This window comes from Adiantum capillus-veneris, chromosome 18, assembly GCF_014529385.1.
Source record: "Adiantum capillus-veneris isolate H3 chromosome 18, ASM1452938v2, whole genome shotgun sequence".
NCBI lineage: Eukaryota > Viridiplantae > Streptophyta > Polypodiopsida > Polypodiales > Pteridaceae > Adiantum > Adiantum capillus-veneris.
The window spans coordinates 87263350-87407528 of NC_140948.1; the positions used below are offsets into that span (position 1 = coordinate 87263350).

Below are 144179 nucleotides of genomic sequence, written 5' to 3' on the forward strand. Positions count from 1 at the left end.
AGATGAGGACAGTGATAGCACTACCAACAGTGATGAGGATGCTGATGTTGCATTTCTTTTGATGGACAAAGAAATCCAGGAGTTTGGTTTAGTTGCATTTGCGAATGAGTTTGAAGATGAAAGTGAAGGGCCTTATGAAGTGATTGAAGGGTTGATGCAAACCAAGGTTGAGTTGTCAAAGAAGCAGGAATTGATGACACAAATGATTAGTGGAGACCTCTCAGCTATGGAGAAGGAGGTATATTTGCACATGCCGGTCTATGCCAAAGTAATTGATGGTTTTCTTGATGCAAAGTTGATATATGGCATCTCTATAGGTTTTCCTTGGAAACCAGGTGGAACCTTGATTAAGCTTTTGATGCAAGGAATGCCAAGTGTTTTTGTGTGGGATCCAGGCGGCGAGTCTCATATCTCTTGTTGCTGCTGCTGAGCATGAATGCTCTAGCAGGCTAGGGGATGGGCAAATTATGTCAGGAGTTTTTTGGACCAAGGAATTGCGCATATGTACATATACATGCATGGTGCATCAAATAAAGAATTTCCCATTTTGCAGAGCCAGGTGGTTACGTGGGGCCCACATGTGTACAGGTAGGACAGCATGTACATAGTGCATCGATTTTCACTATCACCAGTACCAGTATGTTTTTTCTACAATAATGAGGAGTTTATAGCGCGTAAAACTTCTCGAGGAAGCTATCCACGGGCCGACGACATGAGGTAAGCAGGTGCATCAGATGGCATTTAGTGGCGTTAGGAGGGCGAACGGGGTCAATATTTGCACGTGGATGAGTACGGACACAACGTGAGTGTTTCCTTGTGATAATTATGGAGAAAGGTCATCATGAGGACCACTTTTTGGGGCCACTTCACGTGGTGGCAAGATGCATTATTGGAAAAAAGTTGAGTGCCAGGTGTGCGAATGATGCAAAAAGGTGACAACTATGCACTGCGAGGTCAGTTTTTGGCCTGTTCGGGGTGCGTTTGAGGTCATCTAAAAGACCAAGGGTGCCCAACTAATAAAGCTAAGTGTGGGAACTGAAAAAACAGAGAGAAGACCAGAAAAAACGTGGAGAAGAGAGGAGGAACAGCCGCAGGTGTGTTTTTGCTCATTTTGGAGCCTGTTTTGGCCGTAAACTGCTCATCCGAGGTCGGATTTGAGCACTTTGACATTGTAGAGTGGGTTTTGGGCCGTTCCGGACGCGATGGCGCTGTCCATTTTGCCAAATTCCTCCCTCTTTTTCTGCTGTTTTGGCTGTGTAAGTTTCTCCTATAAGCGAAGTTTCTGCTCCAGTTTGTGATGTATGTGGCTTATTTTACCCATACTGTGTGAGCTATTTGCCCCATTGGTGTTGGCCCAAGCTCATTTGTATCTAAACATCAGAAATTCTCCTCTTTTGAGCTGAGTTTTTTGGGGGTGTGTGTGTGTGTGTGTGTGTGCGGAGTGGGCAAGTGGATAGTCTCTCTCCTCTCACTCCAGAGGTGTGTTCCCTGTCTCGGCCAGGTGTGTTGTCTAAGCCGAGTGGTGCCCCATAGTGTGTGTGTGTGTGTGTGTATCTTCCCAAGAGTGTGTGTCGGGTCGTTATAGAGGCCTTCTGTGTGTTTTCATCCCGCTCACAACGTCTTCTATTCCATATGTATATTCTTGCCATCAAGCAATATGTTGGCATTGGAAGAAGCTTCTTGCACCGGGTTCTTCACATGGTGTACAAAGATTTTTGGACCAGTGATTTTCAATCTGACAGCAAGGTTCGTCAGATATTCAGTCATAGAACTCAAAAATAAAGTTACTATTCAGTTGTGGAAAATCCCTGAAAAATAACGGCACATCAGATATCAAAATGCGCTTCAAGCACTTTAAGATCGCCTCGCCAACCGTCACCTTGAGACTATTTCAGTTCATGAAACTGTGTCAAGGGACAACACAGCCGAGGAGGGGGAAAATGCTAGCAGCAAGCTAACCCATGTAACATTTTTCGGAAGCTTTATTGTAAAAACACTTATTCTTTTGATAAATCGAGAATATTGTAACTCCTATTTGACAAGTGGATATTATAATCTATGAACCGAAGCTATAAGGTTCCAGATTGTATCAATTTATCCTTAGTTAGAGCTCCCAGATAATTAGTTTGTGACCAAAGAAACTTTGGCTAAGGTATAAAAGCCAATTTCTAAAGTTAATTCTAAGTTTTGGATAAGAAATACACAGCGTGAGCTTACGGCTCTCACCTCTCTCCTTCTCTTGCTTCTATCTCCCTTGTTGGTTGTCACATTGCAATGTCATCTGTTGTGTTGCAACCACAGGTAAGAGCTCTACGCATTGAGGTAAACATATCATGATAAAATCATGATAATTAGATGACTTGCGGCCTAATTTCATCATAAGTAAGAATTTAAGCTAGAAAATCACAAAGTAAGCATAGGCAGGGTAGTGGGACACCATTGCTAAGCATTTAGATGCATTCAGGGTCAGAAACGACTAGGTCAAAATCTCACTGCTATTAATAATCGCATTTTTTGTAGTTTATCGAAAGTGAAATTTGTGACCGTAAGCATGTCCTAAAAGTTTCATAGCATTCGGATGTCGTTTGATGTTGTAAAGATCATGGTTTGTTTGCCGATTAGCGACTAGCTTTTGATGACTTAGGTCATTTGAGAGTAGCTTGTGTTAGATACGAATTGTCTGTTGTTTTCCAAGAGATTGACACACTCTTATAGCCTCCATGCACTAGTAGAGTCAGTTTTGTCCCATGGATTGACAATTATGTTCGTGGTTCTCGCTATGTCTGCAATAAGATAAGATTGAGGTTAGGAAACCCATCCACAAAAATGCTCACTATGGTTACTTTAATTTCGCTGCAATCAATGTTATTAACAATATTTCGTTACAGAAAACTCAAAGCTTCTCTATGTGCACCATAAATTCAACCTGGATCAAAAGTAAAGCATTGGCCACGGCATCCACGTGTAAAGCATGTATATTGAAGCCTCTCTTTGCACTTGTAGGTCAAAAGATAGACCACCCCAACAGATCTTCATAGCATGGAGCTTTTTCACCCTGCATTCAAAAGCCTTAATGTCCATTATCAGCATACATTCCATCCTTTTAAGCACATGTACCATAAGAAACTTTCTTGTCATTTGCTACAAAACTCTCCATAACATAGTCTTTATCATATGAGCACTCAAACATGTGCATTACACCTTGCAAAGCAACCTGCAACAACATATCTATCAACAATACCAAACATAGCTTCAATGCCTTGCCATTTGGTTGAGCCTGCCGCATAGGCAAGCGAACCTACTCTCCCTGCAAAGAGGTATCCAAATCCTATAAAGTTGGTTCCAAAACCCACTCTTTAGAGTAAAAATCATGACCTATTGAAGCTTCAACCTATCCTTCAAACACCTCATTACGTGCAAGGTTGGTGGTACCTTCATCTTGGCATTGAGCCTCACTCTCATAGGCTACACTTGTATTTGTTTCCACAGAGTCAACTATTGGAGCTATCTCTCCACAGCCACACATCAATCCTAGAACTACACAATGCACCTCTATATGCTCACCAAGGCAAGGTTGTCCCACCCCCTGCATAGACAAATCAATTTGATATACCTCTACTTCTATTTCTAGCATCCTCAAAAACCTGCTTCTCAACCAAGTCGGATGCACAATCAAACAACACTTCTTCTTCTAGCAAGGACTAACCACCACAAGACATAAGAGAGGGTTGCCCAATTGATAGGCTCGCACAAGATATCTCTGCACTGGTACTATACTTCTCTTCAATCTTCAACTGGCTGGTAGGCAACTCGTATAAACCTTCTACCACTTTACCTACATGCAAGGCATCATAAATTTCATACCTTGAAGATATAGATCACGTCTCCCACATACTATCTATGTTCAAAACACTGTTGGAGATTTGAGAACTTTTTAACTCCTCTTCAGAACTTGCCGGTTCTTGTACCTGTGCTACCCTTCTTGTTACCTATTTTTGGAACCAACACCTTTTCTTCAAGATCCTTCACCATCTTGTCCTTTTGAGCAAGCAAACTGGGTGGCACTCTGAATATGCCCCTCTACACTTTTTGAGATCCCATTGGTACTTGTTGTACCTCCTCTAACCTGGCATCACCTTCACGTGCTTTGATCAAATGCATATCAATCAAAGAAGGAGATTTTACCTCTTCGTACTCATAAATTTGTTTGGGTTTAGGTCCACCGACCACCACGATTGTAGATTGCAGCAATCCCCCCTCCATCTGCTATCAGTGGATCCTCAGTGGGGGCACCACGAGGGGCACCACAAGATGGAAAGGGGAAAATGGAAAAACACCCAACAACACACAATATGATTGCCTCTCTATATCCCAGTGATTCCATAGCACCCCTATCCCCTAGGTAATACTCACACAAATGATTAACTTGAAATTCAATAGACGCTTTTACAAATGGTGTAGCTTTTGACACGGCTACACATGTGTTGCTCAATCCACTTGCATCATATATTCACCTATAGTATCGATACGTTGCACCCAAGCTTCTCCTTTCATGCACACTCCTTTGTAGCTCCCATCAGTAACACACTCCGAAGCTCCCTCAATAGCACCCTCCTCCTCAACTCGTTCCCTATTCCTGCTCCTACCAAACACCCTTCCGCTTGATACCTTGCACGCCAACTCTCTCCCATCAACCACTGCTTGTTGTATGCTGCTTAGGGCCTAGCCCACTTTGCAACCATCAACTCCCTATCCTCATTGTACTTGGCACCTTCATCCTTCTTCAATGGTAGCACTATGTGGGATGCATGTCTAACCTCACCATCCTATCTTATTGCAGTATTAGTGAGAACCACGATTAAATTGTCAATCCATGGGACGAAGCTGACTCGATTAGTGCATAGAAGCTACAAGAGGTTGTCAATCTCTCTGAAAACAACTAACAACTCGCATCTAACTCAAGCAACACTCAAGTGACTGAAATCGCCAAAAGCCAATCGCTCATCGACAAACAAATCACATCCGTTACAGCATCAAATGACATCCAAACGTAACAAAACTTCTAGGACATGTTTATAAGACCTAAGCACACATGCTTATGGTCTCAAATCCCACTTTAGGTCAAGTGACCTAGTTGTTTTTGACCCAGAATGCATCTAAATGCTTAGCAATGATGCCCCAATACCCCACCTATGCTTAGTTTTTTATTTGAAAGTGTAAATTCCTAGTTATGATAAAATTAGGCCGCGGGTCGGCGATGCCAAAAGCTACGAATTACTATGAACTGCTTATGTCAATGCGTAGAGCTCTTACCTGCGGTTGCAATGCAACAAACGCGATTGCAATGTGACAACTGGGGAGGGAGTAGGAAGCACGAGAAGGAGAGGAGTGAGCACTATTAGCTCACGCTGTGTATTTCGTTATCCAAAACTTGAAAATAACTTACAAAATTTGGCTTTTATACCTTAGCCAAGGTTTTTGGTGGTCAAAACTAATAATCTGGGAGTTCTACCAAAGATGGGTAATGATCGGTTGATACAATCTGGAAGCTTGTAGCCTTGGCTCATTAATTATAGAGTTTATCTGAGAAAATAAGAGTTACAATATTCTTGATTTATCGAAATAATAAGTGTTTTACAATGAAAACTCCAAAAAATGGTATCCGTGTTAGCTTGCTGCTAACATTCCCCCCTCCTCGCCTGTGTCATCCCTTGACACAGCTTTATGGGCTGATGTAGTCTTCGGATTGGCGGTTGGCGAGGCGGTCTTTAAGCGCATTCAGTGCCTTTTGGTATCTAATTTTCCTTTCTTTATCTGGCACTTGCAGAAACTGCATAGTTACTCTCTTCTTCGGCTCCACCGTTGAGTAGCCTACAAATCTTGATATGAGGTTGCCGATCACTTGCGCAAATATCTTCATTCGCCAAGTGAAGAATCCCATGTAGAACGCTTCCTCGAGCACCAGCATATTCCGTGAAGGTAGAAATATGCATCTGGCGTAGAATCCATAGAGGACTTCTTTGGAAGGTTGGCCACTGAGATCATAGCACAAACCTTTATTACCCTCGAGGAATGACATCCAAGGGGCACCTGCTTGCTCTGGCTCATTGAATACTTCGATGCATGTGAGCAGCATTCGGCAGATCTTATAGAGCATAGCACATGACAAATCAGGTAGAATTTTAAAGAATGACATGGCACCCTTTAGAGTTTTCACCATGTATTCTTCAATCACGTTGGTCTCTTTTCTGGAGTAGGAAATCTGGGGTAGTTTAGCCAAGTTGGCCGCTTCTTGAGTAGTGCCTCATGACTGCTCATCTACCTCTTGTGTAATCTTCTCTTTCAGTGCATCTTCTTCAGCCTTTGAGAGCTGGACCATTGTGTCTTCTTCTATAATGGTTACCTGAAAATCTTCCTCACCACTCAGCTCTACTGTGGACTGTGTCTCCAGTTCAGCAAAGGATACTGAGGATATTTCTATTTGAGGCTACTCCGAAGTGCCTATCTCTTTTTGCATTCCGAATTTCCCTCTCTTAGTAGTTGGTTGACTCTTTTGAGTTCAGCTATCTCCTTCAGCAGTTCATCTTCTCTTTGGACCCGCATCAAGGCCAGGTCTCTGCGCTGAGATTGCTCTAACTTTAGTTCCAGCTCGAGGTCCTTATTCTTTTTCTCTAATGCTTTGTAGACCTTGTCTGTTTCTTCGATCGAGGCTATGGCTAGATTCTCTCGTATTTGCCACAAGAAAATTGCATGATCATTTATTCTTTGTTTTGAGTATTGTAGAGAAGCGTTCGCGACATCCAACTGCACTTGAATCTTCTAAGCTGACAGGATTGTCGCTAGAAGTTCATTTGTAACTTCTGTTAGCTATTCATCTTTTGCTTTGCAAGCATCTGACAACTTTTTAAGTAGGTCACCTAACTCCTCCATCACCTTCTGTTGTCTATCTCTTGCTAGCTGATGTTGTTCAACTTCAGCTTTCATTTCTTGCACTTGCTTTTGTAGATAGGTGATGACATTCAATCTGTCTTCTAACTCTCCTTGGAGAGCGTCAATCACCATCTCTAGTTCTTTAGCCTTTGTGTTGCGGCTAAGTGCTGTTGATCGGAGTCTTTCCGTCATATCCTGCATTTGCCTTGCATATTTGTTGACTTGTAGGATTACCTCATCATTTGATTGCCAGTCTTCGTTTCTTGCTAGCTGCCTAAATGTCTCGGCAGTATCTTGTGTCTCTCTCGACTGCGTCCTGGCGGCTGGTTGTTCTTGCACTTGAGGATGTGGTTGGGGCCTTCTTCTACTTTGTCATCCTGAGACTTTGTGGATGCCTCGGCTGTTTCATGTTGTGTTGAGGTAGAAGGTGTTGGCTCGGACTTTGTTGTGTCCTCTTGTGCAATACATGTTTCCTTTTCTGGCTCGAGTTCTTGCTCTTTTTGTTGCTCTTGTGTAGTAGTAGCCTCTTGTGCAGATTCTTCTGCTTCTTTTGATTCAGATTCTGTCTCTTTGGTGGGCTTAGCTTCTGTGGCTTTCGTTGCTGGTGATGGTGGTGGGCTTGGAATAGGGTTATCCTGTTGTTCCCTAGGCGGTGAAGTGGGTCGGGGAGACTCGTGACCTTGGTCGTGTTGTGTCTCTTCCCTTGCCGCTCCCTCGGCTTGTCTCTGGTCCTCCGCCTCTTTTGCTTTCCTTGCCTCTTCTTGGGCTTCTTTCAGCTTCAGGGCTTTTGCTTCTTAATACATTTTTTCCAAGGATCTTCAGCCTCTTTCCTGGTGTGATGCTTTGTCCTTGGTCTCTTAAGTCCACTAGGCACCCATTTTTCCGGGTCCTTTCCTTGTGCTTGTCGGCTACGTTGGTAGGCATGTTTTTCTCTTTCAAAACGAGCTTGCTTTTGCACGGGCTCTTCTTGGTGTGCTGCCACAGCTTTTCTTTTCATTTCCTCTCTTCGCACTCTCTTTTCTTCATTATCTGAGCTTTCACTATTGTGCCTTTCCGACGAGCTTTCAGCCGACTCTTCATCAGATTTGTAAGATCTCTTCGCTGACCTTGTAGCTCGAGGAGATGGTTGAGCTGCCAGTATCCAAGTGTTTTGGTCTGGGGGCAGGTGGTAGGTTGTCGGCCATGCCGATGGCATGGTATGCAATCCTTGTCAATACCTCGAGTGCACCCAGGTAAGTGATCTTTCCTTCTTTCTTTGTGCCTTTCAGAGTGGTCAAGACATATTGTGTGTGGTCCACCGATTGCCTGGTTGTTGACTTGAGGACTTGTGTGAAAGTGGTGGCAAGCGCATGATTTGGCGTGGTATACCTTGGTGGCCTTTTAGCCAGGAAGTGGAAGTGTTGGTGGTATAACCAGGCCGGCTCTTCCACCTGCTTGTGAATTAGGTCTGCAAAGGTGGCTGCGGCGGTTTCTTTGGTGAAATTACCTGCCGTTTTCCTGTCCCTTGCCCTCATCGTCATTCCTTCTGTGGGCAGTCTGAGTGCTTTTGCCACTATTTCTTCGGTTATTACCACTTTGACTTTATTCCCCTGAGGGTCAAAAATCTGGACAATTCCATCTTCTTTAATCGTGGATAAAAGCTCGTAAGCTTTTTGAAAATCCACACCGCACAGCTCCGGTTCATAGAAATCTTTGAGTCCTAGCCTGCGGTTGGCTTCTTTGGTCTTAGGCTTCGTGGCGACATCATATACTTCTTTCAGTAGGAGTTGAAACTCTACCTGATGTCCCTCCTCGCTCTTGAATCTGTCAGTGAACACTGTGGTGTGATGCTCTTCTAGCTGTTCTATTGAAAGATAGGCTGCCTTGGCGGCTTTGACTGAATCTGGATCTAGTTGGTATGGGGGCAGCTCCTGCAACTTTTCTTTTTGGTTGAGCTTCTTCTTGGCCCTCTTTGCTGCTTGTAGGCTCCTGTTCAGTGAATAGAGTATCAAAGTTAGCATATTTGTCGGATTTTTCTCTGAAATGTCCTTTACTCTGAAATGCTGACAATTTTCGTTTGCTTCAAATCAATTTTTAAACAAGCATAGATGCATAAAAAACATGCAAGGAACAAAATTGTAAAGTCCAAACAAAATTTTGCAACCAAAGTAAATAATCACGATTATTTACAACTGAGTAATTTTTTCAACATTTTGCAAACTTGGCATCACAAGCTTGAAGTGTATACCAAATACATGCTCTGAGTGAAATATGGGCTCATTTGGATGCATAGGATGAAAATGGTACCAGATTTTGGCTTTAGGTCTCTGAAACAGTAGATATAATGGAAATTTAAGATTTTGAGCTCCAAATTGGTTCAAACTTGGCTAGTGGGCTTAGCACATCATGTACTTTGGATGTATGATGGCAAAATGTCAAAATCCCCCATTTTGGCTAGAAAGTAAATAATCACGATTATTAACTTTTCTACCAAAATCAACATTTTTTTGTACAAATTGGTTCTATGCATTGTATAGACCCTGTGTATGAGATATGAGGTGATTTAGATCGAAAAATGTGGTCCATAACCCAAAAATTGGCTTGCAAAGACTTCTTTGCATTTTCTGGCAATTTTCCAAGTTATAGGTGCTCATTTTGGCTCATACTTGATTTTTGGATGTAATAGGTATGTACACATGATAGGTAAAGTGATGATACAATTTCCAAGCAAAAATAGTGCAAAAATAAATAATCGCGATTATTTACAGCAGTCACAAACTTTTTGCAAAACTTACAAATTTGACCTAAACACATTCTATACACCTAAAACAAGTCCTAAATTGAATTTGGTCAAGTTTGGTCTTGCCGGCATCACTTTGTGCTTTGTCGACTCTGAAACCATAAACAAGGTTAAAGGGTGTAGCATTTAAAGCTGTTTTGAATGAAACTCGATAAGCCCATAGAGCAGCATGGAGATTCATTTCCCAGTCTGTCCTTCCTGAACTAGCCACTTTAGCTAGCACCGAGCTAAGAATCTTGTTTGTATGCTCAGCTTGTCCGTTTTCTTGTGGGTGATAGGGAGATGATTTGTTATGGATGACCATAAAACACATATTTAGGAATTTTGGGAAAAATGCATAATTTTGGGACGAATGTTTGTGAGCTAAGTTTTTGAGTGGTGGTTGCATTCTGCTATGTTATGGTGTTGTCAACCATTGCTGTCAAGTTCTAGAGTAGAGTTTTCAAGTGCTAGGCTACATTATTGTCAATCTTTGGTGTCAACTTTGCTAGGTTGCATCGTTGTCACTAGTTGGGTGTCCAATTCTTTTAATTCACAGAAGTTGCATTGTGTTGGGAATTAAGATTGTGTAGAGAACTTGGAAAATCTTGATGTTTAGATAAGGATCAAGAGTATCCAAAGAAATGGAAAAGGTTTATGATTGACTTGTAAAGTGAAGGTAGCTTTGCCTTGTTCTAGATGTAGAAGTAGAATCTGAAGAAACTTGGAGGGACTTAGACGGTTAAGTGTGGGGACTGCCATGTTTGCCATGTTTAATGCCACTTCTTTCAAAGCTTGGTGTAGTTGTCCTAAAAAAACTCAATTTTGGAATGCGTTAGTTTGTGATAGATAAATCATTGCTATATTATGTTTGACAACGAAAGAATATGGGCTTTTTCTTTATTTTTAGATCCCAAGGAATAGTTATTCTACAAGCACAAATGCTAAAACCTGCGTTGTAGTCAAACTAAAATGTTGAAATTGGAGCTAGCTAGAACATTCATTACAAGAGCAAACAACCTAAAACCCAAAAGAAACTTTCTTGTACAAATTGACAAGAGATAGCGGACACTTGTAGGAAAGAGGGTACTTTTTATCACGTTTTTCCATGTAGTGCTCAATAATAGGGGCTTTTTGAGAGAAACCATACACTAGCTATCTGCATTGGAGGTCAAGGGGCCATTGACTCCCCATCTGCTCCAAGGTTAACTGCCCCAATAGCACCTAGTTAGGTATGTGGTTCCTCTCTCACAAATTTTTTTCAAAGAAATGACAAGGATTAAAATGAATGTTTTGATCTAAAAACTTTTGTAGCACTTCTCTAGTATACTCTTCCATCAAGGCTCAAACTAGAGATTGAGGCTTCAAGTTCCACCCACAGTCTGAGGACTCCACTTGGTACTTGAGTTTTAGCTTAAACATTGAAAATTGCAAACTACAAGAGCAACAAAATCAAAACTGAAAACAAGAAGAAATTTGCAAGAGGTTTTAGACATTTTTTATGTAAGTAACGTGGACTCATGAGCTTCCACTTTGGACCATTGCATCATTTGCAAGTGGAGGGAAAGGGACCACAAGCCCCCCCATGTCCATGATCATCCATTGCCCCGACAACACCTACCTAGGTATGTGATGCACCTTTCACAAAAGCTCATGACTCATGAGATTGTTTTAGGTCATAGTTTAGGGTGTATGATGAGAAATTGTCTAGTGTAAAACCCCCAATTAAAGTACACCCTCTTTTCTCAAGGACTGATGAGATCCTCTAATATCTTTGTAATCTTATCAGCTCGAATCTTTCCAAATTCTTCCTGGTGGCATCATCTCACATGAAGTTTACCACACAAGAAAAAATGAGTTGCACTCCCAACGAGTGGGAATTGAACTCTCATGGGACCGAGAAAGAGAATGCATCATGACCATCCAACCATCAATCACTTTTTGTCCATTGATCAAAGCTTTCGATCAAAAAATAAACATGTTCATCGTGGGCGTTGCACGCAGGAAGCTGGCCGCTGCATCCCTTCTTCACTTGAAACTTTGTAACCCCTCGAGACCCCTCATGTATACAAATGCGGGTAGGCCTACTAGTCAACGTCCAACTATCCCCCCCCCCCACCCACACACATGTGCACACGCCTCGTCCTCATGTCAATTGACATCTGACAACCCTTACAAAGTTTGGTGTGGATTCCCACTATTTCATCACTTTCCAAAGATCGTAGGCACGTACTAATAGAAGTACAAACAAAAGTGTCAAAAGTTGTACACACGTCCATGGTTACATAATAGCTCAATTGGGGTGAGGTCTATTGCTGGCCATAAATTCCAAGATCAAGCCTTGCTAGAGAAATTTCTCGAGTTACATGCCCCTGAGGTGTGTCTCACAATAACCTTGTCGTTTTGTTGCACAACATTTTTGAAAATTGACGTGCATTTTGTCTAGCCTTTCTCAAAGAGTGCCACACTTTTTTTGGAGCATCTCATAGCTCACAACTATGGGATGATATGGAATTCTATCAATCAAGTTCCTTAGGGCACGAAATGAGCCACTTGCATCTGTGATCCATAGCCCCCATATTCACTGTCCTAGATTTGGGGCGGGTTTCTATCTTAAACACGTTGGGATGATATGGGATGCTATTGGTCACGTTCTTTAGGGCACGAAATGAGCCACTTGCATCTGCGGTCCATAGCCCCCATATTCATCGTCCTAAATTTGGGATTTATATCCTAAAGACACTTGTGATACTAACTAGGTGAGGGGCCAATGCTGTGGCAGTATACTGGAGATAGAGCGTTTTTTTCCCTCATAGGGTTTTAACATGTTTCTCCTACTTTGTCTACTTCGCAATACATTGCACTTGGCGATGGGAAAGCCCTATGTGCTGATCGTCATCACATACAAAGATCGTGTGATCTAAAAGGTAATGTTTCACTAAGGGGCCAATGGCAAGGCAGATGCAAACCCGTAACTCACTTGTTGAGGAATAGACACGTCAACCACTAAGGTAACATGTCTTTGGTGTAGATCATTAGCGCTCGCAACATTATACACCCGCAATTGCTCTTGTAAAGAGGGCCGCCACTATACGAGCCCCCTTACCTTAGAACTTGATACTTCTTTTGCAACAATAGGCAACAGTTATACTTCTTTTGCAATAACACGGCTCGAGGCTCGAGCTATAGTTTGAGCAAGCTTGAGAAATCACCACCAACTACCCACACCCTTAGTCATTAGCTAGGTCCACCTAAGTTGACGATAGCGTTAGTTTCCTCGTCAAATCTGAGATGCACCGTTAGTTTTGAAATTTCAAAGTGACGGCCATGCCTCTCGTCACTCTGACATAAACTCGCCATGTCTCTCGCTCCGGTGTTGTGTAAGCCATGCCTCTGTTGGACGGGAGCGACTCACACACCCATGAAGTGCATGCAAACACTACCTAGATCAACATAATGTCAATCGAGGACACAGATGACACGATAGGCACACGGAGGAAATCTCTTTAGCTTGTTAGGCTGAGACCATCCTACACATACAACACTCTGGAAGGCCAACTATACCACAATCAAGAACCTCACTGCTCTCAACTACACCACCTAGCCACATACACACATACGGTAGGTAACTCACCTAATCATGCCAGATTCGTACAAAACTTAAGGAACACCATCCCCTCACTAGGATATACCTGCCCCTAAGCTCCTACACTCAAAACCCTCACTCTAAACCCGTCTGCGAAAAATGCGTAGGATGACAGAGTTGAATTTTGAAAGTGCGCGAAACTGAAATTTATGAGTCCCTATGCGTAGCTTATGTCGCCACGATTCTATAGACTACTAGCACGCAAAAAACAGACATCGTTTGATACACTTACGGCCACAAATAGCTCGTAGATGCGTCGGCGTGTGTGCTTCGTCTCACGTGGAATGCTTGGCGTTGTCGCATAGCTCTCCTCAAGCCTACAGCAATGGTGCAGTCGGATTTCCAATGTGTTGAGCGAGCCGGGCGTAGCGAGAGGATGAAGCTCACGCTCACTCTCTTTCTCTCACACACAGTAGACGGCAGCGCTAAGTTTTGATTATGAAAAAGTCTTTTTACAAAATGACCTAGGTACCTTATATACTAAGGCTACCTTAGGTTTAACCAAAAATGGGGTTGAAAGGGTCAAATGGCTTTGTATTTACAATCTGGAAGTGCCATTGCACCCCGGCTTCTGAAACTAGAATAACTACTCATTACAAATGACGTTTATAGCCATAATCCACAGCATTTCATAGCTCGCAAAAGATAAGACTTTGGTACGAAACTTGAGTTATGTTGTGTTGTTGACCCAGCGGTCAACATTCCCCCCTTCCGCATTCATGTCGTCCTCGACATGACCTGATTGTCGATGGCGATGTGGTCTTTCCTGTCATTTTGGCTTCATCTGTTGCACTGCTTGTAACTTTGTCGAACCACAACAAGAACTATGATCCATTAAAGCGGACATCTATCATCATAACCATTCATCTTTTGAGATCCTCTCATTACTTTTATGTCTGCCCTTCTTCATTGGGGACTTCGTTGTTCCTGTGCAATCATATTGTTAGTGTTGTCTGCAGCTTTGTCATTGTAGGCCATCCTTTGACTCGCCATTGAGGAGAAGTATGCTATGATCTGAAATTGGTGCTCCAATTCATTTGTCAATTGATTTGAGTAGCATTTCCTTATTGTTGATGTAGAAGTAATATGTACAAGAGGATGGTGATAGGTGTCTTTAGATTAGGGTCTAAAACCTGGATGACCAAAGGGAAAAAACCCGGTGGGAAAAAAATGCCTTTGGTATACGCTCTTATTGGAGTTGAGCAGTTGAACATGAAGTACATGTTCATGAAAGGTGAGTGCTTGGGTGAAACATGGAAAGAGTGCCTGATGCAAGTGCCAATTATGGGACACTCTATATGCATATGAGAAATTTGTCGCCAAAAGCATGCAATGTGAAAGAAGGAGATGATGGGTGTTTCGAGGAATAAATGTAGCACATGTGACATCAAAAGATGTCTCAATAGCTTTCACCTTTCCAAGAAGGGTTTTAAATGTAGAAGTTTCTCCACTCGTATCTCACTGTGCTTAGTACGTAGGTGTCTTTTGGACCTTCTCCTTCACTTCACCAGACTTAAGTACTTAGACTTCGACTCTTTTGCTCACCTATACCAGCATGAGCGACACAACGTAAATATGCTCAACTCTTCCAGCTTGAGCAGTACCTAGAATAGCTAAGACGCTTAGACCACAGAGAATATTACTTGAAGCTTTGGGACTAACACTTCACTCATTTTGTGGCTTAGCTACTCGACTCTGACTTTTATGACTTGTCGGTTGCCTGTTGACACTGCTTTGTGACAAGTTCTTCGGCTGTTGTAGTGGCTGCTGAGACATACTTCGGGAAGTTTCATCGTTTTCTTGTACCTTCTTCTCTTTGTAGTGCTCAGGCCTCTCGTCAGTCTTTTCTTCATGTGGATTATGGTTTTTTTTGTCTTTTTCTTAATAATAAACAAAGAAAATCTTTTAAAAAAACTTAACAAAAGAAAAATCATTCAAATAGAAATCTAAATGCTATGTACACTATACACATGTCCCTAGGGGCTCATATATGGATTTTGTCCCCATACTCCTGTGTAACACTACTATGAGGGCATAAACTCTAAATTTCGTCAAAAAATTATCGCAATAAAACGCAAAAATTCAATGCATCTCACAAAACATTGCCCTCTAATAGTCATAATGTTAGGTCCGCATTCAGAATGCCTCCCCCCTACCTATTTGGAGTCATCCTTTACGACAGGGTATCGCAAAGGGTATGTGTTGTGCTTGGGCAATTAAAAGTTGTGCCTATGCAAGCCTTGTAATGTAGCCCTATTATGCATACACAGTCAATGCATGGAAAAGATTTATGTTGTGCAAGATGTGGGTATAATCAATTTGCTTATTGGCATTTGTTGGCTAGGCTTCCTATTCTAAGCAATGTAATGGTCTTTGAAGCTCCTGTATCGTTGCTTGATTGAAGAGACTTGCTCTCTTCTAACTGTACTGCAATCGTAGGAAGAATTGTAAGAATTCAAGCAACGATGCACTGACAACAGTTTTATTGTTCTTCTTTGGGACCCATTTCTTTGCGATTATTGGTTGTTTTGTTGTTGACACTCATTTGGGAACCCATACTTGTCCGTGCTTCGTTTGTGTTTGAAGAGACTTCTTTGGGATCCACCTTTTTGTTGTGTGAGTCAACATTGGTCTTTGCTGCAGCCCTTGTACGCTTGGTTGGGGACAGGATTTAGGCTTTGAAAGTTGATACTGTGGAATCCAAATGAATTCCTGACTTTTTTGTGCTTGAATCAACTTCTTTGGAGCCCAAACCTGAGTTGTGAAAGCTTGCAATTTTGTGATGTTCTTACCCGTTCGTGCACGCTTTCCTTGTTTTTGTTTTGGTGTTGGATCTTGTGATTTGTCATTAGAGATCTTTGTCTTCTTGATCCATATCTGTTTTCAGCCGATCTGGCTTTTTGGGATCCAGATTTGTCGAGCTTTTTGGCTTTGGCTTGTTGTCCTGTTCTTTTGACCTGTCATGGTTGTTGTTGCTGAAGGCATTGGTGATAGTGATGGCCTGAGTTGATGATAGGGGATGTCGTAAGATTCATCACTATCGCTACTATCCTCAGCAAGGTTGACTTCTTGTACTTTCCCTTGATTTTTTGGCTGGTAGTGGAAAATTACTGTCTGTTTTCTTGTGGGTGGTAGTTTCTTGGAGGACTTTTCTAGCCCATTGATTAGAGCATTGTTAGCTCGTTGCTCTAGTCGTATTCCTCCTAGCTGAGTCTTTGCATCCTTATTAGGATCCATGTATGAGGATGCTTGTGGTGGTTGTGTCTTCACGGAGGACTTTGGAATCCACTTTTGATGCACTTTATTTGTGTAGCGATGACATTGATTCCCGGGTCGTTGATCTTCTTGAAGCTCGAAGTGTTCTACAGAGTCATAGAACTCGTCGTCTTCTTCATTTTTTGATTCTCCACATTTCTTTGTTGCTCCTTATTTCGAGAGCTTGTTGATTTCTAGTTCTCTTCGTTTTCTTGGATTACACTCACTCCAAAATAAGGAACGACTTCGTAGCCATTTTCATCACAAAACTTTGTTGTGGGAGCATCCTCCACGGCGCACACGTCCAGAGTAGCCAAGATGTCTTCCCATCCATAAGGCTCTAACTCTTCTTCAGGAAATGGTTCTGGGATATAGTCCATATCCTCTATAACCCGCTCTAGGATACATTCCTCACGTTTCAAGCTACCACATTGTGAAGCTCCACACATCCACAGTTCTTTAGGCTTACCCAACCAAGCTGGAAGTTCTGATCCTGCCTATTGTGGCGGAATCAAACTCCTCAACCGGTGTTCTCGTCACATCCCTATAGCTATGGTCCCTCAAGTTTACCTTTGTTATGGTTTCCATTTGTCTCAGGTATATATGGTCATAACCCCAATCTTGGACCATGTTCAATTGTCGCATGAATGGTCTTCCCAGAATGATGTCATAGTTGTTCTTCTTGCCAAAGTCAACAACAGCAAAAGTGTGTTCATATTCAATGCCACAAGAAGTAACAAGTACTTTTTCTAGCAGTCCAAGGGGCTTTTCCTTGTGTCCGTCTGCAAGCTGCAAGGTCATTCGTGTGGATATCAAAGCAGGTTTTCCCCATTTTTTCCAAACCTCTTTGGTTGCAATGGCCACACCAGCTCCACTGTCAAGGATTGCCATGGTTTTTACATTATTTAATTCCACAGGAAGGGTGGTGTTTCCCTCTTCTCCCTCGTAATACTCGCCTACCTTGTTTAATGGCACTGGCCTAGTATTTAGTTGAGGCATTTCAAGCTCTTTGATGCCTTCCTCGATTCAAGTCATTGGGGTTTTTACACCAAATTTCTCTAGACATTTACCCACATTAGCCCACATGTTTGGTCTAATTCTGAGCAACTCGGCTAACATTATTGTACAGGTGACTGGGGTAGATAGAATATCTACTAGCCCCTTTGAATCGATGGTCTTGTTGGGAGACAGTCTCTGTGATGGGACTGCAACCACATCTGACTTGGTCTCGTACTCTCCCATGTAGGACGGTAGTGTTCTTAGCGAATGGGGTTGACTATCCATAGATTGTACAGATCCTGTGTCGCCCCAATACGATCGCACGTTTAGATTCATTTGAGATCCAGTCTCAAATTCCTCTATTGGTGGTAGAAACACTCCTCGTTCATCACCAGTCTTGTCTACTCGTCTTCTTAGGTCATCGGCTTCATTGGCCTCTCTGACTTCTTTCCACAATTCGTCAAGACCATCTATCTCTTTACAATCCTCAGGTATAGCTTGGTGAAATCCCTCGGAAGAGTTATCCGTGGTATTCAGTACTATCCTTGGTTCTAATGCTGGGTCTTTGAGGTTTGGTATGTGCTCATGACTAGAACCTGGCTCTTTTAGTTCCTGGTTTGGTGGGATTATTTTTGTAGGCATGACATGGATCACATCCTCAGGTTTTGCAACTCGTGGTTCTAGTAAAGCTTGGGCTATTTGAATCATTTTCTGGCACATTTCAAACCATTGATTTTCTAGTTCCGCATAGGGATATGTCATCCACCTGTGTTCTTGGGTTTGGTTGTTTTTTAGCATCACATCATAGGCTTTCAAGAGGGCATCTAATGTCTCATTAACCTTCTCTGCCAACACAGATCCTCCTAAACTAGCACTTCTCGGTTTCTCATCCGTGGATGGTTCTTCTAGAGGTTTAACCATCTGTGTAAGAGAAGGTGCCTCCTTTTCCTCATGTTGTTTTATCTTCTCCTCAGCTTCGGTAAGCTTCTCAGCTAGGGATTTTGGCTCTCGTTCCCTGCGTGCTTTCATCCTAGTCTTTCTAGCTTTCCAAATATTTCGTTTGCTCTTGGTTTTCTGACTAGGTGCATCTGTCTTTGGTCCATCATCTATCTTTGGACTCATGTCACTTTTCGTGTTCTTTGTCTCTGGATTCTCATCAGCTTTCTTTTGAGCTTGTGCTCTCGTAACCACTTGAACTGGTACGACATTTTCATTTTCTGAGCTACTAGGTAGCTGAACAATCCCTGATACATTTGTCGTGATTTTCCTGATTTGGTTTGGGTTTTTCGGACAATCGGGGATCAAGTGAGTGATACCACACTCAAGACAATAGGCATTTACTTCAGTGATCTCCGTATGAGGACATTGTTTGACCAAGTGGTTGTCGCGACTTTTGTGACAATCTGTCTCTAGTTGAGGAGATTCTTTTAGCATTTCCTCTTGGCTATAAGCAAGCTTTGACCTAGATAAGCCGCTATTTGCATTGAATCTCAATGTCCTTTCGTCCATTTCATACCTTCTTTCTTTCGACTGAAACCGACTGAAACCCAAGAGGTGGAGGTTGTACCGGCCTCACCACTCCATGTGTTTCTCTCACATTTTGTTGCTCCGAAGGGTAGTACTCACTTTGGTTGTTGTACCACATTGTAGCTGGTACTGGCGTTGGTTTATTTGATGCTTCCATCATTGGCATGTATCTCATGTCTACCTGCATTCTAGCACCTGGCAGCGGAGGTTGTTGTCCTAAGACAAGCTGTGGCCTTAAAACTCCTACTGGTCCTGGCGCATTCCCCGTAATGTATCTAGGTGGAGTAGGTGCTTCTGGAACAGGTTGTACATACCTCTCCCTAGCATTTTCCATGCTATAATAGCACTCTTCCCCCGTATGGTTCGTCCATTTTCCCTCAATTTCACACCACTTCGGCTCTCCCGAATCATACCTTACAAGAGGAATCAACCTCTTGACCAAGTCGTCGAGATAAGCTTTTCTTTATCAATAGGTGCCGTTGGCTTGGCAATGGACTCACTTATCTGTGAAACACTGTGCTGAGAGGATGTGTCATCTCCTTGACTCTTTAAGTCCTTTTCTTTGTATGCCTCACAGTTATCCACTAGATAAAGAGCTTCTTTGATCAACTCGTTTAGCGTCATCCTCCTTATCATATGCAGATCCTTCTGAAGGCCCGCATGTCGCATTCCCTGGATAAAGATCAGCATCAGTCGTGCTTGCGTAGGTAATTCCGCTCTCGGAGAGAGCTTAACATATCTCTTGAGCCGTAATGATGCTTTGCGTACTAATTCATCCTCTTTTTGTTTGAATCTATGGATTTGCGAGACCGTGTTGTGAGCAATGCCTTTTGGCGAGAATTCTTCAATAAACTCCTCAAACAGCTCATCTAGGGTCTCAAAATCCCATTTTTCCACCGAGTCGAACCATGTAGCTGCATCATCTTCTAGAGTCAATCCAAATCCCACAAACTGTATCGTAAAATCTAAAACTTCCTTTGCTATAATCACTCTTCTAAAAGCCGTTACGTGATCTCTCGGATCTTCATCTCCGGATTATTTTCTGTTTACCCATTTTTGGACTTGGGATGGTCTAACTTGTCGATTGTCTACAAGTCTAACCAGAGACTCTCCCAATCCTTCTCTCGTTATCGCTCTCGAAGGGAATCCTGGTGGCTCTCTTCTTGGAATTCCTATAGGAATTCTCGTGTTTGGTGGAGGCATTTGTGGTCCTTCATTGACCAAATATCCACCTCTTTCTAGTACAGTCTGTGGATTTGTGCTTTCTACAACTCTGTATTCTCGTCCATACTTGTCGACAACTATAGATCTCCATTGACAGTCGACTTCGTATATGTAGACATATAAGAGCTTGTAATCCGTTATCTCTTCTAGGTATGGATCTGAGCACCTATAAAGATTGACCTCATTGTCGTCAATGTATCTATATAGTCCTTCACTCTCATGACCAATCATCCAAACTCTCTCAACAAGATGGGTCTTTATCAATTGCAAGTTTGGAAGATCCATTGTGGGAGGATATTCCTCTATCATCGGGATCTCCAAGCTTGTGTAAGCTGCATTTGAATCTAGGGTAGACATGATTTCTGGGCTTAAGAGCTTTTGCTTGGTTCAAGTAGACTTAGTCCACTGTGTTCAAGTGCTTTGGTTAGGGAAAAGTTGAAACTATGTCCAAAACCGCAACCGTTTCGTCACAATTCTCGCAAATTGTCGCTTTCAGACACCCCTAACTTGCGGATGAATTTTGAGGCCTCAAACGACGTTTTTTTCAAAGTTGAACTAAATGGTTGCCCTAGAGATCTGTAGAGCCGCTCTCAAGCTACATTTTGATATAAAAACTTTTCCGATCCGATACCGTTTATGAAAGTTATGGCCAAAACAATGAAATGCAGTTTAGACTGGTCAAAATGAGTCCAAATTCAATTTTAAAAGAAGATTTGGGATCTCTGTGACACTGTGAACACTCCTGTATGGTCAAAAGTACAATTGGACCCTAAAACTGGCCTAGAGACATCCTACGCGTAGGATGTCTATATGCTCAGAATTTAACAAAATTTAGTCTAGTGACTCCCCTTAAGTCCAGCAACACAATGGTATGCTCAGAATTTCATTTGGACCTAAAAATGGCCTTGAGACATACTACGTGTAGGATGTCTTTTTGCTCAGAATGACTTGAAATTTTCACCCCAGCTTCTCCTTGATGTGCTGATCACAGTGGTGTGCTCATAGGTTGGTTTGGAGTCCTAAATCAAGCTGGAGACATCCTACGCGTAGGATGTCTAACTGCTCAGATTTTGTCCAAACTTGATCCCAAGATTCTCCTAGTGCTCAGCAACCCAATGGTATACTCAGAATTGAATTTGGATGCCAATAGGTCAAGATTTAGGCTGCAAGAGCTTCTAGTGCACTCCAAGAGTAGGATGTCTGACAATTCTTGTCTTTGCTTGGTAAATAGGCCAAACAAGGTCCAAATTCACTTTTGAAAAAAGTTCTAGAATCATTGAGACACTTAGAACCTCCCTATATGGCCAAAGTAGAATTTTGACCACTTTATGACCCTGGAGACATCCTACGCGTAGGATGTCTTTTTGCTATGTTTCAGCTCAAACTTGCATTGTAGCTTCCCCTTGACGTGCTAAACTCACAGCTATTTTTTTATTATTATTTTGACACCTATAGGTGTTACCATATACATGTGGTAGTGATGTGTGTGAACACACTAGGACCACCGGGGCATTTTTTCCCTCTTTAGGAGGTTTTTTCCCCCGTGCATTGTATATACGCCCATCACTCTAGGGCTAACTATCTTTCCATTGCACACTAAGTAACACACTCTCTATTGTGTGCCTTGAGCTTCCTTCATCTTCTCCAAGCTGTGTGTGTTTCTCTGCAACCCTAATTCCAACAATTGGTATCACAGCAGGTCACGTCCTCCCGGGCTTAGTCGCCAGCTACTCCAGCACACGCCTGCTCACTTTCTCCGATTTCAGTGAGCTTTGGCGAGCGTTCGCAGGTCGACAAATATTTTGGGAGAGCTCGAAGAGATTGGTCTACTCAAAATTTTGATTTGGGCTCATTTCGGCCTCCGTTTCCACTACGGGCAGTACTGCACAGGCTATTTCGTCATTTTGTGCAGATTTTCTGTCAGTGCCGTTTTCTGCATAACAGGTGCCTTATAGTCTTCTACGGTTTGTGCTATATAGCACAAGTTGTTCCCGCTCCATTTCTCCTATTTTCGGGCAGTTTTCACATCAGGTGCAGCATTTACCATGGCTGACAACAACAACACAGATGTGTTCAAGATGTTTGTTGCTGAGGACAGGTTGGATGGGGACAACTACCCTATGTGGGCTTATATGATGCAACATGTTCTTGTGTCAAAAGGTGTCTGGAACATTGTGCAGGGCATTGATGTACGTCCTAGTTCTGAAGATGTAGGCGATGTTGAGGATGTTGCAGGTCTTGCTGCAAGGATTGCAGCTGTTAGAGTTGTGTTGCCTACGGCAGAACAAGCTCGTTGGGATGTTAAGGATGCGCAGGCTCATGCATTGATTTCGTTGTCTGTGAAGCGTACCATTATTCCTCACATCCGTTCAGCAAAATCTGCAAAACAGGCTTGGGATATTCTAGCAGGTCTTTATGCAAGCCGCAATGAGGCTAAAATTGCTTTGCTGCGTAAAGAGCTAGAGTCGAAGATTATGCATGAGGAAGATGATATGGACACTTTCCTTGCTAGTGTCAAGGATATCAATGAGCAACTCATTTCTGCAGGTGAAGTCATTTCGGACAGTTCCCTTGTGCAGACTGTTCTTGATGCCTTACCAGATTCCTACCAGACTTTTGCTAGTACTTGGAGACTGATGACCCAAGGAAATCCTGAAGTTGTCAAGTTTGATGCATTATGCACATTGCTGTTGCAAGAGTCACTTTCTAGAAAAAACAGGACTAGGCAGCGTGCAGTTGAACAGGCTTTTATTGCTTCTCAAAGAAAGGGTGGTAACAGTAATGCAGCCACTTCTTATGGTTTTGCTGCGAGTGGCAAAAATTCTGTTCCTAATGCTTCTGTTGGCAGCACTTCGTCTGGCAATTCTGGTGATAAGGGCAAAAAGAAGATGCGTTGCCATTATTGTAAAGCCAATGATCACTTGATCAAGTCGTGTCCTAAGTTGAAGGCCAAAGAGGCTAAGAAGAAAGAGGGTGGTTCCACTGCAAATGCTGGTTCCACTACAAATGCAGCCATTGTTGAGTCTTCTGTGAAAGGAGATTGTGATGCTGATGTTGATGCAGAATGGGCTTTTAGCGCAGAGTGCACTTACAATCCTGTTGTCCATGATGCATGCTTGTCAGTTGCTGCAGATTCACATGTGTGGTATTTCGACAGTGGTGCTACAAAGCACATTACCTCACATCGTGAATTGTTTACCTCTCTCGAGTCTGTCCCTCATGGGAATTCAGTCACTTGTGCCAACAACGCCACTTATCCAGTTCAGGGAGTTGGAAAGATTGTGCTCACTGCTGCTAATGGCAGTTCCTTCACACTTGTTGATGCACTTTATGTACTTGAGATCAAGAAGAATCTCTTGTCTGTATCTGCACTTGCTAGACTTGGACTTGTAGTCAAATTTGTGGATGACAGATGTACAGTTCATGATCTCAGTTTTGGTGATGAAATTGTTGCATCTGGGCTTTTGTGCCGTGGGCTGTATAAGCTCACTTTGTATGACAAGTGTGGACAAAATTTTGCAAATGCTGTTGCAGATTCAAGGGCTATTTCAGATGCAAAACTTTGGCATGCACGTTTTGGTCATCTGAATTTTGCCAGTTTGCTGCGTTTGCAGATATCTGATATGGTTGCTTCTTTGCCGCCTCTTGAAGCACCTGTCAAACATGTTTGTGAAGGCTGTATTCTGGGTAAAATGCAGCGTTCTAAGTTTCCAAAGGATGGTTCAGTTAGGGCCACATGCAGGTTGCAACTTGTGCATAGTGATGTTTGTGGGCCCATGCAAACTCCGTCCTTGGGCAATTACCTGTACTTCGTGACTTTCATTGATGATTACTCCAGGCATGCATGGGTATTTCCGCTTAAAGCAAAGTCCTAAGTTTTTATGTGCTTCAAACAATTTTTGGCTACGGCTGAAAATGTCTCAAAATGTACTATGGGCACCCTCCGTTCCGATCGAGGGGGGGGGTATATGTCTCATGAATTTAATGCATTTCTGGCTAGTCGTGGGATAAAACACCAATGTACAGTGCCTTATACACCTCAGCAAAATGGTGTTGCTGAGAGGAAAAACAGGTCACTAACAGAAATGGCACGATGTATGGTCAAAAGTCAAGCTTTGCCGCATTCTTTTTGGCTTGAGGCTATCATGTGTGCCACTTATGTACTTAACAGGTGTCCTACGAAAGCTTTGCAGTCTATTACTCCATATGAAGCATGGCATGATAGAAAGCCTTCTATTGAGCACATGCGTGTTTTTGGCTGTTTGGCATATGCTTTGGTGCCACAAGTGCAGCGCAGAAAATTGGATGATAAGGCTGTCAAATGTATTTTTGTTGGTTATAGTGCTGAAAGCAAAGGTTACAGGTTGTATCATCCGCAAACAAAACGTATTCTGGTTTCACAGGATGTAGTGTTTGTGGAAGATTCTGTTCAGCCCTTGCTGTCATGTACTAGAGACAGTAATGTAAGCTCACAGGACATTTATGACACTTTGTTGCCTCTTTTCAGTGGTGGAAATACGAATGTAAGTTCCAATGAGGCAAATGTACAGCCTATGGGGGTTTCTGAAAATGTTTTAGAACAGCCTATTACTGATGCAGATGTACATGATGTACTTGATGAGGAAAGGGCTGAAAATGAGCAGGCTAGAGGTATGCCAAAATGGCTGGTGCACACTTTGCGTGACAGTAAATTGGATGCACCTTTATCTAGTCGTACTCGTTCAGGCTCTCGCCATGCATCTTATGCATCAGATTGTTATGCTTTGGCTGTGTCTAGTTTACATGATGTTGAGGAGCCTCTGTCTTTTGATGAAGCACAGAATTCAAAAAATTGGATTGCTACCATGATGATGCACTTATAGAGAATGACACATGGACTTTATGTGATTTGCCTCCTGGCAAAAAGGCCATTGGTACGAAGTGGGTTTACAAGTTGAAACGCAAGCCGGATGGTGAGATCGATCGCCATAAGGCTCGATTTGTTGTAAAGGGTTATGCACAACAAAAAGGCATAGATTATGAAGAGACTTTTGCTCCCACTTGTCGTATGACTACTGTGCGTTTTCTATGTGCATTGGCAGCTCACTTTGGTTGGGATGTACATCAATCAGACATTGTTACTGCTTTCTTGAATGGTGACATATTTGAGGAAGTTTATGTAACGCAGCCTCGCGGTTTTGTCATAAAAGGACAAGCGGACAAAGTGTGCAAATGTAAGAAGGCTTTGTATGGGTTGAAGCAATCTCCTCGTGCTTGGTATGAGAAAGCTGACACTCATTTGGTTAAACGAGGCTTTCGTAACAGTCCAACAGAAAGCACATTGTATGTAAAGCGTGAGGATGATGTATTTCTCATTGTGGTTCTTTATGTTGATGATTTGCTGATCACTGGACCAAATGAGAGACATATTGCTGAATTTAAGGCTGATTTGAATGCTACTTTCAAGATGAAAGATTTGGGGCTGTTGCATCATTACTTGGGTATACAGTTTAAGCAGTGTGATGGTGGTATTGCCTTGTGTCAGAAAAGTTACATAGAGACATTGCTATGTAAGTTTGGACTTGAGGATTGCAAACCTATTGCCACTCCCATGGAAACAGGTTTGAAGTTGAGTCTACATGATGCTGGCGATCCTACTGATGTCACTCTTTACCAAACTGTTGTTGGCTGCCTCATTTATGTATGCAACACGAGGCCAGATATTCAGTTTGTAGTCTCGCAGGTCACCAGATTTATGCATAGCCCAGGGTCTAAGCATTGGCAGGCTGTCAAGAGGATTTTTCGCTACCTTAGTGGCACTTTACATCTTGGCTTGTTTTATCCCAAGGGGGGATCATTGCCGCCAGACTTACATGCTTTTTCGGACTCAGATTGGGCTGGTTGTTTTGACACGCGAGTGTCCACAAGTGGTTTTTGTTTCATGCTTGGCAGTTCATGTATATCATGGTTGAGCAAGAAGCAACCTACTGTGGCCACTTCGAGTTGTGAGGCTGAGTACAGGGCAGTCTTCACAGCTACGATTGAGTGTGTATGGCTCAGACGCCTTATGGTTGACTTGGGTGTTGGACAGGACACTGCCAACACTATCTACACTGACAGTCAGAGCGCATTGGCAGTTGCGAGGAACCCAGTTTTTCATGCTCGCACAAAGCACATTGAGGTGCATTACCACTATGTCAGGGAGAGGCTCTCAGCAGGAGAGATCAGCTTGGCTTATGTGCCAACACAGGACAACCTTGCAGATCTTTTCACAAAGGCATTGTCTCGTGAGAATCTTGAAGCTTTCCCCAAAGCTTTGGGCTTACTCCCCTTTGTGGACTGATCCTGTCCTCAGGGCATGGCACTTCCCTTTACTCATGTGCCAGCTCTCGTTCACCGCATCACTCCAGGGGGGATTTGTTACCATATATATGTGGTAGTGATGTGTGTGAACACACTAGGACCGTCGGGGCATTTTTTCCCTCTTTAGGAGGTTTTTTCCCCCGTGCATTGTATATACGCCCATCACTCTAGGGCTAACTATCTTTCCATTGCACACTAAGTAACACACTCTCTATTGTGTGCCTTGAGCTTCCTTCGTCTTCTCCAAGCTGTGTGTGTTTCTCTGCAACCCTAATTCCAACAATAGGTTGGTCAAATGATCAAGAATCTGTTCCAAAAGCCTGATGTCTGGCCTGATGAATTCCCAAGACAAATCAACTCCAAATTGGACCAATTTGCCTAGGAGGCTTACCTAAGGCTATACAACACCCTGCTATGTCCACAGTTTGAATTTGGCCTCTAAATCATGCCTTAGACATCCTATGCGTAGGATGTCTAACTGCTTAGAATTGCCCCAAATTTGAACCGCAGACTCTCCTTAAGGTGCTGATCACAGTGGTATGCTCAAAATTAAGTTTGGAGTGCAAAATCACACATATGACATCCTACGCGTAGGATGTCTTTTTGGCGTGTTTCACCCTAGACTTGACCCAAAGCTTCCCCTTGATGTCAGCAACCCAATGGAATGCTCAGATTTTGGTTTGGATTTCAAAAGACCCCAATTTTAGCTGTTCTAGTCGTTTTCGGTCAAAAGTGCTAAAGTCTGCTTAGGACCCCCGTTTCTCCCCCAAATGAGATGAAAACTCTCTCAGTCACTCAATATATCATGCAGATCATGCTCCTACAGCCATCCTATGGTTTTGGTCTTGGAATAATGCCTTGGCACAATTTGGGTAGGATGTCTGGCAATTTTAGTATATCTGGCCTTATCCTGTCAAGATATGGTCAAGTTCCCCTTTCCAGGTGAAAATAGGGTAAAACCTACCTTCTGAACACACTGGTCAACTCAGAATTTCAAAATTTCCACCAGATCACCCTGTAGACATCCTACGCGTAGGATGTCTACTGCTTGTTTTTTTCAGACTGAAGTGTCCCTGGTACTTCCTTATGCTCTCAGCAAGTGCAAGTATGCTTCACAATTGCAAAAACATGCAAAAATCACTCAATTTAAACCTTTTCTGAAATTTTACGTTTTCTGACTCCACCTTTTGTCTTTCGGTCAACAAAAATAGGGAAAAACACCCAAGTCAATATGTTACTAGGGTAAAACCTACCCTCTGAACCCACTCGTGCAGTCAAAATTTTCAAATTTGGTCTCCAGAACCCCCTTGAGACATCCTACGCGTAGGATGTCTATGTTTATAGAATTGCAGGTTTTCTTCATAGAACCCTTGCAAATGCTCTTTTATATGCACAGCATCAGTCAGTCATACAAAAATATCCACAAAAGCTTGTTTAATGCATTTTCACCCTCAAAAGCACACTTTTCCGTGATTTCAAATGCAATCAAGCACTTTAGCAAATAATTCAGTGCTGAATAGCTCTAGATCAGAATCAGATCACTTACCTAAAGCTACTCCTACAAATCATATGGGGTTTTGCATGAGTAGAAAAACGCTTCACTGCCACACACGGACTAGTAAACGCTTTTATCACCTCACAAATCACTCGACCACCAACAACTACTCTAATACACAGATCCTAACTAAACCTATCTAGTCGCAGACCCTTGGCAAGACACACGCTTCCTGGCTATCCACTTGATCACGGAATATCCTCTTCCGGACCCACTTAAGAAAAACGCTTTCTTTAGCCGAAACTAAATCAAGCAACCATCACACGAGTGTTAATAGGAAACCTACTTAGGTCCTTGTGTCCCCAGCAACGGCGCCAATGTTAGACGGGAGCGACTCACACATCCATGAAGTGCATGCAAACACTACCTAGATCAACATAATGTCAATCGAGGACACATATAACACGATATGCACACGGAGGAAATCTCTTTAGCTTGCCAGGCTAAGACCATCCTACACATACAACACTCTGGAAGGCCAACTATACCACAATCAAGAACCTCACTGCTCTCAACTACACCACCTAGCCACATACACACATACGCTAGGTAACTCACCTAATCATGCCAGATTCGTACAAAACTTAAGGAACACCACAATCAAGAACCTCACTGCTCTCAACTACACCACCTAGCCACATACACACATACGCTAGGTAACTCACCTAATCATGCCAGATTCGTACAAAACTTAAGGAACACCATCCCCTCACTAGGATATACCTGCCCCTAAGCTCCTACACTCAAAACCCTCACTCTAAACCCGTCTGCGGAAAACGCGTAGGATGACAGAGCTGAATTTTGAAAGTGCACGAAACTGAAATTTATGAGTACCTATGTGTAGCTTATGTCGCCACGATTCTATAGACTACTAGCACGCAAAAAATAGACATCGTTTGATACACTTACGGTCACAAATAGCTCGTAGATGCGTCGACGTGTGCGCTTCGTTTCGCGTGGAATGATTGGCGTTGTCGCGTAGCTCTCCTCAAGCCTACAGCAATGGTGCAGTCGGATCTCCAATGTGTTGAGCGAGCTGGGCGTAGCGAGAGGATGAAGCTCACGCTCACTCTCTTTCTCTCTCACACACAGTAGACGGCAGCGCTAGTTTTGATTATGAAAAAGTCTTTTTACAAAATGACCTAGGTACCTTATATACTAAGGCTACCTTAGGTTTAACCAAAAATGGGGTTGAAAGGGTCAAATGGCTTTGTATTTACAATCTGGAAGTGCCATTGCACCCCGGCTTCTGAAACTAGAATAACTACTCATTACAAATGACGTTTATAGCCATAATCCACAGCATTTCATAACTCGCAAAAGATAAGACTTTGGTACAAAACTTGAGTTATGTTGTGTTGTTGACCCAGCGGTCAACAGCATCTTGTTGTAGAGTCGTGAGCTCACCATGTCTCTCGTTGCGGTGTTTTGTAAACCATGCCTCTTGTTGCAGAGTCGTGAGCTTGCCATGAATTGAGCACTACGAACTGCTATGCCTTGAGCCGTGATCTTGCAAAGCTGTGCAGTGAGCTCACCGTGATCTCGCAAAGCTATGCAGTGAGCTCACCATGATCTTGAGCCGGCTATGAAAATATATGGCCTGAGTCGGCCATGAGCATCATACCTTAGGACCACGATCTAGATATTTGAACGCAAAAAGCTCTTTGGTTTTCTTCTCGCACAACAGCACACAGCTGCCCTTGAGAAGCCAGGATTTGCCACCTCTGCGCGGCTATGCAGTGAGCTCACTGTGATCTTGCAAAGCTATGCAGTGAGCTTACCATGATCTTGAGCCGTCCATGAAAAGCTATGGCTTGAGTCGGCCATGAGCATCATAATTTAGGACCACGATCCAGATATTTGAACGCAAAAAATCTCCTTGGTTTTCTTGTCGCACGGGAGCACAAACTACAGCCGCCCTTGAGGAGCCAAGATTTTCCGCCTCTGCGCCCATGAACGCAACAGTGAAGACCTCTGTCATGAAGTTCTCTTCTCTTGAGCTTTGTAGCAACACCTGCAATTTTGGTTGCTGCCCGCCTATTGCCAATTGCTGCCGCACCCTTGATCCTTCTTTCACAACCACTCATTGAAGAAAGTCCTGAGATTCATGTTAATGGTAACCAATTGGATCCCTTGGGTATCCCTTAAAAGAGTATTTGCACAGCTTTGGCTACTCTGCTTCCTTCATCTTTTACCACAACACGTCCTTTGGACTTCTCCCCTCTCTGATCCCTCTCCTCACTTTTTGTGACTGCCAGCTCACATCGCGGCTCTCTTCTAACCCCTAAATTTTATTCCTTTTTCATTCTTTTCATTGTGTTCTCATCGATGTGTATTTGCTCAAATGGATGATCTGAGTTGTTGTTATCATTGTTATGTTGCAATTGTTAAACCTGCAGAAGTAGAGAAAGGGAAAACCATATGTGACAAACGCTTTGATCTTGGAATCAAGCCCGTCTTGTGTGTACATAACTGACAATAATGTGCGGAGATTATGTTTCTACCCATAAATGATATGTTTAGGTGTGCAGAAGCAACACATACCTCCCTTGTAGCTCTAATCCGAGGTCGCCACATCCTACAAAGGCAATGGTACTCAAACTCTCTTTATCAACTAAACCACACTCTATTTTGTTGCCCTTTTGTTTGTGGGTAGATGTAGCTCAAGGTATGCTTAACACCCCCCCCCCCCCCCCCCCCCCCCCCTCCCCTCTCTCTTTCATCAGCTTCGTAAAACAAAGACGCTTGAAAAACTATTTCTCATGGAGAATTTATTCTATTTCCCTCAAGTTCAAGCCTCATGAGCACTCAAATATATCTTGTTTTACTTGAGCATTCTGGCTCTAGCTTTGAAGCTCAAACTTAAGCTCGAGCCAGATGACATGGACACACTCTTTTTTTCTTTGCCCTTTTGTTTGTGGGTATATGTAGCATTCAATCTCTAGCTTTGAGACTCAAATCTAAGTTCGAGCCACATGACATGGACACACTCTATTTTGTTGCCCTTTTGTTTATGGTTAGAAGTAGCTGAAGGTATGGTAGACCTCCCCCCCCCCCCCCCCCCCCCCCCCCCTCTCCTCTCTCTCATGAGCGTCTTGAAACAAATACTCTTGCAAAACTATTTCTAGTTTAGCATTTATTCTATTGCTCTTGAGGTTCAAGCCTCGTGAATTGGATGCTTAGTTTCGAAAGCCTCATCAGCACTCGAATATAGCTTGTTTTAGTTGATCATTCAGCCTCTAGCTTTGAGGTTCGAACTTAAGTTTGAGCCACATGACATGGACACACTCTATTTTTTTTCCTGTGGATATATGTAGCTCAAGGTATGCTAGTCCCCCTCTCTCTCTCTCTCTCTCTCTCTCTCTCTCTCTCTCTCTCTCTCCAAGATAATTCACAAACATGGGAGCATCATCATTAGCACCTTCATGTGCAAAATCAAAGCTATCAATGTTCATTCTACTCTCTTGATTATTGTCAGCCATGATAACAAAATTTTATGTATGTACTTAGTGTATGCTTTGGCAATTCAAAACCTTAGTTGCCACTCCTCTTAGCCTTTGAAAATCGGCTCTTAAGTATCTACACCCACGGCTCAAAGTGGTTAATTATAGAGAGTAGAGGAGTAGGTCTAACATAGGAGAGTTGCCAAGGGCTAGCTCCTTTCGGACTTCTTATGGCTCAATAATGGTAAAGCCGTAGGCAAGTCTAAAAAGACTCCATTATTAAGTCCAAAGCTCCCGAGGTGTGCACCATCCCCCACATAGTGGGCTTAACAAAACCGGTATTAGATCCCAGTTCCACTTACTCTATTATAATTAACAACATCAACCATTTATAGGCTACTTAAGGACCTCTCTTCTTAAGCAAGAAAAGAGAAACCAAATGCTCTGATACCAATGTAATGGAATTTGCCTATTCAATTTGAGAATAGCGGAATTTAATGAGAGTACTTTCAAGAAATGATTTTGTGAGCATAGCGGGTAGACATAATTGAAGATAGCAACATAATCATAGCAATTAGTTAACTTGGCATAGACAATACTTTTGCAAGAGAGAGAATTTAGAGAACATGACAACAATTGAGGACCGGATTTATGTGGAGCCGGTCCCCCCTCCAATAGGCACTTGTATTATGATTTCTCCCATAAAGAGAGACTTGTTACAATACAATCTTTGTGTTCCTTGTGACCTAGGTGATGCCATGAAGATGGAAGGCTTCATGCACCACAAACATAACATAAACTTGAAGAAAGCTTTAACTATCCCAAGCCTCAGTCCCAAGACCTCAAACACCTTCGAAGGTGGAGAGAGCTAGCAGGGAATGAGGGTAGGGAAGAGGAAGAAGAAACATTTCGTAGGAGAAAGAATTAGTTCCTCACTTATCATACTCTTGTTGCTAGCATACATAATAGCATAGTAATGAAGAAGAAGGAGATGGCAAGCTTAAGCATTGAAGCATGGCTCTTGGTTGGATTTGCACTCCATAGCCAAGAGTGTTGGTGTAGGCTCTCAACCTCTACTTGCTTGGAGAGGGAGCTCTTGCACTTTGCATAGCACACAATGAGAGTGATTGTGAGTGTGTGTGGGTGAGTATACCCCCTAGGCACCCCCCTAGCTTGCTTGGGTCGACCCCCCCTTGTAGCTCATGCCTGAAGCTCATTGGACCCCTCCAGGCCTAGCCAATCACAAGCAGGAGCCATTACAAGCAACATGGGTAGCCTTGGGACAAGTGTCCCCCTTTCCCCTTTGAGAGAGAGGACTTGATAAATGCTAAACAATTAGATAATTCATGTAATTTATCATTGGACCCCTTTGAAGCTTAGCCAATAGGCTTCAAGCAACACATGAAGGTAACATGGGTAGGGGCCTGACATGTGTCCTTGCTGCCTCTTCAAGTCGGGGCTTCCCTTATGTGTGTGAGTGGGTGTTCTCTCTCTAGCTCCTAGGAAAAGGGCTCGCCCCCCCTCTTGTAGGATTGATTTTGACTTTAGGTGATCAAGCACCTTACTCATCAAGCATGACAAAGCACTTGAACTAGGGGGTGTTCCCACAAGCATCTCAGGCAAGCTTCTCAAGGCACCTCAAGTACCTTAATCATGCAGCAAGTCAAGCACCTCAAGCATGGAGCCAGTCAAGCATCTTAATCAAGCACCTCAAGCATGAAAAACACCTCAAGCATGACAAGCACCTCAAGCAGGACAAGCACCTCGAGCTTGGGCCGGGTTCCCACCTCAAGCTCAGCCTTAGCTTACTTAAGGTCAAAAGGACTTTTACACATATTTATTGGAGGTCTTCAATGAAGCTAACCCTAAGGTCTTATGCTCCATTGGTTAGCCTTGCTCTTTGATAGACCATCTCCCTTTTGGGCCCCTTTACATTGGCCCCGTGTTGAGATAGATCTAAAAGCACATACCTATATCTTAACACTTGTTCCCGTTTATTCTCCCACATTAAGTGATCAATTTAATATGAGAAAATCATTTGGGTTAGTTAGATATTAGATTTTATGACACTATAGAGTATAACATAAAGTTATTTATTTAGCAGTCCCTCTAGAAACAAAGATACAAGTCGTTCCTCTGCAGGTATCTCTAGCCCTGCTCATCTGGCAATGTATTGTTTCATTCGAGTTGCACAATCCCTAACAGACCCACCATGTTTCTGTTTAAAGCTGTAGATTTGAGCTACCGTATTATGTTTGATCCCCGTTTTGGAACAATCACTACAAATCCTTGAGCTAATGTGTTCAAGTCCATTATTGACCTTGGTGGAATGTTTTGGAACCATGTCAATGCTTTTCCTTCTAATGTCATTCCAAACCCCTCGAATTAAGTATGAAAATCGAATATACGTTTTGCTCTTATCACTTGCTTAAAGGTTGCTTAGTGGTCGTATAGATCCCCTGATCCATTGTATTTTCTGACCCATTTCTGAAAATCAGCTAGTCTGACACATCTGTTTGGTTCAACTCCCGGTCTCCTTGCAGTTGGTTTTGTTCCGAATCCTTCAAACAAGTCTGTTGGAAATAGTGACTCATGTAGCCCTGGACTGGCCTTAGTGTCACCCGGTTTTCTATGTGATGAGGTGGTTTTTAGTTTCTTAACATTACTCTCAGATGATCTCTCATGGTGTTCATCTCTTGGAATTGTTTCTGGTCCTTGTCCCAATATCCGATCCCTTATGGAATACCCTTGGTATTTGGTTTGTTCTACCTCCTCAGGAGTCATCATAACAAAGTTGTTGTTATAACAATCCCAAAACAAGTAGGTTGGTAGGTATGCTGATCCCTTATCTTTGATCTTGAAGATATGGATAATCTTCATGGCCTTCAGTTGTCCTGATTTGGCATGCGAAGTCCACAGAAGATCTTTTATGTTTCTATCCTCCCAACAATAGACTCCGATCCTAGGATTATCCGTACTAAGCCATTTCAAAAGCTTCAAATCTACTTGATCGTATCCTTCCAATTCTAAAGTTAGCGGTTCATCTTTTGCTAACATATCTGGGATTATGGTGTTTACTTCTAACCCCCATTTGTCTATCACATCAGGGTTTTTGATTTGTACATACTGAGTTTCGTTTCTGACCATGTACATTTTTCCTTGTTTGTTTGCTCCAATCTCTTCTTCGAACTCAATACTATGAACGCCATGATACTGCTCCACCAGCCAATGTAAAGACATACCCTGACGTAGACCTTCGGTTGTCTAAGTCACCTGCATAATCTGAGTCTGTACCCTTTACACTTAGCTCCTGACTCCCATAGCATATACGTATACTCTTTGTAGCTTTCAGGTATCTCAATATTCCTTTCACTGCCTCCCAATGTTTCTTGCCTGGGTTTGACATGTATCAACTTACTACTCCCACTGCAAATGCAATGTCTGGGCGAGTAGCAATCATTGCATACATCAAACTACCCACTGCAGACGCATATGGAAACATATCCATTTCAGTCTGTTCTTCCTCAAACACAGGACAATCTTGTTTGCTAAGTTTCACATATGGTGGCAATGAAACACTCGGTGCCTTTCCCTTCTCCATATTGAAACGTTGCAAAACCTTGTCAATATACTCTGTTTGAGATAACCAAATCAACTTCTTTGATCTGTCTCTCTCAATGCGCATACCAAGTATATGACTTGCCTCACCCATGTCTTTTATGTCAAACGATTTTGCCATCTTTGACTTTAAAGCTGAAATTTCTTCCAAGTGCTTGCCAGCAATCAACATGTCATCCACGTACAAAATAAGGATCAGCCAACTACAATCCTTAGCCTTCTTTGTATATAGACAGTGATCGAACTCACTACGTTTGTAGCCTTGAGAAAGCATAAACTTGTGGAATTTATGATACCATGCCCTCGGTGATCGTTTTAAGCCATAAAGACTCTTTAACAACTGGCATACCCAATCTTCCTTGCCTTTCTCAACAAACCCTTCTGGCTGCTGCATGTAAATTTCCACATCTAAATCACCATGCAAGAACGCTGTCTTGACATCCATTTGGTGCAACACCAAATCTAATATGGCAACCAATGCAAGAAAGCATCTCAATGTAGTCATCTTGACCACCGGAGAGAAGACTTCATCAAAGTCAATGCCTTGTTCTTGCTTAAAGCCCTTGGCAACAAGCCTTGCTTTGTACTTTTGTTGACTATCATGAGCGGTGATCTTATACCTGTAAACCCATTTACAGGGTAGAGCCTTTTTGCCCCGTGGTAATTTAACTAGCTTCCATGTCTGGTTTTTATGCAGAGTTGTCATCTCTGACTGCATGGCCAATTGTCAATTCCCGGAGTCCTTCATTTGCATTGCTTCCTTGTAACATGAAGGCTCATTGCAATCAGTCAACTTGACATAATTCATGGATGGAAAAAACCTATCAGGAGGTCGCGTGACACGTCCAGATGTACGCACAGTAGGTGGCTCAGGCTCAGCCACAACCTGTGGTTCCACTCTATCATGTCCTTGCTCCTCTTGAGCCCTGACATTTTGTCTTGCACGTGCAGGTCCATCTTCTTGGAAGACAACTCTTCTAATGTCCTCAACCCTCTCTGGTTTAGAATGATATTTGGATTCATGAAAGTGAACATCATTGCTGCGGACAACCTTTCTGGATTCGGGATCCCAAAGACTGTACCCCATCTCACCAGAATTACCATAGCCTAGAAAGATGCACTTTCTACTCTTTGGCTCAAGTTTGTTCCTAAATTCCTTTGGAACGTGAGTATATGCCTCACAGCCAAAGACTCTAAGATGCTTGCATGAGGGCATTTTGCCTGACCATACCATCTCTGGCACTGAATCCTTCTGCAAAACCTTGCTAGGAGATCTATTTACAAGATGAACAGCTGTTGATACAGCTTCAGCCCAAAACCCATTTGGCATGTGTGCATTAGACAACATACTTCTGACCTTCTCTTGTATGGTCCTATTCATCCTCTCAGCAACACCATTTTGAGGAGGATTGTAAGGAGCAGTAACTTCACGTTTTATACCTTTTGACTCACAAAAGTCCTGAAAGGCCTTTGAAACATACTCTCCACCATTGTCAGTGCGTAAGCATTTAAGCTTCTTGCCACTCTGATTCTCCACAAGTGTCACAAACATTTTGAAAACACTAAACGCTTCATCCTTGTGCTTGAGAAAGTAAACCCATACTTTCCTCGAGTAATCATCTATAAATGTCATAAAGTAAGAAGCTCCCCCTAGAGATAGGTTAGGCATAGGTCCACACAAATCACTATGAACAAGTGCCAACTGTGTATCTCTTCTACTGCTTCTATGCTTATGTGGCTACTGTGTTTGCTTACCATACAGACAATGTTCACAGAATTCAAAATCATTAAATGAAAAGCCAGGCAAATAACCAGAACGAGACAAGATTTCCATTCCCTTTTTGGACATATGTCCTAACCGGCTATGCCACAAAGAAACGTTCAGCTGCTCGGTTACATTGATTACATTTTTAGAGACATTTGATACATAAATCATGTAAAGTCCTCCAGACTTTACTCCATGTGCTACTGTCATAGAACCCTTGGATATCTTCCACATGTTCTGTCCAAAAGTGGTGACGTAGCCAGCATCATCAAGTAAACCTGTGCTGATCAAGCTCTTTGTAATTGCGGGAACATGTTCCACATTCTTCAGCGTGAAAGAAGAGCCATTCTGAAACTTCAATTGAACATCTCCAACACCTAAGATCTCACATGTCTGCCCATTGCCTAGCCGAACATGATCTTTAGTTGTCACATAAGAAGTAAACCACTCCTTGTTTGGAGACACATGAAGTGATGCTCCTGAGTCTATAATCCAGTCACTCAATGCATTTCCATCAGATGCTGTAAGAAGAGCTTAGTCCATTGTATTCTTCAAGAAGTAGATGTCTCCTGACACTAGACTGTCATCCTCTGCAACAGTGTTTGTCACATTTATTTCTTGAATCTTCACTGAGGACTTGTTCTTCTCACCATGGTCTTCATCTTTCTCTTTGCCTTTTTCTGCTTTCCATTCTCTGCAGTCTCTTTTCATGTGACCCTTCTTGCCACAATGGTAGCATTCTATGTCACTCTTGCCTTTAGCACTGTGGGACTTGCTACGAGACTGATTCCTCTTTCCACCTTTGTACTTTTCTCTGGTCCTTCCCCTGACAACTAAGGTTGTTCCTTTGCCTTTGTCCATTGTCTTTCTATTGGTTTCTTCAGTAAGCAGACTTCCTTCTACACCTGCTATGTTCAAACCATCTGGAGGTGCAGAATTACTCAAAGCTGTGCGAAAAGTGTCCCAACTTTCTGGCAATGTGATCAACAGGAACATAGCTCTAACAGGTTCATCAAACTTGACACCTTGAGCTGACAACTGACTATAGATTGTGTTGAATTCATTCAGATGATTGGACATAGGTGTCCCTTCTTTCATCTTCAAGTCAACAAGCTTCTTAAGCCAGTATACCTGTGAAGCTGCACTCTGCTTCTCATAAAGATCACTCAGCTTTAACCATGCTTGATAAGCCGACATTTCGTCTGCTACATTGAAGTAAACGCTTTCTACCAAAGTCAGCATAATGATAGAAAGTGCCAATTCATCCATTTCGCTCCATTCATCTTCGTCCATATCTTCTGGTTTTATCCCCTTGAGCTTTATAGGTTTTATTTGCTTCTTTTGTACCAACACGTGCCAAATCTTCTTCTTCCACAATGGGAAATTGCTTCCATCCAGCTTCTTGATATTGTAAAGAGAAGTGTCCTGTGATCTAGCCATAGCTACGCTTCACAGTAGTTTACTTTTCTGGGAAAAATTCGGCAGAGTTTCCCCTCTAAACTGACCTCTGAACCAATATCAACCTGTCAAATGAACCAAGAAAGCCTCAGATTCTGTAGAAATTTTGGTAGAGTCTCCTTTGTAAAATGGCTCTGGTGTACTAAAAAACAGACCAAAAAACAGCTCAAAAAACACTGTCTCTCTGACACTGTAAGCTGCGGGTAAACCTGTCCTGCACCTATACTGTCTCTCACTGTCCTGTAAGCATAGACTGCGACAATGCCTCAACGGCAGTAAAGCAAAGATGCAATCCCAATTGTCTAACTCACAGTCAATACATCCTAGCTGCCTATCTAAGGGTGCTCGAGGGATCGCTCCAAGACCTGTATCACCGAAAGGATCTCAACATTCGAGAATCCCCCAGCTCAATAAAACCTCACTCGACCCTCAACAAAGGCTGCAGTAAATCTGACAGTACATAGACTTCCCACAAAGTCATACATCCACAAATTTCCCACTGTATGCTGTAACCGCTGCGGCGGTTGTTTGCTGCGTGACTCACAGCCAGCAAACCCTCAACAGACATACATCATCTCTGACAATACATCCCATGTGGAAGTACCTGCAATGTCAGGATGAAATCTGGAATATCAAGCAGCAAACACAAGCTACCTAATGAACTAGTGGATGTCGCCTACAGTCTGTGTGTAGATGCGCCCGTGTCGTATGTGACACGCCTCCAAGAACTGTGAGCCGTCCTTCGATGTGTAGACAGCCACGAATCAACACTCTGGGAGTGTCGATATCCTCAGCACCTACAGTCGTAGGCCAAAAACCCCAAATTTGCAGAGTCGGATCTGCACCCGTCGAGACCACGTAGTCGAAAATGGCATGCGCAGACCTTTGTCGAAGTCGAACGGTGGCCGAGATGACCTCAGAATGAAATTCTGACAACACCAAGGCCTTCGGGCTCTCCCACGAGATTTGGGGCCGTGTCTTCGCCTGTCGAATTTCACTCCAATCTGAGTTGGTGACTCTAGCCTCTTGCAGTGCTGCCCCGAGCCTCGATCTGAGCTCTGATACCAGTTGAAGGAGTACGAGCGGAAGTGTGACGCGAGAGAGAGTGCGAGGAGAAGAGCACGACGATATGGTGAACTCGCTGTACTGTAATGTGTAGAGCATAGTGAGTTCTTATTAGGTTTTTACAAAAGAATATGTGTACATACCTGGCGGCCCGCCCACTTACCTGGGCGACAACATTGGGCTTTATACCCCAACAGTCTCCTCTCCCCTCCTACATGCTCAACCCCCAGCTCACGGCCCTAGCTACAATAGCCAGATACCCTTCAACTGATCCTCATGGCCTTGCTTTCACTCATGGCCAGCTCATTGACAGCTTTGCACCCATGGAAAACATCGACCTGGTATCCACTCCGTGCGCTACCAAACGGCTTCTTTTTTTTATGTGCTCTTGGCACTTCTCCTCTTGTGTATAGCCCTCTGCAAACGACCATCTCCACCCTCTTCTATTGTGCACGTGGTCGTGCTCACAACCGGCCTCCCCTTGCTCCTCTCTAGCCACTAGCACTATCGCTAGTGGCCCCCCACCTTATCACAGCTCGTCGCCATGCAACTCCTATCCTTCTTTCCACCTATAGCGCAGTTCTCCCCACTCCAGCATGTGGCCTTCCACATCCCCTAACTTGATTGTAGTAGCGCCATGCTGCCATGCAAAGGTGCTCAATTTTCTTGTTAACTCCAGCATTAGATTTTTTTGTTTAAAAGATCCTTCTTAGCCTCGTTTCACACCTAATTGACTGCGGACTAAGCTCCCATGTCCCAACTCTGCGTATGAAACTCCAGCTTTTGGTCTCCACTTCCCTGACTAAAAACCCATGCAAACTTCACATTAATTTTCAGTCAAAAACTCCAAGCGAAGCGTCACATGGCCGAGGCTAAGTGGAAGAGGATTTGCATAGGCGAGCATGGCCAGCATAGCTAAACCCCCTCCTTTGCTCCTTGATACCCACAGCAACATAAAATAGCTCTATTTCATTGCCGAGTCTTACGTTCATCCATGAACATAGACTGCTTCAGAAAAAATACATCTTGGATGATAAGATCTCCACCGAGAATAGCATGATTGGCCAAACTGCCTTGATTGCCAACAATCTTGAGTTGTATCTGCATAACATGACACGGTTTTCAATTTTGAGCTTCCCAATAAACCGAGCTTGGAGACCACGCTTCACCTGCTAAATATCGCATTTGACATACCCATTCAGACGGTACATGTTGTGCCTTGCATCAAGCGCTCTGCCATAGCCATGCTAGCCTTCATATACCAGCATCCAGCGTGTCCATGGGTCGACCAGATTTGGCTGCACCAACGTTTTTTTCAAATGATCCGGAGGTCTATACGCACCCATGCCCCACATTTTATTTCAAAGAAATGGAGCCAACGATGATGCTCGCGAGGAAGGGAAATGATGAGATTTATGTGGTTGTACAACTGACAAAAATACATATGTGGATATTGTGAACAAATGTAAACTTCTTTGAGCATCGCGAAAGAAGTCCAAAGAATTGGCCGCACCAACAATTCTTAATGATGGCATATATCCCAAGGGCCAAAAGGCATAGCGCTACGTGCCACAAGGATCCGTCGAGAAAGTTTTTGGGTGCATCACGATGAATCATGAATTTCTTCTTTGGTCAGTAATTGGACAATATTAAAAATTGATTTTAATACATATGAACCAGGCCTTATTTTTCCTTTTGTACTATAAAAAAAAACCAAAAGATTTTATTTGATTCTTTACCTCTTGTAGAGAGAAGAATGGCTTGCACAAAGAACACAACGAAGGTCACATACACAGAGAAGTCCGCCCGCAAGCGACGGGGACCGCAAAGCTTAACGAAGAGGAAGGGAACAGAGAAGGGAAAGTAGAAGGGGTTCACAAGAAATTTTGGGCCATGGAAGGGCTTGAAATGGCTTAAATCCAACACTAAATCATGCAAAATACTGGAGAAGCCCGAACGTGGCATGGACAAGGTGCTAAGAGGGTGGAATGATGAAGATGATTAATCTCAAATGCAAACTGAACGGGATGACACAAGCCATCAACGAACATATGAGAAGCAATAAGATGATGAGGGCATGCGAAGCGCGGATGTAAATGTGGCTCCATGGGAGAATGATGAAATCCCAACCATTACAAGTGGTAAAACATTGCTCATACCACCGAGGCCCATCCCAAGTGATGAGGAGGACTTGGATCATAATGAGAACCCTGCACATGCTCCAGAGGAACCTGTTCATGTCTATCAAAATAAGTCGAGTGGTTTCTATAAATATTACAAGCAAGCCACAACCCGACGAGCACCCGCAATGGTTGTTCCGACACCAATGAAGAGAGCACAACGAGTAAGCAAGCAATGCAAGGTGTTTGTTGACATATGATACTATCAAAAGACAACGGCATTGCTAATACACAAAGCCTCTTTTGCCAAAACTTGTAGAGAAATAATTCAAAGCTACAAGATGGACATGCGGATGCAAGCAGTGGATTTTGAAGCAATACAAGAAGTCGTGGTCTCTTTTAAGACACTAATCTTTGTGCAACCTATGCCATGCTCTCATGTCATTTTGCTGTACAGACTTCCACCCATGTTCAGCCTCGGGTTCTTGCTTACACCCATGCACAAAACCACACGATTGATACGCAGAATAGCCACCTTAGCATACCTTGAGACAAAAATGGAAAGTCGCATGCACGCTTACAACATCCATCCTTGGAGCTCCCATGCATCCATTAACTATTCAAAGACGCTTGCAATATCCATCCTTGGAACTCACATACATCCATTAGCTGTTCACAAACCCTTACAATGTGCAGTGTGCCATGAACGAAGCAAGGATGTAATAACTAGAACAATCACCTCCACATTATACCTCAAGGAAAGGCTTCAAGTAGCTAGCTTACATTGGCACAGGGAATCATTGAATCATTCACAAGAAGTTTTGGACAAATTCTCACAATAATTCCCACATTGTGACTTACCTCAACATCATGAGTTTCGGTGAGGGAGGCACCGCATACCTATCTAGGTACGATTGGGGGCAGGGGCCGTTGGCCCGGTGGGGGGGCCGGTGGTCCCCTGCCGGTATGGGGTGCCTCTCGAGCAGAAGCTCATGATGTTATGCATTGTACGAAAAACACTGGAAAAGACTTAGTTTTCCTACATGAGAAAATTTATAAATCTTCTTGTGATTGTAGTGCATAAGACGACTGAAACATGTGAAAATCAGCTATGCTACCTTTGCATGTACATGTACCAAATTGGCCAGACTGGTGGGTGAACTTTCCAAAGTGTTTATTAGCTTCCTGAAGAAGATGAAGAAGATAGGCATAGCTACGTCGTGGGTTGCAGCTCCAAGAGCTCCCGGCAACGTAAGGAACAAATCCAAATTGTTTGCAGAACTAAAGAGATTGTAGAATGAAATACTTCAAAGTTACAGCATTTCCATTTGTGCCATTCTCTTGCTTCAAGTTAAATCATTGAAATACTGAGTGAAGTCTTATATAGCTATAGAAAGTGCCATGCTTCCTAAAGCAATGATCGTTGACAAACTTTACTTCTTTTGTGCAAACAAGGCTTCAAATTACTACAATATTCAAGTAAAAAATCAATCTGCATTGTTGGGTCAAGTGCAATGACCATTCTTTTTTAGCTAGTCAATAATTTTCTCTTCTCCGAAATTTTAAAAAAAAAGAATCTTTAGTTAAGGCCAAAAAAAATACTCAACGGTCGGCCAAAAAGGATAACACTATAGCCAAAGCACTTTGCAAAGGCCAAAAACCCAATCATAACATATAGTGTTTTTTTTCTAAGTGCTAAAAATTAGAGCTCTAAATTTTTACTAATTTTTCATTAGCAAAACGATAAAGGCCCTTGGCCTTTAGGTAGGTCAGAAAGAAGTTTAGCCTCAATAATAGGCAGAGAGCATCATTTTAAGAGGGATCCCCCATAGACCCCATAATGGTCTTCCCATTGCATGGCCCTAAATTACTTTTGAGTTGGGTGAGGTGTCCTAGAACCCCAATAATAACTAGTTAAAGAGGCCATCACCTTCAATCTATATTTCAAATTCAAATTACTTACTTACTATAGCCTGTAGTAGACGGGCCTTTTTTATATGAGGAGTGCTTGAGGCACCCACCACCTAAAATGTAGCGGTTGCCTCAAGTCACCTTCACATTTTTCTCTGGAAGGTGATGGGGAGTAGGGGGTACCAGCTAATTTCCAATGCTTTAATAGTGAGAATCTTGAGATGAAGCCCCAAGAAATTCACAAGAGGGTGAGAAGGGGGGGGAAACAGGCCACGTGGCGGACATGGTTTTGACGATTTTCAAGAGAGAAGGGAGGGAGTTAGGCCACGTGGAGGGCATGGTTTTGGCTTCCCATAGTTCCAATTTGGTATATATATATCTCTCTCCCTCCCTCCCTCCCTCTAGTGCACTTAAGAGCCTCTCTCTCTCTCTCTCTCTCTCTCTCTCTCTCTCTCTCTCTCTCTCTCTCTCTCTCTCTCTCTCTCTCTCTCTCTCTCTCTCTCTGTGTGTGTGTGCGTGTGGTGTGTATGTGTGCGTGCGCGAGCGTGTGATGCGCGTAAAACTAGCATGGGAGAGGCATCTCTCTCTCTTTCTTTCTCTGTGTCGCAAATGTCGGCCTCCGTTGTTCTCCTCTACTTCTAAAGCATCAACCGCAGTCGCACTATCTGCTGCATCTCGTTTATCTTCTCCATGCTTGATTTGCACACAGAGCGGCAGCAAATCCACACACTATATGTTGCACCTTGTTCATCTTCTCCATGCTTGATTTGCACACACAGCTATAGCAAATTCGTTGGAATATCTCGTACAAAATTCGAAGCATTCAGAGCAAGGGGATTAAGGAGTTGAGAGGATATGGGCACCCGTGGAAGAGTTGCAGCAGGTGGTGGCAATTGGGAAGCGGTAGAGGAAATCAAGGTGAAGAGGAGGGTGTGCCTCATGACCGATTGACACCCCACTTTTCAAGTGGGATCTATGGTTCTCAAGAGTTGGGAATGGGAAGATTGGTTCTCCTCGGTTCGATCCCGGATGTAATCCAAAGTGAGCACCAGCTGAACTCCATTAAAGAAAACTTTTAGTGAACTTATGGTGTAACAAAGTGATGATGCAACATGACCAATTAGAAGAGAAATGGCCGAGTGGACGAGAGAAACTAAACGGACTAACTTGAAAAACTTATAAAAGCACCGATCGTGGGGCCCGTGTAAGTATGGAGCCTAATTTACCCCTTGTAATTTTTGTATTAAAAAACGCACATTTGTAAGGCCCTCGTTATGAGAAGAAGCCATCGTGTGTGAAGAAAAGTCACTTGCCGAAATCTCGAGCTTTGCTCAAGACTGGCTTCGTCGGAATATTCTTTTTTGCCAGAATATTATGGTCGGACGTCGACCGAAAAGTGGTCGAAAACCAATTGGTCAGTTAGCCGGTTGGCAGATAGGTAGTCAATGGCCGATGGCCGGTGATTGATTTCATATCGGACTTGTATTCTCAAGGGTGATCACGCATGGGAGAATTCAACTCGGACTTGTCTACACTAGGGCGGCTACACGTGGCTGTCTTTCATGAGAGAAGGCAACCCTTTTGGCCTATAAAAAGAGGCCTTTTCTACACACAAAAACGGATTTTGAAGGGGTGAAGCATTGATGCATTGTGAAGTCGATGCAACAAGGTGAACGTGAGGTGGTGAGAGTGAAGCAAAACGGGAGCTCCAAAAGGATATAACCCCTTTGTAATCTACTCTCTGTTTTGAAGTACTAAAGCCATTGAGTGGCTATTTTTTCGTGGACGTAACGCACATTGGGTGAACCACGTATATTGTGCTCTCTCTCTCTCTCTCTCTCTCTCTCTCTCTCTCTCTCTCTCTCTCTCTCTCTCTCTCTCTCTCTCTCTCTAATCTCTCATGTGTGAAAATTATCTCTCTCCATTAAGTAAACTTCCTTAATATCTACTTAGCTACGTCTTATTTCCTAACAACTAATATCAGAGCAAGGTTTTCTCGTAGCTAAAGTTTCTTAAAGAAAAGATTCCTTGAATTGAGTGGGAGTAATGGCAAAGGAAGGGAAGCTCAAGATCGAGAAGTTCAACAGTAAGAACTATCAACACTGGAAGATGCAAATTGAAAACTATCTCTACCAAAAAGATATCTATTTGCCACTAGGCGGTCTTGAAAAGAAGTCCGCAACGATGGCAGAAAAGCATGGATTGTCCTTGGACGAAAGGCACTGGGAACAATCCGGTTAAGCTTGGCGTCAACAATGGCCTTCAACATTTCGGAGATGAAGACTAGGAGGACTTGATGAAGTCACTTGACAGCCTCTACGAGATACCATCGGTATCCAATAAGGTATTTCTTATGAAGCGCTTGTTCAATCTAAAGATGACAGAGAATGGTTCAGTTGCAGAACACCTAAATGAATTTAACACCAACATAAGTCAACTTCGATTGGTGAAAGTCAATTTTGATGACAAAGTGCGAGCTCTCCTTATACTATCATCTCTACCATATAGTTGGGACAGCCTTGTGCTACTTGTAAGTAACTCTATCTTTGGCACAAATACTCTTAAGTTTGATAATGTTGTGGGTGTTCTCCTAAGCGAGTAAATGCAAAGGAGAAGCACATGTGAATCATCAAGTGAAAACAAGAGAAAGACCTAAGGAGAAATTCAAAAACCAAAAGGGTCGTGATCGCTCAAGACGGAGCAACTCATGTACAAAGTCAGTTCTTGAATGTTGAAATTGCTGCAAGAAGGGACACGTCAAGAAGAATTGATGGTTTAAGAAGAAGACAGAGTCGGAGCCTCAAAACAAGAAACCAACATCAGAGGCCCATGAGGCAGGTAAAGTACAGCAAAATGCTCTAATTCTCTCATTTGACAATGTGTCTAATTTTTTGATAGTAGATTTTGGAGCTTCATTCCATGCGACAACGCACAAGCAACATTTCCAAGATTACACCAAAGATAATTTTTGGTATGTATACTTGGGAGATAATGAAGCTTGTGAGATTGTCGATAAAGGTACATTTTGTGTCAAAATTGCTAACAAAAATGAATGGAAGCTTAGAGATGTTAGGCATGTTCCTTCTCTTTGCAAGAATTTAATCTCTACAGGGATGAAGGCCACAACATTGCATTCGGAAACAAACATTGGAAGATCTTAAAGGGATCTTTGGTGCTTGCCAAAGGAGAAAAAGTTGGTATTGTCAGTACAAAACCTTCAACTTGTGCAACAACTACAGAAGTTGACAGTGCAGTGTGGCACTACCGGCTTGGATATATGAGTGTCAAATGAATGCAAATCCTTCAATCAAGGAAACTCCTACCAGGTTTGAAAGAAGTTGACTTAGAGTTCTGTGAAGATTGTGTTTATGGTAAACAAAAGAGAGTAAATTTTCTAAAAGGAAAAAATGAAAAGAAAAATAAAAAACTTGAATAGGTTCATTCTGACGTTTGGGGTCCTGCAAGTACACCTTCCCTTGGTGGCTCATTGTACTATGAAACATTCATAGACGATGCAACTAGGAAAACATGGGTTTATGTAATGAAGAATAAATCCAATGTGTTTCATATTTCAAAGGTAGAAAGACTTTGTACATAATGAAATACGTACCAGGTTAAATGCTTCAGATCCAACAATGGAGGCGAGTATTGCAACTAAGCTTTTGAAAGTTTTTGTGCTAGTAATGGCATTCGGAGGCAAAGGACAACCCCAAGAACACCTCAACAAAATGACATTTTTAAAAGAATGAATAGAACAATCATGGAGCGAGCACGAAGCATGCGACTACATGCAAGCTTACCGCTTGAGTTTTGGCGGAAGCAGTAAGTACGTATGTGTACTTGATCAACCGATCACCCTCAACGACATTAGATAGGGAAGTTCCGGAAGAGACATGGACAGGTAAACCGGTGAATCATTCATTTATCAAAGTGCTTGGATGTGAGGCTTTAGGCTTTCATGCACATAGACAGAAGCCTAAGGTCAAAACTAGATGCAAAGTCCAAAAAGTGTTTCTTTATTGACTATGGAGAAGCTGACTTTGGATATCGTCTATGGAATTGTGAAGATGGTAAAATCTTTAGAAGTAGAGATGTAATTTTGAATGAACAAAATATGTACAAAGATTACTTGGAAAGAAAACAAACAAAAGAAACATGTGATGAGTACATGGAGCTTGAGGACAGTGAAGACTCAAGGAGTGCAAACGGAGACAATGTACAACAACGTCAACCAAATGAGGAGCCTCAACCTATTCCCCGAAGATCCACAAAAGCAAGTAGACCTTCAGAAAGGTTTGTTCCTTCCTTCAACCATCTCTTGGTCTCAGATTCTTGAGAGCCGGAATCATATGAAGAAGCTATGCAATATGAATCCAAAGAAGAATGGATAAAGAGCATGCAAGTGGAGATGGACTCATTACATCACAACCAAACATGGGATTTGGTTGAGTTGCCTAAAGTTAAGGGGGCACCGCAGAACAAATGGGTGTATAAGTTGAAGGAAGAAGAAGGTGGCAAGAAAAGGTACAAGTCCAGGCTTGTGGTAAAAGGGTTTTCTCAAAAGAAAGGTATTGAGTGTTGTCAAAATGAACTCAATTACCCTTGTCTTAAGCTTTGTGGCAACTCATAATTTGAATCTTGAGCAAATGGATGTAAATGCGACATTCCCTCACGTTGACTTAGAGGAGAAAATTTACATGCTTCAAACCAAAGGGATATGAAGTAAAAGGTGATAGAAAATGGTTTGCAGATTAAAGAAGAGTTTGTATGTTTAAAGCAAGCATCAAGACAATGGTACTTGAAGTTCAATCGATGGATGTTGGATCATGGGTTCAAAAGATGCAATTCAGAGCACTGTGTCTACACAAAGAATTTGGGAGATAGGAAGTTCAGCATCCTAATGTTGTATATTGATGAGATGTTGATTGCAAGTATTAACATGCAGGACATCAAAGACTTAAAAGAGGAGCTTTCTAAATCTTTTTCAATTAAATATTTGGGTGTTGCAAAGAGGATACTCAATATGAAGATATCAAGAGACATGGCGAAGAACACAATAAAACTATCTCAAGAGGATTACGTCAAGAAGGTACTACAAAGGTTTGCAATGCAAGATGAAAAATCTGTTTCTACACCTTTGTCTAGTCACTTTAAACTAACCAAAGATATGTGTCTAAAGACACAAGAAGAGATAGCCTATAGCCTATATGTCCAAAGTTCCATATGTTGCAGCAGTAAGCTCTCTAATGTATACTATAGTCTGGACAAGGACAGACATTATACATGCAGTGGGAGGAGTAGGTTCATGGTTAACCCACGTAAAGAGCATTGGCAAGCTGTGAAGTGGATACTTAAGTAACTAAAGGGGACAACCATGAATGCTTTGTATTTTGGAGGCACTAACATTTTCTTGCAAGGGTATGCTGATGCAGATATGGCAGGTGACAAAGACACTCGACGGAGCACTACTAGCTACATCTTCATAATTGAAAGCATAGCAGTAAGTTGGGCTTCAAAGCTGCAGAAAGTGGTCTCACTTTCTACCACGGAAGCAGAATATGTAGTAATGACGGAGGCAAACAAAAGAGATTTTGTGGCTTCACAGATTCTTGGAGAAGCTTGGATACAAGCAAGACAATTGTGTCTTGTACAGTGACAAACAATCATTTATATTGCCAAGAATTCAGCCTTTCACTCAAGGACAAAGCACATTCATGTGAGATATCACTTCATACGTACTCTTTTGAAAGAGGGACAACTAAAGCTAGGAAAGGTGCATACAAGTAAAAATTGTGCAGACATGTTTACAAAGGTAGTCAACAACGAGAAGTTGAGCTTTTGCTCATCTTCAATCGACATTCAAGGATAAGAAGCCAGGATGAAAAGCAGTCACAGGTTTCGTTTGGAGATAACTCTCCAAGTGAGAGATTGTTAAGTATGGAACCTGATTTATCCCTCGTAATTTTTTTGTATTAAAAACGCACATTTATAAGGCCCCCGTTATGAGGAGAAGCCATCGTGCGTGAAGAAAAATCACTCACCAAAAACCCAAAATTTCCACAACCAGTTTCGAGCTTTGTAGAAATATTCCTTTGCCAGAATATTATGGTTGGACAGTGATCAAAAAACGGCGAGTCGGTTGGCCGGTAGTCGATGGTCGATTTCAATCGGATTTGTCTTCTCAAGGACGGCCACAAATGGGCACATGAGAGAATTCAACTCGGACTTGTCTACACAAGGGCGGCTACACATGACTGTCTCTCATGAGAGAGGGCAGCCCTTTTGGCCTATAAAAGGAGGCCTTTTCTACACACAAAAACGGATTTTGAAGAGGTGAAGCATTTTTGAAGTTAATGCAATAAGGTGGATGTGAAGTGGTGAGAGTGAAGCAAAGAGAGAGCTCCAAAAGGACATAATCCTTTTGTAATCTACTTCGTGGTTTGCTATATTAAAGCCAATGAGTGGATGCTTTCCCGTGGTTGTAACCCACATTGGGTGAACCACGTATATTATGTGCTCTCTCTCTCTCTCTCTCTCTCTCTCTCTCTCTCTCTCTCTCTCCTATAATCTCTCATGTGTGAAAATTATCTCTCTCCCATTAAGTAAACTACTCTAATATTTACTTAGCTACGTTCTATTTTCTAGCAGCCTGAAACCCTAAAAGACAGAAGCTTGAACCCTGAAAGAGATTTCCATAAAATGCGTTGACATGCTAACATGGCAAATTGTACGGATGCATATGTGGCAAGGCTATAACGGATTTTTGCAAATAAGGTTGTTTTTGCAAATCATGTTGGTTGCTTTTGGGAGTCTCCAACGCTAGCTTTTGAGAGCATATGCTTTTGGGGAAAAGTTCTTTTGAACTAATTTCTTTTGGGGCTTTGCTTTTGGGCATCCCTTGTAGTGTTTATAAGAGCCCCTAGGCCTCACTCTACATAGCATATGGACACAGAGTCTGAGAGCAGAGGACCCTTGGGAGTTATACCTTGATGTGATCAATAATAAACAAATATCGAAAAGACGCCAGTCTTTGGGATCAGTATTTCTAGGCATGGAACTCCATCGTGCCATGTCGACTCTCTCTCTCTCTCTCTCTCTCTCTCTCTCTCTCTCTCTCTCTCTCTCTCTAGTAAAGTTCGGTGATTTTGAAGTTTATGCTCGTGTGTTGCTATTAATTTCTTGCTTGGAGTGTCCAAGCCTATAACATATGGTGAACACCATGTGAAGTCCATGTGAAGTCCTTATGAGCGTCTTGTGTTAGATTTTGGGTGCTTTGAACCGTGTGGAGAGCTATGGATAGTGTAAAGAGCACGTAATCTCCTCATGTTTCACCGAATTCAAGTGGAGCATGTTTCCTTCTTCAAAACATCTCTCCAACAGTCTCTTCAAGTTGCCTATATTTTGGAAGAGCTTCCCTTTAATCAGTACGAGGTCTACTTTGACTATTTTTTATTTAATCCTTGTAATATTTTCTATGGATTTTTTTCGTTTTGAGGTTTTCCATTGGTAATTCAATCTGACATTACTAAAAAAAAAATGTGTGTGTGTGTGTGTGTGTGTGTGTGTGTGTGTGTGTGTGTGAGAGAGAGAGAGAGAGAGAGAGAGAGAGAGAGAGAGAGAAAGCCTCCTCAAGAAAGAAGTCCTTGTAGGTGCTACAAAATATTTAGATACGACCTTTCTTGTTTTCCTTGGCTCCTATTACCTTCACGACAAGATGCTCGTTTTAATGGGTAGGGAAAGGTCATTCAGTGACTTACCTTTCCCATTAAAAACTAGGGAAAATTACCAAAATACCCTTCCAATTTGCCGAAATTCCCAAAATGCCCCTCGTATTTTCAAAATTCCCAAAATGCCCCTCGTATTCTCTCAGGATACGATATAGTCCAGAACTGTGCAAAACCGTTTAGCAGAATTAAAAAAAGCGAGGAGCAGAGCCAAAGTGCCGCACGAAGTCGAGCTGTTGCATGCAAATCGCAGGCTGAAGTGGCCCCTAATGCTTACTCGCCAACTCTGAGGCAACTAAAACGCAGGAACCCGCAAGCATTCTAAATCTATGTTAATTATTGCTGACGAGACAGGTTCCAGCTTTGGCTCCTGCGTTTTGGTTGCCACAACACAAGCCACTGGCCAACGGATCTATGGGATAGGTGACAGGTTTCGTTGAGGGCGACAGGTTACAGAAACGATGCCAGCCTTGGGAATTTTCAAAAATTTTAAGGGTATTTTGGGAAATCTTAGGTGTATTTTGTGGGCAAATTGGGAATTTTGAAAATACGAGGGGCATTTTGGGAATTTCATCAAATTAGAGGGGTATTTTGGTAATTTGCCCTAAAAACTACGACCCCATGGCCACCGGTGGGGAGCCGGAGCCAATGGCAGGAGCAGTGGAAAGGTCACTGAATGACCTTTCCCGACCGTTACGGTCCAAGGGAGTGGGGCCAAGCACTGGTCTCTGACCACGACGCAATGTAGTCTTGCAGCGTAGGTACAACTGGCGCATAATATCATGCGTGTTGAAGTGTCGTACGTTGATTGGCAATCATTGCCATGCACGTTATGGGTGCTGACTTGTTAGACATTGAACGGGCCTAGGCGAAAGTTATAGTTAATAATGGCTAGTAGATGAACGGACGAGATCCCTTGCCCCACGACCCTAGACCTTGACGGCTGGAAAGAACTCTGTTAAGAGATTGATTGAGGCAGAATCAAGGATTCAATCACTAGGAGAGTAGCTATACAGCTATATATATGGTGAATAATTCGAGCTTAAGGGCTACAACACAAGAAGAGCATATATAGAGGAATGCAAAATAAGATTCATAGCATATATGATGATACTGGTAGAATTTCATTTAGAAGGGTCTATGGTCTCATATCAGATAACAGTGTCTGCGTACACCATCTCATCCACAATTGCAAACAGATGGTATGATAATAACAGTAGTGGCGCCTCCAAAACCCCCATATATCGGCATGTAGCAAAACAACACCTCTACAAGCATGCCCTGGTGAACATGATTGTCTATTCTAGTGCTCTACTAGGACTATCTTCACTAGGTGCTTGTTGCTGAGGCGATTTCTGCTGTTAGCAACATCAACTTGTCAAATGCCAACATATTGTGGCCTCAAAAACTCCAGACTTTGCGTGCACCTAGAATTTAAGCAATGGCAAACCAAGAGAAAAAACTTGTACTTGCACTCAAACCGTCCAAAAGATCTAGCAGCCTATGTCAACAACTGTAACCAACTCACCAACAGGACACCATGTCAGGGTGGAAACTAAATGTAGAGAAAGATATGGGAGGTCAATCGTGTCCATGAGGATCAGATAGAGCAAACATGCTCCATATCTATGCTCACAATGCCAAAAGGCAACACAGTATAAATGTCCCGTGAGCGAGGAACCTTATCTGTCCTTGCAACATCCACGAATAAGGACCTCTCGATTTGGCAATAAAGCTGGAGCAATTGCTTGAGCAGCCTATCACCCTTAATATCTTCTGAGTGCAAACTTGGAAATCCCCTCTGGAACTCAGCAATGTCTAGGAAAAGTACATGCTGATAGAACTTACGACCATTCGTAACAAGCGGATTGACAGCATTTGCAAGCTGATTCAAGTAATGCATCCTAACATATCCTTCCAACCACGCGTACAACAAAGAATCTATTGCATTCCCTTTCCATGACATTCAGAAGAATCAACAAGTATAAAGAACCTGCTCCTATAGGCAATAGATTCCTGCCAATAAAATTACTGCTGCTGTCATAATGGCAACACCTGTCAATAAAATTACTGCTGCTGTCATAATGGCAACACCTCCTGACCAATCTCAACTGTCTAGGCATCCCGATGATTGTGCCTGCTAAACAAAGAATCCAACACGATCATCAGGAGCTTATGTAGACAATCCATGAAAAAATGGCAAGCTCCTTTTAGATCCAAAGCACATCTCCACCTCTTGCCACAAGGGGCACACCACGCAAAACTGCGATGCCTTGACAGGACATCTTTCACCGTCTCCTAAAGAGGATAGATACAAGGGATGGGATTATTATGGGGGGGGGGGGGGGGGGGGGGGGGGGGGGGGGAAGAGAGAGAGACCCGTTTAGGCTATCTTTATACAAGAGTACAATGACCATCAGGATTGACAACATGGGACACTGACTCTGAGCCACCCAATAAAGGTGGAATCATTTCTAGTCTGACCAGATACAGTTTAAGAAAATGTCCAGGACAAACTCAAAAGAATTTATACACACAAGGCAGGGCAAAAACCACAAGGAAGCCCTCATTCCCTAGATCTAGAATTGAACCCACATGATAATCCAACGCGTATTCAAGGCATTTTGCCTAATTGTATGACTAAATCTACACTACTAGTATTGTTATCTTCCGGTTTAGTGAAACTCATTCACATGCTATGAACTCAAAAATTATTAGGGGCCACCACGCATTTTTGAACGCTTAGAACTTTGATAAACACTAGAAGACTGCAAATTTTTAACCACCTTCAAATCTTAATATCGAGTTTTCCATGTATGAACATCTATCATCTATCATACCTACAAGACGCCAAGGAAAACTTACTAATCAAGATACGACAAAGGAACCAAATATTATTTTGAGCAGTGAAACTACTCCAGTATTGAAAAGATATCAGTGGCATACCATTGCATTGGTAGGAAATACAAAGAGGGTGGTTGGCTGAGAGTTAAGGCCCAAAAGGATGATTAAGTGGTGGCGAGGAGAATAGAGCAAGTGGGGCACTTGGGTTGGTGCCAAGCTCATAAGCTGCACATGACATTATGGCTGCTTGAACGCTTACATCCAAACACAATCAAGTGGAAAATCTCTCTCTCTCTCTCTCTCTCTCTCTCTCTCTCTCTCTCTCTCTCTCTCTCTCTCTCTCTCTCTGAAATGGTGTTTCAAGGGACCAACATACACAATCGGTACTTTCCTAGACTCGGAAAAACCACCATGGCTTCAATATATCATTGACCTATGATGATGCAAGTGCCCACTGCCACATGCAAAATGAGGGAGGCAAAGGTAGGGAATCTTAACGCAGGCACACTCCTAACATGGAGAAGAAACAAAGAAAGATTTTTTTACGTCTATGAGAAACCAAAATCAGCCTACGAGACGAATGAAAAGTACATGGTTGTATGTCCTCCATCTATCAGTAAAGGACAAAAGATACAAAATAACCACATGATAGTGGAAGAAAACCTCTCAAGTGGACTGGGAGAAGGGTAAGGAAGGGTGTGGTGGAGGGGGGGATCCATGGGGGCTGTGATAAATGGGAGGGGGGATGGAGCGCTCTATCACTATGGGCATAGATGCATGTCTATATGCTCAGGATAGTACAATCGTGAGACAATGTAACAATCTAGAGAGAGAGAGAGAGAGAGAGGAGGAGGATCTACGCCTCCCGGGTCGCCTTTCCAAAAAGAGCTGCGTCATCCAATCAAGCACCAAAACAAGAACATAAACATGCTGTAGTTAACACTGTTATAACTCTTTAAAGATGTTGGATCCTTCATGTAAATACCATACCCCATGTACACACGGTGTGGCCTTTCTAGCCCCATTTCCGATCCTCCCACGAGATACATTACCATTGCCTTGGTGTCAACTGTTTCAGTTTCCCATTTCCTGGTAACTAAATGACCAGCCCAAAAAGGCTCCCAGGAGAAACACAGTCGTTTGATATCAATACGGTACGCCGAGCTATCGACTCCCACTCACCACAAAGGAGAAGCTCCTGCTGATGTCTTCACTCCAAACAACTATAACTGCGGAGCCCCATCATGCATGTTGAAGGCAGACTCACCTACGCAATGAACTTTTGGCATCGTGTATCGGTGTGAATCTTCTGGCACCGTATGCAGCAGAATCGAGCCCCACAAATAGTACAAGTATAATTTGCAAAGTAACCACACACACTGCAGAAGTGCCGTCTGGCAGATGAACTCGGGGGCCCAACTGCAGCTCTCAAGTATGTAGGCACATGACTAGGCAAAGCCTCCAAGTTGGCCTGCAAACAAAATTAAAAACACTAGGACAAGCCTGGACCACTGTTAAAAATCAAGTCTTCCAAATTATGAGGCTACCTCATGCAAAAGATCAAGAAAACTTCGGGTTTTCTTAGCACTTGCAAGCTTCTCCAGAGCTCTTGCTTGCCTGGTCTCCCTCTTGTGCCGCCTTTGATAAACAAGACTCTCTGCAACGAGCTCAATAAAGACTGCTTTTATCCACAACAATCCTAGAATTATCATTCCCAGACATGTAAATGGTATTCATATGATTCATTATTGTCAGTGGTGAGAAAAGCTCAAACAAGACAAGACGCCTGCTTTGCTCTACAAAAATCTTCGACAAGGTTTAAGAATATTTCCTAGAAATGTACAAAACACACCCATTTCATTCATTGGTCATTCACAGCCTGGTTGAAACAATCATTGCATGTCTAAGCAAGATGGCTGCATGCAGTAACTGGCGGATGGCTTGTTAGCCACAAAAGTAACGCACTGTAAAGAACTAAATAAAAGTTCTTCCACCATTCCGATTGCTGCTTGTTTTGATGCTGTTTAACACAAACTCTTTACCATGATCACTCTCCACACAATGCTTCCTTGGAACATTTTATTTATGCTGCAGAAAATAATGGAAACTTACCGTGTTCTTCATCCTCCAAAGATACATCTTCATCATCGTCAACATCCACGAGCTCCATAGCAATATTATCACTCTCCAAGGCATCTAATCGTGCAATAGCTACCTAAACAGATTCCAGAAAAAGAGGCAACTATCATAAGCGTTATATGCTGATTATTAAAACAGAGAAAAGTGTTTGCACTCTCAAATCATCAGTGTTAGAAATAAGAATTAGTAGAGCATCTTGCCTTGCACAATTCATAAACTCTTGTCATTAAATAACAAAATGAATAAAATGGTTTCCACTTTTTTGAAAAACAACAATCTAAAGAACCACCCAAATTATGCCTAACCAAGAATAATGCAATACCAAAGAGCAGACAGGAAACATGAACAGATGTGAAGACTGCATGCACATAAGCTCTAGCAATGTTCACATTCATGCTAGCATGTGGACATGGCACAACTGGCAGCAAAAGATGGGTGGAAAGGACCAACAACAGCGATTCAGGCAAGTATGCCTCTCCTGTGCAATAAGCCGTCTGCCATAGGAAACACGTGCCATTGGAAAGACGATGCTGCTGCAAACTTGCTCCCAATGCAAGCCCTCCCATCTTAGCCCACCAAAGAAAGACCTTTCCTTAGAAGGAAGCTGAGTACGCCAACTTCAAAACAAGAGATCTCCACCAAGGAGCACAGTTCTTGACCCGCCAAGCCTCATTAGCCTTGTCAACATAAGCATGTGAACATCTTTATTAATAAGTGACATCATTTTATAAAGTCGTGGGGGATAAATATGACTATTGCTCGACCTTGCTCTCCTACACTATAAAGGAGAGCCTTGGCTCACCATTTGCAACCATTCGGTACCCTCATGGGCATTCAGCACCTAGGCAAAGCACCAGCGTTTTTCCCTCTACACCATCATCACCAACGTTTTGCAACTCAGCCTCAACATGTTAGCGTTTTTAGCCTCATCAAGCAAATCAGCACCCCTTGCATTTTGGGGAGCAGATCCACCTCTTCCAGATTTTAGCTGTTAGTACCATCAGCGTTTTCAGATTTCAGCCCTTGCCTCTCAGTACCATTGCAGATCCAAGCCAAATAGCCTAGCATTTTCAGTTTCCATCCCATAGCCTCTCAGTATCAAATATTCTGTGCATGATCCCCCCAGCATCTCAACATCTAGAACCATTGTATCAACATTTGTACACAAATACCACTCTAGCAATAGAGTGGGGAGCCCTTGGAGGGGGGTTTGGGACCCCATCTGGTGTCAGTCTTCTCTCTCTCTCTATCACTCACAGAACCTTCACTCACGATATCATTCTCTCGTCTCTCTTTATCTATTGCACATCTCTCTCATTTAGTAAAAGGAACCTTGTGTACGTATTGAGCACTATCTTTAGCAATCACCATCAACACTTTTGTTGCACCTAACAATGGTATTAGCTCTTTGGCAGTGCTTCGATATCACCACTCAAGAAAAGAAGTGCAGAACCACATAATTTTTTTAGTTTCTTTGAGATTGGCATGTAACCCAAGAAAAACTTGGGACTGTCGATCCCTCTACTTTGTGCTTTTGAAGAGTGGCAAGTAACCCTGAAAAGAAGGGCTTGTCCAGCCTCCCCATAGAACCTCACTTTCACTCATTGAAAGTGGATTTTGCTCATTGCGACGGGCCAATCGACGTGAGGTGGGAAAAACCAACCTTGGTGTAACAAACTTGGACACTCCAAGTCAAGATTCTGCCGCAACACAACAGAGATTCACTTCAAAACTGTTCATAGTTCACAATTGATTCGACACGGCCCAGCGGAGTTCCGTTCCTAGAGATATTGGCCCCAAAGACTGACGCCCCTTTCAGTATTTCTTTTTGCATTAAATCTGTGCTCAAAGTACAAGGGAGTGGGAGGGTCTCACTCTCAGAATCTGCGTCCAAATGCTCTGCAAAGTGGGAGCCCTGCCCACACTTATAAAGGTTTACAAGGGATGCCAAAAGCAAAGCCCCAAAAGCTATAATCCAAAAGCTCTTAAGTTTTTCCAAAATAAAGCAATTGAAACTAAAGCATCTTTTCCCCCAAAGCTTTCACTTGCGTAGAGAAAAAGTTGTCAACTTTTGCGTAGGATTTTCCTGCTTTTTTTCTTCAGCGCTAAACTGAGAATTCCGATACAAAGTCCGCCGGATTCTGCGCCGTGATTTACAAGTCTGCCACGTCAGCATTTGCAGCGCGAAGTCCAGGATTGTTGCCACGTCAGCTGGGGTGTGTGTGTGGTTTCTCTTACCCAAATGCCTGCCACGTCACTGATTTGTGACATACCCCCCTCTTGAAAGAATTGTAATCGCCCTCGATTACGCCTGCAAAACAGACAGAGGCCATAAACTGTCTTAGCTGCCACGTCACTAATTTGTGGCATACCCCCCTCTTGAAAGCATTGTAATCGCTCTCGATTACGCCTGCAAAATAGACAGAGGCCATAAACTGTCTTAGCAGACACTGACTGTTAGTACCGACGCACTAGAAACAAATATCTAGCACATGTACCAATCGACAGTCACATCACACGACATCACAGGACATTACTTGACATCACATGACAAATCACATTCAAAAATTCATTCGGATCTCAAACCATGATTAATCCGCAACGTATTTAGCAATCGCATCTAGATCCACTCACGACCTCATAGATACCCGATTAACCAATCCATATTGCAAACACATCTATCGAGATCTTTCAGACCGAAATGCTGCAGTCATTTCATCTATCAGTTCCTGCACTTAGACAAGTCAAGAACAAATTAGTATCATACTATCGGGAATTCCAGTTCATAAAGTCATACAGCAGAATACTGTCAGGTCACAGTATCCCTGAAACTCAAAAGAGACATCACTGACTTTAGGATCAAAATCGGGGCAATTTGTTGACAAAGGAGTGGAGCGACTCTCCTCTTGTGCATACCCACTACACCAAATTCTGCCCAGCTGAGTTCGGGGTTTAAATTTGGGATAGACTATGCTAAACCAAATGCTTCAACGCAAAGGTTCACAATCTGAGGAGTATCTGCCAGGTCCTCCTGCTCCATCCACTTCGCATCCAATGCACGATAGTTCTTGAATTTAACCAAGAACCGCCTTATCATTTTACCTTTTACCTTTCTTTCTCTATGTGCCAAAATCTGTTCTGGAACGAGTATCTCGTAGTTTTCCTCCATTTCGGGTTGCTTATCAGGCTCCCCATCATCGGGCATATCGCCTTAAAAAGGCTTCAGGAGACTCATATGAAAAGCATTGTGAATCCTCCAAGTATCAGGAGCTTCAGTCGAAAGGAAAAATCATTTATCTTTTCGGAAATCTAGAAAGGTTCATGGTATCTCATGCTAAGCTTTGGAAAAAACCACTCCTTTTCCTTTTTTCTTTCTCAGGCGTGCCTTGACAAAATGTAGGAGCACCCAATCGTTCTCCCTTAATTTCAAATCGTGACGATGTAGCTCTGCTGCCTTTCTTGTGTCTTTCCTAAGATTTCTCCAAAGCCTTCCGGACCAACTGCAAGTCCCTCGTGAACTGGTCGGCTTCAAAAGAAAATTTTATCTTTCGTGCTAAGGAAGGGTGGAACCTTCGTAGCAAATTCAATATTCTCAAATGGAACCTTCCCCATCATAGAGTTGATCGTATTATTGTAGGCATATTTCACCAAAGGTGAAACCTTTTCTCATGTAGTCTTTCGATCCAACGAAGAAGACTTCAACAAATCCAGTACGACTGAATTTGCAATCTCAGATTGCCCATCTGTCTACAGGTGGAAGATGACGAGAACTGCAACCGCGTGCCAATGTTCTCCCAAATTCCAAAACAAACTCGTGAATCTAGAGTCTCTGTCAGAGACAATTGTCTCAGGCATGCCATGTAATATGAAGATATGGGCCACAAACAGTCTCGCTAAGTGATCCGGCTTGGCTGTTTTCTTTACTGGAATGAAATGAGCTTGCTTGCTAAATCTGTCAATAACAGTCCAGATACCATCATGCCCACTCTGTGTTCTCGAGAGATCAAAAATGAAATCCATTGCAATATTTTCCCAGGGGCGGGTGGATATGGGTAAAGGCTGTAACAATCTCAGGCATCCTGTGCTTTATGTCTGTCAAACTTGACCTTCTGGCATACCAAGCAACTGCGTACAAAATCGTCCACGTCTTTCTAAAGTCTCGGCCAAAAGAAGTATCTCTCCACACCTTTCAAAGTGGTAGCAATGCCACGGTAACCCGTAAAAGGTAGACAATGCCATTTGGCTAGAACCTTTTCCCTTAACGGCTGTGTAACGCACAACATGGTTTTCTTCATCAGTAGCCATCCCGAATGGAATATCCCGATACTACCTCCCCATTCCGTATTCGAGTGAAAATATCTGCAAAATCTGTATCTGTGGCATACTGATCGACCATATCCTCGAAGCTCCTAGGATGTATCGCGGAAATACCCAGAACCAACAGCTTCCGAGACAAAGCATCTGCCACCAAGTTCTTATGTCCCTGCACATGGACAATCTGGAAGTGAAACTGTGACAAGATGTTTGCCCACCGCATCTTTCCGATACCTGCTTCTATGACAAGAAGTAGCGTAAACTCTAATGATCTGTGAAGACCGTAAATCCGCTCCGAGTAGGTAATGTCGCCACTGAGTAAGATCATGGATAACCGCCAAAAGTTCTCATATATCTGTGCTGTCAATTCCGGCCTTGAGAACAATCGTCTCTCGTAGGCAATGACATGGCCTTCTTGCATTAAGACCGCACCCAGACTACGACCACAAGCATCACAATATACTTCAAATGACTTCTGCAAATCCAGTAAAGTCAAAACTGGTCGTGTAGTCAATTTCTCTTTCAATGTTTGAAAAGCAATCGCCTCTGTGGTTCCCCACGAGAAAGGGACTCCTTATTGTGTCAAGATATGCAAAGGGGAAGCAACCTCTGCAAACTTTCGAATGAACCGCCTATGGTAAGAACATGAGCCCAACAAGCTTCTAACTTCATGGACATTCTTCAAATCAGCCCAATCATGGATAGTCTCTATCTTGGCCGGGTCCATCTGCACTCCTTCTGCTGAGACAATGTGTGGCAAAAAAAAAGTGTATCTCAGGGCTCGGCTCACACGGTATGGTGGCCGGTTCGGTGGTGTGCTTCCAGGTATCAAATCAATGGTATGATCCTCAGGACAAGCCGATGGCAACTCGCCTGGCAAGGCCTCTGAAAAGCAACCGGCATGAGTGTGGAGAAAATCTTGGCGTTCTTTTTCAAGGTCAAAACATATTCGACCTTCAATCATCATTTAGTTCTCTCCAGAAAATGAAGTAAAGAAACAGAATTTCATCAAGTACAATGGTTGTGCCCTTCATTTGTCAAAGTTGCTTTCTCAGCCCAATAGTCAACCACGGCGTTGTTCTTGTGGTACCAAGGGATTTCGAAGAGGATGTCACAACCGCCCAAGGGATTTACATAGAAGTCCTCGTGCCCTAAACACCCCTGACATTGCAAACGAAGTTTGCCAATGATCGATGTAATGGCAACATCCCGTCCGGGTGCCCCTAGAACTACCTCCCCGCTTGTGGCCTCAGCCCGTCGGGCGTAATCTCAAATCGAGCCGCCCATTCAAGTGAAAAGAAGTGGGTCTTGGCTCCTCCATCAAAGAAAAATGAGGGCTTCCTGATCTTTCACTTTTCCCTATATGCGGCAAAGTTTTGTACTTTCATTCATCTGATTCGGTTCGGGCTCCACGCAACGTGGTACCAGTTCTACTTTCATCTACCTTTTCTGCCACGTTCCTCATCTTGGAGTGCTTTGAGTAATGCCCTCCAGAGAAAGCTATATCAAATTGTTGTATGAAGGCCAAAGCCCTCGAAGCATCTCGAAATCCAAAAAAAGTGTCAAATTTAATTGATTGTCCACCTTCTTTAAATTCTCTTACTTTCTTGCTTTTATCCTCCAGAAACTCATACTGGTTGGCTTTATAAAAATTCTTCTTCTTTGCATAAAATCTGTGATCATTGGAGTCCAAACTATCTGAAGACAAGTCCTCTGTACAACTGTCAGAAACTGGGCGAAACCTAGGCTTCTTTGCCTTTCTCTTGTCCTTTCCGAAGCTTTGCTTTTTGCTTCGCTTTTTCCCTTTCCTGTGTTCTTTGCTCGAGTCAGAAGAGCTAGAAGAACTGTCAGAAGAAGAAGAAGAAGAAGAAGAACCGGATACTAGTTCAAATCTGACATGCTTTTTCTGCTTTCTTGCCAAAACAAAAGCAGATTGACGACCCAAATAACCCGGGAAGTCAGTTCCTTTCTTTTGCTTTTTGTCGTGCTTTTTGGTTCTGTTGGTTGCGACAAAAAGCTGTGTAATCCATGTATCAACCACCTCTTCTAATTCTTGCTCTGTAAACATCCTCGGAGTAGGAGGTTTCTTGAGTGCCGCTTTGAGGGGTGGTTCTGTGGCCTTCCCCCACTAGGAGTGCACTTTGTCGAAGGATGTCTACGTCAAAAATTTTGCAAATTTGGGATCCTTCGCAATGTTGATCATCATCTTTGTCGCATCGTCAATCAATTGTCGACACTTCATCTCTTCAATCTCTGCCTTGGTAGGCCGAGGCAAGCAATACTTCTCGTGAGAATCTGAGAATCTTCTTCGTGATCTCTTCCCGCATCCCCAAATGCAGAGGAAGTCGATTGATCTCTATTTGAATCCATAAGTGTCGCGAGAAAAGGATCGGATTTTTTGGTAGAAGAGACCGCGCTCTGATACCACTGTAACAAACTTGGACACTCCAAGTCAAGATTCTACCACAACACAGCAGAGATTCACTTCAAAACAGTTCACAGTTCACAATTGATTCAACGCGGCCCAGCGGAGTTCCGAGCCTAGAGATATTGGCCCCAAAGACTGGCGCCCCTTTCGGTATTTCTTTTTTGTATTAAATATGTGCCCAAAGTACAAGGGAGTGGAAGGGTCTCACTCTCAGACTCTGCGTCCAGATGCTCTGCAACGTGGGAGCCCTGCCCACACTTATAAAGGTTTACAAGAAATGCCAAAAGCAGAGCCCCAAAAGCTATAATCCAAAAGCTCTTAAGTTTTTTCCAAAATAAAGTAATTGAAAATTTGAAACTAAAGCATCTTTTCCTCCAAAGCTTTCACTTGTGTAGAGAAAAAGCTGGCAGCTTTTGTGTAGGATTTTCCTGCTTTTTTTTTCAGCGTTAAGCTGAGAATTCCGTAGAGCGTGGATTCTGCGCCGTGATTTACGGGTCTGCCACGTTAGCATTTGCATCGCGAAGTCCGGGATTGCTGTCACGTCAACTGGGGTGTGTGTGGTTTCTCCTGCCACAATGGCTGCCACATCACTGATTTGTGACACTTGGTGCGAGCGCAAGGCTGCCAAGGGATGCACCCGCAGGAAGGAGTTGAGCTTGGGCAAGAGAAAATGCCTTCTTAAGCGCAAACTCAAAGCAATACCAAGGATTCGGTACCACAGTATCCAGTACTCCACTACTCAGTGCATGGTAATCACCTTAACTGGAATGGATATTTCGCGTGAGGTGATGTGTCTGAAGTTGGAGAGAAGTCCTGACAACAAGGGGGTTGTTCACGGCTCCTCCTCTGTCCCCATCCTCGCCACCCCTGACGTGACTCGCCTGGTAAGCCCTCAGAGAAACAGTCAACCTGAGGTTGCAGCAAATCCTGTCGTTCTATTTTGAGATCTGACATATTCGACCTTTGATCATCATTCAGTTCTTTCAAGAAAATCGGGTTTTAAAAAAACTCGATTTCATCAAGAAGGACGGACTCGCCTTTCAGTTTTCCATCTAGTACAATCTCTTTGTCCTTCTCATTCTTCAAGATGGCTTTTCCTGCCCTGTAATCACTATTCTTGGAGAACGAAGGGATTCCTCGGAGGACGTCACACCCTTCCAAAGGCATGATGTAAAAGTTGTCACAAAGTGATGACGTGTCTGCCCGGGAGCCGAAACCATGACTGCTGATGAAGACCCTAATTATGCAAACCCTAACCCTAAAACCTGCAAACCCTAAGATCTGCCAAAAACCCTAACCCTAACCCTAACCCTAAAAACTGTCATAAACCCTAACCCTAACCCTAGCAGTAGGCTGAACCCCCAGATAAAGCGCTGACCTGATGACGTGGTACCGTACGGCACTGCCCGCTTTTTGCGGTGGAAATTACGAAAAAAAGGCAAGCTTTTGGCAGCAGCTTTTCAGCTTTTCTCTACGCAAAGTATGAGAAAGAGGGAGGGACTCAAGTGAGTTTGAGAGAGAAAAATAGCCTTTGCTTTTATTTAGGCTTTTGATCTGAAGCTTTTGGGGCTCTGCTGTTTGCATCCCTTGTAATTTAAATACGTGGTGAGGGCTCACACTTTGCAGAGCATCTGGACGCAGAGTTTGAGAGTGAAACCCGAACCACTCTCTTGTACTTTGAACACTGATTAATACATAAAGAAATACCGAAAGGGGCGCCAGTCTTTGGGGCCAATATCTCTAGGCACGGAACTCCGTCGGGCCAGAGCAAAAAATCTATTGTGAACTGTGAACTGTTTTGAAGTGGTTATTTGGTGCTGTCGTGATTGATTCTTGACTTGGAGTGTCCAAGTCTGTTACAGTGGTATCAGAGCATGGCCGATTTCTCTTCTACGGAAAATCCGATCCCCAATTTTTTTTCCGCGGCACCTATGGCTTCACGCAAGGATCAGTCGACTCCCTCTGCATCCGGAGATGCGGGCAGGGATCACAACGAAGATTCCAACAGAGAGTATGGCCCGCCTCAGCCTACTAAGGCGGAGCAAAGAGAGATGAAGCGTCGTCAATTGATCGGCGATGCAACAAAGATGATGCTCAGTTTTGCGAAGGACCCGAAATTGGCAAAATATATGAGCGAGACTTCTTTTCAGGAAGTGCATGCGCAGTGGCAGAAAACCACAACACCACCCCCGAAACTCGCTGAAACCTCCTGATCACAAGCAATATTCAGAGAAGGAATTAGAAGAGGTGGTTGATGCACGGATTGCTCGGCTTTTTGACGCACAGAAGACAGCCAAAAAGCACGGCAAAAAGCAAAAGCAAGGCACCGACTTCCCGGGTTATTTCGATCGTCAGTCAACATTTGATAAAGCAAAGAAACAGAAGAAGCGTGCTAGATTTGAAGAAGTACCCAGTTCTTCTTCTTCTTTTTCTTCTGACAGTTCTTCTAGCTCTTCAGATTCGAGCGAAGAAGACAGAAAAGGCAAAAAGCGAAGCAAGAAACAACGCTTCAGAAAGGGCAAGAAAAAGGCAAAGAAGTCTAAATCTCGCCCAGTGAGTGACAATTCTACAGAGGACTCGTCTACAGACAAGTCAGACTCCGATGACGGAAAATTTTATGCAAACAAGAAGAATTTTTATAAAGCCAACCAGTATGACTTTCTGGAAGATAAAAGCAAGAAAGTCCGAGAGTTTGAGGAAGGTGGACAATCGATCAAATTTGAGGAAGGAGGACGCTACTCAGAGCACTCCAAGATTCGGAGAGCTGTCTCTTACTTTAAGGGGAATGCTCGAACTTGGTGGTCCACGCTTCTGTTAAACAAGACTTTGCCAGTTAAATGGCTGAAATTGAAGAAGCTTTTTATTTCTTCTTGGCTGACGCAAGAGTATGAACGCGATATACGAGCTACTTGGAACCATCTTTGGATGACCAAGAGAGATACAGTGGATGCTTACTGTGAGAGATTCTGGAGCTCTTTTCTACTCGCCTCTTCATTCAAGAAGATCTCGTTCAGAGAACAGATTGAGCAATTCACCTTGGGTCTACCTACAGAGATCCGAGATCACTGCTTGGAACAGAAGTCAGCTTCTATTCAGGAGTTGATGAGTCATGCGAAACGGGGCTTTGCCATTCACTCTGGCAGTCTGACCTACCCCACCGATGAGGTCATGACACAACGAGCCGAACAGACTTCACGGAATGAAAGTAGAAAGAGAAAGAGCAACCTAGAGAAGAAGGATGCACGACCCAAGCTTACTCCTTAGGAGAGAGCTCGTTTCATCAAGGAGGGGAAGTGCTTTGGATGCGGGGAACATGGACATATCTCCACAAAGTGCCCTAAAAAGGCACAGAAAGAATAGAATGACAAGGACGACGACAGGCCTGAGAGTTCGAGAGCAGCTGAGGAACGTGGAAGAAAAGGCAAGATGAAAACAGGACTGGTTCCAGATTGTGTGGGTACCGATCCCAACACCATGGACGAGAGTACAGAACTTTGCCAAGCTTGGGGCAAAGTGAAAGACCAAGAGGCCCTGATCTTCTTTGATGGAGGAGCCAAGGCCAACTTCATTTCACCGGAATTGGCGGCGCGGCTCGGGATCACTCCCAATCGGATGGGACCACTTGCGGAGGCAGTTCTAGTGGCACCCGGCAAGGACGTAGCCATTACACCTGTCATTGGCAAACTTCGGTTGCATTGTCAGGGGTATTTGGGGCATGAGGACTTTTTCATAATGCCTTTGGAAGGTTGTGATGTTCTCATAGAAATTCCCTCGTACCACAAGAACAATACCGTGGTCGATTATCGGGCGAGGAAAGCGACATTGACTACAGAGAAGGGCAGAACCATTGTACTTGATATTAAACTGAAGGGCGAGTCTATCCCTATTGTATCGGCTTCAGCCATTTCTAAATTAATGAAATACAGTCTGTTTGTTTACTCCATCTTTATGAAAGAATTGAGCGATAAGGATAGGACAAATATGTCTAAACTTGATAAAGAACGCCAAGATTTTCTCCACTCACGCCGATTGCTTCTCAGAGGGCCTACTAGGCGAGTTAGCACATGCTCATCCTGAAGATCATACCATTGATCTGATACTTGGAAGCACACTACCGAACCGGCCACCTTACCGTGTGAGCCGAGCACAGAATGAAGAGATTATGAACCAAGTGAAAGACCTCTTGGAAAAGGGTCTTGTCCAGCCTAGTACTTCTCCGTATTGCTCTCCAGTGTTGTTGGTTTTGAAGAAAGACGGATCTTGGAGAATGTGCATCGATTATAGAGCTCTCAACAAAATCACCATCAAGAACAGATTTCCAATTCCTAGGATCGATGATATACTCGACAGATTAAGGGATCCTCGTGCTTTAGCAGGATTGATCTGAAGAGCGGATATCATCATATCAGAATCGCGCCGGCAGACGTCTACAAGACAGCTTTTCGGACAACTTTTGGGTTATTTGAGTTTTTGGTGATGCCTTTTGGCTTAACCAATGCTCCTGCGACATTTAACCGGATGATGGACAGGATTTTTCGAGAGTACATGCTATTTGTTGGCACTTTCTTTATCGACATCATTGTTTTCTCCAAGAATGACGCAGAACACAGAGATCATCTGCTTCAGGTCTTTCAGGCATTACGAGATCACAAGTTAGTAATTAATGCAAATAAAAGTGAATTTTTCCTACCAAAGATACACTTTTTGGGACACATTGTCTCAGCAGCAGGAGTGCAAATGGATCCGGCCAAGATAGAGACTATCCGTGATTGGCCCGATTTGAAGAATGTCCATGAAGTTAGAAGCTTCTTGGAACTCTGTTCATACTACAGGCGGTTCATTCGAAAGTTTGTAGAGGTTGCTTCCCCTTTGCATATCTTGACATAGAAAGGAGTCCCTTTCTCGTGGGGATCCACAAAGGTGACTGCCTTTCAGACATTGAAAGAGAAATTGACTATCGGACCAGTTTTGACTTTGCGGACTTGCAGAAGTCATTTGAAGTATATTTTGATGCTTGTGGTCGTAGTCTGGGTGCGGTCTTAATGCAAGAAGGCCATGTCATTGCTTACGAGAGCCGATTGTTCTCAAGGCCGGAAATGACAGCACATATTTATGAGAAAGAGCTTTTGGCGATTATCCATGCTCTTACTCAGTGGCGGCATTACCTACTCGGAGCGGATTTTACCATCTTTACAGACCATCAGAGTTTGCGCTACTTCTTGTCACAGAAGCAGCTTTCGGAAAAGCAGATTCGGTGGGCGAACATCTTGTCACAATTTCACTTCCAGATTGTCCATGTGCAAGGACAGAAGAATTTGGTGGCAGATGCTTTGTCTTGGAAGCCGTTGGTTCTGGCTATTTTTGCGATACATCATAGGAGCTTCGAGGATATGGTCGACTAGTATGCCACAGATACAAACTTTGCAGACGTTTTCACATGGATACGGGATGGGGAGATAGTAGCGGGATATTCCATTCGGGATGGCTACTTGATGAGAAAAACCATGTTGTGCGTTACATAGCCGTTGAGGGAAAAGGTTATGACTGAATCCACTGTCCACCTTTTACGGGTCACCGCGGCATTGCTACCACCATGAAAGGGGTAGAGAGATACTTCTTTTGGCCGAGACTCAAAAAGGATGTGGAAGAGTTTGTGCGCAGTTGCTTAGCATGCCAGAAGGTCAAGATTGACAGGCATAAAGCACAAGGATTGTTACAGCCTTTACCCATACCCCCCCACCCCTGGGAAAGTATTGCAATGGATTTCATTTTTGATCTCCCGAGAACACAGAGTGGTCACGACGGTATCTGGACTGTTATTGACAGATTTAGCAAACAGGCTCATTTCATTCCAATGAAGAAAACAGTCAAGCAGGATCACTTAGCGACACTGTTTGTGCCCCAGATCTTCAGATTACATGGCATGCCTGAGACGATTGTCTCCAACAGAGACCCCAGATTTACGAGTTTGTTTTGGAAGGCAATTTGGGAGAACATTGGCACGCGGTTGCAGTTCTCGTCATCGTTCCACCCGCAGACTGACGAGCACTCTGAGATTGCCAATTCAGTGGTTCTAGATTTATTGAAGTCTTATATCTCGGATCAGAAGACTGAATGGGAAAAGTACCTACCTTTGGTGGAATTTGCATACAATAACACGATACACTCTTCGACGGGGAAGGCGTCATTTGAGATTGTTGAAGGTGCTACGAAGGTTTCACCCTTCCTAAGCACGAAAGATAAGATTTTTGAAGCAAATGAATATACGCGAGACTTAGATACTGCTTTTGCCAAGGTTCGCGAGACTTTGCAGAAGTCTCAAGAACGACAGAAAAAGGCAACAGATCGCCATCGTCGCGACTTAATTGAAGGAGGATGACTAGGTGCTCTTACGTTTTGAGAAGGCACGTCTTAGAAAGAAAAAGGGAAAGGAGAGGCTTTTTCCAAAGCTTAGTATGCGATACTACGAACCTTTCCAGATCACTGAAAAGATAAATGATGTCTCCTTCCGACTAAAACTGCCTGATACTTGGAGGATTCACAATGCATTTCATGTGAGTCTCTTGAAACCTTTTAAAGGTGATGTGCCTGATGATGGGGATCGTGATGAGCAACCTGAAGTGGAAGAAAACGAGGAGATCCTTGTTCCTGAACAGATTTTGGCACATAAGGATACGAAGAATAAAGGTAAAGTCCGAAGGCGGTTCTTGGTTAAGTTCAAGAACTATCCTGCATTGGATGCGAAGTGAATGGAGGAGGAGGACCTGGCAGATACTCCTCAGATTGTGAAACTTTACCTCGAGGCTTTTGGTTTAGCATAGTCTACTCCAAATGGAACCCAGAATTAAGCTTGGCCGGAGATCTGGTGCAGTGGGATGCACAAGAGGGGAGTCACTCCGCTCCTTTGTCAATAGATGCCTTGATTTTAGATACTAGAGTCACTGATATCTCTTTGAGCTTCACGGATACTGAAAGCTGACAGTATTCTGCTGTATGACTTTATGAAATGGAATTCCTGATTATGATACTGATTTGTTCTTGACTTCTTTTAAGTGCACGAACTGATAGACGAAATGACTGCAGCATTTTGGTCTGATTGATCTCGAATAGACATGGTTGCAATAGGGGTTAGTCAATCGGACATCGATGAGGTCCCGATTGGATCTAGATGCGATTGCTAGCTACATTGCCGATAAATCATGGTCTAAGATCCGAATGAATGTTGAATGTCATGTGATGTCCTGTGATGTCTAGTGATGTCCTGTAATGTTGTGTGATGTGACTGTCGATTGGTACACGTGCTAGATGTGTGTTCCTAGTACGTAGGTACTAACAGTCAGTGTCTGCTAAGACGGTTTATAGCCTCTGTCTATTTTGCAGGCGTAATCGAGAGCGATTACAATGCTTTCAAGAGGCGGGGTATGTCACAAAGTGATGACGTGTTTGCCCGGGAGCCGAAACCATGACTGGTGCTGAAAACCCTAATTCTGCAAACCCTAACCCTAAAACCTGCAAACCCTAAAATCTGCCAAAAACCCTAACCCTAACCCTAGCAGCAGGCTGAACCCCCGGATAAAGCGCTGATCTAATGACGTGGCACCGTACGGCACTGCCCGCTTTTTGCGGCGGAAATTACGGAAAAAAGGCCAGCTTTTGGCGGCAGCTTTTCAGCTTTTCTCTACGTAAAGCATGAGAAAGAGGGAGGGAAAGAGAATATTTTGCTTTATTTTGAACTCAAGTGAGTTTGAAAGAGAAAAATAGCCTTTGCTTTTATTTAGGCTTTTAATCTGAAGCTTTTGGGGCTCTGCTTTTGGCATCCCTTGTAATTTAAATACGTGGTGAGGGCTCACACTCTGCAGAGCATCTGGACACAGAGTCTAAGAGTGAAACCCGAACCACTCTCTTGTACTTTGACACTGATTAATACATAAAGAAATACCGAAAGGGGCGCCAGTCTTTGGGGCCAATATCTCTAGGCACGGGACTCCGCGGGGCCAATGCAAATCTACTGTGAAATGTGAATTGTTTTGAAGTGGTTATTTGGTGCTATCCTGATTGATTCTTGACTTGGAGTGTCCAAGTCTGTTACAAAAGTCCTCGTGCCCTAAATACCCCTGACAATGTGCCAACAGAAAAGAACAGACTGAACAACTTTAAGCACTTCAAATAACATTGAACTAAAAGAGATGCACGACACGAGACGGGCATTGGTGTAGTTCCACCCCAAGAGAGCACTAGCCCCAAACCTTGGCACCCCTTTCGGTATTTCTTTATATTGCTTCAACTCAGCACAATGTCGGTACTCCAAGCTCTACACCTTCACGCAGAAGGATGCCAAAGAATGAGCCCATGGCACAAATTTAAAGGCCCTTGGCCTATGAAAAGCACTTTACATGAAAAGCTTCAAACTCAAAAGCATCTGGCCTCAAAAACTGGCCCTAAAAGCTGCCCAGCATAAATCACAGAAATTTGTACACCTGCCACGTTAGCATCTGCCAATGCAATTCCCGGAAGTCCGTACAGATTACCACATAAGCGGGCATCCGTACAGCTGCCACATCATCAAGCTCCACACAAATCTTTGTGTGTGTGTGTGTGTGTGTGTGTGTGTGTAGAGGTCTTGCTTTATTCAATCTCTTTAGGTAACTTGGGCCACATTGGACGGGGTCCCGTAAGTTGGTGGGAACTCTTCTTTAAAAATAGGCCTCTCGACAAGACTTTGCAAGTTAGTAAAACTTCTACTGCTGCTTCTTCTTCTTCTAGGGTTTAAACTCCTCAGCCAAGATCTACATGTTGGCTCCGTTCTTCAGTGGCTTGACACATCAGCAGTTTGTGACACTAATGGTCGGCTTTAGCTGTCTTCTATACCGAAATGAAGGAAGCCTGTTTATTGAAGCGGTCAATGATAATCCAAATGCCATCATGCCCAATCCGAGTCTTGGGAAGATCAAAAATGAAGTCCTGCTCTACTCTCCTAAGGTCTGCTAGGAAGTAAAGGTTGTAGGAGACCATGTGACTTGTGCCCATCAAACTTGACCTTTTGACACACTAAAAAACTCCGAAGAAACTCGTCCATATCTTTTTTGAGCCTAGGCCAATAGAAATACTTTTCCACACCTTTCAAGGTGCTTTCGATGCATATATGCCCAGCAAAAGGTGGATAATGGCACTCTGTCAAGACCTTGTTCCTCAACCCGTAACACACAGCATTGTCTTCCGCAAAAGAAAACCTTCCTTTAGAGCAAAGCCCACAATTGTCTCTCCACTCTCCAACTGGTCAAAGAAATCTACAAAATTTGAATCTGTGGTGTGTTGCACAATCATACCATCGAAGTTTTGATGGTGTATCGCCGATATAGCTGATATATGCGGCTTTCTTCCACCCCCGAACTCTTCTACGACAAATATTTGCCCATCTCATCTACTTATCCGAATGTTGTTTCTAGGACAAGAAGTATCTCAAACTCTGGTGATCAATCAACATGAAAAGTCCAATGAGTAGAAAATGGCACCACTCAATAAGAGCATGTATTACTACCAATAGCTCCTCCTCGTACATCCCTACAACCCGCTCTGATCGCGAGAACGTTCTACTCTCATAGGCTACAACATATTTGCAAGAAAAGCATGCAAAATGGAAAAACCTTTTGTCAATGTTTCATTTTCAAATCTTATACTCCTCGAAAGCTTAATATGGTCCTGACGCACTTTCTAGAGCACCTCAAATCTCTACAATCACAATGGCTCATCATGAAGACTTTCAAGGTATGAAGAATACATACGACCAGGATGTTGATTGTAAAGAAGTATGGCTAAAGCTACGAGAAGGAGATGCTCATCCAAACTATCGCATCAAAGATGAATATCTCATGATGGATAATCGGCTATGCATCATACTACCTCTTAGTCAACAATTACTTACAAAAGGTCATGTACCACCCAAAACTAAATCAAAAAATGTTTGGTTTGTCAAAAATCAAAGTTTGAAAGACAAAAAGCTCCATGATTATTACAACCTTTGCCAATACCAGGGAATCCTTGGGAATCAACATGGATTTCATCACAAAAATTACAAGGACGCCACAAGGAAATGACATGATTTAGGTCATCGTAGACAGAATCAATGAGCATCATTTCATTTCTCATCACAAAACATTGAAGTCTACACAAGTATGCATCTTTAGGTTACATGGCATGTTTGATAGAGACTCCAAGTTTATTAGTAATTTTTGGTGTGCTCTATTTGAGAATTTGGGGACAACTTTAAAGTTCTTGCTTATATCCACAAACAAATGGTCAAACAGAGTTCATGAATCTCAATCTTCTTGCTATGTTGAAAGCTTATGTTAGTGAACAGGAACCATAATGGACAAGTATCTACCTTTACTAGAGTTTGCCTAAAACAATACGGTACATTTGTCAACGGAAAGCCCCAAATGGAGTTGTACAAGGAAGAGTAATACCTCCACCTATCATCTGCACAAAGGATAAAATTTTTGCAGCTAATAAATTTGTCATAGACTTGAAAGCAATCATGAATCAAGTAAAAGCTACTATCAAGGCAGCTCAAGAACAATAGAAGAAGCAAGCAGACAAGCGACGAAGACGTTCGGTCTTTAAAGAAGGTGACTATGTCTTGCTAAAGTTTGATAAAAACATGTTGAAGCAAAGTTCAAGGCAAACAAAGATCTTTCCAAAGCTATCTAAGAGATACTTTGGACCCTTCAGAGTGATCGAGAAAATCAATAAACGGAGCTACATGCTTAAGCTTCCTACTCATTGGTGGATACATAATGCATTTCATGTAAGGTTGTTAAAACCTTATGTAAAACCAATACCAGAAGAACCCATCATTGAAGATCCTCTAGAGGTCGAACAAACAAGGCAAATTATTAAACCTGAGCAAGTCCTATTTCATAAGGATCGAACTACAAGAAGCAATCTTGTAGTGTGTAAGGTTTTGCTCAAATTCAAAGATCTACCCCTAGCAGATGCAAAGTGGGTGGATAAGGAGTTCATGAAGGAATATCTTGACATCCTTCGACAGTATAAAGAGCTTTTCAACTAAGGTCAATTGCATAAGATCCGGTGGACTATCCGGAATAGAACTTGTATCCTTTCTTTAAGTATTCTTTAAAATTTCTAGTCTCAAAACTGTTTTCCTCTTTGAATTTAAGATATGCAAAAGAATGCATTTAGGATGGCCATCGATGAGTAATCACAGGTTAAGGTGGATCCACACAGTGAGTTAGAATATTGATAATGAACACTCCCACCGAGATAATTTGAAAAGACGCATGTGACATATAGCTCATGCATATCGGGGTCATACTTGCTCACAAAAAGGATTGATGCCTTGGAGTGTGGGCTAGATCCACCAGAGACGACAGTTACAATCAATAAGATGGCATGATCATGAAAGATTGCTCATTGTGCATATGTTGGGCTGAATGATTTGAATGCTTATATATTTTCACAAGTATTTTGAATTTATGTTTTAAAGCTAGAATCCTGATCTACACAAAAAGAGCTTTTATTTGATACCCATATTGACATTTCTTTTTGTTAGCAGATTTCCAAAGAAGGAAGGTTCTAAAAGCTTCTAGAAGATTCTAGGAGGAGGATGCTAGATAAGGACACTTATTGCAAAGCTTCAAGGAGTTGGGACACTTGTCCACTCTTTTTGACCATTGAGAGTCTCACAACCCAATGACATGGCAACCCACATACACACACACTATGGCAGCCCAGATACATACATACTGCTGGCTGCAGAATTCCGTAAAAGGCACTGAAGCTGATGTGGCAGACCCGTGCAAGGCAGCGCAGAATCTGCTGGAAAACGCGGAACCGTACAGGGCTACTGACGTGGCAGATGGCGTACGGATGCGTGGGCTGATTTTGGCTACGCTGTTTTTGGCAGATTTTGGCTACGCAAGGGCTAGGAATTTTCTTACACTAAAGCTTTTTGGAGTTGCTTTAATTTACAAGCAAAGCTTGTGAGAGAGAGTTTTGCTTTATTTTTTAGGGCTTTCAACTTGAAGCTTTTGGGGCTCTACTTTTGGCATCCCTTGTAATCTCTTTATAAGCGTGGTCAGGCTTGCCACTTCTCAGAGCATCTAGACGCAGATTCTGAGAGTGAGAGCCTCCCACTCCCCTGTACTTTGAGTTGCAGATCAATCGACTTCCTCTACATCCGGAGATGCGGAAAGAGATCACGAAGAGGATTCACGCGAGGAGTATGGCCTACCTCGGCCTACTCAGGCAGAGCTTGAGATGGAACGTCGACGATTGATCGACGATGCAACAAAGATGATGCTAAATTTTGCGAAGGATCCGAAATTTGCAAAATTTATGAGGCAGACCTCCTTCGACAAGGTGCACTCACAGTGGCGGCAAACCACAGAACCACCCCTCAAACCGGCACTCAAGAAACCTCCTACTCCAAGGATGTTTACAGAGCAAGAATTATAAGAGGTGGTTGATGCACGAATTTCTCAGCTTTTTGACGTGCAGAACAAAGCAGAAAAGCACGACAAAAAGCAAAAGAAAGGAACCGACTTCCTTGATTATTTGGGTCGTCAGTCTACATTTGCATCGGCAAGAAAGCACAAGAAGCGTGTTCGATTTGAAGGAGTACCCAGTTCTTCTTCTTCTTCTTCTTCGAGTTCTTCTAGCTCCTCCGACTCGAGCGAAGAAGACAGAAAAGTGAAAAAGCGAAGAGAAAAGCAAAGCTTCGGAAAGGGCAAGAAAAAGACAAAGAAGTCCAAATCTCGCCCATTTGTTGACAGTTCTACAGAGGACTCGTCTTCAGATAGTTCGGACTCTGACGGCAGCAGCTTTTATGCAAAGAAGAAGAATTTTTATAAAGCCAACCAGTATGACTTTCTGGAAGATAAAAGCAAGAAAGTCCGAGAGTTTAAGGAAGGTGGACAGTCAATTAAATTTGACACGTTTTCTAGTTATAGAGATGCTTCGAAGGCTTTGGCTTTCATACAACAGTTTGACATAGCTTTCTCTGGAGGGCGTTACTCAGAGCACTCCAAGATTCAGAGGGCTACCTCTTACTTCAAGGGAAATGCTCGAATTTGGTGGTCCACGCTTCTATTACACAAGACAACGCCAGTTAAATGGCTGAAATTTAATGGACGCATATTGCGAGAAATTCTGGAGCTCTTTTCTACCAGCCTCTTCATTTAAGAAGATCTTGTTCAAAGAACAGATTGAGCGGTTTACCTTGGGATTTCCTAAAGAGATCCGAGATCGCTTTTTAGAGCAAAAGTCAGATTCCATTCACGAACTGATGAGTCAAACGGGGTTTTGCCATTCACTCAGGCAGTTTGACCTACCCCACAGATGAAATCATGACGCAAAGGACCGAGCAGACTTCAAACAATGAAAGTAGAAAGAGGAAGAGCAACCCAGAAAAGAAAGAAAAGGATGCACAACCCAAACTCACTCCTCGAGAGAGAGCTCTTTACATCAAAGAGGGGAAGTGCTTTGGATGCGGGGAAACTATCCCTATCTCCGCAAAGTGACCTAAAAAGGCACCGAAAGAACAGAACGACAAGGATGAAGACAGGCCAGAGGGTCCAAAAGCAGCTGAGGAACGTGGACGAAAAGGCAAGATGAAAGCAGGACTGGTTCCAGATTGCATCAGTACTGACCCAAGCACGATTGATGAGAGTACAGAACTTTGTCGCTTGGGGCAAAGTGAAAGACCAAGAAGCCCTGATCTTCTTTGATGGAGGAGCCAAGGCCAACTTCATTTCACCTGAATTGGCGGCGCGGCTCGAGATCACACACGATCAGATGGGACCACTAGCAGAGGCAGTTCTAGCGGCACCCGACAGGGACGTAGCCATTACACCTGTCATTGGCAAACTTCGGTTGCATTGTCAGGGGTATTTGGAGCATGAGGACTTCTACATAATGCCCTTGGAAGGTTGTGATGTCCTCTTAGGAATTCCCTAGTACCATGAGAACGACGACGTGGTCGACTATCAGGCGAGAAAAGCGACTGACATCAGAGAAGGGCCGAACCATTGTACTAGATGTAAAACTTAAGGGCGAGTCTGTCCCTATTGTATCGGCTTCGACCGTTTCAAAATTAATGACATCCAATCTGTTTGTTTACTCCATCTTTTTGAGAGAGTTGAATGATGAGAATAGGACAAATATGTCTGAACTTGATAAAGAACGCCAAGATTTTCTCCACACTCATACCGATTGCTTTTCCGAGGGCATGCCAGGCGAGTTACCACCCGCTCGTCTTGAGGATCATACCATTAATCTGATACCTGGAAGCACACCACCGAACCGGCCAGCTTACCGTGTGAGCAGAGCACAGAACAAAGAAATTATGAACCAAGTGAAAGACCTCTTGGAAAAGGGTCTTGTCCAGCCTAGTACTTCACCGTACTGCTCTCCAATGTTGTTGGTTTTGAAGAAAGACGGATCTTGGAGAATGTGCATCGATCATAGAGCTCTCAACAAAATCACCATCAAGAACAGATTTCCAATTCCTAGGATCAATGATATTCTCAATCGACTACAGGGATCCTCGTGCTTTAGCACGATTGACTTGAAAAGTGGATATCATCAGATCCGAAACGCACCGGGAGATGTCTACAAGACAGCATTTCGGACTACTTTTGGGTTATTTGAGTTTTTGGTGATGCCTTTTGGCCTAACCAATGCTCCTGCGACATTTAAACATCTGCTTCAGGTCTTTCAAGCATTACGAGATCACAAGTTGGTGATTAATGCGAAGAAAAGCGAGTTTTTCCTACCAGAGATACACTTTTTGGGACACATTGTGTCAGCAGCAAGAGTGCAGATGGACCCGGCCAAGATAGAAACTATCCGTGATTGGCCCGATTTGAAGAATGTCCATGAAGTTAGAAGCTTCTTGGGCTTGTGTTCGTACAACAGGCGGTTCATTTGAAAGTTTGCAAAGGTTGCTTCCCCTTTGCATATCTTGACAAAGAAAGGAGTCCCTTTCTCGTGGGGACCCACAGAGGTGATTGCCTCTCAGACATTGAAAGAGAAATTGACTACAGGACCAGTTTTGACTTTGCCAGACTTGCAGAAGTCATTTGAAGTATATTGTGATGCTTGTGGTCGTAGTCTGGGTGCGGTCTTAATGCAAGAAGGCCATGTCATTGCCTACGAAAGCCAATTGCTTTCAAGGCCGGAATTGACAGCATAGATTTATGAGAAAGAGCTTTTGGCGGTTATTCATGCTCTTACTCAGTGGCGACATTACCTACTTGGAGCGGATTTTCCTGTCTTCACAGACCATCAGAGTTTACGCTACTTCTTGTCACAGAAGCAGCTATCGGAAAAGCAGATGAGATGGGCAAACATCTTGTCACAGTTTCACTTCCAGATTGTCCATGTGCAGGGACAGAAGAATTTGGTGGCAGATGCTTTGTCTCGAAAGCCGTTGGTTCTGGCTATTTCCGCGATACATCATAGGAGCTTCGAGGATATGGTGGATGAGTATGCCACAGATCCAGATTTTGCAGATATTTTCACTCAGATACGGAATGGGGAGATAGTAGCGAGATATTCTATTTAGGACGGCTACTTGACGAGGAAAACCATGTTGCACGTTACACAGCCGTTGAGGGAAAAGGTTATGACAGAATGCCATTGTCCACCTTTTACGGGTCACCGCTGCATTGCTACCACCTTGAAAGGGGTAGAGAGATACTTCTTTTGGCCGAGACTCAAGAAGGATGTGGACGAGTTTGTGCGCAATTGCTTGGTATGTCAGAAGGTCAAGTTTGACAGGCATAAAGCACAAGGATTGTTACAACCTTTGCCCATGCCCACCCGCCCTTGGAAAAGTATTGCAATGGATTTCATTTTTTCTCTCTCGAGAACACAGAGTAGTCACAATGGTATCTGGACTGTCATTGACAGATTTAGCAAGCAAGCTCATTTCATTCCAGTGAAGAAGACAGTCAAGCCGGATCACTTAGCGAGACTGTTTGTGGCCCAGATCTTCAGATTACATGGCATGCCTGAGACGATTGTCTCCGACAGGAACCCCAGATTCACGAGTTTGTTTTGGAAGGCTATTTGGGAGAACATTGGCACACGGTTGCAGTTCTTGTCATCTTTCCACCCGCAGACTGACGGGCAATCTAAGATTGCCAATTCAGTGGTACTAGATTTATATAAGTCTTATATCTCGAATCAAAAGACTCAATGGGAAAAGTATTTACCTTTTGTGGAATTTGCCTACAATAACACGATACACTCTTCGACAAGGAGTGCACCATTTGAGATTATTGAAGGTGCTACAAAGGTTCCACCCTTCCTAAGCACGAAAGATAAGATTTTTGAAGCCTGTCTTTACATCCATTTGATTCTATTCCAAATCAAGCACCGCAACAAAAGAAAAAAGGACACGTAAAGTTGTAAGCTTTACAACAGGAGAAAAGATTTCTTGAAAACCAATTCCTTCTTTCTGTCATATCCTTTTGCAACCAATCTTGCCTTGTACTTTGGTTTTTCATCCACTATCTTAATCTTGTATACCCATTTGTTAGGAAGAGCCTTTCTCCCTTTAGGCAATTGCACAAGATCCTAAGTATCATTTGCATACAAGGATTTCATTTCCTCTTGCATCGCAAGCTCCCACTTATTGCTTGATTCACATGATTTGGCCTTTTTATATGTAAGAGGTTCACCCTCATCTGTCAACATTACATGATCCAAAGAGTGGTTAAATCTCTGCGGTTGCCTTTTCAAACGAGTTGACCTGCGTACCCAATGATCTACATTCTCATGCAACGGTTCTACATCATAAGGAAACTCATTTTCAACTCTATCATGCTGCTGAAAATCATTTTCAGCCAATTCAGGTGGCTGTCCATCCTCATTAGGAGCATCAAAATCATGTCCTACCTCTTCTGGCTCAAGGTTAACCGGCTGATTATCATTTCAGCTTGCGGTAATGCATCATGAGGCTCTTTTTCAACATCAATGGGTGGCACGGAAGGCTGAAATCTAACTGTTTTCTTGTAAGCATCAGATTTTGTAGCATTCTTAAGCAATTTTGCCTCATTGAACACTACATCTCGGCTGCGTATTACCTTTCTAAATTGTGGTAACCACACTCTATAGCCCATTTCACCTTCTTCCTTATAACCTAGGAAGACACCTTTAATGGACTTCATATCAAGCTTTGTTCTCAAGTCATTGCGTACATGAACAAAAGCTTCGCAGCCAAATACTCTCAAATGATTATAAGAGGCAGGTTTGCCAGACCAAACCTCCTCTGGAGTGTCATTTTTCAACATACTATTAGGAGAGCGATTGCAAATATGAACTGCAGTTTTCAATGCCTCCCCCAAAACTCTTGGGAAAGATTAGCGGTGGACAACATGCAACGCACTCTCTCACATAAAGTACGATTATACCTCTCAACCACACCATTAGAAGAGGGATTAAAAGGGGCTGTCAACTCCCTTTTAATCCCATTTTCATCACAAAAACGCTGAAATTCAATAGATACATACTCTCCTCCATTATCAGATCTGAGACATTTAAGCTTAGTACTCTTTTGCATAGTGACAAAAGCATGAAACTTCTTAAAAGCATTAAAAGTCTCACTCTTACTTTTCAACAAATGCACCCATCCTACAGTCATCGATGAACGTAACAAAATACAATGCACCACCAAAAGACTTAACAGGCATAGTGCATACATCGGAGTGGATAAGATCAAGAGGATTAGCTTTGCGAGAGACGCCAGAGTAATAAGAAGATTTCTTTTGCTTTCCATAAAGACAATCGTTACAAAAAATCCAAGTTTTTGTCTTTTACATCAACTATCTTCATAGAGGAAAGCACATCAATACCCTTTTGGCTCATATGGCCAAGTCTCTTATGCCACAATTACGTGTGTGAAGCAACTTCAACAACAGCAAGAAGCTTGCCAGGCAAAGCTTTGCATCGAAGATAGTACAAAGTACCTCTTTTAGACCCTTTTGCAACAAGCATAGAGCCCTTAAGCAACTTCCATGAACCCCAAGCAAAGATGGTAGTATAACCATGTGCATCTAACTGGCCAACAGATAGCAAACTTTTCTTAATGCCTGGTACAAACCTAACATCATTCAACACAAGCTCTTGACCATTGTTAAGAGCCAAACGCATAGTACCAATTCCCTCAATATTGCAAGCAAAATTATCACCAAGGTATACCTTGCCATAATTGCCTGCAGCATATGTAGCAAAACACTCCAAAGATGGAGTCACATGGAATGAAGCACCAAAATCCACTATCCATGATTGGGATAGGCAATCATTAGCACTAAGCAATGGCAAATGCATCAATGACATCTTTCTTCGAGATAAGCATGTCTTCTGCATTAGCTATCACCAAATCTCAGGGGCATGAAGCTGCAACCAAGATTTCCTCAACGTCTTACAACTCCTCAATGACCATACTAGAGGATACATTTGCATTCTCAGCATCCCTGGAGGAATCACCTACTGATTTTTTCTTCTCATCTTTCTTCTTCTTATCTTGCGTTTCCTTCTTCCTTTCCTGCTCTTTCTTGAAATACCTGCAATCGGGTTTCTTGTGACTCTTTCTGTCACATCGATAACAAGTGACATCCTTATCCTTTGTCTTGCTCTTACTTCTATTTTGAGTCATGTTGCCCGCATCACGCTTTTGATTCTACCTCTTGCATGCGTCTAATCTCTTTATTGAGAAGAGACCCTCTCACACCGTCATACGTGAGGGTGGGTCTGTTGCTCAAGGAGACAACCAAGGTTTCCCAAGTATCTGGCAATGTCATAAGCAAGAAAATAGCTTTCAGCTTATCATCGAATTGCTGAAGCTCACTGTCCTGCAACTGACTCAACACACCTGTAAAAGCACTCAAATGCTCAGAAGCTGACTTCGAGTCATCAAGCTGCATATTCACCAACTTTCGCATCAAATGCACCTGGTTCACAAACGTCGTGTTTTCATAATTGGACTTTAGCTTTTGCCATATTGCATAAGCAGAGTCCAAACGCTTGATGTCCGTCAGAATGTCATCATTGATAGCCATTTTGATGTAAGCCATAGCCTTCTTATTCAACCTGGCCCACTCTTCGTCAAAAACCTGGCGGCTTATTCTCTTCCAGTGCATCTTCACAATCATTTAAGAAAAGGATACCTTGCATGCGTTCTTGCCAGAGCTCGAAGCCTTGACCATCGAACCGTTTGATTTCCATCAAACTTTTAGTATCACATGCGGAAGAGGAAGAAGCCATTTTAATTCAACCACAAGTGTGTATACAAGAGAGATGCATTAGGCTGAAAATTTCAGCAAATAGGAGCAACCACAAGACTTTGCATACGATAGACCACAATTTCTTTACATGAAACTGTCCAAATCTGAAATTTCAGCTGAAAAGTGCAATTTCAAGCACCTGTACTCAGCTTTTCACTCAATTTGTCGCGACAAACATCAATACATGTGATCCCACAACTTTGGTACACCTGCGTATTGCTGTTTTCACCTGTTATAACCTGTAAATCACCTGTTTTGACCTAAAAACAGACTGTTTTGGCAGTTTTGGTGACCTTTTCGATTCCGGAAGCAAGGGGCTTCGCGATGAAAGCGAAATTGATCGGGGGAGAGCAATTTTAACTCGCTGTCCAGCAGACTACGCAAGGCTGTTTTGAAACCCTAGGACTCTGATACCAATTGAAAGCGCGAAGCAGAAGGTACCGGTAGGTGCACGTCGCGATGTAGTGCAGGATTGGGACAAGAAGTAGGAGGCGGAGTGCAGCAGAGAGGAAGCGCTAGGGATCGAAGCAAGGAGAGAGTGAAACCGGCATGTTCAATCCATAAAGGGCGGTAGACTTTAGACTTAAACCTTATTTGCTTTCACCCATTTAATTTGTCGCCCACTTTACCTGTACTTTCAAGACACAACAAAGGGGAGAGGGATACAAGGTGCTAGATTTCACCTGTATGAGTAGACCGACACCAGATTGGCCCCTAACTTAGGCCCCCCTTTCGGGATTTCTTTATTGTTTAAAAGAGGGAATAAACGTTGTGGTTCCTTACAAGCTGCCCCGCACAAGCTTGACTGAATTTCAACTGTTCCTGCCCGATTTCGGCAATATAACTGTACTAGGACCCTTCACAGTCAATATTCCCACGCATTGAATGACTTTCCCGACGCATACGGGCACTTTGCAAAACCTGGCGAGAATCTGCAGCACGCTGAATTCTCTGTTTTCAGCCCTGAAAATGCGCCAAATCACCTGTACAACGGTCCCCTCGCATCCCCGAACCTCCTGGGGGTGTTTAGGGCCAAAACCCTAAACCTGCAAAAATACACAACAGGCTGTAATTTACTGTTTCGGGCTCCGTTTCGCGTGCCGGTCACATCCGTAGCAAATCCTCGAGCTCCCGCACCTGTAGGGCTACTTGCCCTTTGAATCGAACGAGATTTCTGGCGTGAAACCTCTCCGAATTCACCTGTACCTGCGGGGATTAGCCGCCACCTAATCCAGTACCTGTGCAAGAGGCTCTTGCCTCGACAATCGCGCATGACCCCACACAACTATACATTGGTCAATTGAAAAGCCCACTAGTGGGGCATAACATACTGCCATAGGGGAGAGAGAGGGCAGTGCGTAGCGTGCCGTAGCGTGCAGGGCATCACTCCTGGCACCGCACTGTACATAGGAGGGAAAGGAAGCACTCCATAGCTCTTAACCTGTGACAGGAAACTTGAAAATGAGCTCACAGCTGAAAATCACGTTTTTGCCTTCTGTATAAGTAGTAAACTAGCCTCAGAGTGCCAAGTGTCACTCATTTGTGCATTTTCCCGCTTTAGACCCTCGGGTCTAAAAATATCTCACCTGCAGCCTCTGTTGACTTGGCCACAGAGTAACAAAATGATCCCCATGTCAAACTGCACGTAATGACGCAAAGACATTTTCAGGTCCCAAAATAGCAGTTCCCTAAATTTTAGGAGATGCTGCCATTGTATCTTTCTAGGTCATCCGACCCTCTTTGTACACTGCAGCCACACCCAGAACTGAATGTAGCCTACGTAACAAAGAATTCCAGTTTGGCTACTCAATGACCCCACTTGGCTAACCATAGTCCTTGTCCAACCTTAGTGCTCTCTTGCCCTCAGGCCTGGACTCCCTCTCGACAGTTCCACACTAGCTATGCAATGCAAGGCAGTTAGATTTCCCGAGGGGTGTTTCCAAAAAGTGAAAGTAAATACATAATAAGAAAGAAATCAACAAAAAGGATAGATAGTAGTCACACGCTGGTGACATACCCCCCTCTTGAAATCTCAAACGTCCTCGTTTGCATCTATGTCGTACATGCTCACAGTCAACACTGATGTATTCAACACCTGTCGACATATGTACGACACATACATGCTCATTGTCAACCCTGGTGTATTCAACACCTCGTCGACACATGTATTGCCTGCGTGTGAACCCTGTCCCAATGACATAGTGGTAGCTTCGCACTCTGCCATTGCTTTGAGTCACTAACTTTCCAATGACAAAATGGTAGCCACACATTTTGCCACTGTCTTATAGTACACGTTGGATCCCGTAACACTTTCAAGCATACCTAAACCGACAGTTTAAGAATGCAGTTACACATGTACCCTTTAATAGAAGCAATTACTCTATTCTTGACAAACTGACAAGAAATACACACTTCTATAGCACCAAGCACACTTTTGGACATTCCATAAGAGCGATTGCCAAACTGACAATCTGTACAGCTCTAACATTCATGTAACAGGTATTTCATTTGAGCTCACTTTAAATACCATGTACATTATTTCTTTCAGAAGCCATTGTCACACTGACAATCCATGTAGCTTTGAAACTCAAGGGGTCAAGGTAGGTTGCAAATCGAAGGCTTCAAGGTAAAGTGATAACACAGTTGGTGACTCTGCAAGTTCACCTTCTTCCATCCACTTAGCATCCATTGGTGGATAGTTTCTGAACTTTACCAAGTAACACCTAGCAACCTTGCCTTTCACTTTCCTTTCTTTGTGTGCCAAAATCTGTTCGGGAACCAAGATCTCGTCAAGTTCCTCGACTTTCGGCTGATCTTCAACTAGCATATCTTCTGGCACATCACCCACATAGGGTCTGAGAAGACTCACATGAAACGCATTGTGAATCTTCCAACTGTCAGGCAATTTCAGCCTATATGCAACATCACTGATTATGTCGCACACTTGAAAAGGCCCATAGTAACACATGCTGAGCTTTGGAAACAGTCTTTCCTTGCCCTTCATCTTCTTTAACCTTTCCTTTTCAAAGCGTAAAAGCACCCAATCACCAAGTGAATATACCACTTCACGACGGTGACGATCAGCTGCTTTCTTTTGCTTTGCCTGAGTCTTTTCCAAGGCCACTTTGACCTTCTTGTACATTTCATCCATGTCCTGAACATACTTATCTGCTTCAAATATCTTGTCCTTTGTATGCTGTATGGGAGGAACTTTCTTGCCACCCTCAACTATCTCAAAAGGTGCCTTGCCAATTGATGAATGCATTGTATTATTGTATGCATACTCCACCAATGGCAAATACTTCTCCCACTTTCCTTTATGCTCTGACACGTAGCACTTCAGCAGATCTAGGACAGTAGAATTTGCCTCTTCTGACTGCCCATCTGTTTGAGGATGAAATGACGAAGAGAATTTGAGCGTTGTGCCCATATTCTAAAACAATCCTCTCCAAAACAAACTTGTCATGCGTGGATCACGGTCGCTAACAACCGGCTGTGGCATTCCATGATACTTGAAAATATTGCTCATAAACAAGCGTGCCATCTGATCTGGCTTTATCTTCTTCCTCACAAGAGACTGCTTGCTGAATTTGCAAATGATGGTCCAAATACCATCATTTCATGTCTGCGTTCTCGAAAGATCAAAGATAAAATCCATAGCAATACTTTCCCATGGTTTATCTGGAATAGGTAGTGGTTGCATTAACCCTGGTGCCTTTTGCCTGTCAAACTTGACCTTCTGGCAAATTAGGCATTCTCGCACAAAGGCATCCACATCTCTTCTCAATGTAGGCCAATAGAAGAATGTCTCAACTGCTTTAACTGTAGCATCGATACCACGATGCCCTGCATACGGTGGGACATGACTCTCTTCCATAACTTTGCGTCGCAATGGCTTTGTGACACACAATCTGCCATGCATCATCATGAACCCGTCTTTAAGAAGATAGTGTTCATGACGTTGTCCATCCATTAGCTGCTCGAAGACCCTTGCAAAATCTTCATCATTTGCATACTGTTCCCTCATATCATAAAGTTCATGATGATAAGAAATTGACACAGCTGAAATTTGTGGCTTCCTTGACAAGGCATCAGCCACAACATTCTTCTTGCCTTCCACATGAACAATCTGAAAGTGGAACATGGACAAGATATTTGCCCATCGCATATGCTTCTCAAATAGCTTTGCCTGTGTCAAGAAGTATCGCAAGGTCTGATGGTCCGTTTGGACAACAAAGTCTGCACCTAGCAGGTAGTGTTTCCAACTTAAGAGCGCATGAATCACAGCCAGTAATTCTTTCTCATAGACCTGCATGGTCATCTCTGGCCCTTGCAAAATTCTGCTCTCATAGGCTACTACCCTGCCATCTTGCATTAGCACTGCACCAATGCTACTACCATAAGCATCGCACTGGACCACAAATGACTTCCTAAGATCTGGCAATACAATGACTGGATCTGAAGTCATCTTTTCCTTTAAGAGATTAAAAGCTGAAATCTCTTTCTGTGTCCATCTAAAGGTGACTGCCTTCTTTTGAAGAGCATGTAAAGGTGAAGCAATCTCAGCGAAATTTCGGATAAACCTTCTGTAATAGGAGCATAGTCCCAAGAAGCTTCGAACATCGTGCACCGTCTTCAAATTTGGCCATGACTTGATCGCTTCAACTTTTGCAGGATCCATTCTGACACCATCCTTTCAGACAATGTGTCCCAGAAAGTGAATCTCTTCCAGAAAAAATTCACTTTTCTTTGCATTGATGAGCAACCTATGACTGCGTAGCTCTTTGAACACAATGGCCAAGTTATGCCTATGCTCCTCTTCATTCTTTGAGTAGACTATCATGTCATCGAAGAATGTACCAACAAATTGCTGGTGTGGACGGAAAATTTTGTCCATCATCCTATTGAACGTAGCACGAGCATTTGTGAGACCAAAGGGCATCACTAAAAATTCGTAAAGGCCAACGTCGTTCTAAAAGCAGTCTTGTGCACATCCTCTGATCTAATGCGGATCTGATGGTACCCACTCTTTAGATCTATCCTGCTAAACATAGCTGCTCCTTCTAATTTGTCCAGAATATCATCAATTCTAGGTATAGGGAACCTATTCTTGATGGTATTCTTGTTCAGTGCACGGTAGTCTATGCACATACGCCATGAGCCATCCTTTTTCTGCACCAACAACACTGGAGAACAGAATGGAGATGAACTGGGCTGAATCAGCCCCTTTTCTAACAGCTCCTGTACTTGGCCCATTATCTCTTTTTACTGAGCCGCACTAACCCTGTACGGAGGCTTATTTGGTGGGCTACTGCCTGGCACCAAATCTATCGCATGGTCCTCGAGTCTCTCTGGCGGTAATTGAGACGGTAATGAATCGGAAAAACAATCATTATACTGTTGTAAAAACATTGACCTTTCTTTATCTAACACAGATAAATTTGATTCATCACAATCTGACACTTCACGTGCAAAAACCAAGTACACAGAAAGATGCTTTTTCATTACAGAAGTAATAGCAGAAGCTGATATAGTGGGAATAGACTCCCCTTTAAGCTTTACATCCAGAATGTGAGTCTTTCCCCTGCTCTGTACAGTGATCTTTTTGTTGTAGGCATCCATGATTCCCTATACACGAAACAACCAAGGAATACCTAACAACACATCACATCCGTCCAGTGGCATGATGTAAAATTCTTTAGCATCTACGTAGGACTGGATATGTAGGCGCAACTTTCCGATGATGGGTGTCACAGCCTCTGTATGGCCAGGACATGCCAAACCTGCCTCTGCTGTATACTCCATCTCTTCAGGTCTGATTCCCAACTTTGAAGCCAATTCTGGGGAAATGAAGTTGGCTTTGACACTTGGATCAAAGAAGATAAGAACTGTTTGATCCCTGACCTTTCCCCATGCTCTGCAAAGCTCACTTGCATCTGAATTTGGCTTGTCGCCCACCATATCTGGCACTAGACCAACCATGGGCTTCTTTCCTTTCTTGTCCTCCTTGTCTTCAGAATCAGCTGGCCTTTTCTTTGTAGGACAATTGTAAGCAATGTGGCCAGGCTGCTCACAGATGAAGCATTTGTTCTCTGACCTCAGGACCTTCTTTTGCTCTTCCGACTTGCGAGGAAAACGTCTTTTCCATTTCTTCGCTGGTCCCTTTTCTGATTCAGCCGTAGCTTTGTCTTTCCTTGCGTTGGCTGGCTCCTGAGTCCCTTTAGGAACCTCATTGGGAATGTGCTTCTTCGCTGAATTTTTCTTGGCCGATCCTTCCTTGACGCCAGTATTGAATTCACAATCTTCTCCCTTGAGCAAACCATTACCAGTGTTTGCTACTTCAATGAGCTGCGTCAAAGTAGTGACTTTGGTCTTCGTGCAATATTTTCTCAATCCTTTGGGTAGGCCACAACAGTATTTTTCAATCTGTTCTGTCAATGGCACAAACCTATAGGAAGTTACTAGAAGTAGAGCTTTCCAAAACTTCCGATTGTAGTCATCCATATTCTTGCAAGTGGCAGCATTAAGCTGGTGCCATTCTGTCATGACGTCTGCTTCAAAGTCATCAGATAACCACGCTACTGCAAAAATCTGCTTGAAGTAAATCCATGTGGACGGAGCTTGCCCTTGCAGCAATAAAGTTGTCCACCATTGTCCCGCATTTCCTGTCAAGAAAGTGGCTGCCTTGCGGACCTTTGAAGCCTCTGTAAAGTTTCCCCCTGCATAGGCCTTGTCAAACTGCCGGAGGAATGAGAGAGCCTTCTTCCTGTCATCAAACCCTGTAAAGGTCGTGAAAGTCACACCTTTGCCACCTTCTTTGTACGGAGTTGGCCTCTCCAGCGGCGTTAAGTTGTCATATGGAAGTGACTGAAACATGGGAACACTGTTAGGGTTCATTTGTGTTCCCTGACCGCAATTAAGTTGACCTGGAAATGCCATATTTGGCTGCTGATTTGTAATTCCAGCCATACCAAAATTTGCATGTGGCATCCCAAATTGGCCCTGAGTGCTCTGAAACCCTGGTTGCATACACGTGACATTGTACATGGGGTTAGGCGTCATCGTTTGAGCACTCCCAAACACTGTTCTTGGCGTGTAAAACTGATTTCCAGGTGCATGACCAGCCATGCTCTGGAATACCAATCCACCTCCAAAATAGCCAAGGTGTACTGAAGGTGGTGGGAAGACTTGTTGCATAGCCTGTAGGTTGCTTCCCTGCCCATTAGAACCAGCTATAGGCTGCTGAAAAGTGGCTGGCTAAACTGGTACAGCTTGAAAGACTGGCATCTCAACCACCTGTTCTTGCACCTTAAGCACAAGTTGTGGAGACCGCATATTCTCCGTTTAGTGCACAGGTGTTTCCATTGACTCTGCAGTATGAATCACCTGTGCTTGAGCCTTAACAGGCTTTTGAATATGATCCAGTGACCCAACTTGCTGAGACGGAAGAGGAGGTTGCAAAAAAGCTAAAAACCTCGGGTTCTGTATTACTTGTGTGAACATAGCCACAGCAGTAGCCAACTGGGTCCTGAATATATCATCATCCGTTTGTGGTGGTCTTGAAGACTCACCCACTTCATGTGTCTGTTGACCCTGTGAAGAGGAAACCTCTTCAGTCACATCATCTGGTCTGTCAGCCATAATTGCAATTCCCTGTGTTTGGTCTATGATCCCCTGTGTCTTCAAGCCCAAACTGACCAAGGCTCACTTCTATGGGAAAAAGTGATTTAATCCCGTCGATGGAACCATGAAACCGGCCTGTTCAATCCAAAAAGGGCAGTAGACTTTAGACTTAAACCTTATTTGCTTTCACCCATTTAATTTGTCGCCCACTTTACCTGTACTTTCAAGACACAACAAAGAGGAGAGGGATACAGGCTGCTAGATTTCACCTGTATGAGTAGACCGACACCAGATTGGCCCCTAACTTAGGCGCCCCTTTCGGGATTTCTTTATTGTTTAAAAGAGGGAATAAACGTTGTGGTTCCTTACAAGCTGCCCCGCACAAGCTTGACTGAATTTCAACTGTTCCGGCCCGATTTCGGCAGCATAACTGTACTAGGACCCTTCACAGTCAGTATTCCCACGCATTGAATGACTTTCCCGACGCATACGGGCACTTTGCAAAACCTGGCGAGAATCTGCAGCACGCTGAATTCTCTGTTTTCAGCCCCGAAAATGCGCCAAATCACCTGTACAGCGGTCCCCTCGCATCCCCTAACCTCCTGGGGGTGTTTAGGGCCAAAACCCTAAACCTGCAAAAATACACAACAGGCTGTAATTTACTGTTTCGGGCTCCGTTTTGCGTGCCGGTCGCATCCGTAGCAAATCCTCGAGCTCCCGCACCTGTAGGGCTACTTGCCCTTTGAATCGAACGAGATTTCTGGCGTGAAACCTCTCCGAATTCACCTGTACCTGCGGGGGATTAGCCGCCACCTAATCCAGTACCTGTGCAAGAGGCTCTTGCCTCGACAATCGCGCATGACCCCACACAACTATACATTGGTCAATTGAAAAGCCCACTAGTGGGGCATAACATACTGCCATAGGGGAGAGAGAGGGCAGTGCGTAGCGTGCCGTAGCGTGCAGGGCATCACTCCTGGCACCGCACTGTACATAGGAGGGAAAGGAAGCACTCCATAGCTCTTAACCTGTGACGGGAAACTTGAAAATGTGCTCACAGCTGAAAATCACGTTTTTGCCTTCTCTATAAGTAGTAAACTAGCCTCAGAGTGCCAAGTGTCACTCATTTGAATTTTGTGCATTTTCCCGCTTTAGACCCTCGGGTCTAAAAATATCTCACCTGCAACCTCTGTTGACTTGGCCACAGAGTAACAAAATGATCCCCATGTCAAACTGCACATAATGACACGAAGACATTTTCAGGTCCCAAAATAGCAGTTCCCTAAATTTTAGGAGATGCTGCCATTGTATCTTTCTAGGTCATCCGACCCTCTTTGTACACTGCAGCCACACCCAGAACTGAAATGTAGCCTACGTAACAAAGGATTCCAGTTTGGCTACTCAATGACCCCACTTGGCGAACCATAGTCCTTGTCCAACCTTAGTGCTCTCTTGCCCTCAGGCCTAGACTCCCTCTCGACAATTCCACACTAGCTATGCAATGCAGGGCAGTTAGATTTCCCGAGGGGTGTTTCCAAAAAGTGAAAGTAAATAAATAATAAGAAAGAAATCAACAAAAAGGATAGATAGTAGTCACACACTGGTGACAGAGAGAGAGAGAGAGAGAGAGAGAGAGAGAGAGAGAGCTCACGTTTTTGGGGAAAACTCAATAAGTGAGTTTTGGGTTTTCCCACTTCTATTATAAGTGACTTTAAAAAAATGTGTCCAGTATTGAACCTGGACAAAGTATAAAAATGTACAAAAAGGGGTTATTTAGGCCTTTAACCCAACATGAAGCTGCCCGAAACTTGGAGGATTCACAATGCTTTTCGTGTGAGTCTCTTGAAGCCTTTTAAAGGTGATGTGCCTGAAGATGGGGAGCATGATGAGTAACCCGAAGTGGAAGAAAACGAGGAGATCCTTGTTCCTGAACAGATATTGGCACATAAAGACACAAAGATCAAGGGTAAAGTGATAAAGCGGTTCTTGGTTAAATTCAAGAACTATCCTGCATTGGATGCGAAGCGGATGGAGGAGGACCTAGCAGATACTCCTCAGATTGTGAATCTTTTCCTTGAAGCTTTTAGTTTAGCATAGTCTATTCCAATTGGAACCCCGAACTGAGCTTGGCCGGAAATCTGGTGCAGCGGGTATGCACAAGAGGGGAGTTACTCCACTCTTTTGTCAACAGATGCCTCGATTTTTGATACTAGAGTCACTAATGTCTCTTTGAGCTTCAAGGATACTAAGAGCTGAAAGTATTCTGCTGTAATGACTTTATGAACTGGAATTCCCGATAATATGATATTGATTTGTTCTTGACTTGTTTAAGTGCGTAAACTGATAGACAAAATGACTACAGCATTTTGGTCTTAATGATCTCGATAGACATGGTTGCAATAGGAATTAGTGAATCCGGCATCTATGAGGTCGTGAGTGGATCTAGATGCAATTGCTAATTGCATTGCCAATAAATCATGGTCTGAGATCCGAATGAATGTTGAATGTGATGTCCAGTGATGTCAAGTGATGTCCAATGATGTCGTGTGATGTGACTGTCGATTGGTACATGTGCTAGATGTGTGTTCCTAGTGCGTCGGTACTAACAATCAGTGTCTGCTAAGACAGTTTAAGGCTTCTGTCTGTTTTGCAGGCGTAATCGAGGGCGATTACAATGCTTTCAAGTGGGAGGGTATGTCACAACCCAGTGACGTAGCAACCCAGATACACACTGTGACAGCCCAAATACACACATACTGCTGGCTGCAAAATTCTGTAAAAGGAGTTGAAGCTGACGTGGCAAACCCGTGAAAGGCCGCGCAGAATCCGCCGAAAAATGTGGAACCGTACAAGGCTGCTGACGTGGCGAATGGCGTATGGATGCGTGGGCTGATTTTGGTTACACTGTTTTTGGCAGATTTTGGCTACGCAAGGGTGGGGAATTTTCTTACGTTAAAGCTTTTTGGAGTTGCTTTAATTTACAAGCAAAGCTTGTGAGAGAGAGCCTTGCTTTATTTTTTAGGGCTTTTAACTTGAAGCTTTTGGGGCTCTGCTTTTGGCATCCCTTGTAATCTCTTTATAAGTGTGGTCAGGCTTCCCACTTCTTAGAGCATCTAGACGCAGAGTCTGAGAGTGAGAGCCTCCCACTCCCTTGTACTTTGAGTTGCAGATAAATAGAAAAAGAAATACCGAAAGGGGCGCCAGTCTCTGGGGCCAATATCTATAAGCACGGAACTCCGCCGGGCCGTGTCGAATCAATTATGAACTGTGAACTATTTTGCAGTGAATTCTTGTAGTGTCGCGGTAGAATCTTTACTTGGAGTGTCCAAGTCTGTTACAGAGAGAACACTTGTTGCAAAGCCTTTCAAAAGTTGGGACACTTGTCCACCTTTTCTGCCACGTGGCTGGACACTTATCACAGGCCGCGCTTTTCTCTTTTGTTTTTGAGACCACTTCACCTATAAATACAATCTTCTCCCCTCACTTGAGCATGATCACTTCCTTGTTGAAATTTCCCAACCCAGGAAGCCTCTACACTCACTCTCATTTCCCTCTACCTCTATCTTTACCTCTACCATTCTCTCTACCTCAAGGAGCCCGTTTTCTCTTTCTCTATATTGCTTTTTTTCCAACAACAGCCATATAAATCTCAAATCCCAAGGAACTTGGATTGAGAAGAAATACATTTTCTTTCGCCGAGGAGGGGGCATCTTCAACCCTCATTCTCTCTCTATTCTCTCTTTGGTGTTTGTTTTATATATATATATTCCAAGTTTTACAAAGTGAATACATAAGAAACAAGCACTCTATAGTAGTACGGGGCGCATACACGATGCATAATCTCAAGGAGAGAAGTTGCAGCATCCATAGGTGTATTCAATGTATGTTACTTCTGCTTATGTATTTACACCCATTGAAGCATCGACGAAGATTGGGACGTCACACTTTGCTCTCTCTCTCTCTCTCTCTCTCTCTCTCTCTCTCTCTCTCTCTCTCTCTCTCTCTCTCTCTCTCTCTCTCTCTCTCTCTCTCTCTCTCTCTCTCTCTCTCTCTCTCTCTCTCTCTCTCATCAAAACAGTAAGTTAAGAATCTACTAATGAGTCCTTGGTAAAGGTTCTAAGAACCTCTATCTGTGAGAGTGCGCGTGTGCGGAAGTGTGAGGGGGGAGAGAGAGAGAGAGAGAGACAGTAGACAACACAAAACGTTATGTGTGGAAGAGGGGGCGATCATCCCCCCATGACTACAAGAGCAAGAGACCAGTACAATGTCTGTGATCTATGACTATGGGTAACCCCCTAGCCCCTCATATAGGTGCCCAAGGGGAGGTAGGGTAATGCAGAGAAAAACCCCACAACCCAGCAAGGAAAAAATGATATAGGGCACCCAGTACAAGGTGGGTGGCCGGCCCAATAGTGGCGGCCGGACAATGCAGCGGGTGACCAGCCCGGAGGCATACTAGCCGTACATGTATGCCCTAGACCTAAGTGAAGCAACAGAGTGGTGTAAATCTAACATCCCCTCTCAGCACCAGATGCTGAACAAACCGCAATGCGCATGAAGCCGACGATGTGAAACAAATGACGAAGATGTCTGTAGCAATTTGGGGTGTCCCAACCGCCAAGAGCCTTTCCATGGTAAAGTGCCGTCACGAGCAGTGTAGCAAACTACTGTACTCCGCCAATACAAGGTGAAGATATTGCGTGAAGGTCCCAAACTGAGTGTGAAAACAACTCCTTGTCATAAAAGAAGTGCCAATAGACCTGCAAGTGCCCTGCCCAATATGATCTGTGGCGTCTGTAGTCAAGCCGTCTGAAGGAAATGAGGAAGCCGAGGAGCCGTCATGAGAATGACCAGAAGCCTGTCAATGCATGAACGTGTAACCCAGTGTGGCCAAGTGGATAAGCTGTGAAAAACTCCAGGAAGGCCGGATGTAGCAATCTGCGCCGTAATTTGTAAATGTCCTCCGAAACAAGGAAAGCAAGACCAAACAATCTGCACTTTAGAAGCTATCGTAAGCTGCAACAGTCATCGGAAGACCGCACGGACCACCACCGAATGATGTCCTGTCAGTAGGTAGGGTAATCCAAGATGAGGGGAAAGCCAGACTCATTAGTCTCCGTTGTGAAGGGCCTCTAAGAAGAGGTGAGGTCACACCAAGTTGTCTGCACCGTGATCATCTTGTATGAAGTAGAGAAGCCAGATTGAGCAGACTGCACTGTGAGGATCCTCTGAGAAGAGGAAAGGCCAAACCAATCTATCTGCGTCGTCTTGCCTGTATCTCCTGCTTCCAATGCTTCGGTGTCAACTAAAACAAAATTCGCGCCAACAACGCCACCAAACCGCATCTCGGTGTGGCTCTCAATGTGAATGAGCTGGGAGTGTCCTACTGCCCAGGTTGGGGGATAAGTCTATTGTAAGGTTACCGAGGTTGAGTGTGAGCAACTCTGAAGGTAGCAATCCAAATGATCGAGTGTGGAAGAGCAACTGCACTGTCATCCAAGCCAAGCTCCGCGTGACTCCAGATGTAGTCGCGTAATGATGCCTGATCTCCCGCATCTTGCGGGTAAACTCTCCATGAGAATCCAAAGCACTAAAGTCCCACTCCATGTTGTAGATCCAAGCAATGAACCTATCTCAGAAAAGATCCAAGATCCTCTCCCTAAGTCCATGTAGATGCTCCTGTGTAAGTAAGTGATTTGACCTGTCTAGATAAGTGTCAAGTGTCTGTCCACCCAAGATGGTGGTGTCTTCTCTGGGAATGTTGGAATCCCATATGCCATGAGCATTGCCATATCTCGTGTGAACTCATCTGATGAGTGCATAGGTGTGTCCATAGCAAACCACAAGTCACCACCCCCTCTGGAGTGCGCAACCGCCGAATGATGGCTGAGGATCGTACGACCGTAGATGATCAAACCGATGTCGAAGATACCGTGTACTGCAACAGTCACTGAGAGACCGTGTGGACCACCACCGGATGGTGTCCTAGCAGGAGGTAACTTCATCCTCTGTCAAAAAACACAAACCATGTGGCTGCTGTCCACCCAAAAACACAACCGCGAGGTGATGAAAACGCTGCTGTCCAGCGATTTTCAGCATGCTCATACGCTCCCGGCATGGTCCGAAGCAATGCAGAGGGTCTGAAGAGGGTGGGGAAACAAAGTAGCAACCCAAGGTGGCCTAAAAACAAAGAAAACAGCAGTGTAAAAAGGCTGAAATCTGTAGCAGATGAAGAGGAACCAGGGCGGCGCTCCCCTCCTCTATTGAAAACGCAACAGCCTGCCCAAAACACAAGTGCCAGCCAAAAACGCAGATGGAGGGAGGGGTTTTCCGGCGAGGAAAGTGCCCAAAAGGACTAGCGCTGGCAGCCAGGAGGTGATCGCCACCAAGGAAGAGTAAAAACGCAAGTAGCGTCCAAAAAATGCTAGGGTTTCCTCTAGCCCAAAACAAACGCAGGTTCTTTGCAGTGGAACACTATTGTAGGTTAGCGCTGGCCTCTCCTTGCAAAAACGTTGGTTGATCTTCTTCTTGGGAGGGAGAACCTGATGCAGAAGGTGCGCAGACCATGGAGAGTCTTAGCTCTGATACCATATGAGAGTGCACATGTGCGGAAGAGAGAGAGAGAGAGAGAGAGAGAGAGAACACAAAACGCTATGTGTGGAAGAGGGGGCGATCAGCCCCCCATGACTACCAGAGCAAGAGACTAGTACAATGTCTGTAATTTATGACTGTGGCCCGTGGGTACCCGCTAGCCCCTCATATAGGTGGAGGTAGGGCAATTCAGAGTAAACCCCACAACCCAGCAAGGAAAAATGATATAGGGCACCCAGTACAAGGTGGGCGGCCGGCCCAGAAGTGGGCGACCGAACAATGCAGTGTGAGGCCAGCCCAGAGACATACTAGCCATACATGTATGCCCTAGACCTGAGTGAAGCAGCAAAGTGGTGTAAATCTAACACTATCGGACCATCTATCAAGGATGACACCGGCTTGGGCTGTTGCTCCTCCTGCTGATTACACCTATCGTACCAGATTTCATCATACCTCATTCCTCTCTTGATGCAAAGAATACTAAAGTCAAATACCGTACAACTGACACTTACAACTCCTGTTGTTGTGCCACCTCTAATTGTAACTATTTCTGCCCACTGCCACTGCTTCTGAGGAAAAATGCTGCCGCTGGTCCTCTTGCCTTACATCCTTTAAAGGCGGATGATTTTTACAAAACATTTGATCTCACGTCACAGTAACAATGCAGCCAAATGATGCAACACATGCATGACGCCTGCACACCCCTACACCATACACACGCACCGGCTCGCACACAAACACTTCTATTGCACTCTTCATATTATAATACATTATGCAGGGACAGGAAAGTCAAGCAGAGAGAGAGAGAGAGAGAGAGAGAGAGAGAGAGAGAGACCTGTGCACGGTAGTTGACATCAGCGAGAGCAGCCTCCATCTTCGGAGCCACCTTCCGCGTCCGCATTGTAGGTTTCTGAAAAGTAAAGACGTCTTCCTCCATGATCGTCTTGCTCTTGCGCAGAAGAGAGGACAGCTTGGCAGCAGAGCTTGTGTTCAATGTTGCGAATTCTCGAGTCTCTACTATTAAGCCTATGAGATCTACAGACCGTTTACATCCCGCTATTTATTTAGGCTGGATACACACTGCCTATATCCCTGCCCGTCCAAAACTATCCCTGCCCGTCAGTTTTGGGGACGGGCGGGCATGTGTTGCACTAACCACTTTTTGTTTTTAACAAGTGATAAAATCACAAGGCCTGCCGCTTAGGTGAGTTAATACGCAAAGTGAAGAAAAGAAAGAGATCCACTTCTGCTCTCTCTCTCTCTCTCTCTCTCTCTCTCACATTGAAGTTGAGGTCGAGCACGTTGAGCTTGCTGTTGTAATTAGCATGGGCTGCTGGAATTTCTCCTTCAAAGTTCCCAAGTTCATGATCGCCATTGTGGGGAGTGGGTCTGTGAAGGCATTGAAGGTGAGTGGAAAGCCCCCCAAGTTGCAGAATCGGATGACAAAAACTGCTAGGAAGATCCGGGAGCGCTTGTTGTTGGCCAAGCTTAGGTGTAAGAGGGAGTTAAACAGGAGCTGAATGGAGAAGGAATAGTACTAGACGGGACGTTATTGACGGAGAAATCCAGCTGCACCAGCTACAGGGTAGGCCAGAGCAAGAATTTCCAATTACGCTTTGTATCTACATAATCTGGCTAGGCCTATATTATTGGAAAAACAAAAAAACTGCAATCATTATCTTTGTCATATGGCACTTACTCTACCTAATGGCTTCATAGCAAAAATCAATAGTATTTGTCTTTAAATTCCTTTAAATCTTCAAGCTAAAAGATCAAGATTTAGAAGGAGAAATAAACGCTACAAGAGAAGTTGGTTACTTGCCAAACACCCTCTCTTTATATAAGAAGGGACAAAAGATTTTTGACCTTCCAATCCATGAGGCTTTTCATCTCCTAATTGTCAGCTTCCACTTTTCATTTTGTAGATGTTTCTACTGGTTTTTTATTTTTTTGGCACTAATTACCAATTATTATCCAACGATCCAGACGTGGCACCTTGATCCAAGCCTATTTCTTTAAGGCTTTACTTGTATGAGGGGAAGGTTTTACTTAAACGGATTTTCTTCTTAAGACTTAAGTTTCTGAGTGCCTGATGGAGCAGATGGCATTACAGCTAGCTCATATGAGGTTTGTCTCAGGTCATATAAATTTGAGAAGGGCTCGAATTCAACGAAGGGCTCGACAAAGAAGATACTGGAAAGGCTTTAATTAAGAAGGATGTTACTTTACAATGTCAATGTCGTGTTACTGGCATAACTCAATTCACAAGTATATCTCATCCTCCCTACTAGACACCTCGCAAAGGTTGGGTAGAAGGGATCTTCCCGAGCTTCATCGCACCCAACTTGCATGCTATGGAAAAGCAAATTACATTTGATGCACCCACCAAACTTCTCCCATAAGTTAGGCGGTACCTCTTGCTTTGTGTGGATGTAGAGGATGGCTTCTTTGATCTGGCTGAAATGTCAGGCGCTTGATCTTGGCCCTTATCTCCGCTAGATGGTACATCTTCTCTTGCTTCTCCTTTTCCTTGACCAAAGCTTGGAGATGGTACATTTTCAGTTGCTTTCCCCTTTCCCTTTTGGTTGTTTCTAATCCCAGCTTCAGAGGTACATCAAGATGGTCGAATGCCTACAGGAGCCTTTGTCACCCATTTAGGAGACCGCGGGAAGATAACACTCATATGATTGCATTTGGATTGTTAGATGTCATTTGTAGTGAAATACTTACCCAGAGGTTGATTGCCCTTCTCTACTACATCCTGAGATTATTTCTACAAACTTGAAGCAATACGTCCGTGTTTTGAATAATTGATGTTGCTTTGTGGCACACTCCTGCATAGAGGAGCTTGGTAGCTTTTATCATCAGATCATAATGAAAGAATTTGATCGTGTGATTTTTATGGTCTAGACACTCGATGAAATAGCACATTCCATATCGGCACCAGCTAGGTACATCCTTCACGCCTGCAAGACAAGTGGAATCAAACGCCAACTCAAGGTCTCAAGTTCCTTCTCTCTCAATCAGTTCTCATAGTGGTTGTATGCAAAGTCGTCTACGTCTCTGCACCTTCATCAAGAATAATATTGTCCTGCTCATTGTTATCATAGGGTATACATCATCAACAACAACATTTGAGGAAGGAACATTATCAAAATCATTCAAAACACTCCCATTGACATAAAAAGAATCATAAATATTTGCACCTTCATCAAAATTATTGTCCTGCTTATTGTTATCATCGACTGGTCTCTTTGTCACGCTTGATATGGGTGATGGGCTCACCCTCGTTTATCCTTCCATGGACATTTGGCACTTCACAACAGGTTATCATCCATATCTTCGTTGAACCATAGACTCTTACGCTTGCAGCTTCGCTAATTAGTCCCTCGTATGCTAGGATAGCTACTTGCTTACCTTCACTTTGACCCTCCCTGACCCTCAATCCAGACGCTTCAACCCATCCAGGCAGAGCATTTTTTTGTTGTGCCTTCCTCATTGCAGCACTTGTTCTCGTTGCTCCCACTGCCCAACATTATCATGGCCCTATACATTGGCCCCCCCTTGCGTTGAGAATAGGCCGTGTCTAATTTGTCCAGTGCCTACCACGTCAATGTTGTTGCTCACCAATGTTACCCTGTCTCCTGCTTACTTATATGACTATACTGCAAAGGAGAGTAGCAAATGGAGGCATGTAGCATGCCGTAGCCCCACACACGCACAATTCCACATAGTGAGATAGACACTTAGCTATGGAAGCTCTCGTGTAAGAGATAGAGAGAGAGGTTGCAGACGAAGTCGACCATGTCGAACACATGAGAGAGGGAGAGAAGACGCCTGTAGTGCTGAAGGCAACAGACAGTCGGCTTCACGTAGAGAGAGAGGAAATAGTTCACTTGCTTCACAACAAAGAGAGAGAAAGAGAGAGAGAATAATTAATTGATTCTCTCCATCCCACTACTTTCACACGATAGTCCACCAGAGCTACTCAAGAACCCACCACTCACAATCATAACTTTCTCTCGAGTGCTCAGTATAGCACTCACCAATCAAATTTCCTTTTTCAAAAACATTATTTCTATTTTTAGCCGGCCAAAAAGAGAAGCCATCTCTATGGTCATTGACCATAGAAAGGATTTTGGACTGAAAGCATGAAATGTTTCACTTCCTATTTCAAAACTTAGACACTTTTAATGTCCATCATTAGATTTACATACTAGTCATCTAAATGAGTTAACACTAGGTTGGTAATGGGACACTTTTATGTCCTGTTAAGTGACCATTTTCCTTGAATTATGTCAAGAGTTTCAAAATGGATTTTGAGGTGCTATCTATCTAGAAAGTTGTCTCATGAGCTGAAAAAAATTGGACATTTTTTTGGAATATCAATTCCATCTTTAACCTTGTCCTTGCACAACATTTCACAACCTAAACTGTGTGAAAAAACGGGTCCTGTTTTTGGCTTTTTTCAACTTTTTGCAACTATATCACTCTAGAATTCATGTTTGTGAGGTCTATAATGCTAGAGAACTATCTTTAGTAGTCCTCAACATGTCATGATGCTTCTAGGGAGAAATAAATGTTAAAGTTGTAAGTTATGACCAAATTACAAAAATTGTCAAATCCTGTTTTTTAGCAAATTTTAGCTCTTCTATGATTTTTTTGGTGACTTTCATGATATCCAAATGCAGTTTTGATTTTCTATATCGCATATTGTAACATAAAGCTAATATTCCTTGAGTTTTGGGGTACCTAATACCCTATTTTGCATAGTAGACAATGATGGTTGATTTTTTCAATTATAGAAGAAAATGAAACATTCTAGTATATCAAGTATAGCTTTTTCAATATTGTTAGTTTCTTGTGACAACTACATGCATTTTGTAGGTAGTAAGCATATCTAGTCATAAGGATCAAATTTGGCTAGATATTGAATAGTTTCTATGGGATTCTACAACACATAATGTTGAACCCAGTTTTTTCATGTTTGCTGTATTTAGCACTTCATCTTTGTCCCCAAGATTCCCCTTGGTAAGAGATGTATTATTCTTTTGACATGCTCCATGGCTCCTTATGAACCTAAAGGACAATAGGGAACTAATAAAACATGCATATATTATTTGTATTGAGCGTGGCTATGGAAACTTTGATGATAGGTTTGCAGAATGGTAAAAATTCAACTTTTTTGTACCTATTTCTTTTGGCAAAACAAAAAATAGTGAGTGAGAAGAAATCATATGTTCTGATCACCAACCCATTGAAGTTAACTAGGGAATTTATCTCAAGTCCTACAAAAATCCCTAATCTTATTTTTATGCAACAAAACGTAAGAAATGACTGTTTTGATGAAAATGTACTGGTCCATCAACTTTGGAGGCTTGGTGTGACCAAAAGATGAGAAATTTTACAAGTTTCTTATTTTTTCCATGTGTAGTAGGCCTTGAACTATAACCTCATGAAAGGATTTTACAAAATGAGTGGATCTACTATGGTTTTGGAGGTTTTTTTCAAAACCCTGAAAGGACACTTTTATGTCCTGTAACGTTACCAACCTAGTGTTAACTATCTTATTTCAACCAATCAACATTTTTGGCCTATCCAAAAATGCTTGAAAAGACAACTCATTTTTTTTTCCTATTTTAGTCAGCAAAAAGAGAAAGCATCTCTATAGCCTATGCCCTTTGGACATGCCAAAAAGTGAGGCAAAAAATATCTCATGTTGTTACCCTATTGGTTTGATGCCAGTACTGGTTGAGCTAGCCAAAGTCAATCCCGCCCTTGTATGGTCAAGGGGTTAAGATTGCCTAAATCTTGGGTGCGGTTGCAACCCTTTTTTTGCAGCCAATTACACTATGCCAACTATCTTCCACATCTAATGCCCAAGCTTGGGCGGCGTTGTGTAAGTAGTCTTACAAAACGTTAGGTGCCCAAATATGGCTAGGAATGGTGGGAACCACTATAGTCTTAGGTGCCTTTTTGGTTTTAAAATAAAAATTTTCCATTTTGATTGGTTGAATGGGATATGAACTAGTAGAAGCGGATGGGAAGGGGCATTGTGCGTGTGTGTGTGTGTGTGTGTGTGTGTGTGTGTGTGTGTGAGAGAGAGAGAGAGAGAGAGAGAGAGAGAGAGAGAGAGAGATGGAGAGAGAGAGAGAGAGGTTAAATAGTGCTTGAGGTAAGGAAAAGAAGAATCCATCCTAAGGAATACATGATTAACATGATGGGCCAAATTGTTTTATATTCTTTTGAACATTGGTGGCACTCATAGAGATACAAAGTCAAGACAAGCATGCCAAGTACCTAGAAGAGCACAAAAAATTTGAGGAGATTTGTAAGACCGTTGGGACTCAATCATGCAACTTTCCACCCAACCTCACCATATATAGGCTCCTAGCCTGCTAAAATGGCACTGCTTGACCGCATGTGAGTCTTGGCCCTTGGCTTGCCCGGTCTTACCCTAGGCCTGACATTACTCCCCCATTGGAGAAGCGTTTTCGTCCTCAAAAACAAAAGTGGTGATATCTTCATAAGAACACTAATGTTTTCTATAGTGGTACCTTCATGGATGCGTTTGACCAAGATATGGTTCAGTAGGAGGTTCAATAAAATCAAGAAGAGTATCTTGATTGTTCACATTGCTGTCCCTTTGCAACCATCCTGTGTAACTGGCCCATATTCCACACACGATATACATGGTTCACCCAATGTGGGCTACGTCCACAAGAAAGCAACCACTTAATGGCTTTTGTACTTCAAACTAGAAGTAGGTCGTCAACGTAGCGTATAAACTTTATCGAGAACTCACTTGAGTGTGCTAAACGAGTTATCACAACAAAGATGTACCCCAAAAAGTACCTTTTATCTCTTTCCAAGCATTAGCAATGCTTAAGTCCTTGACTTGTTAGCATTTCGCATCAGTAGACAACCCCACCATAACTAGTGTTCAAGGTTGAGAACCCGACTTGACATGAAGAGATTGAACTTAGTCGCAAACATGCTTTACCTTAAGGTAAGCAAAGTCCAACTAGAGAGATACTTGCTTTCTAATTGGATTGCTTGGTGCTAACATATGTGCTTAGCATATCCTTTAGCACAAGATTATTTACACTCATAATTTGTTTATCCTCTTTGGATACATGACAGTATTGAGGTGTGTTTCCTCACCGTTTGTAGACAGTCTTCCAAAATGACTAGTAAACAAGGATCAAGTGCCTCACAACATCTTGGTTATCTTAAAAGATCCACAAGCACCCAAACCAAGGTATGATCTCTATTGGTGATTGTTAGATCTATGTCATGAATGTGCACACCGCTCCAAATCAACCTTTGCTAAACACTAGGGTCCATAACGCCTAGTGTGCATGCATTTACCAAAAACAAATCCGAACGTGCATAGCCATGATTGTACTTGCCAATACTTATGGCTTATATGATGCTCTAAGTGGGATAGTTCTGAAAGGAAACTAAATACTTTCTACTACAATCTTTTGCAAGCCTTGCTGATATGTTTGAACCATAATAGAATGTGAAACATACTTCACTTCTAGGTACAAACAATGAAAAAATTTCATTAACAACACATACCTTTGCTATGTGCATAAGCCTTGCTATATGCATAAACAACCATCTATTAATGTTGTTTAGCAACACTTGTAACCTTAACAAGTCGTTCTAAGTACTAATGGGCACCAATGTCAGTCTCGAAGACTCATATTCTCCACATGTGGAACATGTCTTAGATAAGGATGTCCGTAAGAAGAACGTCCTTTAAGTACGAGATGTACTTGTGTGTGGAGGTAACTGCAAACACTCTGCGACGTGAGTGAGAGGGACCCTCATTAACCTTGCTCCACACTAACTAAACCGAGCTCCATGAGTTCCTGAACCATGTTGCACACCGTGTGACTAACAGCATGTGCCAAACAAACCCTACCATGTAGGTCTATAACTATTGCAATAGGGAATGAAACCAGGACGGTATCTTAATGAACAATGAAGAGAGAAAATGATAGGTTGCCAAAGTGGTTCCTGAAACACTGCTTTCCCAAAATGCAATGCATTTACATGACCTTGTCGTGTGGAGGAAAGCCTTCTAGCTTATGCGTCCTTCTTACAAACAAACTTATGCGGAAATAAAACTTAACCAAAAACATAAACTTACGATGAGGTACCTCGACACATGTTAGAAGCCTTGCTTCTAATTAAATATGTCAAAGCACTTTGCTTTGCATAGCAGGTAATCCTTTCCAAATTAAATGTTTAAATATAGAAAAACAAGAGAAACTTGAAATTGTCTAACCTTATTGCCCTGTTGTGGCTAGTTGTCCGGCTAGTTTCCCTGAACATCTTTTTGAGAGTAATTTATAGCCTGATTTTGTTGTCTGTGTTGGAAGCTGACTTGTAGCCATATCTTCGGTTAGAGTGAGAGCTGTCATATATTCCGTATATGCCCTCTTAGTTTGTGTTAGACTGACACTGAGTAAAGTAATTGATAAACACATTGCAAAGTCCCCCAAGTTCGTATGATGATAGCATATTCCAAACTTTAAAAGCAACTATGCAATATGTCTTAACCAAAAAGCCTTGCTGCATATACATGTTGTTGTGCTCATAGTCAACGTATGCTCCTACTGTGATACAGCTATCATGGTAAATTTTATTTGACCTAGTTGAACAGCTACAACTAATTGGCCGTGTCGAATCGTATACCATATTGAGAATCAAAAATTGCACTCGCAAAGCGTACCTTAAATTATCCAACGGTGCCTCAAAGGAAGTGTTCTCCATCCGCTTTGATGAGTGGTAATAAAGAGTTGGCCATGCTGAGCACTTATACCTCCTTCATCAAGACTAGCACAACAGGCCGTGCCGATCACCGTGAGATTCTCAAGCACTACCGTGCCCTGGCCTTTGCCAGGCATGGGAAGAAGCCTTGCTTGACTGCGATTGGTTGTTGCAGACAATATGTTCGAAAACAAAAAATATCATGCTTTTGGTAATGCTTACAAGCCTTGCTTATGACTTGAGTGTTGAAATTGCACAAGCATGGAAAAATGCCCATGGCAATGCACATATCCTTTGCATGCCATAACCACACTGCAGCAAGTTCCTAAAAATTTGTCAAACAAAATCAAACACTATTGCATATCTCATTGATTAATTGAATCATCGGCCCACCTCACCCACATGGCATGTGCTTTTGAGCATCCTTGAACCTCGAAGCACTGCCGATTTTCCCTTGGCTTTGTTGTCCTTCATTTCCCTGCTTACAATCGACAAATCTTCCAAATGTACATCCGTCACTTTCCATAAGCTTCGAAACGTGTGTTGCACTTGAACTGTGACATAATGTTTCTTGCAAATTGTGCGTGGCCAAGACATGTGGCCATCCTTCGAACCTTGACACCTTGAGTCAAAGCCTTGCTCGAATGCTTAAGACCTTAGCATTTCCTTGCCAATACCTTCATATCGAATGTGCTCCATGCCAACAGATATGCTTTAACATTGGCAGGTTGTCGTTAACATCCTTGAGCTTGTCTGCAACCTTGCATGATGTGCCTTGCATGTCATTCATGGCTTTAGATACCCCTCATGGACCTTTCCATTAGCCGTGTTGGGCTTTGACCGTTGCAGGAAAATCCCCTAGAGTGGCTTTAGGGTGCCCATTGGATGCAATTAAAAAAAAAAAAAAGAACAGTGTAAAACCTGGTTCTGTTTCCACGATGTTGCCAATTGCGCAGTGATTTGCCCTCCCCTAGCTGGCCGTAGCTTGATGAGATGATCCTGCGAGACAAGGTGGGACTGTGCTCCCCATGACCACGCGCTCTCAGCAAGACAACTCGGACTCGATTCGGTGTAGATCAGGCCGAGTCCCACCCTTGCTCCAGGTGGCCGCTCCCACGACATTTGACAACTACTGATTTTTCTGCCTCTACTCAAGGGGCCATGGCCACAGTGCAACATCGAGAAGAGGATCTCCTCATGGAGCTTGCCCATGATGAGAGAGAGAGAGAGAGAGAGAGAGAGAGAGAGAGAGAGAGAGAGAGAGAGAGAGAGAGAGAGAGAGAGAGAGAGAGAGAGAGAGAGAGCACCTTCCCCCCTCCTCCATTGAGCTCCGATACCAATGCAAGATCGTAGGGACTCAATCATGTAACTCTCCACCCAACCTCACCATATATAGGCTCCTAGCCTACTAAAATGGCACCCCTTGACCGCATGTGAGTCTTGGCCCTTGGCCTGCCCGATCTTACCCTAGGCCTGCCAATATTCAAACAATGGCATCATCTCAAGTACTTCAATAGCTTTGGTTAAAAGCCCTATGCATCTACACGATGAGAAAAGTGAAGAGCTTCTTTGCCTTGCCACTCTTTCGTATACCCAATAATAAATACATTCGAAGAGATGTAAGATCTTGTATGGAGCACTTTTTAATAAATTTTATAGCTTTGAATAGTGTATAAAACTTTGCATAGACACTTACCAACAGTGTTCCACCTAAGTTTGTGTATACCCAATAATAAATACATTTGAAGAGATGTAAGATCTTGTATGGAGCACTTTTTAATAAATTTTATAGCTTTGAATAGTGTATAAAACTTTGCATAGACACTTACCAACAATGTTCCACCTAAGTTTGTGTATTTTCTCCAATACTTTTTACAATTGCCAATTTTAGCACCTAGCCTAATTCCAAGATAATATGGTATCTCTCTCTCTCTCTCTCTCTCTCTCTCTCTCTCTCTCTCGCTCTCTCTCTCTCTCTCTCTCTCTCTCTCTCTCTCTCTCTCTCTCTCTCTCTCTTCAGAGAGAGAAAGAGATCAAACAAAGGCGGAAGTTTGTTTTACCTTGATAATATGTAATTCTCCAAATGTTGCCTATTGTTTAGATGAAGAGATCCTTACAATGCACGTCCTTTGTTTTGAACGTTATTGTCCTTGCAAAAAATTGCACAACAACAAACAATATATTAGATAATCAATTTACAAAACTTATTTAATCACACATATTGAATAATAGTCACATTTGTGAAACGTTCTATGTTAAAAGTAAGTACAGATCTGATACACTACGCAGACAATCGTAGTTTGTAGTTGAGTGGGGATGTGACATGGAGGGGACTCCTACTGTTAGAAGTCGAGTTTGGGCGTCTAGGGTTGATATTTTGAGTACATTGAATATGAGTGGAAACTTATGCAAGAGTACTTATGCTGGTTTTTGAACTCGAAATCTCGTATTCTCTTTGTGTCATTGAGAGCATCCGCTACATCTGGGAAACAAACGAAGAGTTAGTTCACAGTACTTTGTAGTATTAGGATAAACAAATATTTTAAGCACAATTTTCACGAACTCCCTTCTCTATCAACAAGTTCAATACCTTAGAACACAATGATAGATATTATATACAAGTTCATAAAACATGAGACAACGAACTACATTCTGCATGACAACCAACTTTGTGCGAGCTTGGTGATGGCAAGGGGAAACCCATGCTTTGCAATAGAAAGCATAATTAATATATATATATATATATATATATATATATATATATAGAGAGAGAGAGAGAGAGAGAGAGAGAGAGAGAGATTACAAAGTATAGCTTGCATGACAAAATGCAAGCTTCATGATTGCGAGAAGATTGCATCTCAAGAAAGGTCGTCCATTCGCATCTTCTTAACATAGCCCATAGCTTTCTTTCCACATCCATGTTGGGCATATTTGCAGTCATAAGGCCGCAAGGCTTCAAGGTGTGAGCGTGAGTGATTGCATCTAGAGAAAGTCCTTCCCTTCACATTTGGTTAAAGCAGCCCAGAGCTTCCTTTCCAAAGCCATGTTGGGTATATCAGCAATTAACGCACTCCAAAGAGTTGACAATATCAAGAGGACACCCATCAAGAACTTGTAACACCTCAGTTGAGGATGTCTATCAAGAAATTATATGCTTTCGTGATGGCACCACATTTAGCATACATATCATCCAATACCCTGCCAAGCATGACATCTTTCTCCAATAGCTATTGCCTAGCGATCTCATTGTGAATTCTCTCACCCATCTTAACAACTTCCATAAGGCTAGAGGCCTTCAAGGCACAAGCATGCATGATTGCATATGGAGAAAGGCCTTCTTTTCACATCTAGTTAAAACAACCTAGAGCTTCCTTGCCACAACCATGTTGGGCATATCTGCAATCAACACGCTCCCAAGAGACGACATCCATGAGAGGATGCCCATCAAGATATTGTTCAAAGCACTACAAATCATGACATCTTTCCCCAACAACTACTATCTAGCACTCTCATTGTAAATTCTCTCACCCAAGTCAATGGCTTGCACGAGGCCAAAGGGATTCAAGGTGTGACAATAAGTGATTGCATCTGTAGAAAGGCCTTCCACTAACAGGTGTTGCTTAATGATCTCATCGTGAATTGTCTCACCCATGTCAATGACTTGCATAAGGCCATAGGCCTTCAAGGTCCAAGCATAGGTGATTGCATCTTGAGGATGGCCTTCCCTTTGCATCTAGTTAAGTCAACCCTGAGCTCCCTTGCTAAAGTCACGTTGAGCATATCTGCAATCATCACGTTCCAAGAGCGAGAGGATGCCCATCATAGTTTTTCCATGCTTTTGTGATGGCACCACATTTGGTACACATATCGACCAAAGCACTACCAAGCACAACATCTTCATCCAATAGCCACTACCTAGAAATCTCATTGTGATTTATCTCACCCATGGCAATTGCTTGCATACGGCCATAGGCTGTAGATAGTGGGAATTGCTTCTAAACAGGCACTTGTACAAAATCAAATTGTTACCCATAATAATTACAGACATTAATTGTAATAGTGCACAATCGATAAGAACCAAAAACGTGCCCTATAAATAGGACCCACTACATTCATTTTGGAGACACTATCATTCCATTGGACTATCTCTACTCCTTTGTAGTCGTTGACCTGTTGCTCCTATTTTAATCAAGCTCTGTTGTAACCTAACATTTAGCGTAGTTGTACTTTGTCTAAATACATCAGTTCCAGTGTCTTGTGTCCAACATCTGGCTTTGTGCTTTCAGTTCAGCTCATCAATATGATTTCCTTATGTTCATCTGATGTCTGAATCTATTGTTTCATTCTATCTTATTTGACATCTGAAGTCTAAATGTGTTGTTTAATTCTATCTTATCTGACATTTGACTGTGAATATCCAACCTAGAATAGTTGTTAGAGTGACTTGCTCATTCCATTTTGGCACGATCACGGTGGTGATTCCCAACAACCTATCTCCTAGTTGGAATTTGGAGTCATCTAAACATTCGCAATGCTGTCAAGATGTTTAGCAAGAGGAAGGAGACCTACCACAATCTTCGTTAAGGATTAGAACCATATCAGTGCGGTGGTTGAAGAAATGAAGTAGAGCTCTAATGATGGACCTCAATCTTAGAATGAGGAAACCAATGTCAAGCCTAGAAGGAGAGGAACTAAGGGGCATGGGGACTCTTAGCATTCAGTTCAATCCAGGAGAAGGCATTCAAAGAGGGCTGAAAGACGCTTTCATTCACATGGGTCTTGAAAGTCAAACATGAAGATCAAAGCAAAGGTCTAGAAAAATGCCAATGATGGTAGCAAGCAAAGTAGAAAAGCAAGTTGCATGGGAAACCATATTCGAGGAATGAACCAAACATTGTGATTGAAATGGCACAATCACTATAATGATAAATGGGATGTTCATACTGACCATTATAGCAAACACAATCATAGGGAGAGAAATTCTGATCACAAGGAAAAACTTAGATGTAGTGAACGACAGTTGGATTAATAAAAGTCCAGACATGGTGAAAGATCAAATGACCTAAATATTTCCTTTTCAACATTCAAGGGTGAAAGGAAGGACAATCCAGATGTGTTACCAGATTGGGCACCCTCCTATTGTATGTGGTTAACTACAATTGGGACAGGTGGCGTGTAATCGTTAATTATTGTGATGTTTATTTATTTTCTCTAATAGTGAATTGATGCTATGTAGATTGAAACTTTGGGAGTTGAGGAGAAGGTGCCGGCAACAAATAATTCTCTCGATCATTTTCATTTGCATAGTGTTATAGTTTATTTCACCAATAAACCACTATGGCTCCCTTGTAAATAGTTAGTGAGTACTCACCCTATAGAGGGTCATGCAATAAGTGATAGCTACCAATCATAGACTAAAGTGGAACTAAGTGTAAAGAGGGGCCTCCAATTTTTGACACCAATAAGCAATAATAAAAATAAATACCAAACTCCATAAGAGGTGTCATGGAGTTTGGGACTACAATCTTTAGGCCATTCATGTGCAAGATTCCTTCCTCTCCACTCTCATGCTATGTTGCGTGCTCTCAAATCATGTTTAAATCTTCTTCCCTTACAACCTTTTACTATCAAGTTTATACTTTGTGTGTGGTGTCCTAGTCTAGATGTGTGTACTTGGGTTTTGGGGAGAGATGGTGAGAGGTTGACAGGTATGTGTGTGAGAAAATTGGAATTATTAAAGCAAACCTTCTCCCGGATTTTCTCCCAACTAAGGTATCAGAGCATCTATCTTGAGGAAATCGGCAATTGATTTCAAATTTCAAGGATCAATTTTTGAATTTTGAGCATCGAGATTGCAATAAAGGCTTAATCAACAAATCACAATCGATCAACAAATCAACCAATTAATTTTTCATATTGACCATAAAGATCCTGTATGTTAAGCTATAAGCTCAAATTAATGGCTAATTCTAGTGGATTGTGAAGGCGGAAGGGCGAGACTCAAAGAAGCAAAGAAAGAGTGATCAAGAATAGGCATTAAAATGCATTGATAGAGTTTTGGTAAGAAGTGGCTTCAGCTTAAGCAAGCTTTTGAGGCAGATCTTGAAAGATTTAAAAGAGGGGATAGGTGGAGAATTCGGCCTTCAAGAACATTCAAGGCTATCTTAAAAGAGAAAGTGAGTTTGAGAGCGAAGCCAGCAAGCAATTGAACAAGTTAGAGCTGCATCATGAATCCCCAATCTGGAGATCAAACCGCGGCATCTTGCATCCAAAGCACAAAAGAAATACCACAAAAAAACAAATTGGAGAAGCCTGAAAAGGGGCTGCCGTGAAATTGAACCTTGCTTGCAAAGGAACCTCTTTGTCCACCGTCACCAAACCTTGCACTATCCGCATCAAAGTGGTCGCCCTGGCAACTGGAACGACCATTACTTCATGCTCTCGAGCTGGGAAAGCTCTTACTGGTCGCCATCACCCCCTAACACATCGGCATTGTCGTCCTCTGTCAAAAATTCCCTATTGCATGAAAAATTTCTGCCTTTAAACCTTTTCACACTATCTTTAGTGTAAAAAGTTGTGGGCATCATCATTGGTTGCCCAATTTTAAAAGCTTTGGCCACCTATTATTTTTCCAAACTCCTTTGGTTGGCCCCTAATTCTGGGCAGCCCCTGCAAGCTTATTGGCTACCCACATTTGAAGACTTTGTCCAATTCTACTACATCGGCCAAACACTCAATCTTTATAACTCCAACCAGCCCCCCGCTTTGACTTCTTTTCACCCACCCAAATTTGTTTGGTCACCGACTCACAAGACATCGGATTTTTTTTTTTTTTGGGCGTCGATGCTCAAACACTTATTCATCCATTTTAAAGCTTCTTGATCACCCTTTGAGATTCGAACGGCTATTCCAAGTCGAGGACTTGAAGTTGACATACTTTTCAAAGTTCATCAAGCAAATTGGGAATCCTTTACTGGTTGCCATCTACAAGTTGTGGAAGGGAGCTCGGAACTAAAAAAAATCAAATTCTTGTACGCAGCCCTACTCAATTGGATGCCAAATTTCAACCGTGCATTGGTACGACACTTCTAGCCAGGACATCATTATCGACCATAGAGCTAAGTATTAATTATTTTGTTTATTTTTAGTTTTCTCATTATTTTGCATACCAATCATATACATCTATATATATAGCCATTCAAATAGTTTTTTTAAATAAAAAAAGTATATATTAAGAAAAAAAGCACGCCATCATAAACCATCTTCCACAACCACCCTCTATTGTTAAACAACTCGTAAATTTGCATCAATCACTTGCATATGAACGCATGCAAAGGCAAAAACAAGAAGATGAGTTGTTGCACGTTGTTTGCACTGAAACTACACCTGCTCCAAAGCAAAACAAAATTAGATGAAAAGATTCATATTCAAAGATTTTGACAGTACTAAAGATGCTAGCACGGTACTGGCATGTGTTATATTCAACTAGACGACTATTTCCATGATGAAGACTTCCCCGAGCATGACATGGTCAAGTGTGCATCAAATCACCATCGCCGATAGTGATGCACTATGGTGGAATGCCACTAAACAACATGGTAGAAGATCTCACACATGGCATGCATTCAAACAGTTGTTTCTACCCCATTTCTTATTGACACATTACAAAGCTAAAGCATGCCATGCCACCAATGGGCTTTAATTTGGCAAGGTAGAAATGAAGATGTACATGCTTACACCACTGACCTTTTTTGGAATACTCATTCAATATCATGTCAACTGCAAGAAACTAAAGCGTAAGTATATATTTGGGTTAGCACTGCAAATTGGTGCTGAAGTAGACACGTTTGAGCCAGATTCTCTGTCAAAAGCCATCAATTTCACATTGATTAATCTATTAACAGTGACCATAACAAAAGGGTTTCTTCCTCTCCTAACTTTGATAGAAATAAAAACAAGAGTCGTATTTTCTTCAAGAGACACAAATTTGACAATTCTGCTACATCCTCTCAACCTCATGGAAACAACAACAACCACATGCAGTAGAGGGGCAACCAAAATCCTTCCAACAATCAACACCTTAATCAACCTTCGAATGGTAATAAAAAGGTAAAATGTTTCAAATGATTTCAGTTTGGTCCTTATGCAGATAAGTGCACAAACAACCCTGCTAAGAGCAACGGTCATCCCAATGTCCAAATTAATGGAGTCTCACACAACCACAACCAAATACCATTCAACAACAACCGCCCAAATGGTGCACAAATTAATCTCATCAAAGATGCTAATCCCGATGACAATGAAGTTGAAGTCAATAATAGTGAGGGTTATGATCCAAGTATGATGCCAATGACAATCCTTCTCCATATATTCTTATATCTCCGCACATTCTACTCAAAGTGAAAGGCACAATTAAAGGTGAAGATATCAAAAGTCTTTTAGATGATGGTAGTTGCCATGATTTCATCTCTGCACGATTGGCACAACAACTTTCCCTTTCACAACTCTCTTCACCTCACAAAGTAAAGACCGTCTTTAATAATCAATGTTTTAACTATAAAACTCAAGTCACTATTGAAGTTTGCATTGGTGAATTTTTCCATACACGTACATTTCTAGTCGCACCACTACATGGTATTGATATGATTTGGGGGATACCTTTTTGTCATGAATTTAACCCACCAATCAACTACATAACACACACTTTAACTCTAACCCATGAAAAAATAAATCTATTCCATCCAAGTGTCTTGGAACATCAAAAATTTCCACTACTTTCTCACACTCAAGCCAAACGAGCAATTTGAAAGCAAGGAAAAACATATTTAGCGCTTGTAAGCCAACTCTTTGCTTAAACTGAAACTCCTTAAGACTCTTTACACGATGAAGTTCTCTCACAATTTAAACATTGTTTCATGCATGATTTTCCTCTTGGAATACCACCATCATGTTCTGAAGACCATAAAAATTGATATTATCTCGGGTAGTGAACCATCTTATGGAGCACCATATCGTGTAAACCCAACCGCACATGAGGAAATACAAAATCAAATCATAGATTTACTTGATTGAGGACTCATTAGAGTTAGTAGTTCACAATATGGAGCTCCAATACTTTTTTTGAAGAAGAAAATGGAACCTTTCGTATGTGTATTGACTACAAGGCTCTAAACAAGATCGTCATTAAAAATAGGTTTCCTATTCTAGAGTGGATGATATACTGGATAAACTGAAAGGGGCAAACATTTTTAGAAAAATTGACCTTGAATCGAGATACCATCAAGTTGAAATGTTCGAGGAAGATGCTTACAAAACTACATTTAGAACACAAACGTGACATTATGAATTTTTAGTCATGCCATTTGGTCTGACAAATACACCAACATGTTTCACTCGTATGACGAGTCAAATTTTCATTGACCATCAAGACTTTGTCATTGTATTTCTTGATGATATTCTTGTGTTTAGCAAATTTGAGCAAGAATAAAAGGAGCATTTAATACGTGTTTTTGACCTTCTTTCACAAAACCACCTATAAGTTGTAACAATTATTGGTCTATAAAGCTTGTAAATAGCGGAAAATAACTTTACATAGTGAGCATTTCATTAAGAGCAAATTCCTAATGATCATACAAGAGTGCTTGGTTGGAGATAACAACGTTAGCTAGTTCATATGGGTGGCCCTAGGCATAACAGACGTTGGATGTGACATGCTAATGCTAGCCGGTATAGTCCCATGGAAATAAGAACTTGTGTATTGTGGTTGTGGAGCATAGGTTGTTGAAACAATGGGAGGGGTAGGGACTACATGAGTGTGATGACCCATAGGTGCATACGATTGGTACACACTTGTAGGTATTGTTGCAGGCATTGAGCTACCATGTAGTGGTGCTTTACTAACAAATGAGGTCCATGGCGTGTTTCTCGGCATGCCCATCATTGGGGTAGGCATGGTAGCCGTGGTGTCATCAAGGGAAAGATGAGCTAGACTTGGAAAGGTGAAGCTATCACTTGTGGGCTCATATTGCACTGAGACCCCTAGAGAAACAACATATGGGGGATCCATCGGACTTACCGAGGGAGTCTCCATTTGCGATAAGGTCGGTTGTTTAGCCTTCCCTGTATCCAAGAATCTCATGAGACCCGTTGAAGGCATGTTGATCCCCTTGTTCTGTCTCTCTAACTCAATGAACCTATGGATGACCTCACAAACTCTTTGTTGTTGATCCTCTACACTAGTAGCACCCATTGTGGATTGGAGGACATCTAACCAACCCACATGATAGGTGTGACTTGTGTATAGTTCGGTCAGAGTCTCTGTTTGTAATTCGTACTCCCAATTCTCATTTAAGAACACTCCATCTAGGATTGAGGTGCCAGGGGTGTCCTTTGAGCTAGATGCAATGTTGCTTTCTAGGGGTTGGCCCTTAGCGGTTGCTAAATCAGGAGCACTTGATTGCTCTCTTAGCAAGGATATTGACATAGGAGCTTTCGCTTTTAACTCTGTTCATTGCTCCCTTACGTAAGCTCTCGACTTCCTTTTCCCTCGCTGCAAGGATACATCGCTCAACCTCTTGCACTTCGGCAAGGCTTCTACCATCGGGTAATATGACCTGGGAGGGAAATAACTCTGAGCTCGAGTAGCACTCTGTGCTTCTCCGTGGTGCAATTTCTATTGTAGGAAAGGTAAGGAAGGAGGGGGTGTGTGTTGAGAAGAGGGATTTGGTGTTATACTGTGTGTTTTTTTTGTTAATGGAGTTTTCAATGGTACTGTGTTTATTCTTTGTGTATTAAGGTTGTTAGTTTTCTTTGTTAATGGAGTTTTCAAAGGTACTGTGTTTATTCTCTGTGTATTAAGGTAGTTCATTTTCTGTGTACAGTAAGTAGGAAGTAGATATGTGAGAGTTAATAGAGTGTGTTAGTGTGTAACAGTAGGTGTATTAAGTAGAAGTAGGTAGATAGAGTGTGTGTGTGCTCTCGCGCAGGTCGCGGCGACCTTATCCTTTTAAAAAAATAAAAAAAAATTATTTTTTTTAACAATAATAGTAAAATTTTAAAGGTAGGACCGGGATCGGGAATATCTCCCGACCCAAGCCTAGACCCAAGCCCAAGCTCACGCTCAGGCCTAGGCCTCAGTCGCCTTTAAAAACACCGAATTTTAGCTTCACAGGTAGCTAAAAATCGATTTTTTGAGGACCAACGGAACTTCAGATGCCCCGAAAATTGGGCTGTAAAGCACACAACGACCCTCTAAGTGATACGCTCATTTCGAGCTATCACACGCTTTACTCAAAAAAATCAAACATTAAAAAACATTAAAAAAAACATTAAAAACGTAAAAAACACGAGTGAAAACGGACGCTTAAAAAAGGTAAGCGGTTAACCTTCGAGGTTATTCGCCGACGCTTGTAGGGTGTCAAAGGCACATGCATCTGCGCTCTGGTCGTGTGCTAGAGACAGAGCAACTAGAGAGAATTTCGACTTACGCGAGTTCTCAATATCCACCTACTTTAGGTTCCGGGCCCTCGGCGGGGACCCAAGGCAGTACAAACCAAGAAACGAACATAGCGGCTAGTGACTCTTCCTCTGACTACGACGTCATGGAGGGTTTCCCAATGCCTAATGCCGATAGATTAAGCTAAGGCATGCATGCCATGGGCCCGCGGTCCGAGCCGAGCGTGCTTAGCCGCCTGAAGGAAACCTTTAGTAGAGCCACTCGCTCTGAACATGGAGCTAATGATCTAAATGAGGGGGGTGGGGAAGTAAATTCTCCATTCATGACCAACGTAGACCCTATAACCTTAGAGAATGTGCACGTGAATACTTCATTCACTGCACCTCCTGACTCTTCAGAGTTATTTCCCTCCGAGGTCATATTACCCGATGGTAGAAGCCTTGCCGAAGTGCAAGAGGTTGAGCGCTATATCCTTGCAGCGAGGGAAAAGGAAGTCGAGAGCTTATGTAAGGCGGAGCAACGAAGAGAGTTAAAAGCGAAAGCCCCTATGTCAATATCCTTGCTAAGAGAGCGATCAAGTGCTCCTAATTTAGCAACCTCTAAGGGCCAACCCCTAGAAAGCAACATTGCATCTAGCTCAAAGGACACCCCTAGCACCTCAATCCTAGATGGAGTGTTCTTAAATGAGAATTGGGAGTACGAATTACAAACAGAGACTCTGACCGAACTATACACAAGTCACACCTATCATGTGGGTTGGTTAGATGTCCTCCAATCCACAATGGGTGCTACTAGTGTAGAGGATCAACAACAAAGAGTTTGTGAGGTCATCCATAGGTTCATTGAGTTAGAGAGACAGAACAAGGGGATCAACATGCCTTCAACGGGTCTCATGAGATTCTTGGATACAGGGAAGGCTAAACAACCGACCTTATCGCAAATGGAGACTCCCTCGGTAAGTCCGATGGATCCCCCATATGTTGTTTCTCTAGGGGTCTCAGTGCAATATGAGCCCACAAGTGATAGCTTCACCTTTCCAAGTCTAGCTCATCTTTCCCTTGATGACACCACGGCTACCAAAGAGTTTGTGAGGTCATCCATAGGGTGATTGAGTTAGAGAGACAGAACAAGGGAATCAACATGCCTTCAATGGGTCTCATGAGATTCTTGGATACAGGGAAGGCTAAACAACCGACCTTATCGCAAATGGAGACTCCCTCGGTAAGTCCGATGGATCCCCCATCTGTTGTTTCTCTAGGGGTCTCAGTGCAATCTGAGCCCACAAGTGATAGCTTCACCTTTCCAAGTCTAGCTCATCTTTCCCTTGATGACACCACGGCTACCATGCCTACCCCAATGATGGGCATGCCGAGAAACACGCCATGGACCTCATTTGTTAGTAAAGCACCACTACATGGTAGCTCAATGCCTGCAACAATACCTACAAGTGTGTACCAATCGTATGCACCTATGGGTCCTCACACTCATGTAGTCCCTACCCCTCCCATTGTTTCAACAACCTATGCTCCACAACCACAATACACAAGTTCTTATTTCCATGGGACTATACCGGCTAGCATTAGCATGTCACATCCAACGTCTGTTATGCCTAGGGCCACCCATATGAACTATGGACCACCACATGGCACAACATCCTACCCAACGTGGAACCCAAGGGCTTCCTATGCGCCAAGCCCAATGCCAATACCTACTCCACATGTAGTCTTTGGAGCGCCTTCATCCACGGTGCTTGCTCACTTAGGTGACTTGGCAACATTTGCTCAAGCTATCGGTTGATCTATTGCTGAGACTATGCGTAAGGCGCCTTATAGAGAGCCTAGAAGATAGCCAAGCTCACACAAAAATTTAGTGGAGACGGAGATGTGAGAAAGCATATCGAAGTGTTTGAACAAATATGCGATTCTCTAGGAGAACACAATGACCTACATAAGAGCAATGCTTTAAGCCTAACCTTAAGTGGGAAGGCATGGGATTGGTATAGAACCCTAAGGGTGGAAGAAAAAATGATTTACCCTACTCTTAGGAGACTGTTCTTGAAAGAATACATAGGAGAGGGAGTGCTTTGGGGTGTAGCCTCTTAGCTCTAGAAAGCCCAACGAGAGGAAGGAGAGTCGGTGAGAGACTTTATAAGTCGCTTGAAGCATTTGAATTCTCGTTGTAATCCAAATGAGTGCTTCAACAATAACCAATTGCTTGATAGATTCATTAGGGGATTACGACATGAGGATATCTACAATGGCCTAGTCATTAGAGGTATCACCACTTAGGAAGCAGACACCACCAATGCGATCCAATTGGAGGATAATTTAATGAGTTAAGGAGAAAGAGTGTCTGTTGAGACTAAATCTATTAGCTCGCAAGCATCAGGGCATCAACCGATGACCTTAAAGCCTATTGCTAAGGATCCAAAGATATCTGAGATGACATTAGCAGATCTCACCAAGGCTATTCAAGAGAGTCTTAGAGACAATCGTGCTCCGCAAAACAACCATATGTATCCAAGAAGGTAGCAACAATGGTGCTCAGTTTGCTATGGACCGCATAGTACTAGTGATTGCCCTACTTTTAGAGTAAAATTCAATTGGAACTGCAATGCATGTGGAAGGTATGGTCATCAAGCTAAGGATTGCATAGTATTTAAGTGCGCGATGGCCAATAGACCAACCTTAGCATGGACAGACACACCTCGAGTGCTTGCATTGATGCCGGCCCCACCTCTTGAACAAACATCACAACACATGGTCCCAAGGGCCCAAAATGTTGTTCAAACAACACCCTTACCACCTCCAGTGCTAGGACCGCAACCACCACATCCGAGAATCACTTCTGTGAATCAAGTGGGTTGTGAGTCATCTATTGCTTGTTTGGATGGCTGTGAGGAAGATATAGATCCTAATATTGCCTATGGGATGGATGTGCTTGAAGAAAGTCCACAATACTACATGGAGGACTATTGGGGACAAGTCAAACCTGTATATCAAGTAGCTGCTCTTGTGGCAAGAGGCCAAAATATCAATTACAGTGCTAAGATACCACCTCTTCAATGCTATGAGTGTGGAGGTCCACATCGTGTAGCCGACTGTCCTATTAGGTTACAAAAGAACGCCACACTAATGCAAACCAATCAAGCGAGCACGTCTACAATGCCAATACTCATGTGTAATCGATGTGGCATAGATCATTTGATTGCCCAATGTCCAAATAATCCAAATGCACCGAAGATCACGCCATTAAAGTTGATTGAAGTTACCGAGGAGCCATCACAAAGTACACCTGTAATACCAGTAAACGTACGCACACGATCGATATTCCAAAAACAAAACTATATCCTTGAGGAAAGAGACACGACATCAATTGCCCAATCTCAGAAAAAGAAGAAAACACAAAGAAAGAGATCGCAAAAAGCAGCGAAGTCAGACCCAAGTTCAAAGACCAACATAGGGACTGGTGACGACCCCGTATATATGAACGACGCTGAAGAGGATTCGGATTCAGGTGAAACCATGGAGACCAAAATGACCACTAAGATAGAAACCAACAAGGAAGATCTTTATGAGCCACAATGGCTAGGATCCAAGAAGAAGATAGGAACTTATCCAAATCCTACAGAGGAGATTGAGCGAGTCAAGCAATTAAGGAGTTTGGTAGAAGATACCCAAAGGGATCTAGAACCAGCACCTAGGAAGATCCAGATTACAGACACCGTGTTCCCTACGCAACAACAACCTCACCAAGTCCATAGACCCTTGGACATACCTAGTGTCATCCAAGAAGAAAGTGACTTAAAGTCATGGAAAAGTGGGCGTACTCACTTCTTGATGAAAAGAATGTTTACAGAGGGACTACCTGATCCTATCGAAGAAATGGAGATCCCATCTTCCCCACGTCAAGGGACTCAAGGCCAAAAGGTTCCGTTAAACATTGCCAAATTGATGGATTTCATGTCTTCAGAAGTTAGAACCACCATCATGTCCAAACTATATAAAGACCCCGAGCTAATCTCAGCTCTTCGAGCCTTCCTCAATGGAGAACTAAAGTTTGGGCTACCACAATTTGCACAGATGGATGGAGCTGGGGAGATGCCAATAGAGAAGGAACACTTAGATCCACAACCCAACCTAGATGAGAACCTTGTTATAGAAATACCTATTAACAAGTTGGGACAATACTTTGAGGGTGATGAATCCAATGCAACCATATCAATCACTACTAAGGGATTAACTGTGAAGGGAATCTTTGATGGTGGCACTGGGATTAGCATTGTGACTAAAAATTGATGGGAAACTATGGGAAGACCTCCCCTTGCGACCACAACCATATTAGTGAAGATGGCCAATGGGTATATTGTTAAACCTATTGGGATGCTAGAAGATCTCAAGATCAAGGTCTTTGAACATAAAATAAGGATTACCTTTATTGTTATGGATTTTTCCAAACACACTTATGGCATCAGAGATGATCTTAGGACGTCCTTTCATGAGGGAAGAAAAAATGGTGCATGACTGGTCTAAGAACCATGTCTACTTGCAGTTGCAAGATTCTGTCATTTGAGTGGATCTTGTGACGGGTCGAGCACATCCTTTAGGAAACAGGTTTATAATTGATCATAGATCTGACACCACAGTTCACTCGGCCCATTGTAGTATTGTTACACGTGTAAAGCGGACACTGATGTTGGGGAATATTCTCCTTATATGGATGTACTACCTAGAATGATTGAGTCGGACAATGTGGATTGGGTCCACCTTGCAACAACCATAGGCACTTGGGGAAACAAGGGGGCGACCTGGGTAACACGTTGATAGCCGTTTTTCGGCTTTCCATAATTGCCATAGTAAGCTACCTCACTCTATCAAATCACTCAAACATTGTGGCTATGCCTTCCATTTCACTGAACATAGGCGTGTGTGAGTTAGGGGACTTTTCCCATATCTTCTTAAAAATCCTCAATTAGCTAGTCACTGGGCTAGTTGAGCCCAAAAAAAAAAAACTATATTATGGCCCATTTGTGTGTAAATATTTTATTGTATATAGAGCCTAAATAAAATGATTTTTTATAATTATTTTGGTATTTATTTAAATATTTATACTTAGGTGTGTGTTATTTATGCTATGTACATTGACTCAACATTACCATATTTTTTCTTACCATTTTGCGTACTCTTTATTCCATATAAAAATAATTTCATATTTGTCTACACTCACATTTGTTGTAGATTTGGCACACCTTTGGAGATTGTTTCTGATAATGGTCCAGGGTTTAGAAAGGGTTTGCTCACAGAAGTCTGTGAAGAACTTCACATTCTACATCATCACAGTACACCCTACTATCCCCAATCAAATGGTTTGGTAGAAAAAGCTAATGGTGTCATTGCAGGCATCATTAGAAAGATGGTGAAAAACAAGACAAAGTTGTGGGATGACTTCTTGGATGGTGCCTTGTGGGCGTATCGAACCACATATAGGGAAGCCACGGAGTTTACACCATTTCACTTGGTCTATGGTCAAGAGGCTTTACAACCAATTGAGCTCAACATTCCAACAATGCGACTTCATGGCAAAGCAGCAAAAGATGATCAAGAAGAATGGATGGATCGACTTCTTACCTTAGCTGAGCTTGAGTGGAAAAGAGAAGCAGCATAGGAGTGCTACAAAAGGAAAGCTACGCAGGCGAAGGAGAAGCTTGACAAGAAACTAAAGGACAAAGGCATCAATGAAGGAGATCTTGTGCTAAGGTATGACAATCGACTCGATAATCATTTTGATGCCAAATTTGAAACTAGATGGCAGGGGCCATACATAGTTAAGAAGGCTTTCAATTCAAGTTACTATCAACTTATGGACTTGAATGGGAAAGAGCACTCTAGGAAGGTAAATGGTTATCGCTTGAAGCCCTATTTGAGTCGCCTTCTACCAAAGGATCTACCAAAGATCTCTCAAAGGGCAACTGTCTCATGTAAGTATTGTTACATGAAGCATGAGTGTAACTCCAACCAAAATTCTGAGGGGCCAAACAATGAAGATCTCGTCAAGGACTCTGAAGCACTCTCTTTGGAAGAGATGCTCTATGATGGTACATGAATATACCATCATCCTGGGGGAGGGTTAATGATAGCCGTTTTTCGGCTTTCCATAATTGCCATAGTAAGCTACCTCACCCTATCAAATCATTCAAACACTGTGGCTATGCCTACCATTTCACTGAACATAGGCGTGTGTGAGTTAGGGGACTTTTCCCATATCTTCTTAAAAATCCTCAATTAGCTAGTCACTGGGCTAGTTGAGCAAAAAAAAAAAAAGTATATTATGGCCCATTTGTGTGTAAATATTTTATTGTATATAGGGCTTAAATAAAATGATTTTTTATAATTATTTTGGTATTTATTTAAATATTTCTACTTAGGTGTGTGTTATTTATGCTATGTACATTGACTCAACATTACCATATTTTTTCTTACCATTTTGCGTACTCTTTATTCCATATAAAAATAATTTCATGCATGCTTCTCTTATTTTTGGTGTAACTCCATCCCAACAAAAATCCAAAAAAACTAGTTTATTTATGTGTATATTTTTTCACTATTGTCATTTTTTCCTTCCTACATCTATTCTCTATTACTCTCATAAATTAGACTACAAAAAATATTCATCTTTTTATGGTAGACTTATAATGAGAGAGATTTATTTTGACCCCTTTATATTTTTTCCACCTATATTATTTATATTTGACATGTACATATTTTTTTAGACCCCTCAATATTTGATTTTCTTAGTTATATTATTCACTTATATCATGATCTCAACAATATCTTCAATTATAGACCTACCAAATAAGGTCAAGGGTATGTGGAATGCATGCATGCACCATGGGGAGCTCACTCTTGGAGGTATTCAAAAGAATCATCCAAAGAAGGACCTCACAAGGACCTTGTGCAGTGGAAAAAACAGTCAGTTTTGCTGAATTTTTAAAGATCATATGCTCCCCGAATTTGAAAAGGTGATACAAACAAAAGTTGTAGCTCGTGAGCTGAACTTTCACCTCAAATTTTTTCATCTTTTTTTGAGCTACGAGCTGTGAGCTATGATTTTATTTGTGGACCCCAGGTTTTCCATGCTATGCAGCCACACTCCCTCTTCCACTTTATCATTTTCCTCTTTCACACACACTCCTCCCTCTCTTTCCCACTCCCAAACCTTCAACTCCCATGTCCTAATTCACCCTCTTCACCATTGGCACATCTCTCACACCTCCATAGCCTTCATCCTCCATTTCTACACCCTATGTGTCCCCCTTTCTCTCTACATATATGTCCATATTACCATACTCTCTTCAACTTTGTAAAGAACTTCAAAAAATCAGCAAAAATCCAAGGATAACCTCTGCAAATGAAGGCTTTTATCATGAATTTTTCAAGGTTTGAAATAACATAGCTTCATCGACACGCGCTGCTTCGCCATGCTGACTGCTTCTTCTTCCGGTGCTGTAAAGAGGTGAATGTCAACTTCTCCAAAGCTTCAACCTCTCTTTACAAGCTCATCCCTTCTCTAACTTTTCTCATCATATATCTCACCATTTGGTGAATGATTTTATAAATATTTTTTAGTGATAATTACTAACTACTAACCACTAACCTTATTGTAAAATGCACCCTCTACTAGAGTAGGCACTCCCAAATTATTCACTCAATCCTCTCTCCTATCATCCTCAATAATTCTCTTCCCTTGAGCCCACATCCATGTGACTCAAAGGACAAGAGAGACCCACCCTCATTAAAAAATAAAAATAAAAAAAATATGCATAATCTTTTATTCCTTCAAATAAACTTGATTAGGCCTAATCCTGATCGGGGCTTCTAAAACCTATAAATAGAGCCCTTCTCTCCCTTGTAAATTATCACATGATCACACTACACCACACCATTTTCAATACATAACACACCACTCTTCAAGCCTAGTTGTGTAGAGTGTGTGCATTGTGAGTGCTCTATTCCATCACTACACATACGTGCATGGAGAAGCTTGAAGTTAGTTATGCCATCTAGAGGAGTGGAGTGATACTATACTCTGCAATTACACTTGTAGCCTACTCTTGTCCATAAATAAGATTCATAGTTTTGGGTGCAATTGTATGCTGCAACTACGACTCTTCTCTCCAAATTGACTTGATAAGTTGGCTCATCAGGTGGTTGAAGGTATATTGTCCTTGAAGTTTGTTGTGCCATTTCATGCTTGGTGGTTTGACGGCTTGTTGAATTGTTTGCCAAAACTTTCAGTTGTAAGAGGGTGCTCGGTGAGAGGGCTCCCGTGACCCTAAGACAATTTGTGTATTGGCAACAAGGTCAAGTTTTGTGTTGTCTCTCTATTTCTCATCAAGTTTTGTGTGCATCTAGTCTTTAAGGCTAAGACTGAGTTGCTCAAGTTGATTTGTGCGCTTTACCTCTCTCTGGCGTGGTGAATGTTTGTGTTTGGTGTGTGTGGCTATCTTGCATTCCCCTCTCTTTGTGCGTTTGAGTACAAGGAGATATCACGTGCGTCCTAGTTCGCATCTACAACTAGGTGGTGCCCCTTTTCTTGTTTGGTTTCTGGCTGTGGGTTGTTGTTGTCTCTAATTGTGCTTGCCCCAGCCCCAATTGAGCAGCACGGGAGCCTCGAAGGGTGTTTAGAGGCCGCTCTTCTTGTTGCCCGCCCCGGACAGCCTCAATTTGGTGCCCCCACTGAGGAGCCAACTTGTGTATGTTTTTTTGTAGGATCAACCTTTAGCATAGTCAAGTAGTTTGCATGAATCACGAAAATTTGTATGATCCTTTCATTCCTATTGCAAGGCAAAAGGTACACATAATTGTTAGTACTAAGTTGCAATTTCAGCGAGTAATTCGTAGAATTTTGGGCCCTCTTAAGTTGGCCGAGATAAACGCTTCAGTAAATCCTTTTATTTTACCTCTCATTAGATACGACCTTAGTTTGGATGTCTATATTTTTGTTTTGTTTTAAGCATTAGGTCATGCATAGACAATGGATAATGGCCCAGGAATAGAGGTTTTTCCCTTCCATTTCACTCCAGACATTAGAATAAACATTGCAATTAGTAGAAAAATCCATTTTCAACAACGTATGGTGTTCATGTTTGGTGCCCAAAGAGTAGGAGAAATTCTCGCGTCACCAAACCCTGTCATCCTACCTCTAATTGATTATCATAGGTCATTTGATGTGAATATTTTTATTTTGTTGTAGAATAGATTGCAATTTAGAAAATATTATTCAAAAAAACAAAAACGTGCGTCATTTTGGAATCAATTCAATGGAGAGCCAATGCCAAATGTCTGGATATCCTCTTTTCTTTGGAGAGCCTGGAGAGGATGCAAAATTATTTTTGGCAAATTTCAAGATGTCTTGCCGTATCAAGAGGATAGTAACTGATCAAGAACGTGTAGAAATGTTTGAGGTGGTCCTTAGGAAAGATGCTAGCACTTGGTTTGACTCTTTGCCTGAGGAAGTTAAGGGGAATTACACAGAAGTTTTGAATCGTTTCAAGAAATACTTCTTTGATCCTCAAAACACTCAAAAACTATGGCAAGACATTGTTTCTCATAAGCAAAAAGACTTAGATGACTACTACTTGTACAAGCAAGAGTTTCTACGTCTTTGGGCTGTATGGGTGAGAAATGTTGCTAACCCTGGTGATGGTGCAGAGTTCCTAAAGAAGGAGAGGTTCATAGCCGGACTCTTTCCTGACCTTAAGGTAAAAGTTGAGGCGGGTGCACCTGCTACGTTTGATGCAGCTGAAACTAGGCCTGCTGAGAAATATAGAAAACTCAAGTGCTTAAGGGGGGAGGTTCCAATAGAAGGTCTTAGACCCAAAGGTAAGTCACAAGCATCAACATCTAGGGAGATTCCTGAGGTAACGGCGGAAGTGATTGAGAAGTTAAATGAATCTTTAAGCAGCTTGTCAATTCACCTTGCACAAGCTGTAGGTCCAAAGGGACAAGCAAAGAAGTTTGAAGAGCGAGATCCACGACCTAGGAGAGTCTTACAATGTTGGAATTGCGGAGAGTCTGGACATGGGATGTATAATTGTCCTTGGCCCCGTGGGGAGCCAGGGAGACCTAACTTGAATTACCCAGTGATGAATGCAGGTGAAGGAACTAGTCAGCAACCACGGCTTCTACAAAGGCCAAATGGAGCAAGACCACCTCCACAAGGAGTGGAAGGAGTTCCACCTTTGCCAGACCCAAATGTGCATGTGGTAGATGTGACAAACTCAAATGAGGTTGGCATGGAAGCAAATGGCATTAAGCGTGGCCAAGGAAAAGGTAAAGAGAAAGAAGGTGTCACATCACAGAGTGACCATGGACGAGGCAAGAAGGCAAAGGAGACCAAGTAAGCTAAGAGGACTCGACGTCGTATCAATCTCCAAGACTTCCCTCTTGGACATGGTATGGCTCCATACAACCTATTGGAAGACATGAGAGGTAAGATTCTTGATATCTCATGGCCTCAGTTTCTTGCATTATGCCCACAAGTTAGGAGGAATTTAACGAAGGCAGTTAGCACTAGGAGAAAGATAAAAGAGAGTGTTATTGTTGTAAAAATTAAAATGCTGAAAATGAACAAACAAAAGATCAAAGTGCCACAATGTAAAATCTTAAGCTGGAAGAGAAATCTCAACTTGATTGGGTACTTCACTCACATGTATCGCCTATGGTGCTAGAGCCCTAGAGGTTCCCAGTGTGGGCGCTTTTCCTTGAAAAGCAAAAAACCCAAGGCATACAAAATAAGCACACACAGCAAAATTGAATCACTGTGAAAAGACTTTGGGGGGTCAAAGAAAAGGTAATCAGTCAGGCGATGATTTCATGAGAAATTCCTTTTATCGTAGCTTAACTACAAGGTCTTCTAGGTATAGCCTCTAGTCAGCCCTCGAACATGAAATACTTGGCTCTCGCGATTAAACAACTTAATTGACCAGAGAAAATTAAGAAGCTTACCTATGGTATTAATAGTCGATCTCTAGTGCCTTTCGATCGTCGTTAAGTTAGCGACCCCAGACTTGTTTAATTTTTTAGTTTAATTTTTTACCTTTACATCTGTTTATGCATTTGATTATATTGCAATTTAATTTTTATTGCAGACAAATTGTTTAAAATTCTGTTACCAATCAATTTGTCTACCTAAAACTGGATATGCTTTTTAATCTCTTATGAGAATGCAATTACTGTGCCAATGTTGTTTGATTTTGCAGTGACTGAAGAAGGCTAAGGGCATTCATCTCAAATACTCTTCCACCTCGACGAACGAGCTTCAACTCAATAGCTTTCGACAACGGAATCTACATCAGGAAGGGGGGCATGTTAACCCTCATGGCTTACGGACACGCTATCACCTACGACGGACGTTGTAACCTACGGCGGACATTGTATTATTTATTTGGTGGAGTCAGGTACCGGGCTTGTCGGTCCAATAGGAAAAGGGTAAGAGTGATTGCCGATGAGAGGCGCACTCTAACTGGAACATTCAAGGGATTAGTTGGCTAAGCATGGGCGCCCAAGTGTGAATGGGGCAAGCTCATATAAAAGTCAACTAAACCTAAAATTCACTCATTCTCTCATTTGTGCAATAGAAGAGCGCTCTTGCTCCATGTCCATCTTTTTCTTCTTCATCTCCTTGTGTGTGTGTGTGTGTGTGTATGCGTGAGAGAGAGAGAGAGAGAGAGAGAGACAGAGAGAGAGAGAGAGAGAGCATTGCGACGACGGCACGGCGGCGGCGAAGCGGTTGAGCGTGGCGAAGCAGTGGCTCCTTCTTCTTCGCGGCGAGGAATCCTCCACGAAGCAAGCATAGAGCGGTGAGTGACACACCATCGCCTTCTTTGAGCTTACTAGTTTAGGCTTGTTGTGTGCTTGGAGCCATTTGTAGCTCGCACACGGTGTATCGGCATGTTCCTTGCATTGACATGTGTGACATAAGCGCACAACGGGGGAGGGGGGGCATTATATGGAAACCCTCTATATCACATGCATTCTATCCCTTATGTATCAAAATTCTTAGTATTTTGAATAAAAGTCCCCTTATGTATGTATATCTTTTGCAACTCTACAAGAAACAATTAACCCTTATATTGAACTCATGTGCTATCTGGCATATTTTTAGTGACCCCCTGAGTTAAAAAGAAGGGCCCCCTCCTTGGAGTATGAGTGTGAGTATAGGTCCGGCTTCAAGTCCATCTACATGAATTGAGGCCCTTTGCTACGTCCATTGGACCATCCCATTTCCTCTTAAGGATGGCGCGATCCCTTCCACCATGTGTTTACAAATGCAACCTCCAACCCTCCGACCCTCACGTGGGTATGTGAGTAGCGCTTGAGTACGTACTCACCACCATGAGTAGCTGCAATTGCAGTTTAGCAAGCTGAGAAATGGGGTATGTCTAGGAGGGGGGGGGGGGGGGGGGGGGGGGGGGGGGGGGGGGGGTTTCATTGAATGTGGAGAGAGGGAGGATTTCCCTCCTTGCATGCACTTACAAGAGGAGATGCCACCATCTCTATGTTGTTTTTTATGAATGCAACACAAAGGCAACACCAGGTAGGATGCAATCTCTTGTGTTTATTGTGATAAATGCATGTACTCAAATATGGCTAAGTGGATGAGGGCCAATTTCTACTTTCTCCATTGCATTGCACAAATGGAAACACTACATTCACATGGTTTATATATTTGTGGTTCATAAAGTAGTTTGTTGGCTCTTTTGTTTACTGTGATAAATGCATGTACTCACATATGGCTAAGTGGATGAGGGCCAATTAATACTTTCTCCATTGCATTGCACAAAATGGAAACACTACATTCACATGGTTTATCTTTTTGTGGTTCGTAAAGTAGTTTGTTGGAATGAACTTATGGGAGGACATGGGAATGTCAAAGTTGATGATGTGAAAGCGTAGAGCAATGGGAAGAATACACACACACACACACACACACACACACACACACACACACACACACACACACACACACAGACAGAGAGAGAGAGAGAGAGAGAGAGAGAGAGAGATGTATTGCGAAACCAACCAACTAGGCAATGAATTAGTGATTATACAATGGGGGCAAGGTATTGCTTATATACTAGCTTGGGGGAGCTTAAGTACTACCCTCAATAAATTGCCCTACCCAAGACTTTGACAAATAAGTAAAATGAATACCTAAAGCAAAAATAAATATAGGGATCACATTGGGCTATTCACTTGAGATGCTATAACTTTAACACCCTCTGTGCATCTCATGGTGGACATATGTAGGAAGACCGAGTCAATGAAGCAGCTACCATGGACACTCCAACAGGGGCCCCTATTGGATACACCTCAGATTTTCTACCTCCAACTTTTTACCGTAGATGAATGCCATCTTGATCATCGGTTGTCTCACAAAAAATTGAATTGTAGATCACACTACGTCCAAGAATCCCTATTCGTGAAATGTGAACACTTTACATTCAAAAAATTCCTAGACAGTGAACTTTGAAACATGTCATGTCCATAATTTGGTCAGCAATAATGAATTTGTGCACATATCCATAGTGTTTTTATACGTCGCATTGGTTCCTTGCCGTATGCATGTGCCTTGAACTCCAACCCACGAGTTCAAACACCGATAACTTGAATTCCAACACATGGGTCCAAATCATTTGTAGGGAGCCTTTTGGCCCCCCTCTCTACCACTCACAAACCTCTCTCTAGATAAAGCAAGTGGTAGCAACGACCACCTTACTAGAAATTTGCCACCATGGCCACTATGCCCCCCCCCCCCCCCATATGTCATGCCAATCTCCTCTATCAAATCTTTATCAATGTTATTCTGTCAAGCTTGCCTCTGCCTTTGTCATCTTGTAAGCTCTTACTTTTGCCTTTGGCTTTGCATTCTTGATCCAAACAAAGCATCTTCTTGCATTTATAACAACGGCTCTCGGACCTCATGTGGGTTTTGAGGTAGCTAACTAAGCAGTAGCCCTACCATCCTTGTCAAGCTTGCCTTTATTTCTACCCTCTAGCAAGCTCATGCATTTACCTTTGGCTTCACAATCCCAAGCCAAACAAATTGATGGCTTCCTTGAGAACTTCATCCGTGCATAGGCTGCTAATTTGGTGCTCATTAAAGAACCATCCATAGCGGTGAGTTGAGGTTGGGCTACATTTGTCATCATCCATGGAGATCATGGGAACCACGCTTTGTCATAAACATGGCACTTACAAGCTATCCCCAAATCCACCAAAAGCCTAGCATAGAAAAATTAAATTTCAAAAGCAGTTCACCCATCTCTAGCACGTCGAACATTTTGAACGCTATTGTATGGATTCCTAAGCCAAAATTGTTTCTGAACGTAGAGGAGGGAGATCCTTCATGTAGGCAGTGAGAGCCACCTATGGTGAAACTCTAGGAAAGTTGGGAGGAAGCGTCTCAAGACACAGTAGGGGGCAATCATCTCAAAATTCACTCACAAGGCACAGGGGGCACCTTTTGAAATGCTTTCTTTTCAGCACTTACTAGTCTGCAAGTCTCTACGTTTCACAAAAGAATTTTTAGCCAACATTAAACGCTATAAAAAGGCAGTTCATGACATGTGACTTTTGCTCTCGCTGTTGTTGTAAGACTCAAATGGAGTTGGCACAAACATGCTTGGGTGATGCAGTTGCGTTTCAAAACACACATCCATGCCTTCAAATTTGTTGTCTCAACTTTGTTGTGCCACTTCCCTCCCTCGATTAACGGGCTCTTCTCCAATTCATTATCTCTGTAGCTTCTTTTCTTTGTGCGGAAGCGCAAAGAAATGGGGAAAATACATGAGAGAGAGAGAAAGAGAGATGTACTATTGAACCAGCCAATTGGGCAATGAATAAGTGATTATACAATGGGGGCAAGGTGATTCTTATATACTAGCCTAAGGGCCCTTAAACTACCCCCCCCCCGGATAAATTGACCTACCCAAGAGTTTGAGGAATAAGTAAGATAAATACCTAAAGCCAAAATAAATATTGGGATCACATTGGACTATTCACTTGAGATGTTATAGATTTAATAGGGAAGGGCAAAGAATCCTTGGGCTATTTAAAGAGGATACAATGAGAGAGGTGCTTTGGGGGATGGGGGCGAAATCTTTGGGCTATTTTTGAGGGAGGTGAAGCGAGGTATGTCAAATGAATATAATTTTAAGAGCACAAGAAGTTGATATCTTCTCACTAGACATCTTCTCTTTGAACTGCATATGTTCATCCGGGGTCGTTTTCTGAGAGCACGGAGAAAGGGTTTCTCAATGTAGTCTCCTTCAATGCACTTAGAGGAGGATATGCCAACAAGAGATGTCCACGGAAGCTCTCAATTGGTTTTATTGTCTGATAGATGCAATGGGAGGGCATTGCCTATGATGCAATCACTTTTGGTATGGTGTTCCCCATGCATGTAGACACTTAATCTACTTCATGAGGGTCAAGTGTCGATTTATAACATGAGGGAAAAGTATCCATTGCACCAAACAAAGATCCCTACAATTGGATGGTTTATCTTTTTGTGGTCCCCAATAACCACTCTTGGAATGGTTCTAATGTAGAAAATTCCCAGCATGTGCATGGCAAAGAATCTCTAGGAGGATGTGACAAGAGAGACTTGTTGAGAGAGAGGTGCTCTATGGGGAAGGACAAGAGGCCTTGGGCTGTTTTTAAAAGAGGTACAACAAGCATTGTTTTCAAAGGGGATGTGGGATTATGCAGGAATTTGATATGAGCAAAAAAATTCAAGATGAGACGATCAGTTAGGTTCTATGGGAAAAAAACATAGTACTCGGCAATGCTTTGGTCTACATATGTGTTTAATGTAATGTTCTCTCAAAAGCACATTAAGTCGTTGATAAGTTGTTAATAAGATTTCTATCAAGAATGTTGTCTTTTGGCTTGCACTATTTGAAGAAGATGCTCAACAAGGGAAGGTCTTTGAAGGTAGGCTATTTTCAAAGACTCTGTAACGAGGGATGCTCACCAAAAGTAGTCTCCTTGAATGCATGTACAAGTGGAGATGCCATCTTTTGAAGCTTGAAGGCTGTTTTTGAGGGATGCAATGAGAAGGCATCACCTCAAATGCAATTAAATTTTTTTAACGTACTAAAAGCATGTAGCCACGGTTGACTCGATGAGGGAAATCAAATTAGGATCTGGACATCCTTCTTGCTGAGTGTTGCAGTGACCTTTCTATATGTTCGTAACTAATTGCAGGACGTGTCCTACACAGGCACAGCTAGGAAGCAATGGGTTGTTTTCAATCAACATAAGTAAGGGTTTCTTTGATGGGATTTTAGTCTAAGAAGCCATCTCTTCGATTGCACAGATTCCATGGTATGCCTAACATGAGTAGTACAAAGAACCTCGAGGGTAATTTTCTATGTTGTAAACACTATTTGGCATGTAGTTTTTGAAGCATTGATACACGGTGTTGGAAAACAAACAAACTGGAACACCTCTATAGTGATTTCACCCAAGAGCATTGAAAGAGCACTACAAGAACACCAAAAGCTTTGGGAAACCCCTTTGAAACACCACAAATCCAACAAGAGTAGTCCCCTTGAGAATTTACTGGCCATCACCCACCCAAGTGACTATGTTACAAAGAAGGAAGAAACCTATTTAGGCACTGAATTATAGACGTCACCTACCAATGCTCTTGAAAACAAAGCTTTCCCCTTCATCAAAAACCACTTTAAAACTCCCCCTTCAAAGCATACATCACGCACAAGACGTATGGGTTTCCACAAGTCAACCTACATAGTTTTGCCCCAAAGGTGCCATACACTATAGGCTGCAGCGAGCAAACCATAACCCCAAAACCCCAACTCCAAAAGACATGAATTCAAGCTTCAAAAAAACTCTGTAAACTCTGCAACAAAAGTTCTGAAATCCTTCAAATCGAACCCACTCACAACTATGTGCAAGATCAACGTGAACAGGATGCTGTAATAGGAAGACTAGGTATAGAGAGTGCTAGTTGAGGTCAAAAAGCAGAACAGAGAGAGAATGAAGGAGTCCCAACGACCAAAAACCAGCAAAAAACTCACATTTTCCTGCACTTTTTTCACTTTGTACATATATTTAGGTTATGTACAAGTCTCCCTTCAAAAAACTCACTCACGGGCACTTAAAGTAACTCGACAGTTGTCACTAGACTAGCGACTTGCAGTGCATGTACATGTGCTTGCTTTAAATAAATCCCACACACACTTTTGACATCGGGCGTCATGTCCGTATGTACAAATTTACAAAAAACGGGGTATCAGAAATGACATAGTTTGCCACACCCCAACCTACTAGATCATTCATGATCAGTAGCACAAAAGAGATCCTGTAAACCACATGAAGGAGTCTTTACTTCATCTTCATCATTAGTCACATGATCAATAAATTATTTCAAAGAAGGCTCATTCTCAATTACAGTCATCAACCTAGCAATATACTTCTTCAACCTGTAGCCGTTCACACACGCTTTATGTGGGGTACCATCCAAGTCAGCAAGCTGATATGTGCTATTTGGAAACCTTTTTAAGACCAAGAAAGGACATTGCCACTTGATTTGAAACTTCTTTTGAAAAGTGCTATCAAGTTTGCTATTGTAACGAAGCACCATGTCACCCTTCTTGATGTCTTTGTCCTTCACCTTCTCATTTGCCTTTGCTTGATTGTTCTTCAAGACCTACTCATAATGCTCAAAAGCCAGCAACCTATCCAACTGTACACATTGCAAATATAGAAGCCTTTACTTGAATGCATCATTGGGCTCTTCTTCAAGCTTTAGCATCATCTTCAAAGCTGGTATCTCCACCTCAATAGGAAGTAAAGTCTCTTTGCCAAAAACTAGATGGAAGGGAGAGAAACCAGTACCTGATTTGATGGCAGTCCTGTAAGCCCATAGAGCACAAGGTAGCTCTAAATCCCAAGTCTTCACATTGTTTCTTGTCATCTTTGTAAACATCCTTATGAGCTCTCAATTAAACCTTTCATTCATTCCATTGCATTGGGGATAATATGGAGTAGTAAACCTACGATGCACATGAAGCTTCTCACATAGATAATCCACCAGCTTTCCCATGAAACTTGGACCCTTGTCAAAAAGTAACTCCAATGGCATGCAAAATTTGCAACAAATATCTTCATATATAAATTGGGAAACATCTTTGCTCGTGATGTGCTTAACAGCTTTGGCTTCGGCCCACCTGGATAGATAGTCAATGGTAGTAAGTATGTAACATTTGCCTCTATCTGTCATAGGTAGAGGACCTATTGCATCAATGCCCCACTTCTCAAACACATCATAAGCCACAATGGTGCCTCTAATTTATGATTTGAGAACCCTATTTGCCATGCTTTGACACTCGTTACAAGACTTGCACCAATGATGAACATCACGTTGAATGCTTCACCACACATATCCCTCCTACAAGACTTTATGCAAAATCACCTTTGAAGCAAAGTGACCACCACAAGAACCCTCTATAAAGCATCACCAAGTAGCACATACCTTTTGGCATGGTGTAGGAAGCATGAATTTTTGACTGCTCCAACTTTGATGGAAGCATACCTGTTTGTAGAAACTCTTCCTCCCTCTCTAAAGCTTTCCTTCCCAAATAAAGAGGAGAATCAGCCCTTATCACATACAACTGTCCAATTGAAGCTTGTGTTGCACCATGTGCTTCCTCATTTTGAAACCTGTCCACACGCCTTAAACCCCAAGCTTCAAAATGCTTAAGCAGATTCTTCACTTGAAAACACGTATTTTTCAGCCTTGGATTTTTACTTTGCCACACCCCAAGTACTTGCTTAACCACCAAAAGAGCATCACCTCTTACCCTCACACGATGGATGCCAAGCTCAAGGCAAAGGTTGATCCCTTTCTCCAAAGTAGCATACTTGGCTTCATTGTTGCTTCGTGTTGTAAGCTTCAAACTCCTTTTAGTTACCAAAGCACCTTGAGGATCATAAATTACAACACCTCCTGAAGCTTCACCATGCGCTTTCCTGTAAGAGCCATAAAAAAAATAGATAGACATTGTCTATGTCAGGAGCTTCCATGTGTTGCTTTTTCACCGCATCCTCCTTAAGAAGAAGAGGGGTTTCCTTATAAGTGAGCAAATCAGCCAATGTAGCCCTTGTACTCTCCTCAACAAGAAAAGAGAATTGGAATTCCTTTAATTCCACAATGCACTTCATGAGCCTCTTGACAAAGTAAGGCTATTCACCAATTGAGGTAGAAGAGTGTAGCTAGTGAGGAATGTGAATGGTTTACGGAGAAGGTAGTGCCTAAACCTTCTGCAGCTCAAACCTTTGCGGAGAGCTTTGAACTTCTCACAAGACAATGCCTTTTTGAAAAGATCTGCAAGGTTGTCATGTGTTGGCACATAAGCCAAGATGATATCTCTTGCTAAGAGCCTCTCCCTGACATAGTGGTAATGCACCTCAATGTGCTCTGTGCAATAATAAAAAATTGGGTTCCTCGCAATTGCTAATGCGCTTTGATTGTAATGGAAATGGCCTATGAACTTTGAGAATAGCGGAATTAAGAGAATTAGAGTGAGCATTTTTGTGAGATTACTTTGAGAACATAGAGGGTGAACTTAATTGATAGTAGCAACATAAACATAGTACTTAATTAACTTGGCATGAACAATACTTTTACAAGAGAGAGAGAGTATTAGAGAACATGACAATAGTTGAGGACCGGATTTACTTGGAGCTGGTCCCCCCTCCAAAAGGCGTTTGTATTATAGATTCTCCCATCAAGAGAGACTTTGTTACAATACAATCTTTGTGTTCCTTGTGACCTTAATGATGTTATGAAGATGGAAAGCTTCATGCATCACGAGCATAAAATAAACTTTGCAAAAAGCATTAACTATCCCAAGCTTCAGTCCCAAGGCCTCAAACACCTTCGAAGGTGGAGAGAGCTAGCGGGGAATGAGGGTAGGGAAGAGAAAGAAGAAGCATTCCATACGAGAAAGAAATAGTTCCTCACCTATCATTACTCTTCTTGCTTAGCATAGCATAATAGCATAGTAATGAAGATAAAGAAGATGGCAAGCTTAAGCATTGAAGCATATGGCTCTTGGTTGGATTTGCATTCCATAGCCAAGAGCGTTGGTGTAGGCTCTCCACTTCTCAACAAGCTTGGAGAAGGAGATGGAGCTCTTGCACTTTGCACTCCACACAATGAGAGAATGTGTGTGTGTGTGGGGGAGAGTATACCCCCCTCTCATGCTTGGTCCACACCTTTCTCTCTCTCTCTCTCTCTCTCTCTCTCTCTCTCTCTCTCTCTCATTATTTTATAATGTCATTTGGACACGTGTCCTCTTTTTTCTCTTTGAGAGAAAGAACTTAATTATTTATTTTTTATGTATCTAAATTCTCATTGGACCCCTTTAAAACCTAACTAATAGCATTCAAGCACATCATGTGGGCCACATGTGGAGGATCATTTGAACATGTGTCTTTTATGCTTATTAAGTCACTTGGTTGAATTGAATACTTCAAGGACTTAGTCAATCAAGAAAGCATGTGTTTTTTATGCTTCTTAAGTCATTTGTTTTGAATTGAATACTTCAATTCAAAAGCATGTGTTTTTTATGCTTCTTAAGTCATTTGTTTTGAATTGAATACTTCAAGCCTTAGTCAATCAAGCATGGACGCTCATGCCTCTTGAGAATTTATCTTTGGATTTAACATTTCAAAAACCTTAGTCATTTAAGCATAAAAATCACCTCAAGCTTTGGGCAAGGTTCCCACAACCACTTTAAGCATCTTAGAATCTCATGCTTGGGTAGGATTCTCACCTCGAGGTTAGCCCTAGCTTGCATAAGGTCAAATGACTTTTTAACACTAACTTTTGGAGGTCTTTAATGAAGCTAACCCTAAGGTCTTTTAAGCTCCATTAGATGCACGTTGCTCTTTGATAGACTACCTCCATTTGGACCCCTTTTGAGATGTAACCATCTCTCCTCTTGGTCCCTTGCTGAGGTAAATCTAGAAGCACTTATTGCACATTGCTCTTTGGTAGACCGTTTCCTTTTGGACCCCTATTGAGATGCAACCATTTCTCCTTCGGGTCCCCTGTTGAGATAGGTTTAGGAGCACATATATATATATACTAACCCTTGTTCCCCTTTTATCTTCCCATATTAAGTGATAAGTTTAATATGAGAAAATCATTTGGGAAAGTTGGATATTATATTTTATGACATTACCTCTCTCTTGAAATCATAGTCATCCTCGACTATGAGGTAGAGAAGATAAAGCCTAGTCATTAGTCCATGTTTCTTAGCGGGTAGAGGATCTATTTTTACCCTACGACATCATTCTAGAATGGATGATTAATCCATTTGGTGCTCGGGAGACTTAGTTGCCGCAAGCATGTCTGCTCTTTAGTCCATATCATACTTCTAAAGTAGAGTGACAAGTTATACTTGGTGTTTGGGAGACGTCGTCACCACAAACATGATCCTAAGCGTGCTGTTAAGGCGGTTACGCCGCTAGCGGAAGCTAAATAGCGAGAACTCAACCAACAACAGAATTTGTCAGACGAGGACGGAGCTTGACCCGCAGGCGCATGGAAACAACTAGGTGGGTGTCAAATCACCTACTCGACCTTCTAATGACAATCACTACTAAGGAAATCAAATCTAAGTTCTAAAATACGCAAGTGACTGAAATCCGTACTACGAACAAATGCTATACGAAAGAGGATCAAGAATCATTGAATCGATCTCAAACTCAAGGGGAAGTCTATACACTAGGTAAGAACAACACCCTAAAGACTTGAACTGCAAAATCAATCTATAACCACTCCGTGCGGTAAACGTGTATGAAGACAGGCCGAAAAATACAGGTGATCGAAACTTGACCCCGATGGTACTAATGTGTAGCTCTACTCGTTGTTGTTCTATAGATATGCTGCACGCTCCATTCCGACACACGAGTTGGAAGAAAACTCACACCGAAGCTCGTAGGAACTTACCACACATAGAAGCCGATAGCGTGCACTCTTGGTATCTGTGCATAGCTCTCGCCGTTGCTAACACAATGGCGGTGTCGCTTCTCCAATGGCGGCTCCGTAGCTCGCGTAGCAAGTAGATAAGACTCTCACTCTCTCTCTCTCTCTCAGACACAGTCACGGCGCTCCAAAAAACTCACTTTGATTAATAATCTGCCTCCTTTAGGTTACAAAAAATTTGGCTTATATACCTTAGCCTTGGAGGTGAGAACATCTCTAACTAATTACATCAGCAAGTGAAATTACTTCGGGATTACAAGCTGGAAACTCAATTGAGTCTCGTTACTTAATGAATGGCTCAAATCAAAATTAATGTCGGAAAGACATTTATTACAATCAATGGTTACAAAATGATGAGTGTGAGCAAAAATGTGGGTGTGATCCTCTGCTGGCTCAACACTCCCCCCCTTCGCGTTCATGTCGTCCCTGACATGACTTTTATGCTTGGTCAATAAAGTCCTGTCGTCTTGAGCATCTGCAAATGTGATTCGTATCGTAGGTTGCCGATAGTCAAGGTTTGGCCGAATATTTTGCTTTCGTGGGTGAAAAAGCCGGTGTAGAAAGCTTCTTCGAATGTTTGCATGTGGAAGCTAGGCAAAAACATAATCCTTTGGTATAGGAGGTGTAACACTTTTGGAGAAGGCTGCAATGAAAGATCGTACATCATATCAGTCCCTGTGTCGGCCGTCGATAGTAGACTCGAGGTTGTGGCTTTATCTGGCACGAACACTTCAATGCAAGCTAAGAGAGTCCTGCAGATTTTCCTGAGCATCTGACATGAAAGGTCAGGAGAGCCAGTAAAGAGCTTGATGGTGCCCGTTAGGGTTTTCACCATGTAGGCTTTACCTATTCTCTCTCCTGCCTTTGGTCTTGGCATCCTGGGATAATTAAGCCAATTTGGCTTCTTTTCTGCAATCCTGCCATGCTCTTTCCAGTTTCTGACTCTTGGCACCGGGCAGAAGGTTGCATCCTCCCGAATCTCCTTTGGTGCCTCCACCAAGTAGATGAGGTAGGCTGGGTATTTGTTCAGCCAACCTTTCCTCCATCTAGGTTGTGAATCTACTATCTTCTTTGATTGTTCTTCCTTTGTGATGTCGCCTTCGTAAAGAGCGACATACTGCTCCTCCTCTATTCTCTTTTTCGTCTTTAGCACTTCAAATTTCATCAAAGGGAAAGGCTAATGCAAAGGCTGTAATTACCTACTTAAAGTCTTGGTCAGAAGCATACTCATCTATCATAAAAGATAGATCATTGTGAGTTGCTAAAGACACCACATTTACCCTTGGCCGTTGTGAAAGTGCATCGACCACTTGATTGTGCTTGCCAGCAATGTGAGCAATATAAAATTTAAATTGCGAAAGAAAATTTGCCCACGTCATTTGTTTGTCAAAAAGCTTGGTTTGCGTCATGAAGTTCTTGAGGCTTTTGTGATCCATTCGTAGGATGAATGGAGCCCCCAAGAGATAGTTCTTCCATGTGTCTAGGGCATTTAAAACTACTAAAAGCTCTTTTTCGTAAATGCCCAAGACCCGTTCATCGGCATTGAGCCTTTGACTCTCATATGCTATGGCATGCCCTTCTTGAAGCAAGACTGCTCCAAGGCAATCACCACAAGCATCACATTGGACCCCAAATCGCTTTGAGAGATCTAGAAGCATGAGGACTGGTTGAGAGATAAGCTTCTCTTTGAGCTTGTCAAAAGAATTTTTTTCTTTAGAAGTCCATGAGTACTTAACGTTCTTCTTTGTTAAGTCATGCAATGGTCCTGCTATTTGAGAGAATTTTGCTATGAAGCATCTATAGTATGCACACATACCAATAAGGCTTCTTAGCTCATGTAGATTCCTTGGATTAGGCCATGCTTTTATTACCTCCAACTTTGATGGATCCATATGGATACCATCTTGAGAGATAATGTGACCTAAATATTGAATCTCTTGTAGGAAAAATTCACTTTTCTTTTGATTACTGAAAAGCTTATTTTCTCTCACAACTTGAAAGATTACCTGGAGGTTTGTACTTGTACTCCTCGAGAGAATTTGAGTGGCTTGAAGATTTTTGTCCATCATGAGTTTAAATGCGGTTAGAGCATTTGTCAGACCAAAATTTGTAACTTATGAAATAGATCTTCTACCCATGGCATGGTAAATCTTTTTTTAATAGTGATCCTATTTAGTGCTCTATAGTCGACACACATGTGATATGTGCCACCTTTCTTTTGCACTAAAAGTACTGGTGAATAGAATGGAGAAGAGCTAGGCCTCACCATTCCTTTTTCCACCAATTCATGCACTTGCCTCATAATCTCCTCTTGTTGAACTTGTGAAACTCAATAAGGAGGTTTATTAGGCGGTGAGCTTCCTAGTAGAAGCTCTTTCGCATGGTCATCATCCCCTCATTTGGAGGTAGCTCACTAGGGATGTCATCATTGAAAACATCTTGGAATCCATTTAGGAAATTAGACAACTCTAATTCCTTTTTATTCCCTTTGCTACTTGTGAAAACATTAGAATCATTTACAGATTCTCTAACAAAAATAGAGCTTTTCATTGACTTATCAAAAGCAAGCGGCAAAGGGTTATACAGTCGGCAAAGGGTTGCCGCTCTTGGGTCCGCCATATCTCCATAGGTTGCATTTTGCTTCTTGGGCCCATAGACCTCTATGGCCTCCCTTCTTTCCCTGACCGAGCTCCCTTTGTTGTGCAGTTTCAATGCGTCTGCAATGAGCTTTGGAGTGATCTGTACTTCTACTTTCTCTCCATCCATGGCTGTCAATGTGGCTTTTCCATCCTTCTGAATGGATGTTGCCAACTCGTACACTCTTCTTGTATCCACACCTGATGGTCTCGAGGTGAAGAAACTGTGCAAGTCTGCCCTTTCCAGGTACCTGCTGATGTCTTCTGACCTGCTATAATCTACCAATTCCTGTGGGATCATCGGTACATCCACCGCTTGCCCTTGAGGATCTCTGAAAGTCCCCTGGTAGATCTTTATTCCCTCTTTCTCCAATACTGCTTCCTCCACCCAAGTTTTGGTTGGCTTGAGGGTTTCTGCTGGAATGTCAAAGGGTTCCGCTTCTGCAAGAGCATCTTTGATTGTCGGTCTCTTTCTCTTCGTTGTCGATGACTTGGCGGAATCCATGGATCCTGTAACTCCAATTTCAGAAGTTAGCGTCTTTTTAGTACTGAAAGCCGAAGTGAAGCTTTTAACTATTCAAATGACTTGAAAATTGAAACATGAGCTATTCAGGGCCTAAGGATGCAAGGTAGGTGAAAAAATATGCAAAATGGGCTCAAATTCATGCTGGAGACATCATACGCGTATGATGTCTTTTGTGTCAAAATGACTTCATATTGGTTGTGCTTGTAGCTGATAGTGTATACATGAGTATCATATGCTTGGATTTGAGTTTGGATCCCATTTGGTCAAGTTTTGGCCAGTTTAGTCCAATTCCGGCTCTTGGCAAAATTTTGAAAGGGATTTGGATTTTATGATCCAAATTGGATAAAACTTGGTGGTTCACTTTCAAATGGCATGTAGATCACTTCTGTTTGGTGGTTGAAGCCCTGAGGTGCCAAAATCACATAGTGAGACATCATACGCGTATGATGTCTTTTAGTGTATTTTTGGATCAAATTTCTCTATAAGCTTGGATTTGGCTTTAGATAGGCTTATTCAGTGGATTTATGAAGTTTGGATAGATTTTGGGCTAAAAATGGCTCTGGAGACATCATACGCGTATGATGTCTTTTTCATCAATTTTGCATGGGATTGGTTCTGTGGACTCCCCATATACTAGTGAAGAACTGTTTTTACTCAAATCTTGGTTTGGACTTGAGTATGTTGGATTTGGGCCAAAAATAGGCTTTAGGTGAAGGATTTTTCCTCAATTGGGCTAATGGGGTGATCCTCTTGACCAAATGGTTCCAAATTTCATATGTAGCATGTATTAGATATATATAATGGATGTATGATGACAAATGAGCAGTTTTGGCTCTGTAAGTGCAAATAGACATCATACGCGTATGATGTCTTTTGTGTCAAAATGGTGCTTTTTGGTTCCAGATAGCTTGTAGATGTGTTAATCAACAATCCTACAAAGTTTCAATGAGTTTGGAGTTATTTTGACAAAATTAGGACCAAAAATCAATTTTATGACCTACTTTGCGTCTTTTTGGTTTTCCTTGGGTTTTCTAACTCCAATTCTCATGATACTTGGTTCATAGGATGGGATTAACATGTGGAATGAGGCTATGCACTCAAATGTTGAAATGGATGTGAAATTCATGCTGTGAGACATCATACGCGTATGATGTCTTTTCTTGAAATGTTGGTCTTTTTGTGCAAAGAATGCTTTGTGCTAGTGCCCTAAGCCCTGCTAACTGGTTTTCAACTTAAAAAGTCATCAGTTTAGCTAAAAATCCCCCTTATAGGCATTTCAGTCTTCCAAGTCGTCTTTTTGCCTTGGAGTTGAATTTCTTCAACTTTTCTTCTCGAGAGTTGCATTTCCAGCTCATTGGATATGTTGTGAAGCCATCTATTTGGTTGAACTTGACTTTGGCTCCCCGTTCTCCATCTTTCTCCTTTTGGTTGCCCGAAAGCGTCTTTTTCACCATCGGTAAGTGAATCAGCTTTCTTTTGGGTTTTGCTTGCAAACATAAGTCATCCATGTATATTTGAAGCTGCTTGTGAAGTTTCATTTCATTCGGTCGTCAATTTCAGCCGTTATGCCAAAATGACGCGTTGTGTGTCTGTCGTCGAATCGGTTGTTTTGACCCACTTTTGGTGGTCCAAACCTGGAGATACTCCATGGTTGCATTGCCCTCGATGTTGTTAAGCTTCCTGAGAAGTTTTGTGTCGTTTCGACAACTTTTTCTTGTTTGCCTCTTGCAGGTTCTGTTGACCTAGGGTTTTTTCAGTCGTTCTTTCTCGAGCTTTGAGTGTTAGAAACCCATCTTCTATACTAGGGTAACCCACCTATAAGTTCTTGCAAGGTTTGGTTAGGCGGTTGTGCCACTACCTAGCATTCTACCGCATTCCCCGTCTGCTCTTGTTTCTTGGTTTTGGTCAGTTTTCGCGACAAAAGTTAATGATAAGCATCAAAAGCTTATGGCAACGAATCTACCTCTCATGTCTGGTGTCCTCTGAGCTCTCGTAGCAGTCGTAGAAGGCTGTAGAAGGTTGGATGCTCCTGTGTGCTCTTTGCTCTCTCCAAGAAGGTAATAGTGGAAATGAGCTTGAAAGTGATGTGAAAAATACTTAACTTCG

General features: G+C 42.6%; 1 protein-coding gene and 1 long non-coding RNA gene across 4 annotated transcripts; both read right to left on the minus strand.

Moving 5' to 3' along the window:
• Window positions 1-40534: 40534 nt before the first annotated feature.
• On the minus strand, window positions 40535-40916 carry LOC147435982 (uncharacterized). Its single transcript, XR_015185053.1, has 2 exons — window positions 40780-40916; window positions 40535-40686 (listed from the first exon to the last, which is right to left on the minus strand). It is a non-coding gene; the product is annotated as an uncharacterized LOC147435982 (long non-coding RNA).
• Window positions 40917-55117: 14201 nt separating this feature from the next.
• On the minus strand, window positions 55118-97620 carry SEF (HIT-type Zinc finger family protein). Of its 3 annotated transcripts, none has more exons than XM_086488079.1 (4): window positions 97422-97620; window positions 56297-56399; window positions 55732-55862; window positions 55118-55655 (listed from the first exon to the last, which is right to left on the minus strand). In XM_086488079.1, the coding sequence occupies exons 1-4, from the start codon at window positions 97521-97523 to the stop codon at window positions 55452-55454; spliced, it is 540 nt and encodes a 179-aa protein (XP_086344205.1). In that variant the 5' UTR covers window positions 97524-97620; the 3' UTR covers window positions 55118-55451. The 3 variants fall into 3 exon arrangements, with proteins under 3 accessions (XP_086344205.1, XP_086344204.1, XP_086344206.1); XM_086488078.1 differs by having other exon boundaries at window positions 55732-55865; XM_086488080.1 differs by having other exon boundaries at window positions 55732-55841; window positions 97422-97619.
• Between the last annotated feature and the right edge of the window lie 46559 nt (window positions 97621-144179).

What these genes read in the sequence shown, in the direction of transcription:
- SEF (XM_086488078.1), bottom strand. Translation starts at nt 97,523, where the DNA reads ATGGAGGAAGACGTCTTTACTTTTCAGAAACCTACAATGCGGACGCGG. An exon ending in ATGTCAACTACCGTGCACAG is followed by an intron (nt 56,400 to 97,421) that starts GTCTCTCTCTCT and finishes GAATCTGTTTAG; the next exon opens with GTAGCTATTGCACGATTAGA. An exon ending in TTCTTGATCTTTTGCATGAG is followed by an intron (nt 55,656 to 55,731) that starts GTAGCCTCATAA and finishes TTTTGTTTGCAG; the next exon opens with GCCAACTTGGAGGCTTTGCC.